We start from the raw sequence: 144,179 nt of genomic DNA, 5'->3' as shown, positions 1-144,179 counted from the left end.
GGCAAGTTCGCTGATGACACCAAACTGCGAGTGGCTGATATGCCAGAAGGTCATGCTGCCATCCAGAGGGACCTCTATAGGTTGGAGAAATGGGCTGACAGGAACTTCATGAAGTTCAACAAGAGGAAGTGCAAAATCCTGCACCTGGGGACCAGCACATGCTAGGGGCTAACTGGCTAGAAAGCAGCTTGGCAGAAAAGGACCTGGACATTCTGGTGGATGGCAAGTAGAACATAAACCAGCAGTGTGACCTTCAGGCAAAGAGGGCTAATGGTATCCTGGGCTACATTAGGAGGACTGTTGCCAGCAGGTCGAGGGGGTTGATCCTTCCCCTCCCTCTACATGGCACTTGTGAGGCCATGCCTGGAGTTCTGGGTCCAGTTCTGGGCTCCCCAGTACAAAAGAGACATGGATATACTGAAGCCACTCTAGCGAAGGCCACAAAGATGATTAAGAGGCTGAAGCATATCTTCTACAAGGAAAGGCTGAGATAGCTGGGACTCTGTAGCCTGGAGAAGAGCAGGCTCAGGCTCTTATCAATGTGTACAAACATCTGCAGGGAGGGTGCAAAGAGGATGGAGCCAGGCTCTTTTCAGTGGTGCCCAGTGACAGGACAAGAAGTAATGGGCACAATTGAAACACAGGAGATTTCACATGAACATCAGGAAGCACTTTTTTACTGTAAGAGTAATTGAACACTGGCACAGGTTACCCAGAGATGTTGTGGAATCTCCATCACTGGAGACATTCAAAAGCTGTCTGAACATAGCCCTGGGCAACCAGCTGTAGATGATCCTGCTTGAGCAGGGAGCTGGACCAGAGGACCTTCAAAGGTCCCTTCCAACCTCAACCCTTCTGTGATTCTGTGATTCTGTAGCTCGTGCTAGGTAGGAACAATCTCTGCTGCAGTAACATAGTGGGAAGCACACTTGAACCCTGAAGAGATCAAGAAAAAAACAACATGTGATTCTACTCCTGCTCGCTGTGTAAGTCCCTATGAATGTTTTGAGGTGTTTGTTACAGACCAAAAGCCTTTTGTACTACACAGGGGTGTGACAAAGTCGTAACTTCAGTTAGATCTCACTAATATGCCTTCTAAAAAGTACTTTCATGTAAAATTGAAACATCTTATTGAATTATGTAATTCAAAATGAGATTTTGTGCAGCTGAAGTTGGTAGTACAGTTACCCTGGAACCTGACCTGAATCTATTTTTCTAATGCAGTGAATACAGTGCATTGCACATCTATCTTTGATTATTCATGAAGCACATTATTATGGGTGAGCTTGGTGTTATTATTCAATGTAGAATACTTACGTTAAGTATTGATTTCTTCTGGTTGTGTTTGAAGAGTGCAAAACTGAAGCTGTTTCTTAAGGAATAAAGACTTTTTTTAAAAAAAAAAATAAAATTGAAGGATTTGCTGCTTTAAATTTCCACTGCAACCAGTGAAAGTCTCTTGCACCTTCCAGTGTTTGGCTCTTAGCAGACTAACAAAGGCACTGAATCCTAAAATATGGATGCAAAAATCCACTGCAGAACAAACAGGCTTTGAACACTAGATCTTTCACAAAAACTGTTAACAGACATGAGCGATTGAGTAAAGGTTTTCACCCAGCAGCAGAAGTATCAGAACTGCAACTGAACTTGTGACCTCTGAACAAGTCTCCACAGTTAAGCCATCACCAAATGCTTAGCCAAACATTCCCCCTTTCCTTGCGTATCAGGAGCATTAGCTCCTGATGGAATAATGATCATAATTGTGGTAGCAGCTGTGACAATTACAGAAAATGGAGGGCACATCGCATCACTGCTAATTCCACTGCAGCGCCTGTACTCTCAGCTGAAGGTTTCCCTTCGTTTTGGAAGCTGAGGATCACCCAATAGCTGACGAATAATTACAGTCTTCAATACTATCCCCTACACGGTGAAATGATTTAAATTGAAATCCCCTTGATTATTGTTTCATTTAAGGCTTTTGACCAAATGTCATCTGAAAGGGCTAGGCAAAAAGCCAGGTCACTAAAGGTAGCATTTGGATGAAGCAATATGTCATTCTGTATACAGAGTTCATTCATATTGTCAGCTAACTACGTCTTTAATAATGTCCTCCGAGTACTTAAAGTCAAGTTGCTTTTTGAAAACTCCCTTTGCCATTCTACGAAATTATTTTTTATATCTTGGAAATGAGTCAGATTTCTACTTATCTGTAAATAATGTGGCAGAGGCCAACATACTTGAATTAACATATGAGATTTCCACTTATTGACTCTGACCTCTAGAGCCCTTTTCAGTTCCTTTTGGTGCACCTGCCCAATCAGATTATTTTCAGTCACTGAGTTTCTGTCCAAACATCAGCCTGCCTGGATTTGGGCTGCCCCTGCAGGTATCTCCATGGGCTTCCAGGAGGGCTCAGGCCCCTTGTTTTTCCACAGCAGCACAGGTTAATACAAAACATGTGCCTTTGGTTCATATGATCTGTTGTAAGAGTTTTTCAACAACACTCTCTTTATCTCCGAAATTTCTGTTGAAAAATACATGCTCTGTCTCTTTCTTCCGTCTTTAATGACCATCACATTTTTTGGAAATGCAACTCTTGAAAAGAAGCACAGATCTCCATGTGACGTGCTGCAGTAAGACAACGTGGTACACATAAAATGATATCATTGTTGGGGGAAAGAAATGTCTGCAGCCAGAATGCACTAGTTTGAACTGCTATCTGATCAGGTGTATTCTGAGCCAAGGAGCACTGGACCTGGAAACTCTGGAAAACTTTGAGGACTGTAGTTCTTTTAAAATTATTTAGACATTTAGATATTTACCTCTAGTACTTCAAGTAAATCCCTCTGGTCTTGGCTCCACTCTCTCTTACCACTGTACAGATGCCCATCAATACATAGGATTGGATGATGGCAATAGGAGTCTGAGGGGAGACCTTATCATTCTCTACAACTACCTGAAAGGAGGTTGTAGCGAGGTGGGGGTGAGTCTCTTCTCCCAGGTAACAAGTGACAGGACAAGAGGCCTCAGGCTCTGCCAGGGTGGGGTTAGATTAGATATTTGGAAAAATTTCTTCTACCAAAAAGATTATCAAACATTGGAACAGGTTGCCCAGGGAAGTGGTTGGGTGACCATCCCTGGAGGTATTTAAAAGACGCGTAGATGTGGTGCTGAGGGATACGGTTTAGTGGTGGACTTGGCAGTGCTAGGTTAATGGTTGAACTCAATGATCTTAAAGTTCTTTTCCGACCTAAATGATTCTAGGATTGAAAGTCCCCACTCTTCACACAAACAATCACATAGAATTGCTTATGTCATACCTGTTCACTCATCTCTTGAGTAGGGAAAAAAATCCCCAATGAAATCGCAGCACAGTTGAGCTCAAAAGCCCAGTTCATGCTGACATGAATCCACATGTTCCTCCAGTACTTATAAGATGTCTGTGAGTGGTACCCACACTGCACCGAGGGAAGCCCAAAACCCCAACTATACTTGAGGCAGATGCTGACAGGAATTTTTTTTTTCACTTAGAAAATAACATCCAAGAGGGAGAAAAGGTGCTGCAGAATCTGAGGAGGCTCATGGCAGCTGCGGTCAACATTAGGGGTAGGAGATGTTTCATCTGATGCCAAGGTATGAGAACATGGTGTGTCTGGGCAGGGAACATAGGCTATAAGGTGGGGAAGACAGTCAATCTCACCTGAAGTACCGCTCTCATGTACCTGCTTCTGGTCTTGGGTCTGTCCCCAGGTTTTGGCCTTTTGTCAGGGTGGATTCCATTGGGAAAACAAAGTAGCCAACAATGGGGAGGTGGGGGAGAGTGAGGATGGGTGGTCTTTATGGCAACTGGTCCCAAACTTTTCCACTATTGACCCACTGCTGCTTTTGAGCAGTGCAAATGAATTCAGCTCTAGGCTCGTGGTCCCGCACAGAAGTCTCTGACTTCATCTGTAGCAGAAATGTCTGTGTTGCTGTTTGAAGTGGTCTCTGGCTGAGCAGCAAGCATTTTACAGACCTAAAGAGGGGAACAGGCTGAAATATTTAAAGCTAATGCTCTGATATTTCTGTGAAGTGCAGACTTACACTTACCCACCAGTCAACATAAAGAGGCTTAAAAATGTCACTAAATCTAAACAGAAGAAAAAAAAGCAGGAAGTTCGTTGGTCAGTTACATTGCATAGGAGAAGCCTGGATTCTCTTATCATACCATTGTTTTATATCTCCAATTTAAATCAGAAAAACACAATATCATAAAATAACTTAGGTTGGAAGGGACTCCAGCAGGTCATTTGGCCCTAGTTCCTGCTCAGATCAAGGCTATCTTCAAAGTTAGAGCAGACTTCTGAGAGCTGCATCCACCTGAGTTTCAATACCTCCGAGGATGCACAGCCTCTCTGGCACCTGTCCCAGGGCCTAACCAATCTTGCTGTGAAACTTTTTTCTCCCCACAGAATCACAGAATGGTAATGTTGGAAGGGACCTCTGGAGATCATCTAGTCCAACCCCCCTGCCAGAGCAGGGTCACCTAGAGCAGGTTGCACAGGAACGCGTCCAGGCGGGTTTGGAATGTCTCCAGAGTTGGAGACTCCACCACCTCTCTGGGCAGCCTGTTCCAGTGCTCTGCCACCCTCAAAGTAAAGAATTTCCTCCTCGTGTTTAGGTGGAACTTCCTATGCTCAAGTTTGTGCCCATTACCTCTTGTCCTGTCATAGGGCACCACTGAAAAGAGCCCGGCCCCATCCTCCTGACACCCACCCTGTAAGTATTTGTAAATGTTGATAAGGTCCCCCCTCAGCCATCGTTTTTTTCCAGATTGAGTAGACCCAAATCCCTCAGCCTTTCTTCATGTCCAATAACAATTTTTTTTTGTTGCACTTTGTGCTTGTTGTCTCCTTTCCTTTCAGTGTGCACCTCTGAGAAGAGTATGCCTCTGTCTTTTCTAACGCTACCCATAAGGTGGTTGAAGGTGACAGTTTCCCCCAAAGTCATCTCTTCTCCTGGCTGAACAAATGTATCTCCCTCAGCCTCTCCTCCCATGTCACAAGTTCAGGTTTTCTTGTCCCTACCTTTCCTGGTGGCCCGTCTCTGGATGCTGGTATGTCTACATCTCTCCTGTAACAGCGGGGTCCAAATCTGAACACAGTGCTCTGGATGCAGTCTCACAAATGCCAGTTAGACATAAATTAATAATTTCCGTCAGCTTGCTCCTTAGGCTTCAGGAGGAAATCTCATATGGGGCAGAGCAGGCTCTTGGTTGGCTTCAGCTTCCTGCTTTCTGTGTTTCCCATGTCATGTGTGTCCAGGTACAGGCAGCTAGCCAGGCTCTTGGCACCCTGCCTTCTCAAGGGGAGCAACCATCGCCCTGCCCCAAGCACATTGCTCCCTTACTGAATTCTCCCCTGTATCTGCTGGCTTTGGTCTCCATTCCCCAGTGAAACTTCTTTAAGGCCCTCCTTGCTACATTTGCAAGGCTGTTGGCAAAGATACTTTGTCAGAGAATCACAGAATGGTAGGGGTTGGAAAAGGCTGTCAGAGATCATCTAGTCCAACCCCCCTGCTGAAGTTGGTTCACCTAGAGCAGGCTGGACAGGAATGCATCCAGGCAGGTTTTGAATATCTCCTGAGAAGGAGACTCTGGGCAGCCTGCTCTAGTGCTCTGTCACCCTCAAAATACGGAAGTTTTTCTTCATGTTGAGATGGGATTTCCTGTGTTCCAGTTTGTGTTCCTTGTCCTGTCGCCAGGCACAACCTAAAAGAGTCTGGCCCCATCCTCTTGACATCCGCCCTTTAGGTATTTATAAGCATTGATGAGATCACCTCTCAGTCTTCTCTTCTCCAGGCTAAATGGATCAAGGTTTCTTGGTCTTTCCTCATAAGAGAGGTGCTCCCGTCCCTTGAGCATCTTCATAGCCCTCTGCTGGACTCTCTCCACTAGTTCCTCATCTTTCTTGAACTGGGGAGCCCAGAACTGGACACAGTACTCCAGATGTGGCCTCAACCAGAGCAGAGAGGGAGGATGACCTCCCTCGACTTGCTGGCCATGTTCTTTTTAATGCACTCCAGGATACCATTTGCCTTCTTGGCCACAAAGGCACATTGCTGGCTCAATTTGTCAGGTGGATTTGTTTCTACTCAGGAGCTCTCATCCATCAGAGAGTGGGAACACACACCAAAGCCCTCCTGCGACACCAAGCACTCCACTAGGTATTGACCCACAGTATGTGTCTGCTCCCACACAAGCTTTTCCTCTTGACTATCGGGACCAAGGTGAGCAGTAGCCGGGCACCTCTCCCCCTCACCTTAGACCTCATAGCCAGTAGTGACCATGTCTACTTGTCTCCACAAGAACTGAGTCTGGTAAGGACCCAGTTTGGTCAAAAAAAAAAGATGGTGGAAAGATGAAGTCCTGCATAAAATTGACATAGGGTTGTTGGGTGTGATGGTAAAATTTTTTTGTGTTTGCACACAGGAGAAGAATAAGGCACTTGTAGAAGTTCAGCTAGTCAAATGCTTGATGAAAAAACATGAAGGGTACCTTCTCAGTAATCTGCTTGTTACATTTTCATAAGAAAAACACAGTAGGTAAAGGCATAATCCAGTTTTGCATTTATTCCTCCATTATTCCAAGCATAAGAGGCAAACTGATGGAAACTTGGATAAAACAGGTGTGATTTAGTGTTTGCCTATTGCAGCTTCTGCTCTGAAGCTGATCATATTCTAAAAGGTAAAAAGTCATTAACTTAATGACAAATGACAAATAACATTAACTTAAACATAACTGAAAGCTGTCGTGCCCTATCTGAATTTTGGCTGCAGGCATGATTGGTACTCCTCCACATTAGTCATCAGCTAATGTGTCTCTTGAGAAGATGAGTCAAGATAACCTGGCAGTGAGATGCTATGTCAACACACATGACACTGATATAGACCAAGCTCCTCCTCAGGTCCATCAGAGCTGGGAGGGATTGCACCAGTGGTGAGTGCTTTGGGTGCTCAGCTCAGAGGATCATGGAGGGACAGCTCTGTGAACTCATAATGCCACCAAGAGACCTGTAGGCCTTGGCCCCCAAGGGTACAAGCAAAGGGTGATGGTGGAAGCCTTGAGAGACCTGAGAGGCATCATAGCAGAGGGCCCTAGGATGTAAATACAAATCAATCAGACAAGTACATGTCATGGAAGGGATACAACCTTGAGAGCTGAATAGAATAAATTTTAAGTCCCATCAAAAGAAACAAAGAACGTACATCAAACACATGTGTGAAAGTATCCCTCTCTGGTGCGAGCACAAAGGAAATAACACGAAGGTACTAAAAAATGGTAAGAAAGACAGAACAGAAAGAGAGGAATGGCTTTGGTATCGTCATCCTTGTTGAGGACTCCACCCCTGATCCATGTCACTTCTTACCTGCAGCCAGTCTCCCTCACCTTCAATAGAGACAGTGCTGCTTTTTAAATTGCTACTCATCATATTTTGTACAACATGTTGGCATTTTGTATGTGAAAGTATATTTTTACTCTATACTTGTGTTAAGTAAACTAGAATTTTAATTCTAATTTAATTCTAAAATACCCTTCACATAACAGCAAGCTTTACCAAGAGTAACACTCCATTTACCATCCATCAAATAACAACCATCTAAAAATAGTCCTTATTAAGTTTACACATCCTTCAAGCAGCTTTAGGGCCTCAGTCCGTAGGAGGGATTTGTCTCTGTGCAAAGAGAAAACTAATGCATTTTTTTCACATCAATATCTTCCTAATGGCCAATGTCCACAGTCCACTGAAAGCAAGAGCCTGAGGGTTACTGGGTGTGGTGGTCTCTGGGTTGGGCCTCTAGCTACTGCAGTCTGAGTAATCTGTTGTAAGAAAGAACATCTGAGCCCCCTGAAAGCTGCTCTAATAAAATCTTTTTCAAAATCAGACCATCATACATACCACTTTCTCATTTGCCTTTGACATCTGCACTTCTCATCACCATGACAACTTAGCGATGTGACCCATTGTAGATTCTTATAAAAATTTATATCAAAGTATTTTATCAGCTTGTTAATCCTGAACTAAACCTTTCAGAACAAAGAGGACAGCAAGGCTTCTGTTTGCTAAACTAAAGTGCAAATGCACAGGGTTTCCAGGGTTCACAGTAACCAGAATTCTGCAACACTTTAAGAAAAAATGATAATCAGTTTGAACTACTTTCCTGTTCAGGGAGAGAAGTGATGAGACGTTTTTACTTTCTCTTTCTTTCTCCTTCACTCTCTAAAATCATTGTTTTTAGTACTTAAGGGGTTTTTTTTCTTATATCAAAAATATACAAAAGTACTACCTGACAATATGTTGGAAAATATCCATCAATTTAAAAGACAAACATGCAATTAAATTATTACTGGATTTTAAATATGATTTAACTAAAATTATACAAATTTTAAAGACTGAGGTAGATAATCCTTTTTTCCCCTGAAGTACTATGTGTTATACAGCGTAATTTAAGAACAATATTCTGTTTACTTATCTATTGATTTATAGAAGAAAGAGGGCCCATTCCAAACAACGAAACTGACTTCAGAGATTAATTTAGCTACCTACTTGTACCCAAAATGTATATGCTCTTAAAAACCTTCATCATTGCAAACTTTAAAGTACCTTACATTCCTGGGCTTGGTACTTCCTCTAACAAGCCCCTTGGGTTCCTGCTTGTGGCATCCAAGTCCCACAAAGCCCCCTTTTCAGGGATGTCACTTCCATCCCCGTTCCTGCTATAGTCCCTGCTGGGGTTGGTATAGAATGCCCGTAACCCTGTCACATCTGGCAATCAAAAGGGATGGCACAGCTGGGAACCTGTGCTATTTACTGCCTCATCCACTTAGAGTGCTCACCTGAGAGAGTAAGACCTGGGTCGTTCTCTTTGTTGTTTGCATGGTGTTAGAACCACATCTCCAATGTCCTCATGGATAACACAGCTGTGGGATACTCTTGGGTAAGGTTCCTCAGGCCTTGTGGTTTGAACTGTGTCATTTCACATGGGATAAGGAATGATAAGCACGACTTATTAGCTGTTCCACATAGCTCCCTTCGTACTTGCTGTATTTTATTGAACTACATCTTAGATATTTAATTTTCTCAGTGAATTTAATAAGGAATTTAATGGCCTAGAGAGAAACATGGCTAAAAATTAGATACTGCAATATCCTGTTGTCCAGGGATACTCGTAGGTGCTCACCTCCACGGACCTGGGCTCTCACACAGACCTGTTAAAAGTATGATACTGCTGCTTTCCAAAAGGCTCATGAGAGCCACATGGATCTGGATGTTGCATCAGATGTGAAAGCCTATGAGAATGTCAGGAGGAGTTTGACCTAAAACATTCCTTCAACATCCTTGAATCATCAGCCCTTGTGATGTCAAGTTATGGAAAACCTCAGCTGGAGAGCAGGGGAAAGTCTCAAAATTTAGTTTGGCAGTTGACAGTCACAGAAAAATTTAGATTGGAGGTCATAGAATCATAGAATCATAGAATTGTTGAGGTTGGAAGGGACCTTTAAGATCATCGAGTCCAACCTTTAGCCTACCCTGACAAGAGCCACTTCTAAACCATGTCCCTCAGTGCCCCATCTACCCTTTTTTTAAACACCTCCAGAGATGGTGAATCCACCACCTCCCTGGGCAGCCTATTCCAATGTTTAATAACCCTTTCAGTGAAAAAATGTCTCCTAATATCTAATCTAAACCTCCCCTGACGTAACTTGAACCCGTTTCCCCTCGTCCTATCACTTGTCACCAGGGAGAAGAGGTCAGCCCCCATCTCTCTACAACCTCCTTTCAGGTAGTTGTAGAGGGTGATAAGGTCTCCCCTCAGCCTCCTCTTCTCCAGGCTAAACAACCCCAGCTCCCTCAGTCGTTCTTCATAAGGTTTGTCCTCCAGGCCCCTCACCAGCTTTGTAGCCCTTCTCTGGACAAGCTCCAACACCTCAATGTCCCTCTTGTAGCGAGGGGCCCAAAACTGAACGCAGTACTCGAGGTGGGGCCTCACCAGTGCCGAGTACAGGGGGATGATCACTTCCCTAGTCCGGCTCACCACACTATTCCTGATACAGGCTAGGATGCTGTTGGCCTTCTTGGCCACCTGGGCACACTGCTGGCTCATATTCAGCCGGCTGTCAACCAACACTCCCAAGTCCTTTTCTGTCGAGCTGCTTTCAAGCCATTCTGCCCCAATCCTGTAGCGCTGCATGGGGTTGTTGTGACCCAAGTGCAGGACCCGGCACTTGGCCTTGTTGAACCTCATACAATTGGTCTCAGCCCATCGGTCCAGCCTGTCCAGATCCCTCTGCAGAGCCAACCTACCCTCAAGCAGATCAACACGCCCGCCCAGTTTAGTGTCATCTGCGAACTTACTGAGGGTGCATTCGATCCCTTCATCCAGATCATTGATAAAGATATTAAAGAGAACCGGCCCCAGCACCGAGCCCTGGGGGACACCACTTGTGACTGGACACCAACTGGATTTAGCTCCATTTACCACCACTCTCTGGGCACGGCCATCCAGCCAGTTTTTTACCCAGCGAAGAGTACACCTGTCCAGGCCATGAGCAGCCAGTTTCTCCAGGAGAATGCTGTGGGAAACAGTGTCAAAAGCTTTGCAAAAATCCAAGTAGATAACATCCACAGCTTTTCCCTCATCCACTAAGTGGGTCACCTTATCATAGAAGGATATTAGGTTTGATAGGCATGACCTGCCCTTCACAAACCCATGCGGACTGGGCCTGATCACCCTGTTCTCCTGCATGTGCCGTGTAATGGCACTGAGGAGGATCTGTTCCATGACCTTCCCAGGCACCGAGGTCAGACTGACTGGCCTGTAGTTCCCCGGATCCTCCTTCCGGCCCTTCTTGTGGATGGGTGTCACATTTGCTGGTCCAATCTCCTGCACAAAGCTTAGCTACTTGTCATGTAATTGCAACACTAGCACCAGGAAGAAGATCCTAAGGCACACCTATCCTACACAGTGAAGCCTGGAGGTCCCCCAGTTGCTCCTGTACTCACATGGAACAGACATCCGGTTCAGCTGTGTTGGCCCAGACCTGAAGCATTGAAGTAATGCTTGGATTCTGTGTCATTCTGGCATCAGCAATGGTGCTTTAAGGCCCTACCTGGGTAGTCTGCATGAGTCCTCCTTGCCACGTTACTCTACTCTTTCGACAACCAATCCCACAGAGGGCCTAAAGAGATCTTTAGCTGGGCTCACCTGCAAATCAGCTTGAAATTGGTATTAAAGTATTCAACTGGAATGTAATCATGAGTAAAGATGGATTTATGTTAAAGATCAGTAAGGAAATAGTTGGGCTATCCAACTGTTTGACTCCAGCTGTTATTTAGGAAAGAGAATGCAAAATACTGAGTGCGTTCCACAGATGCAAGCCTCCAGCTATTCTGTTGTTCTTCCTATTTTTCTCTCATTTTTATTTTGTGTTGGATCCTCAAAAAATATTTTAATACATCCTCACTGCTGAGATTTCAACACATGTGGACTCACATAGCATGGCAGTTAAAATGCAGGCATTTTGAGATTTTACCCAAAGAATTCCCATTTCTGGCTGCTAAAATACAACAAGGCTAACAATGAGCAGAACAAGCCCTAGCAACAAGAAGGTCAAAATTCTAAATTACACCTTCTTTTCAGACAAATCTCCATGCCTAATATTTGCCCTGACAGTGCAGAGTCAGCCAATAGGGAACTCTTGACCCAGGGATTTACATGGATTTTAGGCTTCTTAAATCCGGACCTGAAGTGTTGGACTCAAATCCCACTTCAGTTCACAGGAGTCTTTCGGCAGAGGTGAAGCCCACGTGCACAGGGTTGGACCACCATCACACAGAGGAATATAGGATGAGAATAGCGGGCACAGCTTTTCTGTGCTTGTCTGAGTTGCTGCTATGCTTTCCCGTGGGTAGAGGGAGGTATGCCGGCAACCAGATTAAAAGTCATGATTCCCTTAAAATAGTATTTCTGAAAGAGACAGGGTACCTGATACAAACAGAGGAGAAAAGTGGGTAGAAATGAGTAATGTCACAGTCTGGCTACCCACAACAAGGATCGCTGCCTGGTACTAGGCAGCAGCGCGGAGCCTGAATCTGTAGAAGTTGAATGCACCGTACTTTTCTTTAAAAGCCCATGAAAAAGAGAAGGCTCAAGGGAGATATGGCTGTCTGCAGCTGCCTGCTCAGAGGATCTGAGAAGACAGAAGACATGAGAAATTCAGGTTAGATATTAGGAAAACCCTTTTTTGCCATGAGGGTAGTCCAATACTAGAACATGGCACAGGGAGGTTGAGGAACCTCTGTCCTTGGAGACCTGATTGGTCACAGCCCTGAGAATGGTGATCTGATTAGACCTACTCTGAGCAGGAGGCCGGAGTAGATGGGACCTCAGGACATCCCTTCCCACCTAAATTATTCTATGATTTTCTGAATCTGTGATTCAAGACACACTGAACCTGGCAGTCATGGGCCTTCAATCTTTGCTCACTCGTTATTATGATCCCTCTCTGGGTATGTTGAACACGCAAGTCATTTTCGTTGTCCACACATACAAATAGACAATCTAGATGAGGTCATGATTTTCTTTTAAATATGCTCAGTGGAATTAACCAGGAAAATTTGTATTTCTGAGCTTCTGTACAGTGCTCCTGCAGAGAACCTCAGGATGTCAATCCAGACTTTTTTGGGAAAAAAAAATTAATTCCCTTTTCCAGACCCAAACTTTGATCGTGATATGGACCTCATTCATTGCAGTACATTGAGTTCATCCTTAATTTCAGTGCCTTTTTGCCTGAGGACTTTCTGAAGGTAATTTCAACACAGGTACACTCAACGTGATATTGGGAGATCATTACACTATGGTTGAACTCCTGATTATACTCCAATACCCATTTTCATTGACATGCAGAGGCATAGAATTTTGCCTTTTTTTTTTACCGGTTAATTGTAAGTTGTTGTTAGAAGCCTACAGAAAAATAAACTATACTGAACATGATTAAGCAGTCAGATTTCTGAGGTCTGCTCATCATCCATAGGGGCATGCTGTAAAAAGCTGATATAGAAGTAGGAGTCAGTACAAGAGAAGTCTGGGACTCATTTTTCCTGCAGCCTGTACCATGAAGGAACCATTCCCACTGAAAGTGGCCATGGTGCTGGTGCTTCACTGGTGTCTCTCTTTAGGGTTATGAGCTGCGCCCAAGCTGATGCAGACACACAAAGCTTCATGCTCTCATCTGTTCCTATCCTAAATTAATAAAACCTTAATTATAGGAGCAGGGGAGCGGTAGCTATTTTCTGAACAAATTAAAATACTCCATCATGTGCTTTGTGGCTTTTTTCTAAGCAATTGGGTTTTTTCCCTCCTCGTTAATGCTTATCTCTGAGGATGCCAATGACTCATTCAGTAATGATGCCATTGCTTTTAGTTAATCAGTGCGTTAGCAGTCACTGCCGGTGTCATAATGAAACAAACCTCCTTGTCTTCCATCGAGTATAATTCACACAGCGAATGTTAAGCAGTGAAAGCATTCACAGCAAAAGGTGTGTCAGAAGGTAGCTCTTTTGCCCAGATACCATCACAAATTCACCATGAACTATTAATATTTGTTCTCCATAAATAATAAATTCCTCTGCATTTTCTTCTCATCTGCAGAGGGGAACAGTTACACAATTGTGCAGGAGTATAACCCTCTATAAAATGGAAAGAAAAAGTTCCCATTTGAATAACTTATCTAAAGATTATATAGGGCATGCAAGGAAATAGTCTACAGTAGAAACTTTTGAGGAATTATCCATTTACATGTCAGCATTGTCAAACTTTGATGGCTGGAACTTAAGTTTCCTGATCTTGATACTCTCAGGTTTTTTTACTACAGTTTAAGCATCTATGTTTACAATAATAAGTTATCTTTTGTAAAGATGGGAAGAATATTGATTTCAGATTGTAACATTTTTCAAGTCTTATTACTCTAGAAGAACATGGTAGGCACAACTGGCAGGTACTGACATCTCGCCTTACCATCAAAGTAGACAGAGGAAAAACATGAATCAGTGAAGAGCTGGCTGAAGTTTTACTGTTTGGTTTGCTTGCTGTTATTTCTATAGATAGATTGGCAAGAAATCATTGATAGCAGAAGGCAAAAGGGGATTCACATGCAACACTGAAAGTACAGAGACACCCAGTGTCAAGGAGAAAATGCAAATAAATGGTAGCCATAGCACTGCCCCGATGCCCCCCAAGCTCTGTGCTATGCCCTTCGAGGCACAGTGTATTTGGGTGTTTTAGGGAAGGAATCTTTTCATTTGTAACTCCAGATCTGAGATGTCTGGGGGGAAGAACTGCAAGTTGCTGTTCCTCTTGAAGGAGGGCATACACAAAACAATTTGAGAAATACACTCATCATCTTTTTCTCTTTGCAAGGTGTGCACAAGAATTTCAGAGAAGTGCATTTCCAGCGTGCTCACAAAGCACACCAGGTATAAGTGCTGACTGTTGTGGTGCTTTCCTCTTCTTGTGTTTTCTGAGCCATATAAAATCGAATCCTAAAGTCAGAAAAGTAAATCCAGCAGAAAAGCAAATCCTGCGTCTTACAACAGGCTGGATTCATTTCAGACTCTGTTTACTTTGCCTGCTTAAAAATTTGCCATTCTGAATACTGCTCATTACCATTTTTTATTTCAGATTTTATTTTTTGTTTTACCCTCTACTGCTGTATTTTGGACACTTTGTGCTAGGCTTCTCATACACGTCTTCTCCCACTGAAATCTCTTTCTTTTAACTGCAAGCTGAGGCAGCCAGACAGCTTGCCTATGAGTAAGGACACTGGGCTGGAGGATACAGAAACTTTGAGCCTGTTTTTCATTTCAACCACTATCTCCTATCAGAGTCAGTGGAACTTCATTAGTTATCAGACTGTGTCTTTACTGAGCACCTACCTTGATAATGATGAAGACAGAAGCTCTATATTTAGCTAATACAAGGGCAAAAGAAGTGTAGTGAAAATAGTTCAAGTTCAGCGCTGTTGAATGTTTCTCCTGCAAGGAATGAAAAAGGTAGTTTAACCTCTCAGCTTAGGAAGAATATCAGCACATCAACTAGAATTCCTCTGTTTTCACTATTTTTGGTTGGCCTGGCCTAAGAGGTGCAAGAAAAGATTATAGGAAGACCCCCTTGAATTTGTTGAGACAATTAGCTGAAGTTACAATTTTTACTAAGTTTAATTTATAGTCCTTATACAGTATCTGATCAAACATGCAAAGAATCCCTCCTAACAACACCTTTGTAGAGCAGAGGTGTATGAGACAAGATCGCAGCTTCAGAGAAAGAGTAAACAATGTAAGCTATCTCTTCTGAGTTTTGATCTAGTGCCTTAGTGCAAGATGATCCACTTCCTCCAATCTGCAGCAGAAAAGCTTTCACAGGGAAGCTGTTGCCTTCCTGTGACTCTTGCCATTTAGATGCTGTGCACCACTGACAAAGCAGGACACAGTCTCACCACCCAGATATTGAAAGAGATCCTTAGCATTTTATGCAAGAAAGGTTAATACAAAAAAAGTTCCCAACTTCTATGATATTTTCAACAGAAGGCACTAGAGAATTAAAGTTCTTCAGGAAAGAAGGCAATTTACACATGACTTCGCCAGTCTCAAGGGTACTGTAAATCACTCAATTCTACCTGAACTTCCCCAGAAAATCTTTTTCATAACTGGCCTTCAGACTTATTGAATCTTGCAAAATAAAAAAAAAAAACAAAACAAGCCAGAGGGACATGTTGACAGAGTGACATCTTGAACAAGCAGATGCTTTTGAACGGTCTTTAAAAATACATATATATGCTCCCTGCAAAAAAGCAAGTCTTGTACATTATTGTTGTACAATAGTTCAGAATAGTTTAGAATTTTAGAATAGTTTAGAATAGTTTAAAAAAGTCTATTTAGAAAGAAGAGCCATTATGAGCATTGTGTGGGACACATTCCTCATCAATTCCTTTTTTCTTTATTCAGATGCACTATTTATAGAAGTATTTGGGTCACTAAAGCTATATTTTCCTAGCATGTTACATATTTTCACACTCACAGTTCCAGTGTCGTCCCTGATCTGCCTTTGCTGGACTTTACAAACAAATAGGTGAAATTCTCCCCCTCTGTACCTGTTTGCATGAAGTGGTTGGGTTTTCCAGCTAAAACGAGAGTCACACCATCACCATTTGCTGTCAACTCCCAGGAAGCGATAAAAGCCTCATAGCTTGTCTTCACTACCAAACTGTGGTGCAGTGAGTCAACCAACCTCTCTCTCATTTAAGGTAAAAGCTGTGAATATTAGGACAAAAACATTCATTCCCATCTTTGGCTTACGGTAATATGACTGCTGATGAATTCAAACCACAAAATTCACAGCTAATTAACTCACTAGGTAGCTGCTTGTTGACATAATTTGCTCTGTTTGTGATCTAAATTATTCAAGGATAAAAATAAGGCAGTTTCCTACTCACATTTTTTAAAAGCTGAACTGGTACCAGTGCTCGTGCTGTCCTAAACCACCTTGCCAAAAACCAAACAAAGGCCCCTACTGAAAAAATGTTGCATCATAGAGAACATTGCATGGTAAAATGACCTCCCCAGGCAGGTTTAAGATGGGTTGACCTTGGTCAGATGTGGGAAATGCACAGAAACCAGGACAGGTGCCATGTTTGCGATTGCCCATTAGTCAAAGGCAAGGGCTGTGGGAACACGCAGGCGAGACACAAGGCTCATGGGAAGTGTGGTAGAATCAAGGTGAAGGGAGGGACCACAGGGACCTATTGGGATCCAGAGGAACAGGAGGCCAAACCCAGGCTTTTTTGAAGGGCTTCAGAGTGACAGTGGACCAAGTGTATAAACGCAGGGAATTAGGTCCACAGGTAAATGGCAGGAACTACCCTGTCCTCCCCCACTCTTGGAAACAAACAGCTTTAATTAAGCCAACACAAATATTACCCTCTCAGATGGAAACAGCCTAAACAATTCAATGATTCGTTCAACTAAAACAAAATATGTTGTGCGTAACTACATTCCTTTCCATTTTTTCCCCCGATTTTGTTTCCTTTTCATACCAAAAACTTTTGTTTTGAATGCAACATCAAACCATTCTAGTCCAACAGCATTAGAATGAAGCACTTTGACATTTTCAAACCAAGACTTTGTTTTCATGGTCCCTTTTTCTTTTTTTTTTTTCCCGTTGAGGCATTTTACAGATCTATGTTGCAGATGGAGAGAGTACGAGCAGAACTGACCCGTTTATATATGAGTTTTCTGAGGTTCATCTGGGACTGTTCCTCAGGTGTTAGTATGCTAGTTAGTATAGCACTGAGGGCTATATAAACGTGTATATATTATGTACAACAGAGATTTAGAGAGGAACCGGACAAGATTCATTAATCATTACTATACGGGACCCTATGAAGACAACTTTCAACAGAAAATTCTTAAACTGCAGAATGCTGTGAGGATACGCTAAGGAAAGAAGCATGTTTAGTTTTACTGTTTCTTGGAGTCTGGCTCTAGGTTTGTGTTTCTGCGATGAGCCAGCAGCAGTCCTGGACAAGAGAGCACAGAGAAATACTTTACCCTCACAAGTCCAATATTAATATATTCAAAAATATAAATAAAACCTAAACATGTGTTCATCTATTCATATTGTTATTCTTTGCAGCAACACTGTAGAACATATATATTTTAAAGGAATTTATATTTATATATTAAAATATTGACATACATTAAATTATTAACATTGCGAGTTAAATATGTAATTATTTAATTATTTAAATGCAAGTATAAACTATTTAAACGGGATTTCAGTTCTACTAAGATTATGATATTTTTTCCCCCCTACATAAAAACTCTGACTTTGGTCCATCAAAACTGCCCTTCCAGAGATGGCTTTTGCTATGCTGGCACTGTCTTGCGGCCTGCTATCTTACCACAACATCCTCAAAATCCAGAAATTTCTCTTGCCCTCCAAAAGCTTTTCCTTAATCTGCCTTCCACTGCTTTTCTGTCGACAGGGAATTGAAACGTTTGCAGAAATGGGAAAGGTAGCAGAGTGGCACTGTAGCAGAAAAGGCTCTGGTAAAGCTATATTGCATTCGTCAGAGCAAAAGTTAAAAAGTTCCCGTTTCATACAGGGGATACTGCAGGGAAGGTGTGCTGGGTTAAACTCAGGCTGCTGGGGGCAGCCAGCACCAAACTCAGCTCCTTTTAAGCCTCCCCGGGGTGGCCCCGCACACCAGGTCCCCTGGTGCCATCTCACCATGCTTCTCTTACGCTGGGGACAGTGGTAGGCACTGCCTGTCCCTCTGCCTGTGCCGCCTGAAGAAATGTGTCTGCCTACTAACAGCCCGTTGGGCCTGAGAAACGATGTGGGCTGCGCAGACCAGACGTTGTTCAGGTGGGCTGCAGAATAACCCACGGCACCTCCAGCTCTACAGCAAGTCTGCGCTACTCACCTCGCCCTCCTGACCCCCAGCCGCCATAGGGAAGGTCTCTGCACAGCAAGAAAACACTCGAGTGCATCTTACCTTCCTTTCTGTTTTATTTTAAACCACACTTACAAAGAGTCACCTTCTGCTTTTCTTTCTTTTTTTTTTTTTTTAATTTCCTTGCGATTTTATGTCCTAATCAAAGCACTTGTGAATCCCCCACAGTGCTATTGCAGCACTTTAGGAGTTGGAAAAATTATAATAGTCTTTCCCTAGCTAACAAATAATGAAGGAACATCATTGATCTTTGTAGTTAAAATAAAACCAAGAAAAACAAGTGATGAGTACAAAATCTTGCATGTGATGCACTTTCTTACCTTCAATGTAGGATTTGCATTTGTGTCACAATTTGCTGTTGAATACACACATCTGACTGTCCTCCTTTGTAGTTGGTTTGTTTGAGCAAACTAGATTTTTATTTGTTACTTCTGTGGTGTTTCTTTATTCTCTCATTTATTCTAATGCGTAAAATTACAATTCTGCCTACTACTGAATACCTTGCAACACTTTTGCCTTGCTAAAATCAGTTCCACGTGGTTTTGGAGAACCCTCACATCCAGGTTTATTGTGGCTACAGCACTACTCAGTGTAAAGGTGAACACCCAAACCTGGATGAGTGATTTTTGGAATATATAAAATGAAAACGTGACTAAATTGACATGTATAATCCGATGGGATTTTATATGACAAAGGCACAACACAACAACATGAAATGGAGCATGTACCCAGTTTCATCCTTTTAAAATATCCATAGTGAGGTAAAATCTAACTCCCCTGGGAGTCAAGAATTTTTATTGAAGTAGCACCATTATAATTATGGTGAAGTGTAAATACCTGCATTTAGTCCCCCCTCCTCAGGAAGTTATAAAAGATTCTCCTAAATTGCGATTTATTGATTTAGTTTCAAGGATATTAGCCCAAAATATGAACAGCAGAGGACTATTTCACAGCATTTCCAGCAGGACAAGCAAAGCTCTTGAGAGGCACCGTGTAGACATCTCAGGGAAATGTAAATGTCAGAATCTGCAGATTTCTGTCTTTGAAGGTCTGGGGCTTCAGAGCACCTAATGCTGCAGCATAGCTGTGCCTAAAAGCCCTGCTGAGGGCAATTAAAGCTCTTTTTTATAAGTTACCGAGAACAGATGCAATAAGCAAGTTTCTGTCCCAGGGAACTTCAGACTTCGTATGTGATGAGACACAATAGAAAACACACTAAATATGTAGGGAATTTGGCCAACGTAAAATGATCACGTTCAGTATGAGCAGCAGTTGAAGTTGAAAGATAGTTTAATATCTCACTTGAAAACCGAAGGGAATAGCAAAGCCGAGTGTCATTTTCCTGTGTGACTACTGGGACTTCTAGAGCATCAATATTCTATCTGTCTTCCTTCACACACTCCTGAACCTCCACGCAAAGTTTGCATGACACCACCCAAACGTTTTTTCCCTTCGCTGCTGCCGATCCACACAGCTGCTGGTTTAGAAGCAGTAACTTTGGCAAGGTTCTGCTGCACACAACGAAAGGAGCTCTTCTTCCGAATGTTCAGGAAAATAATGGAAACGTCTTTGTTATGAAAGGGAGAGGAGGAAAGGAGGATGAGGAGAGTTAACATGACAGAAGAGACAATTTCTCTGCCACAACAAATTCCCATCGATACCTGTTTCTGAGCAACTGGTGACACTGAGATGAGAAGCCAATTTGCAAAGACTGGGGCAATCGAGTCCCACCTCTTCATGCGATCAGAAGGGAAGTTTTTCAGGTCACTGTGGCCTTGCATATTTGCATGTGGGAAAACCAGAAGCGCTAGCTGCCTGAAGGGCTTGAAGTTTGCTGTCACTGATATGACTGTCATTTCTGGTTCTCGGTTGTGGCTGCATAAACTCAACATATTAATCTGAAGCGCTGAAGGCAATGAGATTAGCTGCGGTGCATTGTCAGGCACACGATTGCAAGCTTAGGCTCTGTATGCATAAACCTATGGTAATTGGATTTACATATGCTCCTGAGTGAAAGCCCAGGTTCCCCACATCTCAGTGGGGTGCTGCTTTCAGCACTCTTGGGACCGAGCAGGGATGGAGAAACGGCTCAGCTCTCATTTTATTCCACAAAAACCTCCTTATGACCACAAATGTCAAGGCTGTATTTCTGCCGTCACCTATTTGTCTGGCCCCTGCCCTGCCCTCCTTGCAACCTCGCTGGCCCCGCAGGAGGCCAGTCAGACTGGCAGGAGACATGACGGCTACGTGGAGGGGCATCCCAAAATTCAGTGTATCGAGTGCAAGTGGCACTGCAGTTGCCATGCTCAGGTGCCTGGGGACCAGGACGGAGCCATCAGTGTTCAGCCCGGGGCCTGACACACCGTATGGGGCAGTGGGGAAGGGGAAGGGGAGGGAAAGGGAAAGGGAAAGGGAAAGGGAAAGGGAAAGGGAAAGGGAAAGGGAAAGGGAAAGGGAAAGGGAGGTGGAAAGGGAAGGGGAAAGGGAAAGGGAAAGAGAAGGGAAAAGAAAGGGGAAGGGCCCCCATCCCACCTTTCACTTGAAAGAGTAACTAAGTGCCTAAGCTTTCCTTCTCTTTTTCCAGGGCTCAGCTGGGAAACACTTGCCCAGAAAAAACACTGGTTTGAGAAACGGGGACAGTGCAACCTAAAGAGTGATCCCTGCTACCCCTTAGGTTCAGGTGGAGAAATCCTTCCCTGTGATAGCTTCTTCCACATCATGTGTTTAAAATGAGAAAACAAGAAGGACTATTATTATCCATAAAAGCGTATTTTCCTGTTGAAAGAAAACTATCTGTCCGGGCTGCCCAGTTGTGCCTGGTTCAGTGGCAGCAGGAGCCATTACACCATCCCCACGCCTGATGCCAGGCTACGATTAGGGCGGTGTTAAATCACTGCCTGCCCGTGCTCACAGTTCGTATCTGCTCACTTGTCCATGCTATTCACCAGGCTCCTGGTGGTACCACAGGGATGCTGTTTACAGGAAAAACAGCTTGATATAGAGCTGAGCAAACGATGAGAGTCCAATTTTTCCTCATTTATAGCTGTGATGTTGCTTCACCACTTTGTAAACAAGGAGGTGAAAGAAGCTTAAAATCGCCTTGGCACAACACGTGGAAGGACAAGCAGAGAAACCTCACTGCGAGGTGGAAGAGCTTCCTGAGGGGCACCACGTATCAGCCACTATATGTACGCTGTGGAGTTGCACCACTCTAACACACGAGTCTGGCTGAACGATACAAGCTCTGCTATAAACAAGCTCTTAGTGCTCTTTGGAACTAACACCTTCTAACTGTTTCAAACTGTTTCAAAAGTTACTACTGGGATGAATTTTATTGCTTGGCCATAGGGTGGTTGTCAACAGTCTTGCCACACCTTCATTAGGTAGTTTTTTTGCCCTCTCTCTGTCACCTGGCTGCAGGATGAAGAACTCCAGAGTAAGAGAAGCATCGTGCGGCTGCTCTTGCTGAGGGAGGCTCCTCATCATGGCCTGAGTCCAGGGAGGGTGGCACATGTCCTGGGGTGATAACTAGGATTGCGGACCATGATTTCAGCAGAAAATGTTACACACTCAGATAAACAAAGGTAAGTAGAACAGCTTGTAAAAAAAAATAAATATATGTCTGTAGGATAAATATGATCCTGTCCCTTGAATGCGTATGTGTCTAGCTGAAACTCCTTTTCTACCCTCCTTTCTCTGGAGAAAACAAAATCCACCTGCACCTTAACAACCATTCTATATTTTGACCTGGGATTCCTAAACCATGGTGGATTTGGTATGGGGCACATAAGCTATTGTTTGAGATCCTACAGACGCTGACCAAACAACTGAAAATTTTCTGTAACACACAGAAGCCAGGGCAGCAGCTGATGACAGTAACAATAGTGACAGCACAGGAGCACAACAAGAGGAGCACAAGTCTGGGAACCTCTGCAGAAGGCAAAGTGGACAGTACGCGGCTCGAGGGAAAGGATGCTCTTAGCAGTTTAGTTCATGATTTTTCCTGTTATTTCCCTATGGCCGTCACATGGCCCTAATTGTTGCTATGTATATATGAGTACTTTACAGTATCCATTGCCCAACTGGGAGGTAGGGAAGCCTTATTTGCCACATTTTACTCATGGACAATAGGGGCGCAGTGAATCTCAGAGCTTTGTCTAAGATCACTTGGGAAGACCGTGTCAGAGAAGAAAAATGAATCTAGGTTCTTGCAGTTCCTTCTTGTACCTCAGCCACAAGCCCATCATTCCTTGGTGGTTAGTCAGCATTTTATATTTTAATTTCTCAAATACTCCCACTCTGTAATGTTTCATCCTAATGCTTTTTTAATGCCGTCCTACTTTTCTGTCTTTCGGCTTGTCTAATTTCAGGGAGAAAGACAGACAACTAATGCCAAGGAAACCTATAAATCACTTCATATAATTCGTAACACTACTGAAAAATCTGTTTGGGATTTATGTCACTGCAAATGAAATATGTCATTTGCAGGCTGCCTTTTATAATTTATTAAACAAGTTGAAAATGTTCTTTAAAACAAGCTTTGTCAGCTTGTCATCTACTGGAGCAGAAGAAATAGTTTGCTGATGGATCACAGATTTTTTTTATTTTTATGGTGTCCCGTCCGTTTCAAAGGACTTCTTTTGCTCTGACAGGGTTGGCACAGGATACCACTCCAGAAGCATTGCATGTGCTCCAGAGGACCATCTCTATTTTTGATTCATACAGCTATCCATCCTGCATGTTCCTCAAGTTAGCTGAATGCCTTATGTTTCAGTGTTTTAATCTGAAAAAATAGGCGTGTACACACACTCACAAGTTAAATGTTTGGGGCTGATGTGATGCACATTTTGAAAGTTTAAAATGGAGTATTCATGTCATGCAACCTGCTTTGGGCCATGGCTTGCTTGCGGCTGGCTGCTGAACAACCTCACCGGGGAAACGTGGTGGCCGGGGTGTGTGTGGCAGTTCCAGAAGGTGGCCAGATCCCAGACTCAAATCCCAGCAAAGTGATGACAAGCTTCCCCTGGGCTTCGCTGAGATTTAACAGAGGACTTAAAGGAATATGTCTGAGCAACCTCTCTCTTTTAAGGCTTTCTTGCATGAGCCAAAACATTGGGAAAGTGCCTAGAGTGGGGACTATCCTCAGGGCTGTACCAGTATTTTGGGATACACCACCAGAAAAGCCTCCTGTGCATGACATCTTGAATACGCTACACACAGTTTCTAATGTAAATAAGGCCCAGGCGAGGCATGTGTGTATATAAATGTGTTTCAAAGCTTGCAGTACTGCAGGCTCTGCTTGCACACTGGCTGGAAATGTTATCAAGCCAACATCTCCTTGAGCGTTGATTTCATGCACCAAGAGAAAAAGAGGATATAATTATAGCACCCTGTTATTTTCATTTTCACTAGAGCGCTCATTTTGAAGAGGAGAAAGCGGTGGCCCCAACTGCCTCTAAGAGAGGCAAGAGCACCATCAACAAACTCAATAAAACTCCTTGCGGGCTGGGAGGTGGGACTGTTGCCACAGCTGATGTGATAGCCCATCTCTCAGGAACCTATGGAAAATTAAATTACATAGTAACATTCCTTTGCAGGTGGCAAATATCCTTACCACGCTCACACGTTAGGGTGACTGAAAGGAAAAAAAATCCTAAATAAATCATTTTCTATCATAGCTGTGTGGAAATTATGGTTCACTGCGTTTTCCAGAATTCTCGAAGGTTGCCTTAGATTTCGTCTGAAAATAATAATGAGAAATTATAGTGAATGTGTTTATTGTTTTTTTGATTGTTATAATTTCTCTTGTTCTCTTTTAAAGGCAGAAAGCCCCGTGCCTTCACCAAATGGTGGCTTCTAATTCGGGATACCCAGGCTCAGCTCTCGGCTGCTTCACGCGCTCACAGGGCTGAGGAGCTCAGGACCAGGGGAGGCTGGATCCAGTGCCAGTCGTGGCTGGTGGCCACTGGGGTCCTGCAGAGGAAAGCTGTGATGACAGCAGTGACAGCGGGAGCATGGAAAAGGGACAGAAATGGGATAATGCCAGCATGGCGCTGGGGAAGGCAGGCGTGGAAAGGTCCCACGACTCCTCAACTCTGCACAGCCCTCCTCCCCGTATGTGCTGCCCAGTTGTGCCCTGCGTCCGGGGTAGAGCTTCTTGCAAACACTGAAGCATAGGAATTTTTCTCTGAAATGTGGCAATTCACTGTGGGGAATCATGAAAAGCCCAAGGCCTTGATTTGTCTGTCTGTTCCTTCAGAAAATGCTGAGTAAAAAAAAAAAAAAAAGAAGAAAAAAAATAGAAAAAAAGCCCAAGGAAATAGGAAATCTCAAAGGGAATTGCCAGAGTTGCCGGAGTGCAGAGGTGACAGAGTTATTATCGGTCCTTCCAAAGCAAATGCCTTTGTCTACAGTAAAATGAAGCTGTTGGGGGGGGGGGGGGGGGGGGGGGGGAAGAGAGAAAAAAAAAGGATTGACCTAAATTATAAATAGCAACAGAAGGTAGGATGTATTCTGTGAAAGCTTTGTCCTTCAACGATACCCAAGAGGCGCTGGCTGCATTGTACGTCATGGAAACACGTATTTCTTAAAAATTGCTAAAGTAGCATTTTAGTCATACGAAAGACTGCAAATTTACATTCTGTGAAAACAGTAAAACAATTACTGTCTTGCAAGAGGCTCAATGACAAGAAAGCAGTAACTGCTGCTGCTGCTGGGCTTGTGCATCTGGGTTTTGCCTGTGGATGGAAAGAAAAACAAATCTCCCCCTTGCAGCAACTCCACCTCTGCTGGGGGTGTCAGAGCAAGGGTCAAGTTGAAGCCGTGAGCTGGAATAATTGGAGCTCCTCTTTCAAAGGGACAGGTAACAAGCACCCCTGGCTTTTGTCAGAGCCATGCAGCAGCACACATTTGCTCAGCGCGCGCGAGGCTGAGAATGATGAAGTTGCCACTGTCTGTGACCTTTCTTCAAGGCTGTTCATCCCTTTTGTGAGGGGAAAAAAAGGAGCTCTGTGGAAAACACAGAAAACTCTTAGCTGCTCTTTTTCTACGGGGGCGGGGGGGAAGGAGTTTTCGTAAATGTTGCATTCAGGACTGGCATTTGTGGTCGTTTGTTTTGAACTTAACACAGAATTTGTTTGAGGAAAATCAGAAGTTAATTTTGTCCAGTGTTCGGAGCAATTAGGCCCCTCTGCAATGTCTCATCTCACGCCCCGCTTTTGGCCTATTTCTCCAAACCCCAAACTCTGCAGAGCTCAAAACCAGCTGTTAAAACATGTAAAACTGAGTCTAAATGTTAAAAGGGGGGGTTAAAATGAAATTACTGTGGTGGTTGCTCTCTTGCATCCATAGTGTGGGAGCTTTACTTATCCTAGGTCTATCTTGAAGAGTGGAGGCTCTGGCACAGAGCTGCCTTCACGTAATAAAATAAACTTATTTGAGGCTATTTCTTCAACTAGATACGGTACATACAGTGCTTCTGACATGTTAAACTTGAGGCCCACAGGACTCCAGACCATAATGCCAATGTCTGGGTGCCGTTCAGACTTCTCTCAGTTGTTCCTCGAATTATAGAGGTGGAAGGATCAGAAAACCTTTATTGCACGTGTTGATTTGCAGCGTGTCAAAATTCAGCTCAACCTGTGAGCCCCCAGTGCCCTCCTCCCTGCCCCCACAGCGAGGGCCTTCCGAGGGACAAGCAGGGGACGGGCCAACAGCCAGGAGGCAGCAGGAGGTGAAATCCTCTCCATCCCATCCTCAGGAGGGCCAGGATAATCCCACTGCATCACAGGCAGGAAAGAGACTGTCAGGGCCCTGTTTTCAGCTGCTCTAAGCATTTGCATTCAACGTCTCTCTCTTTTTCTCTGGAGAAATCTGATTCTCCAGCCAGGCTCTCGTGAGGAAAGAGGGCACAAAGCCATCAAAGAAAAGGAGGTGACACAGCTGCTGTGTGACCTCCACTTCCAAAGTGTGGGCACATCCCGACCTAGAGACCTGTTACCAGCACGGGCTTGGTCCTTTACAATTCAACCAGCAGCCACCTGTGCCACGGCTTAGTTAAATGAGAACTACACCCCAAATCTTTCTATCCGACCTCACAGAGCTTCCCCCATCACTGATCTACTTCTAAAGCTGCTAAGCAGCCCAAACGTGCCCCTTCAACACTTACAACTTCATTTCATGCTGATAGACTTCCACCAACATGTTCACCAGCAATTGCATCAGCAAGCAAAAAAAACAAAAAAACCAAACCACCAGGATTTACTCCTGTAAGGGCCCTTAAAGGCTTGTTCTGATGGGGCTGGATAGTATAGGAAAAACAGCAGAAAAGATACCAATGCGATAAGCTACAGCCAGGTTTCCTTTCTGCTAAATTATGTCTTAGCAGAAACAGCATCAAGGAAGGAAGGAGCCTACAGCGATTTTCTTAAGAGAATCCAATCTCAAAACCCTCCTGAGAACATCAACAGCTTCCGTTCCCATCTGTTTATCTTGTCCTCACCTCTTAAGGCCCTTCTCCATTTGCCGAACACCTCCATAAAGTCATTCAAAGATATCACACACTTCCTCCTTTTTTCTCACAGGAAAATTGATATGCTAATAAGAAAACCCAGCAAGTTATTATTATTTTTCTCAACTATGCAATTTTTCTCTTTCTGCACACCTTCTTTTATAGGTTCCAAGTTCTTCTGTGCAAAGATTGGCTCATTCAGGACCTTGTTCTCTGCTCTTCACTTTGACAGTATTTAATAAATAATGGCATGCCTGTGTTACAGCTGCAATGGGAATCAACACCAAATTTCTCAAAGCCAGTGCAATGCTGTCATTTCACACTGAACAGGCTCATTGTATTTTATACAACTTTCAGTAGAACTTTACTAATTTTAAATGTACCTGCTGTTGCTTTCAAAAGCAGCATTGGGAAAATGTGCTTCACCAAAAAAAAAAAAAAAAGGAAAAAAAAAGGAAATGTCGTGACAGATAGATACATTCTTCACGTTAGCGTGGAATGGGCCCCTGCAAGTCTTGTATCGCAGTACAAGTGTTACACTGAAGGGCTGTCGACTCTTCTCTGTCTGCTCATTTTTCACTGTTTGTAGCCATCAGTTATGTGTTTGTAATGATGTGAATCATGGAACTCAAAGACACTTGTACGCCCTCTCCTTGCTTGTTTTGCTGTGTTTAACATGTCCTAGAGATCACTACGTATTATATCCTATCAGCACTACACTGGATGGTATTCATACAATCCAGCATCCAGCACCTACCTTGGCCAACCCGTCTCCCTTGACTGGAGCAGTCAATGGAGAGCAGCAGGCTCCTTCCAAGAGGCCAGTCCAGAGCACGAACCAAACCGCAGAGGCTTACAACCATCTCCCCTCCGGCTCCAGAGGGACCCCAATATTACTTGCCTTCCTCATTGCCTCTTTAATACAACACCAAGCAACCAATTCACCCTCACTCATCTGCCTTGCACCTTATGTCCAGTACTAGAGAGGACGAATGGATGCTCTAATGGTTAATCCAAGAGTGAGGTCATCTGCAGCCTTGTTTTATCATGTATTTCCCAGGGAATGAAATGCAAGTCTTAGCATATCCCCTCCCAGCACCACAGATAGAACAATGTTCCCTCCCAGCATCCCCATTATGGAGACATGCATTAAAGAGGCAGAGGTGTCCAAAATCCATACTTGTGGGGACCATAAAAGTATAAAGCATATGAATCTTGGTTCATATGTGCGATGAAGAAATTGCATCTGAGAGGCAGTAACTGTGAGAACCTGTTGATGCACAGGCTGATTTGACTCCGCTCAGCCCGCAATGAAAGAGGATCACTTTGCCTTTGTGGGCTTTGTGTTTAAGTCCCCAGGCAGGGCTTGCAGATCCAAGTCTAATAAAAAGCAGCAGCTTTACTACAGTGATTTTTTTTTCTTTTCAAATTTTTCTTGAATCCTAATGCACCCAACTGCAATTTGTTATCACATCAATATTTTCTGCTTTCACTTTCCAAACATGAATCTTGTCCTCTCAAGTCTTCACCACAATAAACAATTCTGACCAAAAAAAAAAAAGGCTTTACGTTAGTCTACGTAGCTCTTCTTAGAGCAAAATCATTAGTGGAGTCCCACCTTAAATCTGGAATGTCAAACTTCCGATTTATTTATAGAACAAAGATATGAAAGGATCGGAGTCCTGCATAATGTGAATGAAATTATATTCCTCGGAACTGTTTAATAATGTTGGTTTTTTTCCCTGTGCCTGCACGGCCTCCCCCAGTCTCTCCTTTTTCGTGCAGCTCAGCCTTTTGCTTCAAAGGCATCTGCGTTGCTTTAAAAATTTCCCATGCGGCACTGACATGGGGGGAATTAGGTGTGGGGGCATTTCAGCTTTTTAATTAAAAGTTAAACTATAAAGCAGCCTGAGCCCGCTCAGTGCCAAAACAGGGTTAAGGAAGAACTATAGATCCTCTGCCTTTGATGGCTGACAGGAACCCACCGCGTTCCTCCCACCAGGACACAAGACAGGATTCCCTCACATTTCAGGAGAAAAATAGTAGAAGGTGCCCACTTACCTTGAAAACAACTCACCCCTATTAAATGTGACATGAGGCGCACACCACCAAATCACAGAGCAGTCAGTCTCTCTGTGAAACACCAAAGAGCCGAAAGACCAGACCTGAACAGCACTACAGTTCACAAGATCTTATACAGAACAGACATACGGGGAAGGGAAGGAAGAAGGGGAGGGAAAAAAAAAAAAAAAACAAAACAAAAAACACCCCCAACCCTTTATTTCGATTCAAATGATTAGAAGAAAGGATGCAGAAACACAGTGGTGTCTGTCTGACCACTGCTAATAGCAGATGCATAAGTGCAGAAATAAGGGGGTTTGACAGGAACCTCTCCGTGTTGGGTTTCTGGATCCTAAACCAGAAAAAGAAGTTTGTGCCTCACTGTGCCTGTATTTGCTGGAGGAACAAAGGCACAGTGGAAAAAAAAAAAAAAAAAACAACAAAAAAACCATTCTCCACCTTTTGGAGTGGCAGAGGGTCCCGCAAGTTAAATATTGCGTGGTCATTTTATTCCAATATTCATTCCCTATTGTAAGATTATTTTCAGCAGTGGGCAGGGTGGGAGTAAGCCCGTCTTGCGGAGTCACTGGAATAAGTGAATTCAACAGTCAACGCAGGCATTTACAGTATTGTCCTCATTTGGTGCACCTTCAGAAAAGCCTGCATGATTTCAGGTACTCTGCCAAGCCACAAGTATTCATTTACGTCCTAAAAAGTCTTAGCGCTAAAAATCAAAGTCAAATACACTGTTCTTATCTATTGCTTATTTTTTGAGGTGATTAAGTACAAGGATCTCTCATCAACTCTGGTAACTGTTTCGTGCATCACAAGTGATTGGCTTTAAAAAAAAAAAAAATAAATCTGTGACAATTCTGAAAGATTAAAAATATATTTGTATTTGTTTGGAAGATTTTGCAAATCCCGTAGCTCTAGGGACTCCTCCAGCAAACCCATTTATGAGGAAGAGAAATAACAAAACATGTTTTAAACATCAAGGACAACAGCGTAACATGGCTTCTAAGCTGTTAAATCTTGGATCAAACCGTTGGTAGATCCAAGGAAGATCTGAGTGTTCAGGATGTTGCATTATACACACGATCAGCTGAAGATCAGATTAAATTTTTTGAAGAAATCTCCCTCTGGTGGTTAAAGAGAGAATTCACTTTTTTTTCTAATCACCTGTTGACTCAGCCAGCCATATTATAATAGACTGTTCCAGCCTTACTAAATAAATACTCTCTATAAATTCAGATGAGGTGGGGGAAGCCTGGCACTACTGTGTTCATTCCATACTGGTTACCTGTAATTTGGAATATAAAAAAAAACCAAAAGCCAAAACCTCAGACTTACGTTTCCCCTCACCACTCAACTGCTGCGAGTTCCAGCAGAAGGCCAAATGCAGTATTTTGAATTTTAAAAAACAAGCCATACGACAGCCATAATCAATTACTAACATGCGTCCAAAATTACACTGGAATTTTTTTTTGCTGTGCTAGTACTTTAGAAAATGAATTTGGTTAGCTAGGTTTTAAAGAGTAAGTTATTTAACTCAAAGGAAGCATCGTTAAGAACTAATTTTTAGACCAGTACTGCTGAAGATACAAGTGTAGATTCTAGCAGAAGAGAGACCTTATTCCAACTAGTGAGGGTTTAGCGCCTTCAGAAACCTGATGAGTTTTGCAGAGAACGAGCGTGCACACTCAGAGGAAGAGACAGTCTTCCCTTTGCATTTTAGAATACGTTAACCATGTAAATCACTAATTCCACTAGGTGAACAAGGGCTTACCTAGTGTAGTGGGATCCACAGCTTTTAAGCCCTAAGTCAAAAGTTCAAATGTAGTCCAGTTTTTCACTGGACTACATACGGTGTAGTAGTAGTAGTTTTTTTACATACTGTGAAAAATACGATTTTTCACTGATTTTCCAGTGCCAGCCCAGCTGTGGCAAATCACCTCCAGACAGCGTGCAGCCAGTGTATTGCAGTCAGCTTCCTAACATGACTGCACGTGTTGTAAAGACACAAAGCTGAATGAGGGAACTGTTTCTGTACACCACTGTTGCCTGCAATAGCACTAAGGAATTTAATTTTCCAGACCTACAAGAGAAAGGAAAAAAGCAAACCAAAACTAAAAACATCCAAAGCTTTAAAGAATTCCAACAGCTCTCATGACTTGACACAACTGAAGACAGTCATCCAACTTCCTTGACACTATCTCTGAAATCCCAGTGACTGAAAACAGGTGCTAGTTTAAATATTAAAAGGAACGCTGGGTCCCACATCAAGCAACAAAACTATTTCAACATGAAACAAGACAATTCAGAAAGATGCCTGTGGTGTTAGTATTAGCTCAGTTAGAACACGCACGCGGAACAGCCGTGAAACTTTTCTATTTGTGTGCTCCAAGAGACAAGAAGTCTTAACACAGTTTCACTGACGGCAGAAGTTCGCAAATCCACAACCACAATTTTGCTTCTCAGGTCTGATCCAGAAAGCCAGAAAGGCTGTACAGAATGGTCCACAGGATTTTTGGAAACCAACTATGTTCATCATCTTACCAAAATCAAGCCACTTGACTCTGGAATGGAACACAAGACCTTTTAAACCAAACATGCAGCATGCGATTGGCAAACACGTTTTTCTATGAGACTACAAATTCATCAAACAGCACTCACAATTCTCTGTTACTCAAATTATACTTGGCAGAATTTAGGATCCAAGTACAATACAAATGACAGCCGCTTCCAGCAATCCAGGTTTGCTGTCCTTCAAAAACAAACAGACAAAAAAACCTTCCACCCACTGAATCAACAACTCATTTTCATAACTGTTAAATTTTTAGAGAGAGACATAAATCAGACCTGACCTTACTAATCTGGACTTTATTTGTAACAAGTTAAAATTAGCATTATTGTAAAGCTGACAGAGAACTTGGGACTTGGAAGTACACTTGCTGTGGTCAATCCTTATTTTTAAGGTAATGGGTATGGAAAATAAATAAGCTTAACAATACCAATACAGTCTTTTAAAGTGGGTTTTTTTAATTAAAAAGTTTGTCAAACAAGACAAGTATTTACAAAACATTGAGCCTTTCAGTTCTGTTATGAAAACCTGCTGAACACAGTACACATAAAACTTAAAGTAGAATATTATACAAATCTAAAATATAATAAGATATCCATAAAATTCATGTGATTGACTTAATAAAAACTACACCACTTCCCAAATAGGAAAGATAAAATATGAACCAGCACAGCTTGAACTGAATATGCAGACTTCCAGTAGATTCATTAGAGACAGCCTCTGGGTAGTAATCTAACAGTCTAGTAATTGATGCTAGATCAAGTTCATTGCTCAGCTGTTGAATGTAAACTGTACACACAAAATTTACAGATATTTTCAAAGGCTCGTTCTTAGTCTTTGGAAAGATGTTATAATTAACTCAATACAATTGATGCAATCTCTCTGCCTAAGTGCATTTCTGTATAAGGGCTTAAATTGTCTGCCCAAAAAACAAAAAGAATTTAAATTTTTCTGTTGGAAAAAAAGAATAGAAACTTTTAATAAGGCAGAATCTAAATTTAAAAAGGTCATTTTCTACCAGGCTACACAGATTGAGTACCCTTTCATATCACAAGACAGACAGAAAGGAACAATCCAGTTGACTTGAATCAGGACAGGGAGCTGGACATTGCAAAGTCTTCAGAAATCTGTGCATTTTCTTGCAGAGAATCTTTAATTCAGTGCTTTCAGAGAAAGGCAACGTACACCTCATCTAGCGGCTGATATAAATAGGTAAGACCACTGGCATGCATACAGTTAGCTTCATTACGCAAAAGCAAACGAAGCAGAAATCTGTATGTGGTTCTTCTTCCATTTATACGGCATACCAGATTTCAGATCAGATGATGTTTCACCTTGACCAGTAACAGAAGGAAGCCTGCACATCACGGCCAGCCAAACACTTCATTTCACTGTGTTACTGGCAAAGCAACATTAACGGGCACTTGGGCAGGCTGCTGTGCTGGTGACCCATTATTGAGAGGCTGTTGTGGAACAGCAGCCGATTCCATTTTGCTGATGTGTGTTATGAAGCGTAACCGAAGTTTCAAAGCTGGTCTTAAATTACAAATTATTTTCTCAACCTGTTAAAAAAAAAAAGTAATAATTTTTTTTTTTAAAAAAAGACAGAAATATATTTGGCAAAACGGGTATTTTGACCTATGTCACTACTATACACAAACATCACATTAGCACAACAAAAAAAGTAAAAAGACAGCATGAATAGTGGTATTTATGTTAATATTTTATTTACTGTGCTAACTTTTGGAACTCTTCTGATAACTAACCGTAATAAAACCTATCCCCGGTGTAACAGTTATACACCAAAGCTTTGCAAAACAATTCACACAACTGACACTTTTAAAAGTGCGTACTGTTATAAACTAAACAAATTGGGTGAACAATTTTTCACTGAACATGGATGCGTTCTTGCTTTTGCCACGTGTTAAGTTATATTCATGAATCAGGAATTAGGTAAAAACTTAAAAGATACAGATTCAAACGAGGAAAAGTTATGAAACATCCGATAGCTTTATTTCTAGTGATTGCTTTCATAATAGTACTTAGAGCACCCTCAAACTATATTTTACATTTCAGACTATAGTAATTAATTTTGAAATCTGAGATACCTAGTCTATGGCATCTAAAGATTTTAAGTGTGCAGAAGTGCACCAGCTTCTTAATTTGCATATAGAGACTAGTCAACTGTTAAGCATTTTGTTGTACTGCTACCTATGAAAATAATTCACAAAAAGATTAAATTGCTATATAGGAAGAAATACAATTAAAGTATCAATATTTACTGTTTACTTACTTGGTCTTTCACACTGTCACCTGTAAACATATATTTCATATGATACAAGAAGTCACATATAGGATCCATGTAGTTAAGGTGCGTGCTGCACCGATCTGCATTCAGAAGCATTTCATAAAACGCCACTCCAATCTGTTTCCACAGACACAAAAAGCACGCCAAATGAAGACAGGTTTTAAAATGCTTTAGAGTAGAAACACAATTAAACAATGTAATAAATATATGCATTGCTTTTTAAGCATCTGTGATTCCTAACTCTTTACTTTCTTACAAGGACAAATGGGCAGGTCTAACTCATCCCATTATGCTTAACTAAATGATCCCATTTTCCAAGTTAACTTCCAGTGAGTGCAATGATGGTATTTTGGTACATGCTATGTAATTAGTGCTTAAACTTCACTGACAACAAAATTTGCAAAAGCAGACCTTAGTAAATAACTAGGAAAAGTTTAGCACAAGATTTCAGTCTTCTATAGAGAAGACATTATAGTTTACTGCATTCAGCTTGTACGCCCAGAGGGGTGGTGGAGGCCCCATCCCTGGAGCCATTCAAGGCCAGGCTTGATGAGGCTCTGAGCAACCTGATCTAGTTGAAGATGTCTCTGCTTACTGCAGGGGGGTTGGACTAGATGTATTTAAAGGTCCCTTCCAACCCAACACATTCGATGATTCTATGATCTAGACTCCAGCAAGGTCTTCAGCAAACGCATAAAGTACATTTTAATGGTGCAAGCATTCTCTACAAAGAGTTTACAACTGCAGGCATTAGAATATACTTATTAAGAAAGTGTTGTATGCGAATATATGTGTGCCTATGACCATTTAAAGCTGGCAATGAGAAACTTGAATGCTGTGCTTGGTCATTTAAGTTACATGGTAACTTAGGGTAACATGGTAACTTGAGAGCAGCAGCTCCTCACAATTCCCTCACACTGAAATCAACTCCTTACAAAGAAAAAGGAGTGGTATGGGAACATTAAGAAGCATGGAAAGATGACAGCTTTTTAACTTTTCTTGTATTTTGTTTCAATACAGAGAATACAGGCACAGAAAAAAATTCCCTTCCTGACAGAGGAAGCAGGAGACAAAGCAATACCTGCCATTTTTCAGCTCATCTGTCTACTGGCCAGCTTCATCTCTTTTCTTCCCCCCTACCCTTATCCACATTAATATGAATGCAAGGAACAGCTTGTGCTCCTCCATCCTCACAATTCAGCTCTTGCATACTCCCTTCCCCTGCATAGAGGCTTTTAAAACAGGCAGCAAGACTGATGCATATTTTGCATGCAGTCTGAGAGCTAAAGGAAGGATGTGTTGCTTGCTATTTTTTGGGGTTGTACTTTTGTTTTATTAAAAAAAAAAAAAAAGCACTAGGTATTTTATCCTGAACCACGCTGAAAAAGATTTCAGTTGACTGGATAGCTGAATACCAATTCAGCAATTCATATCCTTGAAAATACTGCTTAATTTGTAAAGAATTTCATTCTGAATGTTTATCAAAGATCTCTATCAGCTTCTGCTTTGTAATACAATTGCAAAGCTACAATAATATATACTGTATAAAGTAGATCAAGAGCCACACTTTACCTCTATCATGCATCGTGTCCTCTCCTGCTGGAACCGTTGTAGAAAAGGCCCAACAAGGTGGTAAACGTAGAGTAACTGGAACTCTGTTTTCACTATGGGTATCAATACTTCTGTGAGGAACCTGTAGCATTCGAAGACACATTCTACTTCAACTGTTTTGTTTTTTTTTGACGCTTCTTTCCCCTACTCCAAATTCTAGCCAAAATGTCACATTCTCTCTCACAGATTTGGGCCTTCATTTTGGAAAATACAGTGCAAATATTAGTTATTTTAGTGAAGCTCTAGAACATTTCCAGGCCCTATCACTGGACTAGAACAGGCAACAATTCTGAGCTCAGCAGAATGCTACAAACAGTCAAAAAGCTGTCCTCTGACATTTTAACACTATCCTTAAATCAAGGTTCAGGACTGAGAGGAATACATCACACCATCTTCATTTTTGTTCAATATTTTAAGACTTGGCAACTGAAGTCTGTTAGTTCTCTCATTAACACAGCACTGGGGAAAGTATAATCAACTTTTTAATGCAGCGGTATTTTTTTACTTGCTTTAATGACTAAGCGGACCGCTACCATATCCTTCAGTCAGCAAAACATCTCAACTTGCAGTAAAGAGTACTTGTTAGAATTATGGATACATTTACTGATTACAGTTGATGCTTTAGGAATATGCTACAGTCAATGGTTTAAGAAAAATTGAAATTAATAAAAGCATAAAAGCTAATAAAGTTAGAAAAAAGCTCATGAAAGGCAGTCACACTCTACTCAAAAGCCTCAAAGCTTACAGATAACAAGAGTTATGTCAGTGGAAGACGGAACTGGAAAAAAACTTGTGATCTACTCACATCTCTGGTGAGTTTTGGAGCGTCCTTGTACACCTTTGGTGTACATATAAGTGCTCCAGGTACAGCTTTGTTATTTACAATATGCGTGGAATTTAAAAGACAAATTAAATCATCAAATATCATTACACCTACTTAGGAATGAGAGAAAGCTGTCCAATGCTAGAATGATGCCAGACAGCATGTGCCAACGCCAAAGTGTAGCTACAACTCATCTCGGAGTAAGACTGGTGACATGCTGTGAAGTCAAACAGCTGGAATGGGTAACCAACCCACTCTGTCTCTGACGTCAGGCTGGGACTGTTGATAACGCTCACAATGCAATCATGGAGAACAATCCAGTATGGCTCCTAGAAAAAACAAAAAGTTGGAATTGCTTCTGAAAAGACCACAATCTAAGACAAGGCTTCCTCAACTCCTTCTACTATTACTGCATTTCCAAAATGTTTTCAACTGCATGGTAGTTTATAACCCTGTCTGACAAACAGGAAAATTAGGAAGCAATACAGAAAGCATCCATGTTAGTGGATGTGGCACACTTGTGGTATTATCAAGACATACTTCATGAATGTAGTTATTTAGTTAGCTAATATAAAGTTCTCCAAGAGAAGCAGAGCAGAGGCAAAAAGCCTTAATGGAAGGAAAACTGAGAATTTTCTGAGTGCAGGCACAAATAGATCAAAAATCCAAGGTGGAAACAGGAAACAAAAAAGGTACAAAAGTCAAAGAATACAGAGGAAGATGCAAGAAGAAGGAACAAGAAGAATAATAAGAAGCATTATAAAAACAATAAGGATTAAATCCATGTTGGTTTTCTTCCAAGAAAAGGAACCATTTTGTTGGGGAAGATAAGTCCCAAGGAAAGGATAACTGCTGCACATATAAGCAACAGGTAAGGAAGATCAAAATTATTCAGGTAGTCCTGGTCAGGTACCAAGAGTCATTATATTCAGAAGATTAAAGTTTCTATGGATACTCGAATTCTAATACTGCACACAATTGCTTTTGCAGTCTTAGGCACACCTCATTTACATGAGTTTAAGAGATACAGGATGTGCAAGTTCAAGCCTTAATAGAAAATTAGCTTTGCATCAGAACCCGTATAGACCTTATTTCATAGCTCCAGTTCTCAATACTACACAGATGATATTTAACTACGTTTTTAAACAGGACTGATTTATTCCTTTTCATCCTAGCCTCTAAAAGTAATAGAAAACCTGGTGAATTTTTCCATGCTGGAGGAGTAGATGTTTCTCAAACATGCAAGCAGCCTTCTGAATAGCTCTCTGCGGAATCTACAGATGTTGGCTGTGAGTTTTTACAACATACTCCAGCAAGATGATAAACCTTACATGGAAGAAGAGATTTTTTTAATTTTAAAATATAACACATTGACTCACTGGTAAGGCTGTGATAATTAGTCCGATTGCATTCATCCAAGCTGTGATGTTCTCTCTTGGCACTAGGGGCTGACTAGAGAGGAAAAAAAAAAAAAAAAAAGAAAACTAAAGCTCTGAAATTCACGATTGCAATCCGTGCTGCTGGTACACCTAAAGACGAGGTGTACTTATGCAAAGAATATTTCTCAAGTTGGAAGAACTATAAAAAACACATACAGGTATTTAGGAGAGCCAACAGACGGTATAAATGCCATTGTGATGTTCCTTGCAAAACTTTGCTCAGGCATGATTTTGCATTAGTACCACGTTTTCTTCAAATGCTGCTTATACTTTGTTCTTCCTACTGAATAAACTTCAGTGCTTAAGGGTTGTTTGCCCCTTTGACTCTTTGCCTCCATGTGCCCCAAACAGAGCTAACAATAATATATTACTAAGCTGAATGAGGCTGAAACTGAATCATTTCAGTTTGTCATGGCTCAAAGATAGCATCCAAATCACTGCAAGAATACTAGGTCCTTTCATTCACTTCAGCTCTTTTCACAGTGCCTGAGGAAGAAACAGAGCTATGGGCCAAACAATGCATCATGACGAGAGGCTAGCCTTGGCATGTCACTCTGTTTCAAAGTACCTCTGATTTCTCATTTGCATTAAGAGGATTCAGAATTCTGCCAATGCTTCCTACCCCCTTCTTTGCATTCAAAGATCCTGTGATATTAACTGATGAGATCTCCTCCTCTCAGCACAGCTGAAAGAACAACAGACTTTTGCCAGCCTCTGTGCCATTGAATCCACTGGATAAATTCTTAGCCTGTGCTAGGTCTTCTATCTGTTAAAGGGATTATGCTGAATCAACTGTTCCTGAAGCACACATAATCCACTACTGCTTGATCTCTGTAGCCTTGTTTGTCCTCCAAAAACACTTTATATATAAAAATTAAAGCACTTATACTTAATTAAAAATTTATAAAAACCTAAGAAAATGAGTATCACAGACTACCTTAGCAATCTCTAATTACATATTATATATTGCAGAAAACAGTTTCAGAGAGCCAACATACCTCTTCAGCACAACATTAAGTAGTGCATTGCCCACCTCCTTCCCCGGAACAGCCAGAGCCATGAGCTCAACGCAGGTAACATGGAGAGCATGGGCAGCTGGGTTAGGAAACTCATTGAATCTCCAGTCACAATTTGGAAATGGACCGGGTGATTTGCCTGCCATAGGTGACAATGATTAAGGAAAAACAAAAAGTTCCCCCAACACAGACTAGTGCAAGCAGCGCACTGCTTAAAAAAATAAAAAATAAAAAAAAATATATATACACACCACACATACCAAGTTGAATTGAACTGAAAGGTAAGTTACTGAGAACAAATAAAACAACTGCACTTCATAAAAATAAGACGTATGGACAAAAGTATGAATACAAGGCAATGATAATCACCGGAGGACTGCATGAATACATAGCTATGAATATACCACACACACAAGGTCACACAGAGGAAAAATTTCCCCGATTAAGAGCTGGGAAAAAACACCACCAACCATCTTATTCACTATCTGCTTCCAAGACAAGAAAAAAAACAACAAGAATTTTCTGCTCTGCATAATCTAAAACCTTAAATTTGCTTCAGTATAAGATCTTCTAGCAGGCTTCAAGGGTGACGGTTTATGCAAAATAAGCACCTGCTTAGTCTCTGAAAATATTCCACTTTCCCAACCAAGACTAACTCATTTGAGCTACATATAGAAAACACCTCTGAATACACTGTTAACATTTGCATAGAAGCAGCATTTTATATAATTTTATCTCTCTTTAGAGACACCTAATAAGTTTCTTTAAAGTTACACATAAAAGAAAAGTAAGTTCAGGAGGAGGAGTGAAGTAAGACAATAACATCCAGAAAATCGACCAAGTCCCATAAAGCTGACCCAGAAAGAAGACAACATCCAGGGAAATTCCACTAGCACTATTCTCTAGACCATAGCATGGGTTCACCAGCTATTTCCACAGAAATTTAAATCAGCTGTAGTCATAACTGTAAAACCTAACAAAAGGCAGCAATTAAGAAAATGTAGGTTTGTGTTAGAAATAACTTCTAGTTTTTTTCCCCTCCTAAAAACCAGATTCTCAGCAGTTGCTAACAGAACGCATACCGATCTTCAACTACACACAGCTAGTTATATACCATCTTAAATGTGGCACTGCTTACAATATTTTATTCTTTGTAATATTGATAACGGCATTAGAAAAAAGTAACCTCAATTTCTACATTTTTTTAAATACTCGTGCTTTGTATCCAGCTGATTTCATGTGGCAATTAGAATTCAATGCAGAATGCATAAACATGAGTATATTTATAAGTAATGCATTAAACAGTGAAATATTTATGCAGCTGTACTTTGTTTTCACCATATCTTTCAAGATGTCTTTACTAGGGCAGCACAGTCCCTCTGTAGAATTTAAAAAAAGGATATTGAAGTAATCTAATATGAATTTAGACTGATACATGTAGCTAAATAAAGAGTCCAAGCTTCATTTCGTATCTGAATAGTCATAAACTGAACTTCATCTTTTGATTAAATGAAGCCATAAGATATTGGGACAGCTTACTTAATGCACACATTAAGAAGGATATTGTCTACTAGTCTTCCAATGAGCTTGCAATAGTAAGTGTCATCAGGAATCCATGGATTCTCTTCTCGGGGATTCATAGCACATTTGAGATAAGTATCACTCAGACACCAGCCTAGTGGGCGATTATCTTTGAGAGAGCCAATTATGGCATGAACAAGTTTTCTCTTGAGGTTTGTGCGCTCTCTGAGTTGTGTCTCATAATAGTGAAGAGTATTGTACAGGTAAGTCACAGGACGGTCTGTCAAGAAGAAAAGGAAAACAACAAAAACCAGAAATAACTTCTAGCATCGCTATTATGTTCATGGCGGCAAACACAAAATTAAATCAAGAGCTCTACAAGACTAAGTTGTATGTATTTAAAAACAGTGCATATGGAATTGATTCATGTTCTTTATTTCACTATACAACATTGATTTTCTTTTGTCTTGTACATACGCTTTAATTTGTGTGCAGAAGGGCAGAACTCAAGCAAAGAAAGTCAGTATTACTAACAGTTCATATCTTAATGATAATACTATTATATTTGTACGTAAACTGCCTAAATCATCTCTTCGTATAAAAGGCATTAAATAGGAAGAACCCAGGTACAAACTCACAGTAAAGAAAAAAATACTGTAAATTTTCTGGGCATAACATAGCAGTGACATCTATACAAAAACTTACTATAAAAGTGCAGTTACAAAAGCATCAAAAAAAATCAGGTTAAGTTATTTGAATCTTAAACAAGGATAGATGGAACTGCTCTTTAGCTGTTTCAGTCCTGGTAACAGAAAGTTTGTTAGGACACAGGTCCAGTTACTACTAGAAGGGAATAAAAGGGAAAGGTGTGAAGGAAGCATGAATTAGGAAGAGCTACCTGAATAAAAGCAAGTTCACTGTTAGCAAGCTGAAATTCATTGAGTAGGGATTGTACTTCTCTGCAGAAATGCACACAGGGCAAACGAAAATTATGAATGAAGCAGATGAAGGAGAACAGAATGATTGCAACAGGAATAAAAGTCTGTATTCACAGATAACTTACCATGGAATTTGTATAAACCTCCCAGATGATCCAATAAAGTTTCTAGTGATTTGGACACTGGAAGCAATTCCAGAAATCTATGGATTACAATGTCAAACACTGGCAGAAAGCGCAGGCATACATTTCCAAAATAAATTGGTAAGTACTGGGGCTGGATCTGAACTGGGGGATTGACCTGCTCTGCCAAGCCTTCAAAATACAGTTTCTCAGGATATTTCTGAAAGGAAAGAAAACCAACAAAATCAAAAGCTCTTTCCTTAAAAGCAGCGCATTAAATATTTAGCATCTACATTGCTTTAAAAAGACGCTTCATAACTCTCTTCATCGCATATGAATGCGGTGAGATGATTTCACTCTAAAGCTTAGCGAAGAAAATTCAACTCTGAGTGAAATTTAGTTATTAGACTAGTAATAATTCAGAAAAATAATTCAGAAGAAAAACAAAACAAAACAAAGTTTCACCACCACATACAGTGGGCATAAAAGAACATTAAGCATCCCAAGGCAAAGCCGAAAGCAGCCAGCGCTTATGTGTCCCTTGTTGAGTATTTTAAGAGAAAACCATGGGGAAATCAGCACTACTGAAAGTTTCTGCCTCATATACTGAATCAGAATACTAGAAATAATATGCATTTAATAACTCCCTAGGAAAGAACCAGAGGGCACTCAAATAGCAGGTGAGTACAGCTGAAGGCTGATCATACAGTGTTTTACCTGTGACTGAAATTTCTATATGCCAGATTGGGTCTAGTAACCATGCAGCCATGTCAGAGCACGTCCCAGGCTAATATAACTTGCTTCCCTGCTACCTGTAAATTTTTAGGCTCTGTTAAGACACTGTACAGCTGATGTAGAGGGCTAATACAGACCAAAGAGCTTCTGGATCAGAACTAGATTGTCTGTGTTTAGATATGTCAGAATTTCCTTGTATTAATTTCATCGCAGTGTTGATTTATCTCTTGACAGAAGACTCCATTGGTACATCCTTGACTAGCCAGCAGAAAACACTGTGTTTACAGCAGCATTAAAATCTCTGAAATTTTCTTCCCTAACATAACAGGATATCATGTTCTTGCCACACAGGAGATGGAAGAATAATAATCAGGAGAAAACACAGGTTTAACTCCTGTTATAAAACAACAGAAGGAAATACCTTCTCCCTGGTGCACAAAACCTATGTTCTAAATGAATTTCAGTAAAACCAGGGTTTTAAAGTTATTTGATTTAGATAAGCAAGAATGAATCTCCACCCAACACTTCAGCTGCTTCTATCTTTGAATATCACAGCATTATAATTTTAATGTTATTACATAAACATGGTGATTTTTTTTATACTAGCCCAAATAAATCATGACTCACTAAGTAACGCTAAAATTGACAGAGCTGTTCTGTCATTTACAGGACAAAAGACACCCTGGCTGATCTCAACTCCACAGAAAGTATTACAGTAAAAGAATTTTATTAGCTTTGATACCTTGTGATAACTCATATGCTTAGTATGCCAGTCATTCTGCAGCCAGTGCTCTGGAGAATTCTCCTTCACAAAATCACTCACTCTGTTCCTGAAATCGTTAGGCTTCAGTAAGAGTAACTGAATTATGAAGTAACAGACTTGAGCTTCATTTCCTTCATGACTACGCATAGCCTTAAACAAAATGGATCAGAAAACATGAAATTAGAGCTGATGCTGCTGTGTTATAACCCCTAAACATTGCATAGCAAATTTGGTTGCACCGTAGGTACACATGCGAACAAATTCACACTGAACATATAGTCTTTCAACTCTATTTTTCAAGTGAAGACACAGAAGAGAGGCAGGTTCAATCACCTCCTGTGAGAAGTAACCATCATGGTTTTTTATTCCATAGGCAGAAAGGCTTACAAATTCCCCAGTTCTCCATGAATTCTAGCTCTCTTTTAGCTGTCAGTTCTCTTAACGAGAATAACCAATTCATGATTATGAAGTTAAAATTGCTTCAAACTTCCAGGCACTCTGACATGTTTGGACTTCAGTTTGAAAACCAAACTAGAATTCAAACAACTAGCTTTACATTAAGATGAGACTGTAAAACATAAGCAAAGGTTAATTACTGAAGGAAAATTTAATTCTCTCTAGGGGAGTCCTGCTTTATTTTGTAGGATAGCCTGGAAAAACAGAGAATGCTATTTCTCTCCTACTTTTCTGATGAAACAGGCTGAAATCTAAGCAAAGAAAGCGTACACTAATGGGTACAAGATTGTCTATTTGCCCCTGAATCATGGCATGCCATACCCCTTCTACCTTTTCAGGCTGCAGAAATAACTGCCTAGCTCTGAGGTCAGAGATCCAAAGCTCTAATAACAACATTTAATAATACCAATTCAACAGTTGCCATTAAAAAAACGAAGAAAAGCTTCCCCTGAAGATCCAGAGAACTGCAGGACTTTAAGTTTTATGTTGCTTACAGAAGTAATCTATTATTTTACTTGATTATTGGGTTAGCAAATAGTCACTATTTAAAACCACTGCATTTTTAAAAAGATTGCTCCTACAAAAGTGACTCAGAAAGCGGTCTCTGCTTGAAGAACTGGCATCTTACCTCTTAAGCCAATACTTACCAAACACAGTATCAACCTATCCAGTGTTACAATGTTGTATTTCCACACCATGTCATTGAGAATCTCAATACACTTGTTGAGCTGCTGGCCTCCTGCAGAAGTAGAGAATTCATACACCAAGAAATCTGCAAATGTCCTGACATGTGCCACCAGAGCTCTGGCCCCAATTCTTTCTAACACTCTAGCAGGCAAGAAGAAAAGAAAAAACACAACAAAACAACACGCAATTGTTACTGTTATTAATACATTTTTAACTGCTTTATTTTATAAAAATTAGTGGGTTTTAATACAATTGCCTTTAAAAACCTCCTTTTATTAACTGAAGAAAACCCTGAAGCAAAGTAAAAACAATGGACAAACAACGGAATTCCAAAGTCTGGATACTAATCGGAAGATATGCTTTACGTTTACCAACTCTTATATTTAGTATTCTGCCCAAAAACCATGCTTTAGTTACTCATTTTTAGTTATACACCTCTTCAGACAATCTTCTGCAACTCAACTTTACCTTCCTGCAGCATGCATTTTAACACAACCACAGCATTAAAATACTGGTATTTCCTCATTGCACAGAAGAGTAACACATGCTATCATTAATATTAATTGTTTCAACAGACCTAACAAGGACTGAAAAGAATGAATGTATTTCTCATGGCTAGAGCTGATGCTGTTACTGCTGAGAACAAGTAAAAAAATTGTAGGACCACTACTTCTATAATAAATTTTCATCTTAATCCAACATTTGTTTTTTTTAAAAAATATATATATTTGGCTAAGTAAATAAATGCTTTATATTTCCTGTTTACCATTTCAGGTTGCCTGAAACAAGTAAACTGCTTAATTCAAACACCCTACATACTTGTCTCTTCGCAGGAAGAATATGCATTGCAGACCACAGTGTGGTGTAACCAATTTTAAAAACTGCACAATTATTATGATACGCTTGCTAATACTTAGCTCCACTGCTTTTTCCATGCTGTGAATCAATTTTAAAAGTAAAACTCAAGCTGTTAATACACAAGGCCTTTGTCCGTGAGCTTAAAAGATATGCTATTTCAAAGTTATTACCTGTAGCCAATTTGATTAATGTGATCGGTCTCTAACAACATCTTCCATAAGAGACAAAGGAAAAGTGGGGATGAGCCTTGCACAGAAAAGTGTGTGATTATATCATTCTCATTGGTCATAGACTTCCACTTTCGGTATTCTTCTTCCACATTCTTCTTCAAGTTAAAACGGCTTTCCTGAGGTACATTATTCTGCTTGAAGAATACCTGAAATAAAGTAGGCGTTCCTGTGACTGAAAACTAAGAATAAAACATTGGAACAGGCAAACTTCAGCCTGACTTAGCACCTTATACGTTCCTACTTCCTTGTATAAAACAAATCTACTAGGTAGGGTTGCTGTTTCACTGTGATGCCACAGTGATTGTTTTGTCACTAACAAAGCTACACGACAAATTACCACAAGAATAAAAAGCTTCTCCGACTTTTTTATTTTATTTTTTAATTTTTAAGAGATCTGATTTACCTTCTTCTGAAACTATCAGTTGGCCAAACGTGGCCTTATAATACTCCAGGAGAAGCTAATGCATTTCTGAAGAAACAGCAATGTTACAATCATGCTGCATTCTTTAGGGACTTGAGATTAATGTAGTCCAGACAGGAGAAGAAACTCACCAACTAGCAAAAGGGAAAGGATCTTGTTAAGAGAGTATTTCCAATTAGAAAATCATCAGTTTGAAACTATTACCTGCAGAGGAGCTGGAAAACAGCTTAGTGTATGTGATGCCCAGTTATGTGGAGTAAAACTCATGATAGTCTGTAATATGTCCTTGCACCAAGTTCCCTGAATTGAATCAGAGCCTGTGAAAAAGTCTAGAAAATGGATTGATGATATTAGAATTCAGTATTCTAATATTAGTATTCCTTTTATATTACTATTGCTTTTGTAGTCACATGCATCAAGGCTTTGCTAGTTCAACAGGGTGTCCTTCTGACCAACATCTCCCATCCCTTTTCTTTGAACCTTATTTATTCTACAGAACAAGCTGGATATTCTCTTTTTTTTATGCTATTAACAGCAACAAAATTATTTTTAGGTTTTCAGCTAGAAATAAAGCAATCATAATTTTAAGATTTTATATTTAATTTTCTGTAATGACAGCAAGACAAGCTTTTGCTGATTAACTGATTAGAGTTTAAAAAAAAAATCCTGAGGAAGATAATGATGATGAAATTGCCAGATGCCATTTTGTGTAGCTTTAAAAAGGCTGCTCAGCAGTACCTTTCCCAATTAAGCCTTAGAAATAAAATACAAGCCTCATCCCTCAACTGCAGTGTTGATTTAACATTAAAGGCTGAATAAATGTTAAAAAATAAAAAAGCCTAACACAAAGAAGCCCTTTCCCTTACAAATAACCTCCTCCAGTTTTTCTGCAATCAGTTGTTCCAACTTTCCAGTGAGTCTCCAGACTAGAACCATAAAAAGAGAGATGGAGAAAACATCCCCCTCAAAGCTAACAAAAACCTGACCCTCATCATCGCATTGCTAAAACATTAAAACACACAATAAAAGCTACCCCCTCTCCCTTCCCCAAGAAAGCAAACCCAAGACACATTACTTTTTTTTAAAGGTAAGCTGCAGAAGGGAGTGGCTTCCACGTGAACAACATACTTGCTGTGAACATTCCTCTTTTTTTTTTTAAGTGGCATGTATCAGTAATCAAGCCAAACATTTAAATTTGAAATAATGAAACTGAAAATAAGATTAAAAAAACCCTAGTCACATTGTATTTCTGTATAAAAATAAGCTTTGCGCCAATGCCTGATTTCACTAATGCTTTAATAATAGCTTTTTGCCTCAAAATGAGTAGTTGGAAATTAAAATTATACTTTTTTCAACACCAGAAGTGTACGGGATTATGTTTTATGAGCTGGTCATTTCCATGATACTCTATTTAACAGTATTTTAGAGAAATGTCTGACTAAAGCTTTCATTTAGATGTTATCTCACAGTACTGCTATTACCTGTCACATGCGTTGCCCTTGCTAGAGTTAAGATCAAAGCCCTGTTGAGTTCTTCTGATTCTGCTGAAAGAACTGTTTTGGGATCACTGAGGAATCGTGTAAACTGTGGTTGGACTTCTGAGCTGCCCAAAGCCGTGATTAGCCTTAGAGCAGTACTCTCAACACTGAAAGAAGGAAACAGTCCATTTAGCAAATAATGCTTATGCTGCTGCTTCTAAGATTCCAAAAATACCTATTTCTCCTCCATTTTCTGCTTCAAATAATACAAAAACATTTGTTTTGAAAGTCATGTTCTTAAACTTTTGGAAAAGTTTGCTTTTTCCACTGTTAAATAGTTGATAACAAATTTATTAAAGTACTTTACTTTCAAATAAAGCCCTCAAAAGTTGATTTAGCAAAAATTCCAGGTGCAGAGCCCCTGAAAAAGAGCCTCAAAGTCTTTCTAATTTAGAGTGCCCCCCCTTTTGTTACCTTTTTAACATCTTTCTCTAAACAAGAATGCATAGATGAATAAACATATGCAAAACCAGAATGAAGAGTCATGAATAATGCATGGCAAGTTTCAAAACTAACTAGCACCTTGAAGCAGACGGCACTAAATTGTCCTTATTAAAGAAATGTCCTTATTAAAGAAAGGAGGAAGTACTGCTTTTTATTAAAAGCACTTTATTTTCCAGGGCTCTAGTTGGAAGTGCTTTTCACACGAGGTACTTTGAAGTAACTGAAAAGATTTTTATAACATTGTGTTTTGGAAATGTCAAAGCCATAGGTTAGCATATTCCACGCTAGTTGTATGCGGTTCTTATCAGAAGTGACTGATTAACATCCATATTTCAGAGACTAAGATGACAAAACAAGATTTAAGTGAATAAAAAGAGCAAGACCTTGAATTTAAGGGGAAACTTGTCTTCACTTATTCTCTTTACTCCTAATAAAGGATAAGCAACCAAGCAATTTGAATTTGGACTAAGAAACTACTATGTAATTAGACTTCTTTCATATGAGGTTGCTCTGTCTGTCTCACATACCTGCACAAGAAGTATTCTACTCTAAGAGTGAATGGACAGTTTTCCCCAATTTTTCTACAATAAACCCCAGATTCTACATACAAACTGAATTTCATACCCTTCAACTTTGTTAACAGTGAGTTAAATTCAAAGCTTTTCCCTAGAATTATCTGCATATCAACTTCAGAGCTTCTCTAACCAGCTTTTCCATTGTTCTTGTATCCAAATTAGCCACAGTCTTATGCCTGGTTTACGCTGATATAGGACACACACCATACAAGGAAGTGACTTTTTCTTCCACTCAGGTTCATGTACAGCCACCATAGCTTTGTGCCAACTCCTTTACAGCTGCAGGATGAACCAGATTATTTCTCTGATCTGACTGAAAATTAACTTCACTAAAAAATTAGGTGGAATCAATTTAATTCTTGTAATGGAATTAAAGATCCCCTAAAGGAGTAAGCAAGTGCAATCCCACTGACAGACAAGCTGTCTGTGACTACAAGTAGAAGGCATTGCCCTTTATCGCCAACTGCAAGAACCTCAACAGTTGCCGGACTCTCAGGTTCTGGTGCGCATTCCTGTGCTTTGACCCATGACACCACTGCCATGTCTGCACAAGAGGCTGCTTAACACATCTCTGCTGAGTACTACTACCAACATCTAACTGTATTTCTGAGACACGACCCGCTGAGTAACCACAAAACAATTCAGCTGCAGAACTAAGACTGGGAAGTACTTATGTCCATCCCATTTCAAACAAGACTCTCAAGCAGCTTTCCACATATGATGGAGGAGGAATCTGACATTACAGTTAAAATACGGTAACCCTCACTTACCACAGATGAAGCTGGTTCTGATTAGTCTGCGGCACAGCAGCCAGGGTATGGAGATGGCTGAGCAACTGAACTCTGTAATGAGGCTGGATGTGATGCATCCGATAACTAAACATTTCTAGCAGAGTGTGCAAAATTCCCCATGCGTGAGATTTGAACACTGTTGGCAGGAGCTGACCTTACGAAGAGAAGTTTGTAAAATAAGTTTTCCAAGCGATTACACTTTAAAATACAACTACAGAGTACACTGTGTATAGAAAGTTATATTTAGCTGCCAATCAGATTTGAAAATCGTATTACCTCCAAAGAGCGCGTGTGCAAGCGCTGTCTGAAGATGCTGTAAATGTGTAGAGCTCAATCTTTTGAATGAACATATACAGCAGACATGCAAATTATTTTAGTGAGTGCAATTAGGTATCATTCGCGCTTAATTAAGTAACTTTGCTCACGATTTTCCATTGAGCATATTTTTGCAAAATGCAGTGTTAACTAGAAGGTACTGACCATAAAAGTGATGGCATGAAGTGACAGCAGCACACTCATCTGAAATTTCCTGCAGCACTAGGATAACTATTACAATTTCTTTTATACAAGTATTTATACATAAAATAATTTATACTTGTATTCAACAGGCTGCATCATTAGATTTTCATTTTTACTCTGGTCTCTAGCTGCCATTAAAAGGAAATGCTAGTGAACAAAAGGAAAGGGTTAAAAAGAAAGGGTTTACTACTTACTGATAAAGCCTTTGATGCCCAAGGACTCTATTTCCATATAAACCAACAGGCGACTATAGGTTTCCACAAGAGCAGGAGCCAAGGCCACACTAGATTTTGCATGAGCCAACTTAATTACCCTTGTAGCTATGCTATGAATCAGACTGAGGAAAGAGAGAAAGCATTTTTCAATCAAAAAAAAGGACTTGAAAGATAAAAAAATTATTAATAGACAGATACAAGCATGATATGTCCAGACACAGGAAAGCTCTCCTGATGATAATTACTTAGAGAAAGATTTACCTGTTAAAAAAAAAAGCTAGCTGCATACTGTACCTCATTTTGGCATGAACTGTGAGGGAGTCCAAGAGGTTCATTGGCAATGGGGTAATTGACCCTGAGGCCATGCAATTAGTCCCTGGAAGAGGTACCCTCATGTTGCCATTTCCGTAAATAGTCTCTACTAGTACACCCATTGGCAAAGTGAAACACTCTGAATTGGTTGAATAAGCATTGCACAACAAGGCAATCTTGTAGTCATTCATCTGTAAGCTTTTATTTCTTAAACTCTGTTGCAAAAACCTGTGTGCCAAAGAGATTAAACATTAATTAGAGAGAAACAAGCAGAAGAATATATATGCATTCCAGGATTACAGGCACAATAACCCATGAAAAATCCGTTGTAAAACTGTAGAAAACCCAAAATATTTTTTACTTGCACCACATCAAAACGACTACATCTTATGCCTCAGTTTCACTGTGTTACGATTTTCCTGTACTGGAGAAACACCTCAGGACAAAAATATACGTTAAGAATCAGCTTTCCAAACAAAATTTAACCCAATGTACTGCTTACCCACACTTTCCAAACCACACCACAATAAAACAAAAAAGTCAGTTTACTTTCAGATTCTCCATCAGTAGAAAAGATTTACAGATCTTCAATATTATTTCTGTTACCTCTATGATAACAGCATATTTTGACTTTGAGCTCGCTTTTAGTTCTGCTTCATTCCTTTGATAACCCTTAAACATCATCCCATCACACAATACATTCTGAACACAGACTTGGAGCTTCCTATTCCATTACATCTAGAGAAAAATCAAAACATAACAACCCCCCCAAAACTCACTCATGGTGAAGTTTAAGAGAATGAGGAATGGGAATCTGTAACTTGGAGTTGTCGCTATGGGCCTTCCGATTCAGATGAATCCAAATACACGTCATCGCAAAAGCATGAGTCGACTGGGGTTTGTTAATATCAGGTACAGGAATACACTAAAGAAAGAACACAGGAACGTGACACATTGCATGTATTAATATACAGAAAACCATGTTAGATAGCCAGCATTCACAAGGTCCTTTTTTTTCTTTTTCTGACATGCAACACCATAAGCAACATTTTTCAAGAACAGATTCTACCCTCATCTGTATATGCAATTTAAAATCAAGAGCTCTGGAAGAGACCTGTATCTCAGTAACTATGCTGAAAAAAAAACCCAAACCAAACAAATAATCTAAGACCTCAGCAAATGGAAGTTCATGCTTACAGTACACAAATTCAAGATACGCTACTTTTACTCTCAGGCTCACATTTATACGTTATTCAGAAATCAGTTATGGTATGTGCTTCCACAATAGGTACTCAGTGGTTCACCAATATTTTCTGAAAAAATCCAACTTGTCTAGCATCACCATTATACTTAAAGACTAATACACTTCCTATGAAAAGGAACAGATACACCCCAAAATTAAACAGGTTTCAGATACATTACTGCCATTGAAAAAGGCACTCCAGCGTTTTCCTTTTGCCAACATCTGCATTTCTTTCCCTTTGGTAGTTACTACTGCACAAGCACCACTGATAGCACAAGTGAGACAACAGCGACGCATAATCAAGGGGACAGTAAGACAGATCCTCTTAAGAGCAACAGCCATAGATAACATTTAAACTGCAAAAAAATGAATCCTCAGAAATGCCCTAATCCCACAAACATTTTAAACAAGTGTAACTCAGCCCATCACTACAGTTAAATAGTCCGTCACTCTTCCCATATTTTGTGCTGACAAAAGCAATTGCGATCTCATAAAACAAATTATACTGAAGAATCTCTGCGGGTCAAAACTAACTTGAGGGAGAAAAATTGCTACACATCAGTTTGGTACACCACACATTTGTGTTAACATATCTACTGACACAAAATAGAAGGCACTATGGGAAGAGTAAGCCATCAGGACTTCATGCTGACAACACTGTCATGATGGAAGTTTAAGAACTTCCCCTAATTATCCCTTCCTCAGGAACCTTAATTCTAGAGGAAAGTACAAAGCACGACTAAGATTTGCTTTGCTACTGCAGAATGAATTTAAGTAACCATTAATACAAAACAAATTTGAAGTGTCTTGTTCAGCCCTGCACCTGAAAGTATTTCTCCGTGTATTATTCTGTTACAGCCCAGACGTAACAATATAATTCTGTATTATTCCTTAGTAGTATCCTCAATACTTTAACAAGCTCCTCAAAACCTTAGTAAAACCAAAGTCAAGGAAGAGATTACTTAATAGAAGTCTTCTTCGCCCCTAAAACACTCCATAAATGTGGTTACTGGAAAAACATAGCTAGGAAATCCTGAAAATCTTCATTTAATTATGAAACAGCTCTCTCCAACTATGCAGCACACTGCTGCAACAGTGACTCAAGAATGACAGTAATATTGACATACGAAAGTGTCAAGTTGAATTAAGAATAAAACTTTTAATTTCAGAGAGAAGACTTACTTCTTTCTCAGGATACAGGAGGTCAAAAAGCTTCATAACTGGGAGGAAGTCAGCCAGGGCATTCTTCTGGATACTGCCAGAGATGAACTGGAGTAGCACCCACATCAGATGGTCTCTTCCTTTAATGAGACCACGGCCTGCCAACTGTCAAAAACACTCAGTAACAGACAACTACTGCATGCAGAAGAAAAATCACTGCAAAGTTTCCTATAGAAATAGGAGGGCAGACTACAACAGTTCCAGCAGAGAATTTTATAGCAGGATTTAGGTAGAAATGTACGTCATCTTTTCAGAAAGACAGCAAACAGGTACATTAGTTGTAACAGAAAAACAAACTCTGTGAGGGCCAGAGCAATTAATGTTAAAAGGTATTTAGCTCTTGAGGATCATTGTTTTGAAAAATTAGCAGCTCTAACATATTGGACTTAAAATGTCACCTTGTAGCCCTGCAGCCAAGCACAGTATTGCCATTGACAGCAGCAGGCCACAGGCTTTATAAAGAAAGTCTCTGAACCAGAATAAATCAGTTTGCTTTATCTGGACCCATCTGGATTTATTTTTTTGTTATTTAAAACTTCTTCACCTGTAATAGCAATTCTCTAATAACCAGTACTCTACTCTTAACCTCTACTATCATCTAGCTTGCTTTAGTTTGAGATCAGATTTGTGCCATTGTGTTGTATAGTGTCTATTGTTTCAATGATTCATTAAGAGTAATTAAAGGAATGCAAACCTAGTAAAACTAATTTCAGCGATACCAGAAAGAGCAGAGAACTAGAATCCATCATAAGTAAAACATACACAGTAAATTCTGATGTAACATGGACAGTGGACAAATGAAGATGGAGCAATGTGTAGTGCATGTTAGGAACTACATCTAAATAGCCACAAGCTAATACTATAGTGAGGAGAAAGAATATCCCTTTCCTACCATCAACGCCATACCTTCCTCTCAGCAAAGTGCCCAGGCTGTTGCTGACTTACTGTAACCCCTCCTCTCCTTTCTTATGGAGGACTGGCATCACTACTCTTAGAATTAAGAGAAGTGTTGAGCATAAGAAAAAAAAAAAAAATACTAGGAAGTGTATCAGTTTTAACGGAATTATTTGGAAATAATAACAACTTTGGACTGTAATTGCCAATATCACTGTAATTGGACAAATGACCTTTGATTAGATTGCTTTGATTAGATTGATTAGACAAACTGTAAGTTCTTGCATCGATTTACATAGAGTATTTCTTTAGCTCACAAACGGAACAAGGCGTTCACTCTGTTTGAAGCTTCATTGTAAATTGGATGTAACAGCACAGTACTTGTGTCTTCTGAATTATGCCAGTTTATCTTCTTACTCTAATTACTCGCACAATTTGAATACAAATGTAATGCAACATTCTGTACCTGAATACACTAGAAACAGACCTAGCTCGCAGACACTTAACTTGAGAATTTGACTTACTTCTACAGAGCACAAACTTTTTTTTTTTTTTTTTTTTTTTTTTTTTTTTTTTTTTTTAAAATCTCTCTTAGTGTGGGAGCGATACGAACAATTTACCTTTTGATGGAGTGACAGGACCATATGAGGAAAACTTGCAAACTGAAAGAGCACAAAGAAAATGAGCTGGCTGGAGAGATGCTGCCACAGAAGCTGACTGGTTCCACCATCATCAAACTTCTCTTCAGTCTCAGACCGTTCCATGGCATACACCACAAGGTCCACCAGCTGGTCCTCCAGCACAGGGCAGCGCTGCTTGTGCTGTAAGGCAGAGATCAGATACAGTATTCCAAAAGCCTTGCCATTAACTTCAGAACTTGTACAGTTGCAGTTACAGTACAGGATTTTGACAGAAGGCTGGGAAGCATGAAATGAAGTCTGAACTTAAGTTAAGGATAAGCCAGTGTATTAAAGCTGCACTATGTTACAGGTCATGATGATTTTTACATTTTATCATATGTTACATAATTCCCTACTAAGTTGCAAAACAGAGATCATCAATGCACAAATAACATCTGAGGGTTTTGCTTGTGTTTTGTAATAAATTCATGCAGAATGTTATCTCTCTGATCTTGCATTCATGGAAAACAAAGTCCATCCTTTTGACACGCTGGTGGGGGTTCTTTTGTTTGTTTTGAGGTTTTTTGTTGTTGGCTTTTAATTTTCCTTCCCTCTTTTCTCCTTCTCAAAAGTTGGGATCACCATAAAGAAAAAGATAAATCAATTATACCACCAAACTCAGAGGAAAGATCCCAATACATGATACAGGTGTTTACTGGCTATTCTCTTTTTCACTCTCATTTTGGGCTTACCTACAACTAGTAGCAGAATTAATATCTGATTAATACCCCTATAATTAGGTGCTGTCCTACTGACACAGCACCACCTGGTACAAGATAAGATCAAGAAGACTTGAAAATTAATCTAATAAAAATGGTTTGTTCTACTTATTGTGAATAGAACAGAAATTACGTATCATAGTGATGAGCTCTTTAGATGTTAGACTGCCACAATCGACACAGTGAGCTACGCAAACACACAAATCACTTAAAATACACACCTTCCCTGATGACTTTTAATAATGATCAAGTAAGGAATGGAGTATATATTCAGATACATAAGTTATTACAGATGTATGTAAAGCAGGCCCACTACCAGTGGTTTGGAATTCAGATTATAAATCTTCAATTTAAGACCACCAAGTACAGTGTCACAAGTTCTTTAGTGCAACAACCTGTTATTACCCTGCATTCGTGTAGTTACACTCATACAAAGGACAATTACTAAGGACAAAAAGCTGTGTGCTAGCACTTCGGAAATAATCTAACCTCTGTTTGTTTCATTACAATCTCTATTCAGGAACAGTCACTTCTTCCTTTTTCTTTTTTTTTTTTTTATAACACACCTGATGCCTGTAACATAATGCAGCCTTAAATAAAACATTATTACTTTAATGACACAAAAGAAAAGGAACTGAGCTGCTCAAAGACTAATCATGAAAACGCAGTATCCCTTTCTAGAGGCAAAAAGGTGTATGTAAAAAAAAGTTTAAAAAGATCACCCAAATACTCATAAAATGCTTTAGGGATGCCTCAGATGAGTTCTTTTACTTACTAGCCAGGCAGCCTAAAAAACCCCTTTTAGTTAATAAAGAAAGAAATAATAAAAGGAAAGAGAGATGCTGAAAGGAGACGCTTGTTCTACCTTCATTGATGGTAGTCTTTTGCCATGAAAAAAAAAAAAAAAGATTCTCTTCAATTAAAAATAAAATGCAAGAATGGGAAAAGTTGACAAAATACAGTGAACAGCATCCCCTGTTGCATGCTCTTCACCAGCTCAAAACCGCAGAAAGCTACAATTCTAGCTTTTCCTGAAGCATGCTTAACACAAACCTCTAACTAAAACAGGAAGCATTGATTACAGTTTCACCTTCTCTTCCAGTACACAATGCCATTACCACGGATCAACCACTTTACAGGTTTACAGCACCAGCTGAGAGAGTACTTTAGGGTTTTTGTAGTTTGGTTTTTTTCCCCCTCCCAAAGCAACTAATTACGAAGCAGAGCAGGGTGCAACAGACAACACTACAGACTAGTTTATAATCCAGCATGCAAAACTACTACGTACAGGGCTTGAAATTTAATAGTTTGCTAAGCACTGGGTTAACGTCCAAAAAGCCTAACCATGTTAGGCTATATTAATTTAGAATAAAGTTATTCAAAGAATACATCAGGAAATTATTACTGTTAAAAAGAACGCCAGAATTTCCAGTAGGAATTTTCACTATTCTGAATAATTCTAAGATTGTGAAAAATTTAGGAACCGGGAAATTAAGAAAATAAATTCACTCTTTTAATATGAAAAATCATGCTTTTATTGCTTTAAAAATATTTTTTCAATAAGAAATATAGCAGTGCTTCATATTCTATCTGCATTAATTTAATTTTCTGGCACATTTTTTTCTGTATTTTCAGTGAATATATAGTTTTGCACAAATTTTGTGTCTATAGTTTTGGAGGACTCTGAAATAAAATACTGTGCTGCATAAGAATTTGCAGGATTGGGGCCTTATTTTATTAATTGCTCATAACTTAAAGAACATCTCAGTATATATTGAGATGAATAAAAATATAGGCAAGAGCTGATTCCCCTCACAAATAAGTAGGAATTAATGTTTTATATGGCTTAAACAAAACCAAACAAACAAACCCCCAAAATCCCAAACACTGTTTTGGATTATATATGGAAAAATACAGCATTCAAAACCACTATGCTTTTTCCCCTAAAGAGTATGTTATTCCAGTCTTTGTGATTTGGTGATATAAATACATATTCTCCATTTTGTCCTAAAAATAATACTTAAAGACCTGATAAATACATAATCTCATTGAAAACATTATTAAACCATCAGGTAATACAGGGGGGAAAAAAGCACTACTATGACAGCTTGATACTAAAATTTCTCGAGATCAACCCTCTGATGGACTAGTGGTACTTTTTCAGCAGATCAAAGCTTCAATTGGTTTGGGCTATTTATTTTTTTTTTGGTTGGTTCATGTGTGGACTTTTTTTTGGGGGTGGGTGGAGGTGGGGAAGGCAGATAACATTAACAGTGTTCCCTAAAAGAAAAGTATTTTAAGTATAATTAAGGCTAGCTGCAAGATATTACAGTTTTCAAGTATTTTAAGCAAGTGACATTTAGCTCAAAAATATTTAATAAAAATCTACACTTAAGAAATGGATTCAGAAGACCAAACTGCAGAGCCCAAGATCCCCGCGAGAGTAAATGGTGTCTCCAAAAGTCCAATTCAAAATATGTAAGTTAAATGCCTGAAGTAGTTAATACAAGACAAAACTATAGCCCCCTCTCATTTCCATTTTCCAGAACTGTATGATACCAAGACAGAAAACCTTAAAGCTTTTTTGTTTATATTATGCCTGATTCTAATTCTACAAAGTTCAGTAGGCATTCTCATGCTTTCTTTATTAAAAAAAGGAGTAAGTTTCACCAAAGGAGTTGCACTCAAGTGTTCTCAACACACATGCTGACTATCTGAAAGGTCCCTTCCAACCTAGGCAATTCTATCAGTAATATATAAAAAATAATCACACCCCTTAAATTAAGTACTCTGCCATGTTAACACTAACAATATGGGATAGTAAGTTCCCAGCATCAACCAGCATCATATTTTAAAAACAAAAGGGAAAGTCAATTTTTGAATATTGCATTATATCATTCCTTTCACTTAATGATTCTGCTTACACATAAACAGCATCTTCTCCAAGCAAACTATTCTGGTTTGTAGGTAGGAAAGAATACAACTACACAGTCACCCGAACAGAGTATGGCATAGATATTTCCCACTCAGAGCTGCAGATAACCACTGCTGGTTTAAAAGGTGACCAGCCAAATATACTATTTAAAGAGCAAAAGCATTAATACAACAGCTGCTAATTAAAAGTTTCTATAACATTACACAAACAAGACAGCTGAAAATAACCTCCTCTTTCAAATATTTCCCAACCCAGAGAAATAAAATTTTAACAAAGTTTTTCATTGTTTAGATGACTGCAATACAATCCCGACTGCAATTATTCAAGCAAAAATGGGATTTTATTCTTCATACAAGTCTGCATACAGAGAAGGCAATGATATAAACCAAAACATTCAGAGTGACTTCATGTCCTTAAGACATTACTAAAGCTCCATTTTAAGAACCAACTGTATGGTCCCTAAACTGAATCTTAATTTGGCATCAGTGGATTAAGACGCTTTGAACTGTTACTCATTTTCCGAAAGCAGATTGTTACACACCTCAGCAAATTATTTAAAAGATAATTAAGTATTAGGAGTATCACCCCATCTAACAGGAGAATATAAGTTGACATAGAATCACGGAATTATTTAGGTTGGAAAAGACCCTTAAGATCATTGAGTCCAACCATAAAGCATGAAAACATACATGATAAAATACAATTTAAACCTCTACTTCCTATAGAACAGTTCAAACAGGTATACAAGAGAAGGTACTGTCCCACACAGAAGTACACAGTAGCAAAAAATAAAAATGCCCAGGCTCCAACAGAAGGAACATTTTGAAGTCTGTATCATTACGTCTGGACTTAAATCCGTATACTTGAAAAAGTTATTAGAAAACCTCATCCCACAACAAAATCCCACAGCAAAACTTAGAATCCTGAAAAGAACATATGAATCATTAAACATAACAAATTTTACCTTCATTTTTCTCTCTGCAAGGTTAACAGGACATCTGGATTTTTACCTTTTTTTATTAAAATTATTTTTAAACACAACTCAGACACGGCTTTAGTGAACAGTTTTCTAACATAGATCTGCATAGATCTGCTTAGGTAAGATTGAACCAGAAAATTCCATTGTTCACCTTCAAGAATATTTGAGAACTAGGACAAATTTGGCTGAACCATACCTAGTTTGTGATGCCAAATGATTCAAATGAAGGCTCCAATCCTGCAACTGGATCTGTGCAAATAGTTGACAGGGCATACAAGCAGCTTCACATAAATAATTAATGATCATAAATAAATAATGATCATTGCTTTGAAGTGTTTCCGTGTTTATTTTGAAACAAACTTGGCACTATTTGCATTTCTAAGTGTCTTCTATTACACTGAAAATTCATTTCTGCAGGTTAGTTCAGTTCTATTAATAAAATACAAAATTATAAGCCATTTTACTGAAAGCATCAATGCACTTAGACAACTTCTAAAAAGCATGCTACTATTTTTTTTTATAGGTGGCTACATTAACAAATTCAACTATAACATGAAGTTAATTTCTACCTAAAAAATGTATAAAGTTTTAACGTTTTCCACAGAGTACATTAATTTTTAAATGGAACATTATTTCCTGTTCTATACCAGTACACCACCCTACTCTATATTGCTAATTTTAACTCACAAATTTTCAACAGCCTAAACATCTTTATGCTGGTGTAATTGTAGCAGCACAGCTATAGTTCATGTTCTGTCAGCATTTCCTTTATAAGCTACGTTCTTCAAGTTTGTTCCTTGGCCATAAAAATTCATGCTAGGTTGAAACTTTGTGTAGGAATTCCTATACTACCAAACAATTTTTAGGAAGTATAGTTCAACATATTTTATTATGTCCTTTAAATTTTCCTTGATTACTTTCAGAGGACAGTAAAGTAGGAGTTAAAAATGGCATTTTTTACATCAATGTTTTTTGACCTGAAGGCACAGACCACTCATAGTTACAAGAATAAAATGGGTTCAATATTTTTTTGTCTAGATCTTCTATTATTTATCAGTTACAAGATGTACAGAGGAAGAGTTTCGTTTATTAACTGAATGTACACAGAAATAGACACAGAATACAAATACTACTCATTTCAATACTAAACCTAGCAGCTTGTTTCCAGGGTTTAATATTTCAGCTGCTTAATATCTCAAATACAAAAGACTGTCATATACAACACAGAGTACTGTTTGCCAAGATGTAGGAATCTGCGCGTTCAAAAACATTGTCCCAATCCAGAAAGAGTACTGGTGTATTTCACTTACAATGGGAAATATACACAAGGTTTCAGGATCATGTAAATTTTATAGTCAAGTTACAAATCCGAAAAAAGTTTCTTAAATGGAAACACTGACACAACCTTCACTATAGTATTGCAAACTGCAACGCTATTTTATAAATCTTAAACACTGTTTTTTAAAGTAGGTGTGGAATTGATTATTGTAACAAGGGATCAACTGTAAATATAATACTCGTAATTTCAAATTTCAAGCAGAAGTTCACTTGGTTGATTTGCTAAGGCATTTATTTATTTAAACAAGGAGTCAAATTATAAGGAACTACTTTTCACATGGTATTCTGTACTACCTTTCTTTCACCTAGTTTGGAGAATATTATAATTCCTTGTTGGGAAGTTTGTTACTGAGGCTTCCTAGTGATAAGAAAATTCTGCTAGTAAAGCTTTGGTTTTTGTTTTTAAGCAATCACGTATTTGCAGCTTTATAATTTTACAATCAAGGGCAGTGGATGTTTTTCCACTGGTATAAGGAAAGAAATTTTGAACTAAGAATCTCTCCTCATCTGAAAATTCCAGCAGACAAAGTAAAAGTTCTTATGACTGGTAAGGGAAATGGTAGGAGTCCATTCCAACGAAAATTATAGGACCAAAGGACCACTGACTGTCAGCTTTATGCTACATCTCTCATATCTCTAGAGATTTGTAGTGAGAATTTGCCCTTGACTAATGGTCCTGCCAATTTCAAGCCCTGACTGTACATGTATTCTCTAACTGGAATCAGTGGCTACAAAGCGGCCAGCGTATCGTTAGTCACAATACAACAGTAAGGTTGTGAACATACCTGAGCAATGTTCAAGGTCTAGAGCATTGGAGGATGGGCAGGACAAGACAGGACAGAACAAAAATAAAGGAAGAAAAAAAGAAAAGACAAAACAGTGACTATGAGGCCAGCCTCAAGGATCCCCAAGTCAGACTAAGCCCTCCCATTCTAAGGTATAAAAAGAAAAAATGTAACAAAACAAAACGCAGCTTTTCACTATTCTAGTACTATAACATGCCAATATAACATAGAGTACAACAATGCTTTAAAAACTAATGACATGAACAATAATCATTTTTATTGTTTGAGCTAGCAGTCTCCTACTGTCTGTCAAAGGTGTACTTGAGGCTGGCCTTATAGGAAAAAAAAGCAATGCAAAAAAAAAAATCATATTTTAAATCTCTACTTTTCAATTTAACATTCGTAAAGCAATATACAAATGATAGGAACAACAGTGTCCAATTAACCTAATATGATCTTATAAAAAAAATAAAAAATAAAAAAATAAAAAAAATTCACTCTCTGGATCTAAACTGTTTTGCTTAGTTAGCTATAGCAAAGAAAAGAGAAAAAGAATAGTGCAGATTCTATGCAGAATTAAATCACATGTTACAGCATAGTACAGTACCTGCTTATTCAGACCTAGCATATTGCAGACCATATCCCTTGAATACGGTTGTTCCAGCACGTATCTCAACAAAGCAGTCTGTGGCTCAAACAGATCCTTAAAAAAAAAAAAAAAAAGAAGCAAACACATACAAACATATATTGCCTCAAGATTGTTTAATACTGAGTTTATGTTTAACCGAGTTAAACAATTTAAGAATGAATGTTTAATTTACGCAGGTATTTGTTATCTGGCAAATCTTTTTGCTCTCTGATACCCAAACGAAAGGAGGAAATAATCGCAGTTCTTAAGAAGTGACAGGTTTTATGGGGACCGAGTAGAAGAACATTCTTCATCCAATAAAAGAACGGCACACTTTTTGAAACAGCCTTGAAATACTGGAGGACCGTCAAGAACTCAAAGGAAGACAGGTAAGACTAGGGAGGGAGAACATGACCAAGATCCATAAAAATCATAAGCACAAAGAAAGCAGATATGGAACAACTGCTCACTGCATCTTCCAATTGCTGAATCACTTTAAAGCAAAATGTTATCTGAAGCTAGGTTCAAAACAAATGGAGGGAGCCAATTCCTTATGCAACATGAAGTTGAAATGTGGAACTCCTTGTCAAACGGATGTTGGGGATGCTAAAAGTTTACAAGGGCTCAAGAAGATACTGGATAAATATTTGGAGGAGGAAGGTTTACCAAATAGATAGGAACTAAATCTGTCTCAGGAAACACACAAAATTATAACAGCTGTAAAGTGTGAACACTATGTATGTCATTAGATATACTATCTTCATATCCTTCCTTAGACACCTAGGATATGGGGAATGGGACACTGGATAATGTGGATTTTTGTCTTGATCCTTTACAGTTCTTAAATTCTTTCAGTACACCACTATTTCTCGCTCACAGTTTTAAGTTTAAATAAGCTAACTTATACTTGAATTGTAAAATTATCTTTCCTATGGAATAGCAAAGAGCACAGAAAAGAAGAAATTACCTTTGCATTCTCTTTCATCTCCCCACAGCTAAATTACTTTTCCAATCAATTTTCTACTCTCACTTGTTCTCTCACATGCAGATGCCCATAAGACATCTCTTCTTCAGCATCCCGGGCAGCAGTTACACCACATGCTACTTAAAAGATCCTCTAAATATAGCTTGAAATTATTGAAATATGTAACACAGTGAAAATATCGACATCTTCAATGTTAGCCTAGCTGGAACAATCAGCTATTCACAGATGAAATTATTCCCCCCCCCGCAAGCAATGATATAAAAGCTTTGTATTTTTTGAACGTAACGTGTTTAAGAAACTTAATAAGGCATACCTTATCATATGGTAAGAGACCTTTCAAAGGAAAACGAAGGGTTGTAGGATCCAGCTTCCAAGAGTTACACATGGCACCTGAGTTATTTACCACAGGAAGGAGACTACAGCGACCTACATGCAATGAAACAAATTCTAAAACAGTGAAACTGGCCTATTGTTTAATCATTCTGATGCAAAAACTGGCCTCAGCCACTTTTATGCTCTCCTTAAATTTCCACTGTTTAAAGCATTTTACCATAGGATTGCTTCAGGCTGGTTTTATTTTTCTAACCAATTTTCAGTTAATAAAATCTCTAAGGAGTAAAATCCCCCTTTGTTCAGATTGGGTACCCTAAAAATAAAAGTATTTACAAATATTAATCTAAAAGTGCCCTTTTAGGTTACCAGAAGACTGCTCTGTTTCAACCACTTGACCTAGGGATTTAATTTTGGTACACTGACCCTTTCCACAAAGACAATGGTATTACTAATCTACGTATACAATCTAGTCTTTCAAATTTCCTTCATTCACCCTGTAAGACAAACTGTGGGCAGGATTCTGTTCAGTAAACAAATCAAATACAAGCATCTGTACTCCAATTACAGTCAATGGAGATCTAGTCAATTCAGTCAGTGTAGGCCAATATAATTCAGCTGATCACATAGGAACAGTTTTTTGTAGGGTAAAAGTAGACTTATTAGTCACCGTGGATTAGACACCTAGGATTTATTTCAGCTGCTTAAACACAGGCATCTGAACCGAGACCCTAGTGCACCTGTATATCAGCATCTAAATGTAGGTGCCTCAACTTTGACCTAAATCTCACTGTCAGTTCAAATTCCATGACTTCTATTGTCCAGACTGGCCATATTATTATCAGATAAAACAAGCAGTAAATAAATATCTTTCTCCCCTTCAACCTTATCTATTACAAGTCATTCACACATACAAGACTTGTAAAAATTTGTCCATGATCCCTGCGAGTCATATGCATAAAAGCTACGCCACACTTCCAACAGAAGAATAACTACATGCTTCTGAAACACAAAATGCTCTGGAGCATTACAGATGAATTTGCATTCTTAATGTCTGCACTAAAGAAACTCAATTGCAATAAACCTTGCTTACATCCAAGATATAATGCAGGCGTTATTAAGCTACTTAATTCTCAAAGCAAACAGAAGACATTTTTATCTTTTTGAAGAAAAATGCAACAGGCATCACAGTTAAAACAGCCAAAATTTTAATATTCAGATTTCCAGCAGTAAAAAAGGTGATTTTTCCTGTCACAGAAGAGGACAGACTGTACTCATCCAAGCTAGGAAACGTTCACACAGAAGCCTGCAACAATAGGGATATGGCTGAGCAGCTACAAAAGCCCCAATGGAAACTGAAGTCAGAAAACATTATGCTATGACTAGCATACCAGTGGATCTGTATTAACTCAAAATCCTTCATCACACAAAACCTATGGTTTTCTTAATGTCTATTGTAGTTAGAATCTATATGGACATGTAATGAGTAGTACACTTCCACTACCAGCTTGTAGCAAAAAAGTCATTTGATCACATCAGTATGAATTTTCCTTTTCATAGCAAAAACTGAAGAGAAGCAAGTCCGAGAACAAACTGACAAGAGTACAGATACTATGTGAAATATGAGCTTTGAGCCATTTTGCTTAGATGAATATATGCCCCAAAAGGTTACAAGAAACAAAATAGTTCAAAATAAATTAATTTATTTTGAAGTAATTAATGAAGTCATTCTCTTACCGCAAATGGAATTTATTCTTGCTGTAGGTCTGAAGGTATCCACAAAATCCGATACTAAATTACCTAGTAACTGGGTGAGAAGAGGAGAAAAAAGTAAGTTAAGGGTTTAAGTTGCAGATACTTATAAGGAATATGTAAGACTTAAATATGTTTACACATGTTAATGAAATATGCAAGAATCTACTAAAATAACTAGCTTCCTACACATTTCGACAAGTTGGAAAAGTCATCCAGAACTTAAAACCACAAAAGAAAAAACATGACCTTACGAAGAAGGGCAGGAAGTACTCTTCTCAGTTTGCACTCAAGTAAGAGTTTATATAATAACTGTTTCTCCTATGCAGACTATATTATTTCAGTGCACACTATTTAGTAACAGATGATTTAAGACAACCGTTAGCATTTCTGCTCATTAACACGTCTGTTTGCCTACGGATAACAATTCTGCAAAAACAAAGGACCTAGATTCGTACACTCTGGATTAAAATTTGGCTCAAAAGAAGTCAGTAACTCCCTATTAATTCAAGGGAGTCGGTGTTTTATCCTTTTCCTGACACCTAGTTATTTTAACAGAATACAAAATTAAAAACTGGATCAACATTACATTCTTTTTGGAAACAGTGACCATTTTCATTGCATCAGAGCCCCAAATATTTTTGCATAACTGAATTAAAACAGAAAAAACCCCAACCCACTGGTCAGCTATTTAAAATTATTTTTTTTTATCTTGAAACCAAAGAGAAATCATTAACTGGTAGGTAAGCGTGACCTGCATTTTCAAATGCATTCAACAAAACCAACTCAGTGCTTCAAGAGTTTTGAACATCAGCCATGGGTCAAAACTACATCATCAATTTCATGCAAGAACACAAGGAGCTGCTGCAGCAATCACATCAAGCCTGTATCTTAATTTAGATGCCTAAACACAGAGATTACTGTTGAGTAGATTTTAAGTCTTCATTTAAACTTTGCTTTAAAAAAATAAGTCATTTTGTTTTGTGTGGAACAGAACTCCAGATTACATGCTTTGATACCATATCATTACCCAATGGGGAAGTTTTCCTTCAGGATATAGTTTTCTGATTTCAGTAACTGCAAAGTAGGCAGGTAACAAGCATGCATTTCTTTCCAAAATGTACGCTACCACCTATAAATAAAACACATCAGTGTAAAAGCCTTGGATAAGGTAAACAAAGTTATAGTCTGTCTGCTAGTCTGAGGCAGCCCACGAAAACAGATATTAAAATACTTTTTCTTAAGTTGTATCCTGATAGTACTGCATTTGTTTAAAACCTGTTTTTAATTGTACAGGTGTAAATTAGACTGTTTAAGCCTAAGTAAAACTATGCCTCTACATGTGCCCACAAAGTATTGAACACAACTACTATTTTTATTCACCAAGAAAAAAATAAAGCAATTAATCTCAATATTATATTTCATACATCCTATCTTAGCCAAGTCAAACATTGGGCCGGACTCTCCTGCTAGCGATTTTAGTCCTTATCTACCATATCCCCCAAAAGCTCTTTGTTTACTGTATAAAATACAATTACAGAAAAGAATTAGAGCACAAAGAGTAAGTCTTTGCTGTTGAACTGTACCAACTCTCAGAGACCCAGAGCTACTAGAAACTCATTAATGACAAAAGAATGGAGCCTACCTTCCTCTATAGTACTAATGTATAAAATTCAGACAGTTACCTCTCTTGCTGCTAAAAGCTGCTGTACAACGGCTGAGCTCACAGTGTTTGGAATTGTTAAGATTTTCTCTAGGATCACTTTCAAAAGATCACGCACACCCTAAAAGAAAGCACAGGAAATTTGCATTCCCAGATATTCTTTATTTCTGGCAGAAAGATTACACAATCAATGCGGTCAGACAATATTTTGACAGACAAATTAGCTGTTTGTTGCTAAGTGTCAGAAGACAAACTGCTACTGAGAGTACAAATGCTAATTACATTAAATTCCTTATGGAACTTCCCAATCTCAGATGAGAAAATAACTGCTGAAATTCTGATGTGCATCCAGAGACATCCAGCCAACAATTGCTTGTGCAGACTGACCAAAGGACAATGTTGTATTTCATGGGTTTTTTGTACTAGCATGCTCACTGATGCTGGTGATTCTCTGCAAGACATGCATGGTTTCCTACTCCTTCTGTTAGAGTGTACCCTGCCAAAGACTCAGCTTTCGGGACCTTTTTCCTACATCATAACAGGGGTTAGAGCAGATGCAAAAACTTCAACCTTAATGCTTCATAGTATTACTTTTCCATGTGTACCGCTTCTGCAACTGCATTAGGGGTATTTAGTCTGTAGCTGAAAGAGGGATGAAAGATAACTGTGTAATAGAGAAAAGAGTAGGATGAGTTACGTTGTCTCTACAGAATAATCTATTAAGGTAAAGCTCAACTACGAAAAAGCATTAAAAGTGGTCTCACTGAATTATTTTTTTCTTTCATAATCAAAGCAGACTTTGAAACGCAGGATGTCTCTCACATAAAGTCATAAACACAAAGCAAGAAAATAACATGTCTTATCACGAAGAAAAGAATGGGAGAAGATACCTTGTAGTCTACACCACCAATAATCTTCCGGACCAATTTAAATGTTAATGCCCACAGCTGTGTCCTTTCCCATTCAAGCGTATCAGAGTTTATCAGAGATTCACAAACCATCCTAGCAGAAGGAGACAATACAAGAATGAATGACAGATAATAAGCACGTGCTCTCCAGCAATGTTTTTACAATGTCATTGTAAAATACCCTCTAATATTACAACTTCCATGTATCCTATTTACCAATTCATTCCTACATAGCTTACCTGGGTGGTAGAAGTCCAGTTTCTACTGCCATCGCTAAACAGTCATAAAGAAAAGAAATTCTTTTAGGACTATGCTGGCTATGAATGAATCTTACAATCCACTGGACGCACTGTTCATGGGATTCCTGAAAAAGCAGTAGAGGGGAAAAAGAATTTATTTACACGTAGTGAAACAAACTATAAGATTCATTTAGTGTCCTACCATGAAAAAATGAAACTAACAGAAGAATAAGATTATAAATGGTAGAAGTTGTCCAGTTGTTCAAGATACAGTTTTCCCAAGTCTTTTGATCTCATTTTGAAGTCCAGTTGTCCAGTATTGGTGTCCTGTTTAATAATTCACAGAACACCTCCTATCTGAAACACTGATTTCTACAGTCATCTTTGTTTTTCACATATAAGTTCACAAAAAATAGAATAAAATAGAAATGTTACATACTATTCTTTCCTTTTCACAGTTATGATCAAATTCAGCAAAAGCAAAGATGACCAGGTCTCCCATTACAGAAGAGCGCCTAGAGGTATCTAACTTGTAGAAGTTAATTTTTGAACATAATTTCCTTTTTTTCTTGCAAAGTCTTCCTATATTCTTTACCGCACCATATCCGAAACCAGATGGAATGGACACAGAATGACTGGACACAGACTTTATAGCTTAAATGTTTGTCTACTAGACCAGATTTCACTATATTAAAAATGTATATAAAGTACATGTAAGCAACAAATTAAATACTAACCTGTGAAAGGCTGCTCCAGAACTGTCTAAAAGCACCCAGGCAGCTGATCAGTTTGGTTCTCTCATCTTCAGGAGTGTCCATAAACATACTAATGCAAAAAAGACCCAAAACATTAGTTATTAGCAGCACCCAATGAAAGAACACAAGTGAAAAAGTACACGCATACAGAAAGTCTTGCACATATAAACTAACGTTACACTCACCCAGGAAACGCTTCTTCAATTACTTCTGTTTTCTGTAAGAGAAAAACTCTGAGTGAGCTATTGTGAAAAGATTTTCTATGAGTATCACACCACCAAGACAAAGAACAAAAGAATAAGTTGTACTGTTATGGGACTGTGTCAGAGGCAGATATATTTCTTCTGCTATGTTAGACTCTTTCAGAGTTGAGATTGCTTTGTTTTCATATAAACACATAAACAACATACCTTGTGGATCCAGATTAAGGCTCTTTGGTTTGTTTTGGGGTTTTTTTTCTTCTAAACACCTAGAGATGAATTTACTTCCCGAAGTTGGAGAAACTGTTTGATTCTGTTATTGCAGCTCTTTTTTCATACTTTGAATCCCATTAAACTTTTGTCCCACTTATGTTCCATGACACTCAGTTACACAAATTAATTATATACAGTTACTTTCCCATCTGAGTTTAGGTACATTGTTTTTTAAATTCCATTGATTGATTATATGGTCTTGTACAGGTGAAAGACTATATATGAATATAATTCCTTCCCCCCCTGCCTGCCCTCCACCCTTTTTTTTTTTTTTAAAAAAAAAACAACTCCATTTTGCTCAAAGCATTCTACATCATTACTCTAATACACCAGCAAAGGGGTTCTGGAAAACACTATCGTACAACTTTTTTTACCTTCTAGATGAATTTCATATTATACTCAGAAGTGATCTATAACTGACCACTATCCATTTTCATTTTTCTATTGTAGGAATATGAGCATGTAATAAAATAATCTTTCTGGTGATCCTTCTCAATTGTACAGACTATACAACTGCCTGTCACTGCTACTCATAGCTTTCTCAAGAAGTAGAAGAGAAACCGATACTCATCTGTTTTGCACAGAAAATTAGGTAAGTTTCTCTGCTGTCCACCCAGTTGGTAAAAGCAGCAGTGAAAGTAACAACTTGCCATTTTCTCAGTTATGGCTTCAAAAATGCAATTAAATTTTGTAAGGGCCTTTTTTTTTTTGTTTCATAAAAATTTTAGGCAAATAACATTGCTGAAAAACAGGCATCATGACAACACAGTGAAATCACAATGTTAAATATGTGAAAACACAATCTGAATGACAGTGCTAAAAGGAGAAATCAATTGGGTATGGGCAAATATGCTACGAGCAAATTTTGATACTGTCCCTTACAGCACCCTTCTGGACAAGTTGCCCAACAGTGGGATGAGCGGGTTCACAGTGCACTGGGTGAAGAACTGACTGAAAGGCAGAGCTCAAAGGGCTGTAATGAATGGGTCTACATTTGGCTGGCGACCAGTCACCAGCAGTACTCCTCGGGGTTCAATTCTAGGGCCGATTCTGTTCAGTATATTTATCAATGATCCGGATGTTAAATGCACCATTATGAAGTTTGCTGACGATACCAAACTGGGAGGTGCTGTTGACTCTCTTGAGGGACAGAAGACCTTGCAGAGGGATCTAGATAGACAAGAACATTGGGCTATGATTAATAGGATGAAATGTAACAAGTCCAAATGCCAGATTCTGCACCTAGGATGGATTAATGCCAAGCACAAGTATAGAGTGTGAGAGGAGTGGCTGGAGAGCAGCCCTGCAGAAAGGGATCTGGGGGTGCTGGTCAACAGGAGGCTCAATGTGAGTCAGCAGTGTGCCCTGGCCGCTAAGAGGGCAAACAGCATCATGGGGTGCACCAAACACAGCATAAATAGCTGGTCAAAAAAGGTGATTATCCCACTGTATTCAGCATTGGTGCGGCCTCACCTTGAGTACTGTGTGCAATTCTGGGCCCCAAAATTTAAGAAGGGCGTGAAGGTCCTTGAATGTGTCCAGAGAAGGGCAACAAAGGTGATGAAAGGGATGGAAGGAATGTCCTATAAGGAGCATCTGAGGACTCGGGGCTTGTCTAGTTTGTCTGAGAGGCAAAGTCATTGGTCTCTACAGCTTTCTGAAGAGAAGTGGAGAGGGAGGTGCTGATCTCTTCTCCCTAGGATACAGTGACAGGATGTGTAGGAATGGTTCAAAGCTGCACCAGGGGGGGTTTAGACTGGACATTAGGAAGCATTTCTTCACCTGGATTAGGCTTTCTAGAGAGGCGGTTGATGCCCCAAGCCTGGCAGTGTTCAAGAGGCATTTGCACAATGCCCTTAACATGCTATAACTTTTGGTCAGCCCTGAATTGGTCAAGCAGTTGAACTATATGAACAGTGTAGGTTCCTTCCAACTAAAATAGTCTATTGTATCCTATTCTAATGACCTACCGAATAATGCTTCATTTTGCAGTACCTTTGTGGGGGTGTATTTCCACAATTTGCTCACACCATTCTGTTGGCTGAAGAAAAATGTCTCTTTAAGACATTCATCTTCTCACAATCTCCTTCGAAACGCCACCTTAAACTGCTTATTCCACAACAAACGCAGCACCTCCCCCTTAGGACTGGACTTATGCCCAGTCCTACTCTGTGCCAGATGCCGGATAAACGCTCAGCAGAGCAGGGGATTTCATCTCTGAGAAACCACCTCGCTCTCCTCACGGTGCTTCAATCCCGCACCCCCGGGGTTTCAACCCACGAAGTGCGCTAGGAAAATAAAAAATTCTTTCTCCCCTGATTTATCCTCTTCAGGATGCCCCGTCCATCCCCTCCGCAGAGGGAGCGCGGAGGGCCGCAGGGCCCCGGACAGGCCCTGGGCCCGGCCTGGCCTGGCCTGGCCTGGCCTGGCCTGCTCGCACCGCCCCCCGCCCCCGCGGCGGCGCTCCGGGGACGGACTCACCACCACCTCCTCGAAGATGCTCTGTAACTGCGTCTCCATGGGCACCATGGGGATCGCCATGGTACCGGGCCGAACCCCACAGCCCAGCGGCCGCCACCGCCCGGCCCTTTGTCAGGCGGAGACGGCGGCGCGGCCCGCCGGAAGCTCCGTCCCCGATCCCGCCTCCCGGGAAGCAGCTGCTCGGCCCGGCCGTTCCGGCGGCCGCAGCGTTCCGTTCAACGCTGCCCGCCTCGGCCTGCCAGGGACGGGTCTCGGCGGCTGCGGGGCTTGCCCCGGCCCCGGCCCCTGCTTCGGCCCCGGCCCCGGCCCCGGTTCCGCAACCCGCCACTGCGCGGCTGGGTGTGATGCCTACGGGGGAAGAAATCGGGAACCGAGGGCGAAAGTGGGGGCCAAGCCATTAAAAATACCATTTAAAAATTTGGGAGTTGTTTTCTTTACGAAAATATTTGCTTAGGCTTCTTTGTTTATTCTGTTGTTTTTGGTTTTGTTGTGGTTTTTTTTTTTAAATAATCTGTTCTTAGAATAATTTGACAACGTACATGCTCTGGTTCTTAGAAGTAAGGGTCTTACAGTAAGGGACTTAATAATTTAACAATAATAATTAAGAAAAATAATTCTTACGGGTCTATGCTTTGCTGTGATTACTATAAAGTTAGAATTATTAATTCCCATTAAATTGCATAAAGTTAGAATAAACTGAAAATGCATTTATCTGAACACATCTGAGGGTACATTATACATCTGCAGTGGTTTGTAGATTAAGTGTAAAATGCCAAATCAAGTCAACTTTAAAGTTTTGTGGCTCTCTGACATTGACACTGGATTTTCTGAGCTGTCTGTGGCTGTTTGGCTACGTAGTGTCCTGGAATAGCACTGAACCTAAAATCAGGTAGTGCTGGTGACTAGATATAAGCTTAAGGCTAGAGCAGAAAAATAAAGCTTATCATCCCAAATTCTAGCTGATAGATGAAGGCCTCAGAGCAGCAGGAAATTAACATTTCCAGTCTTGGAACTGAGTGGAAAATAACAGTGTACCCATAGGGGAGAAGCTCACGTGGAATTGGGTAGAGGATTATTTGTTGTAAACGGCTGTTGTGTAAGCAGGCCTAGAAGAATAGATAACATAAGCAATGAGAAATGTTATAAATAAATTTTAAAAGTACCCCAGGAAACTGTGATGTGCAGGGCACCAGCACTTGCACAGCTAGCGGAGATAGGTACTGGAGCCAAATGGCAGTAGTACATGTGATTGAAGTCAGTGCATTCTTGTCAGCAATGAGAAATACCTGGTTGGGAAACAAGTAATGCTTGCCTGTATATTATTTACCTACCTATACACGTAATGAATGATCATTGGAAACAGTATATATTATAGACGAAGGTCCATTTGTACTTGCTTGTGTTGCTCTTATAATTGCGTTGCCCTCAGCCTTAACACAAAGCTATTTCTTCTGTAAGAAATATTCGTTATACACTTTGCTGTGTGCTTATTTAAAATGTGTTGCAGTATAATCTGACACGCTCTTGGATATGCTGTCAACATCTAGTGTTGGTACTTGCTGACCATGGGCAGACCAGCTCAGGGTAGGCATCTACTTCAATTCTATGCCAAGCTCCTAATCCTTTCCCATAGTAACCCATAACGGGACTGGAAACGTAGCCCCAAAGAGGTTGTTTTACTCATCGTTATGTCTTATCCTTATGTTGAGGACCAGTCTACTATTCTTATTTTTATCTGCTTTATTGCTCAGTCACACTCACAGGCTAACAGCCATTCCTAACCATGCCTTGGTCTACAGATCTTGATCCAACCTTAATATGTACCGAGCCCATGATCTGTCCACAACTTCGTGCCAAATATGAGTTTATCTTGATTTTAGGTCATTAACCAACATTCATTCTAAACTGTACTTACCATGCCAGCCCAAATCTAACTGGTTACCTTTATTAGACTTGGTTTAACCTTAACTAGAGTCCTGGTCCACAACTTGGCCCAAATACTATACCCAATTTTGAGTTTTAAAACTGGACCGCATGATAGCCTTGAACCCCCTAAGAGGTCCCAACTGTGATTTATCTCCTAAATTAACTCCTTGTCTAACCAGATCTTATTTTAATAAAACTGAACTACCTATGATCCTGCCTTTGGCAGAGAATCTGGTCATTGGGATGGAGCTGAGGGACAGGGGTGCCACAGCAGGTCAGGCTGTGGTCATCCTGCTGTGCCTAAGGGAACTGAATGTCTAAGAGGAGGAACAGGATGGATCTTCTGCGCTCAGATTGCCAAGGCATGAAGCCCTGTCAGACCCAGTGTATTAGGCAACACAGACCCGCAAGCCTCACCAAACAAGGAAGAAAAGCAGCATTTGCCTGAGGAAGAAACAACCCTCTTCATGCAGAGACAGGAAAGGAAATGCACCTTTCAAAATGACTGTAAATGTTATGTTACTCTGGAAAAAAACCTTCATCAAAATGACCATTTGTCATTGATGTCAGATGATAAATGACAGAAATGGTTAAACTTTGGGGTTTTTTTTCCTAAGGGAGTGCCATTCATTTTAGAAGATGGATGACAATGAGTGTAAAGGTGTCTTTTTATTGATGATATGTAAGGCCTGTCTAGTTCTTGATGGCTTTAGAGGACATTCAGCTGCTGTATCCTAGTAGCTTAAAATGACAGGAATTATAGTGAAAATTGGAAGTGGCTACAACATAGTGCTATTCAGAAATGTCTCTCCCTATTTCCTCAAGTTGCATGTTAACGTGTATATGGCAGAGATGTCCTGCCTGTGTTCTTTGAAACCATCTTCCTGTTTCTGGAAGTGCCAGATGAACTGAGGACTGCAATTTGACTATAGGGAAATGGGGTTTGTCTCTAGCCTTGCCCTGCATTTGTGTAGTGTCGGACTATATGCAGCGCAGTCACTTAAATTTACGATTCAGTAACTGAGAAGAGAAAGAATAATTGATAATTATTTCCTTCTTCCCTGTTGTTTTCTTTACCTGGAGGTATTGATCATACAGAGTGCTTTTTTTTATGGGAATTGTCTTTTGGTAGGGATGAAGAAAAGTATTTTTAAACGTATGAGGTGTTTGATCTTTAAACAGAAAAGTCTGTGTTCTTGGCCAATGTTCATTAAGTTTTATATTCTTATTTTATCAGTGAGAAGTTGTATAGAAATTCTTGACGTGGGCAGTAAAGTTTGTGAGATTAGAGCAATGATTAGGTAAAAGTAGCAAAATCAAATATATAAGATCACTTCCTGTTACGTTTGCTAAATTATTTTCTTTGATATCAATAGGAGCATAAATCCACCCTGGGTGCCTGCACTGATGATTCACACTCTCAAAGGTCAAATTTATGTATTGCTTTTGCCTGGAATGGAGTTAATTTTCTTCATAGCAGCTTATATGGTGCTGTGTTTGGGATTTGTGCTGAAAACAGTGTTGATGACACCTCGCTGGCTTAGCTCTTGCAGAGCAGCGCTTACACAGCCTCAAGGCCTTCTCTGCGAGTTGACTGGGGGTGCACAGGAGGTTGGGAGTGGGCAGAGCCGGGACAGCTGACCCCAACTGGGCAAAGGGATACTCCACACCATATGACGTTGCGTTCAGCAATAAAACCTCGGTTGAAAAAAGGAAGAAGGGGGGACAGTCGGAGTTAGGGGATTTTGTCTTCCCAAGTAACCATTAGGTGTGTTGGAGCCCTGCTTTCCTGGGGGTGGCTGAACACCTGCCTGCCGATGGGAAGTAGTGAATGAATTCCTGATTTTGCTTTGTTCGCGTGTGCAACTTTGCTTTCCCTATAAAACTGTCTTTATCTCAACTCACAAGTTTTCTCTCCCTTGGTGGAGGAGTGAGTGAGGGGCTGCGTGGGGCTGAGCTGCCTACCAGGGTTAACCCACAACAGTGCTTTTTGGCACCCAGTGCTGGGCCAGAGGGGTTCAAGATAACGACACATTTGATTGGAATGTGCTGGACCAGATTTACAGCTGTGACAGCTGTTTAGCTATTAATTGGCAGGCTCCTGTGCTTGCCACGGGACTTGCTTGCTTTGCTGTATATTAGTCTAGTGATTGCTAGTGGCTGCTGTTTGCTGTACTTATCATCTTTGCTGTGCCTGGAAACTTTTCAGTAGCAGCGCTGGCCACGTGCCTGGGCTGGTGTTTGGCCAGCACAGTGCAGCTGTTGCTGTTCTGCTGTAGTAGGCATGCTGTAACTACAGTTTGAACTCCAGTTGAAAGGACTGTGACCTGTGAGAAACTCCGTGCTGGAGCAGATACATCCCAAAGCATGTGGGGCTGCGGACAGGGCCACACTGGAGGAGGCACTTCCCTGAAGGGATTGCAGCCTGTAAATAAGTCTGTGCCGGAGCACAGGCAAGGGGAGGAGTGCATTGCAATGTTAAACCTTATAGCCTGGTTCAAAGGGACCAGGCGTGGAGATCATAATGGATATAACTTTAGATTGGTGTAACACATTGTTTGAGTTGCTTGTATAGCAGGAACCACCTGAAGAGAGGACAACACTCACGAGAAGCCCTGTAAATGTGACCCAACCTGAATAGGTTTTGGCAGCAAGTAACTCCACACAATGCACTGCCTCTCCTGCCCTGAGCAATTGCCATAATAGATGGAACCCAGGTTGTGAAAGAAGTAAACTCAATGGGCATTTTATGGACATTTTACAGGAGTGGCCCATAGACTAAGGGAATGATATCTGTCTATAAATCAAAGGACGGCTGGGGAGGGGAAGGGCGTAAATAATGGGGATGTAATGGATAATGTGGGACCTGAGCATGATACAAATGGTATAGTATAAGGGGTAGAGATTGTATTTGTTTGGGCTGTAATGGAGTTAATTTTCTTCATACCAGCTTGGATACTACTATGTTTTGTATTTTTTCATAATTATAAATATTATAAATTTATTTATTATAAATTACAGCTCATGTGGTGCTCAAGTTTAGAATCAGATCAACATTTGAATAGTTACACTTGCATGGCCTTAATAGGCTTTGAAAGTCCGTTCATAACAAACCACCCTTCCATTAACTACCAAATTGAAAAACAAATAGATTTCAAATTGTAGTTAAACAAAACCTTTTTATTTTTTATTTAATTTGATTTGGCTGTATACTGTTTGTTTTTAATGAGTACATCCATCACTACTGAAAAAACACGTAAAAAGCTGAAAAAAAAGTATGTGACAAAGATGGATTGAAATTAAACAGGAGGAATCCTCTGGTGCTAAATAAGGGAAGGGACTTGAAAACACAGGCATGACAGAGAGCAGGAGTTACTCAGCTGTTTACTTTCATATTGGTTTCGGTAAATGTACTTAACACTTTCTTTGAAGATAACAAATACTCTGGGTGACAAGCTTTTAACCAAATAGTTGAGTACTTGAATTTGTGTCATTTTTGCATTTTATTGCTTAGCAACGTTTAGTTCCTAATCACCATTTCAGAGTCTACTTAATGCTGTCCTTATCTTGACAGCTTCTCTGTGCACAGAAAATGCTTTTCAGCCTTTGACCTTTCTGACTCGTTTTCCTGCTTACTTTGGCTTCCTGCAAACCTATCTCTTAAGCAAAAGCTAGGCTTCCATAAAAACCCTATGAACAAAGTACACACACGCTTGAAGCAGGAGGAGTGTCTTAGTCGCAGCTGACCCAGCTGGGGAGGCAGCATATGCACAGCTGAGAGGCCAGTCTCGGCAAAATGGAGCTTCAGGATGATAGCATCGATCATAGCAGATATTTGAGTGAGGTGTCTTTAAATCCAACAGAGTACGTGAAGGAAAAAACCCTCCTGAAATACAAAGTCGCCTGTGCTGTAAGTAGGTGCTGCTCTTCAGGGCTGCTGGTTTAAAAATTCTCAGATTTGCAGAATTTTTAGAAGTTTCATTGTATTAATATTAACCATTCAGAGTAGCTTGGTAATTGATGCTTCAAGTTTCATGAATGCACTAACTTTACTGGCAGATTTCTAAAGTTCTTCTGGTACTTATCAAGCAAACTTGTTTTTTTTTCTGGCGGTTAGCTGCACTTTTCGTTTTATTACGATAACCTGACAGTTCTTTTGCAGAGCAAAGACATTGCTTCAACGCTTTATTTTATACATTTGATAAAAACAGATGTGTTTGTAGCCATGGCAGCCACAATTCCTTTTTGCTTTTTTTATCTTTGGATTTGTCGTTAACAAAACAGAACGTGTAGGCAAGGCATTGGTGAAAACCACTCAGGAAGCAAGGCATGGGAAAAAGACTAATGAACCGTTTCATACGGTATTGACAGTCCCACATCTCAAATATCATTTCAGCTCTTTCCGTCTTCCCCAGGACTTTAAGAGTCATGCGGCTGCCTTGTAAATAATAATGTGTAGGGGTTTTGTTATGTTTTTAAAATCTTTTGTTGTAGCCGATACACAGTTTTAAGCTTGTTTGTGACCACAAACGAAACTTTAAATGTGTATATATACATATATAAGTACGTGCATATGTTTGCACAAGCAAGCTCTTGCATCTGTAATTGGAATTTAGAGAAAATGACAGGTATTGATTTTGGAAATACTCAAAACTTAATTTTGAAATCAGACCTTTGAAAAAGAGAGTCAATTTATGATACTTTTCAATTCTATGTCATAAGAACAATTCATGTAGTACAACTTCCTATTTAATGCTGCATTGGGCAAGGTTTGCATAAAATATGAGGGAAATATTGGAAATTGAGAAAAAAAGCGAAAATAACAGAGTCCTTTCCTTAAGTTTTCAATAAAAATAATGAATCATAAGAAAAATGTGGGAAAAATACCTAATTATGAAGGAAAGTAAATTATACTTTCAAGAGGTACTTGGAAGAGTAAAGTGACAAATTTAAGTATCCTAAAACATTTATCCTTCCAAATGCGCTAGTTTTCAAATGCCTGCATCTATGAAAAAACCCAAAATCTAAATAATGGAGGTGTAAACTGTTGATATACTACACCATTTATCTAGGTATTTGATAAACTATATGCATGAAGTACTTCCTTGGCAACTTTTTCCTGAAAGCTTAGGCAGAGAATTGTGTACTGACAAATAGTAGTTATATTGTCTAACAAATCCTCCAGAGATTAGTAAATAGCCTGAATTTAGGCATAGAAGTTAGCTGTGGAAAGTCTGAGGATTTGAGTAGGTGCTACCTATTATTTCACCTTAAGGATGAATGTCCCAAAATCAAGGGTCTTTCTGTAAATTCTGTAATAAATGCAGCATCTCATCTGTACACCTGCTATGAGTTTTGGGTTTTTACTTCAGCTCTCTCATTGCTTGCAGCAGTGGGAATGTTTGTTGCTGTAATAGCTATACTTTCAATTTAGTATTATCTGTTTATTTCAATTACAAATGTGAGTTTTAATGAAAATGGAGAGTAAAACCATAGTGAACTTTAAGGGGAAGAGTGCATACCCCGGTGATTGGGCTGGTCTGTACTCAGTGAAACAAGACCTGCTAGGTTACTCTGGCAGCGTTATCCTTCCTGCCCAGAAAGAGTGGTCACTGTTCACCCCCTGATTCTCAGTCCTTGCTGACTGGATGTAGGATTAAACTGCTGCCTTCACGCCTGGGGTCTCTCTTCAAGAGACTTCAGCATTTCTGTCATTTTGGGCAATCTTTCCAAACAGGCTCATCCCATCTGTCTCTCTTACCCAGCTCTGTCACCAATTCCATTTCCATTCCTAACTTTTGGGGTATTTCTCCTGTACAAAGACCAGGGAGTGAGCAGGAAGAAAGTAAAGGTGGGAGAAAGAAAGTGTGAAGGAAGTAACTTTGGCGTTGCTGGCGTTCAGTGTTGCTTGGGAAAAAATCAGTGACATGAGGCTGGAGAGGGTGGGCAGCAGGGGAGAAACAGGAAATTCAGCATGGTCGCAGGGAGCATAGCAGCAGGAGAAGAAAGTGTGGCGTCTGGAAGGTGCACCTCCGACTGTATCTGTCCAGAGGAAGGGAGGTATGTGCCGCACCAGACCCATGGTTAGGTCTTCTTGTTGTCCCTGTTAGAGGTCTAGTTGGAGCGTGTCACACCCCTGACTTTCTGGCTTGCGTGCCTGGATCTTCCTGGTCTATGGGAAGGAATAATTTGTGCATAGACTGTCCCAGTGTGGAGCTGCGCCATGGCCAAACTGTACACCCACGCCTGAGAACTGAGCAGCCCTTCCTGCTGCCACGCTTCTGCCCAGCGCCTGCAGGGTAGGACGGGCAGTAACAAGGAGCGTAGGGAGCTTTTGTGAGCAGGGATAGGTAAAAAGTAACGGGACAGCGTACGTGCTCTTGGTTGTATCCTACCCACACATACAGTTTTTGTCAGCTCCTTAAAATTCTTGTAGTCTCAGTTAAGAGGCTCCATTACAGTAATAGTGAGCATGAGAGTAAGCATCTCTTATTTCTACTTTATTTTGAATCTTAGTATTTGCTAGTGCCTGGTGGTTCCTGGAAATGTCAGGAGACAAAAGAAGGCTCTGAGGCAAAATTGGGAAGTAAACTGGGCTGGGTTGTGGTGATCTTCTGTGACATACGTTTCCCATCATTGCCTTATTGGGAGTGCATACACTATGAAATACTCTGTGGGTTGTCACTTTTTGCTCTGCCTTTCAGCCAGCATCCATCACCATTCATCTTGAGCATCTGTTAAACTGATAGGGGCCTCCTCAGCTCTTCCTCAGCATCCCAAACATTATGCTGCTTTCTGCTATGAGGTTTCCTTGGGCTGTTTGTTTCTTTCCAGTTTCCTCTTACCTCAGTAGCAGGGTGACTTATTACGAGAAACTGGCATGTGGATGAAAATGTGACACTTGCAGCCTCAATCCAGCTGCGTCTCTTAAGAAATCCCTGTGAGCATTTCAGGGAAATGCAGAAGCTGAATAAAAGCAATTTTCTTCTCTTTACACAGATAAGAATTTGCAAAACAGGTAAATATGTCAATTACTTCCTACTATCTTTTCTCCAGCAAAGACTTCCCCAATTACAACATGGGGCTGGCCATAGGTTAAAAGTGTGTTACTAAGGCATTGGCTTGTAAGCAGTTCACAAGATTATCGTTCTTGTGCCTCTCCTATCTCCAGGCTCAGAATGTCTCCAATCTTTTGATGAACAAGTTCACAGAAATCATTTGTTCATAAGAAATCATACGCTTATAGAAATACTAATCACACGGTTAATTTCTAATAAACCTAACAGTTTATCACAATTGTGAACTTTAATTTTCATGTGTCTGTGTGACAGGTTCTGCTGTGTGCTTTGGTGGCTGTATCCCTGGGATTAGGTTTAGGACTAGGACTGAACCGTGGAGTCCAGGAGCAAGGTATGTTTACGATACTTTCAGCATAAGTGATGCTGAAGCTAGATCTAGTAAAAGCCTTCAGCAGGGGCTCTTTTATAGCGTAATGTAAGTGCTCTGTGAAAATTTACCGCCTGTGGAAATAAAGTTCTTCCGTTTTTCAAGTTGGATTGTATAAAAACTGTACACTCACAATCGATACTTGAAAAACCTATCCTAAACCACTGAGTGCCTTTCTTCTCTTTCCAGAAGTGTCAAGTCTAGTTCACAACAGATTTGGAAATTTTATTATAATACTTTTAGGAAATTTGAGGTAGGAGTTACCTTATTATGTATAATACCTTGCAGTTATTTAAGCAATATGTATTGTACAAGAGATATCATTGGACCATCTTCGGGACTCATGCTTTGAGTACATTTGGCATAGTTCAGGCAGCTAATGTTAAAACCAATTATGAATTTTCTCTGTAAACTTCAGTTCCTGTAAAGCTATTGTAAAAATGGGATAAGGCTTTGATTTGGTGGAAGGTTATTTTTTAGTTAGGAAAACAAAGTAGCATTTTGATGTCAGGGGGTCAAGCTGGATGAGAACACAGCACATGGTGAATTAAATAAAACATTTCCTTTAGAATAAAAACAATAGTAATCTCATACTGGAGGAGTTCAAGGAAGCACAGTCTCAGTTTCATTCCTAATCAACACATATTGAACTTGTTTACTTACTTACTCATCAAGTCTTAGCTCCTGCTGACATCTTTCAATACTATGGGCCTAGCAAATAGGATGAGATGGAACTGTAATTGCTTTTTGATGACGCCTATGTTGTATTACAACTTTCTGTGTAAAATATGTAGATATCCACAGCTTTATTCCTCACTGGCATTTACCTGAGGAACTTGATCGTAATTGTAGTAAGTGAAAGTTGGCACCAAATCAGCAAGTTAGCATTTTGGTGCCTCTAACTGCAGGTGTTACAGAGCAACCCTAAATGGGGACTGACTAATTTAATTTGCTGCTTTCATAGCCAGGCCTACCTGGGAAAGATGAATGAGGAACACGTGGTATTACACTGAGGAGTTGGAGGGGAAGCCTCAGCCCTGAATGACGCGCATCTTTGTGCAGTTGCATTTGCTATGAGGGCAGTGGGAAAGAGCATTGGTGTTCAGGAGCGAAGGGAGTTGTGGTCAAGATGGGTGCTGGAGGCTTGGGTTCTTAGGAGGAGGGGCCTGGAAAGGAGTCAGGAGTACCTGTCATTCTGTACGTTTAAACATCAGCACACAGCTTGCATTTGGTGATAGTACAATTGATTCTGTTTATATACTCAAGGTAAATTTCTTTATAGCTCCTGTAATTGTAGTGACTATTCCAAATAAAAGTTAACGAAATACTAAATTCCTGACCTTGCACAATTATGCAAATACTGTAAAAAAATTAGAAGCACGTGTTGCAAATTATGAGGGGTGTGAACAGTTCCATTACAGACACAGGAAAAGGTTTCTATTTTTTCTGACTTAGACTCACCATGCTATATCCTATATCATTTTAAATCAGATAGACCATCTGAACAACTTCGAATTGTTCAAAAGCCAATGGATAGAGAAAAAATTAAATGAAGTACTCTAAACCTCAGCCAAAAAAGCATGAAAGACTGTTTGCATATGTCTATGTACATTTGTGAAATGTACATTTGTCTTGACAGAATAAATGCCAGTCATAAAACACTTAACCCTCAATTACTAAGAAAACGCTAACCCTCAATTACTGAGTAACACTCAATTACTTCTTTCCATCTCTACTTTTGACAGTTCTGTTTATGCTCATTACATATATTGTTTGTTATTCTAATTGTTTCCAAACCTTTCTTGCAGTGAACAATAGTTGTTGATGTAAGCACTTAAAGCACAAGGTACAACATTGAACTTTCTACGTGTGAAACAAGCTGGCTAGCTTGCAAAAAATCATTTTAGCTCTACGTGGTTTCTACACAGTGGATATTAAAGCCTGAATTTTGTAGGAAGTGCACCCTGCAAGAGCATGAACCCTTTGGCAACTATAATAGAATTGCACCAGCACATCTGAGTAGTTATACCTATCCCTGTCTAACAGTGTGAGTGGAGAAGAAAGCTGGAAATGTGGGTGCTCAAGAGTGGTTCAAGCAGTATTTCTGTAGTACAGAGAATGTGGACATAAGGCTTATCCTGGCTAAGGTGGAGCTGTGGGTGATGTTTGGAGACGTGGGGTTGTCCTTGGGTGTCCTCAGGTGTCCCCAGGAGAGCCAGAGCTCTCCCTTCTCCCTGCACGAAGGTGTCAGTGGTGAGGAACTGCATGTCTCCATTTCCAACATGAGGCCCCTTATTTGGACCCTTTTCTTTCTTTCAAACAAATCAACCAACCTGCAGATTTTTAAGGGATGTTGTAACGATTGAGTGGGAGAGATATGGTCAGAATCCCAAGTGCACTAATGAGCCCTATGGGCCCTGCCCAGCCCCCTGGGGCTGCCCCAACCCTCCCCCATGGCCCAGGACCCCTTTTCAGCCCCTCGAGGCCATCAGCCCCTGCCCCAGTAACACTACAGTGGGGCTGGTCTCCAGTTCCCCACAGCCCTGCCCTGCCTGACCACGTGTCCCACAGAGCCAGGCCCACCCACAGGCCAACAGTCTGGCCTCGGCCTGTCCCTGTCCCCAGGGAGGTGCCCAGTGCCTGGAGTAGGGCTGCCCCAGTGCCCCCCTGGCTGCTCCTGGCTGGGCAATGGGACAGGCCCTGGCTGCCAGGCCCTGCCCAGCCACCCTGGACAGCCCCCATGGCTCTGGGTGCCTGGCCCTGAGGGAGCCCCCATCCCATGCAGCTCCCTGGCCAGGTCCATTAGGGAACATCCAACGTGGGAGTCGCTTTTCCTCTCACATCCTGGACCCAAAAATAAGGAGGGGAGAGGACAGTTTCCCCCTCCTCGTGCTGGCACCGGTGCCATTGCCTCCTGTGCCACTGGTCCTGGGGAGACTTGCGGCAGAAACAGCCCTGCCGCAGGCTCTGGGTGAGCACAGCCCAAACAACCACCAGCACCTTCAGCGTCCAGAGGACTTCCTACAGCTTGTGTTTCGCCTTGCTGACCCAAGTGCTGATGACCACATTGGAAAATGACTTGGGGAAAACGGATTTGGGAAATTGCTCAGCACAATTCTCCCCGCAGTTCATATCTCCATGATCCATGTCTGGGGCAGGGTTACCCAAGTACTCCGACTCACTGCCTTCTCACAGAATCACAGAATGGTAGGGGTTGGAAGGGACCTCTGGAGATCATCTAGTCCAACCCCCCTGCTAGAGCAGGGTCACCTAGAGCAGGTTGCACAGGAATGCGTCCAGGTGGGTTTTGAATGTCTCCAGAGACGGAGACTCCACCACCTCTCTGGGCAGCCTGTTCCAGTGCTCTGCCACTCTCAAAGTAAAGAATTTTCTCCTCATATTTAGACGGAACTTCCTATGTTCAAGTTCGTGCCTGTTACCCCTTCTCCTTACAGTCAGCTGCAGGCACAAGTGCAATGAGCCGCACGGGGAAGCATTGCCCGGCTGCCGGTGCGACAGCGGCTGCAAAGAGCGTGGGGACTGCTGCTGGGACTACGAGGACACCTGCGTGGAGCCAAGTATGTTCCCTCACGGGCAATGCTCGCTAGTTTCCATTTTATTTTGGGTTTGTTTTTTCATGTGACGGTAATAGGAAAAGGATAAATTCTCATATTTATGTAGACATGCTGAAGTTATGTCACATTCCCTCAGGGAGGGAAGGACATGCGGTGTCAAGCTGCTTCTGCACTCAGATGGCTAGAGGGCTGTAACCTGGTGACCTGGCAGGACACAAAATCTTCCCAAGTCTTTCTCAAGTCGGATGCCTGTATTTTTGTCCCTTGTGGATAACCAAAATATTTGCAGTTCACAAAATCTTCCCGAGTCTTTCTCAAGTCAGATGGCTGTATTTTTGTCCCTTGTGGATAACCAAAACATTTGCAGTTCACATTTCCTGGCCCAGATAAAGCTGTGGGTGAGCGTGAGCAGAAGTCGTAGGTTATCTTTGACCGGGGCCCTGGAATGATGTGGCTGTGCCAGCTCCTCTTGCGCTTTGGGAAATGAATGGGTGTTTCATGGCCAGGTGCAGTGTCAGCCTCATGCAGCACTCGGTGGGGCCTGGGGTCGGAGGAACGCACTCACTCGTCTTCCAGGGGACCAGCCTGGCTCTGCGTCGAGGCCAGACTGCTCTCTGCTCTCCCGGTAGCTGCTCAGATCTTTCTTCATCCTTATCGCTTTTTCTGCCTGCGTCAGCTCTTGTATCTCTTTTTTTGCTGTCTGCCGGGAATCACGTGCAAGAGCAGGAAAAAGATTCATTTCCTTCTTTTTCCATTCTGTAGGAGAAATATGGGTTTGACTGCTTTTTTTTTTTAGATCTTCCTGGAAGGGTGGAAGGCACTGAACAGGGTGACTTTGGGGACATGTTTGTAAAATTATTGTATGACTCTGTGTTACCATTCAATGCCTGCAGAAATAGGCTTTATGTGTTAAACGAAATCTTCAGTTTTCCTTTCAGATAAAACTTCTAAAGCAACTCAAGCAGGACGTGTAAATTACTGTTTAACAAAACCTCTTTTTTTTCCTTGTTTACCTGTTTGGGGGATTTCCACACAAAGGAGTTTACATAAGGTTTTGTGAACCAAATCATAATCTTTTTCTTCCAATTTTCAGCCCGATCTTGGAGGTGCACTAATTTCCGTTGTGGTGAGACACGGATACCTGGAAGTTACTGTTCATGTTCTGATGACTGCTTGCAGAAAAAAGACTGCTGTGTAAACTACAACAGCATTTGCAAAGGTAAATCAAAAGTCAAAAAGATTTATATATAAATTGTCCTGTGAAATAAATAGAAGGGCAAACATGGCAAACATGAAGGTAGATGCATTTGTTTCTCAACATTAGAGTCTTACAGTGATGTTTTGGAAAACAAAGATGTTTTAGGTGAAGCTTTTGGTATTTTTGACTGGGAAAAAGATGGTTTCTGGAGAACAACGTGAATGTGTTAAATATCTTTGTTGGCAACATGAACAGTGGGATTGAGTGCATCGTCAGCAAGTTTGCTGACGATACCAAGCTCTGTGGTGTGGTCAACACACTGGACGGAAGGGATGCCATGCAAAGGGACCTGGATGGGCTTGGGGAGGTGGGCCCATGCCAACCTCATGAAGTTCAACCAGGCCAAGTGCAAGGTCCTGCACCTAGGTCATAGCAATCCCAAGGACAAATACAGGGGGCAGAGATTTAAGGCAACTCCTGCAAAATTGTATTTGTCACCTAAATGCAAATTAAAGCTAAAAGCAGTTAGGAGTTTGACTAGGTGCTCAATTGATTGAGCTGACCTAGTTAAGACCTCTGTACATCCTTGCTTTTGGCTGCTTACTGCGAGAGAAGCTTTCTGTGGTGAGCCAAGAACTTCAACATCCACTGCTTCTTCTCTTTTCTTTATATTTTTTTCCTTTCTTGCATGCTTTCTTTCTTTCTTCTCTTATTGACCTCCCTTATTTCTTCCAAAGAGATTGGCAGACATTATAATAAATGAGTATAGCTGTGAAGCAGGTGTGAGGATATTCAAAGAAGAACAGAAAGAATTGCTTGAAATCTGGAAGCCATAGTCAACAAGGAAAGACTGAAGGAGGTTTTTCAGAAAAAAAAAAGAAAAGGCTAAAGGGAGCCCTGACAATCATCTCTAAATGTATAAGTGGTATCTGCAAAAAAAGAAGTCAGCAATCCAGTGTGGACAGAATACAGTTAAAATGTTTTCAATTTAAAACCAGATAAAACTTAGGCTAAGCTTTCATAGTGATTTATTTTCCATTTTGTTTGTTTGCTTGTCTGTGTATTATATGTTTTTTGTTCTCAACTTAGAATTATAAGCATTTGCCCTTTCAGGGTTTGAGGGCCTAATAGCTTGTACTAAATTATTTCTAAAGGTATCTTTAGGCTTACATTTCTATAATTCTCTATTGAAGCAGAAAAAGTACCTGGAAGAGCTCTAAAAAGATCAACCAGGAAACTTCTTTGTTGTTTGTGTGGGGTTTTTTAATGCTGACTCAGTATTAGTCAGCAGGTGGTGACTCAGTTCAGCAGGTGGAACGCACCTGTCCCAGAAGGGGAAAAGAATTTTGGGGCAGGAGTTAGCAAGGCTCATTGACAGGCCTTTAAACTAGATGTGAGGGGGGAAGGGGAGATAACTGGGCCTGTCAGGAATAAATCCAAGGGAGGCATGCCAGGGCTTGAAGGATGGTGGGCTAGCAAGGACTCTCGCTCTGACATTTCATTTGAGAGAAGGGACAGATGCTTAGAAATCATGGAAGCACCTGGGAGGGGTCTGGTGGGAAATGGGGCCCACACTCACAAAAAGGTGCTGGAGTCATTAGCACATCTGAAGTGCATCTATACCAATGCATGCAGTATGCGCAACAAACAGGGGGAGCTTGAAGCCATGATGCACCAGGAAAACTATGACATAGTGGCTATCACAGAAACATGGTGGGATGCCTCACATGACTGGAGTACCACAGTCGATGGCTACAAGCTCTTCAGGAGGGACAGACAGGAAAGGAGAGGTGGAGGAGTGGCCCTGTATATTAGAGAATGCTATGAGAGCTCGGAAATCAAGTATACTGATGATGGGGTGGAGAGTCTTTGGATTAGGTTAAGGGCCGATAAAGCTGATATCGCTGTGGGAGTCTGCTATAGACCTCCCAACGAAAGCAGTGAGGCGGACGAAGCTTTCTATAAGCCGCTGGGGGAAATCTCGCGGTCACTTGCCGTTGTTCTTGTGGGGGACTTTAACCTCCCAGATATCTGGTGGGAATACAACACAGCAGAGAGGGAACAATCCAGGAGGTTCCTGGAATGTGTGGAAGATAACTTCCTCACACAGCTGGTAAGTGAGCTGACAAGGGAAGGTGCCCTCCTGGAGCTGCTTCTTGTGAACAGGGAGGAGCTAGTAGGGGAAGTAAAGGTTGATGGCCCTCTAGGGCACAGTGATCATGAGATGATCGAATTTCTGATTCTTGGAGAAACAAGGAGAGGGGTTAGTAAAACTGCCACCTTAGACTTCCGGAGGGCAAATTTTGACCTGTTCAGAAGACTGCTGGACAAAGTCCCTTGGGAGGCTGCCCTGAAGGATATAGGACCCCAGGAAGGCTGGACATACTTCAAGAGAGAAGTCTTAAAGGCACAGGAGGAGGCTGTCCCCATGTGCCGAAAAACAAGTAGGTGGGGAAGGAGACCGGCCTGGCTAAATAGGGACCTTTGGCTGGACCTCAAGAACAAAAGGAGTGTCTGTGACCTCTGGAAGAGGGGGCAGGTCTCTCATGAAGACTATAAGGATATAGCGAAGCTATGCAGGGAGAAAATTAGGAGAGCCAAAGCGCAGCTAGAGCTCAACCTAGCTACAGCTGTTAAGGATAACAAAAAATGTTTCTATAAATTCATTAACAACAAAAAGGAGGATTCGGGAAAATCTCCCTCCCTTATTGGATGCAGGAGGGAAACACAGTCATAAAGGATGAGGAAAAGGCTGAGGTGCTCAATGCCTACTTTGCCTCAGTCTTTAGCAGTGGAATGAGCTGTTCCCTGGGCACCCAGCCTCGTGAGCTAGGGGACAGGGAGGGGAAGCTGGACGAGGTCAGCACAATTAAAGAGGAAGTGATCAGTGACCTGCTACACCACTTGGATGCGCACAAGTCTATGGGACCGGATGGGCTACATCCAAGAGTGCTGAAAGAGTTGGCAGACGTGCTCGCCAAGCCACTTTACATTATCTACCTGAAGCCATGGCTAACTGGGGAGGTCCCAATGGACTGGAAGGTAGCAAATGTAGCGCCCATCTACAAAAAAGGCAGAAAGGAGGATCCAGGAAACTATAGGCCTGTCAGTCTGACCTCAGTAGCAGGGAAGGTCATGGAGCAGATCATCTTGAGTGCCATTACAACTCATATAATGGACAAGCAGGGGATCAGGCCTAGTCAGCGTGGGTTTATGAAAGGCAGGTCCTGCCTGACGAACCTGATCTCCTTCTATGACAAGATGACCCGCTTATTGGATGAGGGAAAGGCTGTGGACATTGTCTACCTAGACTTTCAAAAAGCATTTGACACTGTCCCCCATAGAATTCTCATGGAAAAACTGGCTGCTCGTGGCCTGGATGAGCATACGATCTGCTGGATCAAGCACTGGCTGGACGGGCAGTCCCAAAGAGTGGTGGTCAATGGAGTTAAATCCAGCTGTCAGCTGGTCACAAGTGGTGTCCCTCAGGGCTCAGTGTTGGGACCATTTCTGTTTAACATCTTTATTGATGACCTTGATAAGGTCATAGAGTGTATCATCAGCAAGTTTGCAGATGACACGAAGCTAAGCGGGAGTGTTGATCTACACGAGGATAGGGAGGCTCTACAGAGAGACTTGGATAGATTGGATCGATGGGCCAATGCTAACAGTATGAGCTTCAACAAGGCCAAGTGCCGGGTCCTGCACTTGGGCCACAACAACCCCATGCATCGCTACAGGCTTGGGGAAGTGTGGCTGGAGAGCTGTCTGGCAGAAAAGGACCTGGGTGTTCTAATTGACAAGCGGCTGAACATGAGCCAGCAGTGTGCCCAGGTGGCCAAGAGGGCCAATGGCATCCTGGCTTGTATTAGAAATAGTGTGACCAGCAGAAGGAGGGAGGTGATTGTCCCCCTGTACTCAGCACTGGTGAGGCCACACCTTGAGTATTGTGTCCAGTTCTGGGCACCTCAATACGAGAGAGATATCGAGGTGCTGGAGCGAGTGCAGAGGAGGGCAACGAAGGTGGTGAAGGGCCTGGAGAATAAGTCCTATGAGGAGCGACTGAAGGAGCTGGGACTGTTTAGTTTGAGGAAGAGGAGGCTGAGGGGAGACCTCATCGCTCTCTACAACTACTTGAAAGGACACTGTAGAGAGGTTGGTGCTGGTCTCTTCTCACAGGCAATTAGCGATAGAACAAGAGGCAATGGGTTCCAGCTGCAGCAGGGTAGGTTTAGGCTGGACATTAGGAAAAAATTCTTCACAGAAAGAGTGGTCAGACACTGGAATAGGCTGCCCAGGGAGGTGATGGAGTCACCATCCCTGAATGTGTTTCAGACTCGTTTAGATGTGGTGTTAAGGGATATGGTGTAAGGGAGAACTCTGTAGAGTGGAGTTGATGGTTGGACTCGATGATCCCAAGGGTCTTTTCCAACCTAAATGATTCTATGATTCTATTTTCTTTTGTCCTTTTAGGTGAAATACCTTGGGTGGAAGAACCTTGTGTATCACTTGAAACTCCTCAGTGTCCAGCCGGGTAGGATAAAATAATTTTGTCTTCTTAGCAAACAAAATCATTGTGATGGTCAGAAATAATCCTGCATGAAGCAGGTCTTCATGTGGTGTTCATATTTACTGAGAATAAGGTTCCTGCCCTGAGGAATATTCTGTAGAAGTAGTTTGTGGCTATCAATGTTTTTTCTTTCTAAAACCTTTGTCATTTTGTTGCACGTTCATTTATCGTTTACAGTTTAGAGCAGAGTACAGGAGTTCAAGTCCAGTTTGAAAGTCAGTTTGCAAAGACCTGGAAAAATTTTTAGTTATCTCAAGGTTCATATATCACAAATTGTTCATAGTCCATTTTATGTTACCATGTTGTATCTGTGATAATTCAGATAAATCACCTTATGCAAGCTGTAATAACTGTTAGAATCCATGATTGCAATTCTTTATCTAAGTAGCAGAGTTTTTTTTACTTGAAAGGTGTGTTAAAAAGGAAGCTATGAATATAGCTGAATATCTACAAATGCTGAAACATAGTAATTCTGATTTCCACCTCTAGATATTTTGCTATTTGTGCAGTATTGCATAATCATAGGTAGAGGCTAGGCAGAAACACAGTTTAAAAGTTGTTCTCGAAGAAAAAATGGATTTTTTTTTGGCTCAGTTATGGTATTTGTGATGTTGTCCATTATTCTATCTATTTTACTGCCAATTTAGTTTAATTATAACAGTAATACATTTAGTATTGTGGCCTCTTCATGGATTCCTGCCTCTCAACATTGATATAAAAATATACTTTTAGGTTAACAAATAACTTGCGGAGTTAACAGTTTCATAGGCTAAAGCTTAGAAACTAGTGGAGGAGGCCTTCTTTAAGTGCTGTAAACAGCATTTCTATATAAAGCTCCATTTAATTTCAGATTCAAATCAGGAAGCTGTTTTATACAAACTGTTAATGCCAGTGTACTTCTGTGTTTTAGAAAGACCGCCGTAAATGAGAAACAAACTGGGATAGTGATTACTGCCTGATGTGAATATATAACTTTTTTTTAATAGTTATCACTCAAGGCGTTACTCCAAAAATGGTTTGGAGTCAGTTATCAGTAACTGCATTTTATCCATCATTTTTTCCCCAAATATTTTCCAGGCTTATCTAGTGAACCATTCCTATAAACCACAAATAGTTGGGGTTTTTTTAGATACTAAGTGGAGTGAAGTCTACTTCGAACTACATTTTAGATTTAATTGTACATTTACAATTTTTATGTTTCTTTATATTCTCCTTTCTTCTAAGGAGACTGTGGAATATATAATGATGGTTAACAAAAAAAAGTCTGAATTTGCAGAACTAGATTGCTTGATCCTATGATTTTGTCACTTGATGTTATGAAAAAACGTGTTATAGCACCAGCAGTTTATAACTACTAATACATTTTTATTTAGGAGTCCCTTTAAGTCCTTTCTCTCCTTTTAAGAGAAAGCACGTTTAATAACTTCGAAGTTTATTTTCATTGCTAGCACCTCCTAGTTAGACTTTTTATAGCAAGAATTTAAACACTGTCCTAGAGATCAGCTGCAGTTTGTACCTATTTTATCATACCTACTGTATGAACTCAGATCTGAGGCTTTTATCCTTGGTTTGTTGGTTTTTGTTTTTTTTTTTTTTTTACATGAAGTCTTACCCTAAGCACATCAGCAGCTGCTGCATTCCTTTTGTAGCTTTGAGTTCAGTGTGTCAGGGACCTTGAGGCAAAGAAGTGTTCTCCATGTGAGCTGGGAAACTTGAAAGATATAATCCACAAAGAACAGGGACTGCTTAGTAATGTCTTCACAAAGGAAATGTATTAAGGTAAGGGGTTAGCACAAACCTGGCATTGCAAAGAGATTATGTTTCCCAGCACTGAGGCTGATTGACCTTAACTGCTTGCTGGGTGACTGCTGTACTTTACAGTCCTTGTGCAGCTTCCCTGAAAGATTTTTAAGATGGTTTAGGAAACAAGAGACAGAATTCAACACATCATTACTATGTACAGAGGTACTTTGGCTGTTCTATATTCTGGGCTTGTATTTGGATGCTAGTATGCAGCATTTGTATTTGGAGTTAAATATTTGTAATTAAAAGATAAACAAAACCCAGTTTCTTTTTCTGGGTTCTGTATATACTGACTAGCTTGCATTTTATTCCTCCAGTGTTTTGGGTTTTTTTTCAGGAGGATTGTGTATATTTGCTCTCAAAATTGAACTATTTGTTTATCTCACACTGTGATATTAATTCTGGGAAGTACATGGAAATTCTGGATCCTGCTTTTAAAAGTAGAATTTATATTTTAAAAATCTTAACAAGTCACTAACTCTTCAAACTCCTTTACAATGACAAACTCATATTTTCTTGTAGGTTTGATCTGCCACCACTTATCCTTTTTTCAATGGATGGGTTTAGAGCAGAATACTTGCAAACTTGGAGTTCTTTGCTGCCAAATATTGAAAAACTCAGTAAGTTACCAAGAGTACTTTGACTATTTTCTTTAAAAGTCTGCATGCAGCCTCTCTAGTTCCTTTTGCTACTGTCATGCATGTGTTGCTCAGCAATAAGAAAATAACAAATCAGGTCTCCCTCATTAGTTGTATATTGTCATTATTCTAATGGTCTACATTAATTCTTGTATTTGAGTGCACAGCAAACATGATTTTTTTTAACACAGCCTCTAATACTGGTCAGAAGTTTTTTATTAAATAAATAGTTAAATATACCTCTAAATATAGTTTAAGAGTGAAAAAGAGTTCCAGAGAAATATTATCTATATTCTCTGTACTCCATTGAAAAATTCTAGCTGATAAGGAGATCATCATTAAAGGGTAATATGAAGAGAAAATCCATAGGGTTATTGTGAAATTTTCCTCAAAGATGCACTTTTCCAAGTCAGATATTTTAAGATATTAAAGAGAAGCCACATATTTAAAAGTATGTCAGTGAATATTATTATATTTACATATTGGTATAATTTAATATATTTATATGATTGCAGTAATGTTCAAGTAACTGTTTCCCAGTATTTCTGAATATTGTGAGAAAGAGTAAGTTGAAGATATTTAGCTTGTGCTGTAAAGGGCTCTAAAAAATGAGACCCATTAGTGCACACTTCATTAAAATTTCCGGAATATTTTAGAGCTCAGGTCTCAAGATACTTTGTACCTAGACAAAATGTCTGCATATTTATTCATTTCTTCTTGGCAGCATTAGTCTAAATAGACAGAACTGGTATCTGTTCTGAATATATCATATTCTCTTTCTACTGTGCTTATTTGAAAACTTCACATGGATATTACAAAGTACTAGATTTTACTGAATAGTTAACAATTTTGTTTGTGAATACTGAGGGTATCCAGAAAACCTGACCTTGAAGCAGTGTGCAAACTTGACTTCTTGTGCAAATATTTTATTCTTTGACGTCATTCTGACATTGCAAGGAACTTGAATCAGTGAAGAAATCATGCATGCAGAAGTCAGTGTTCAGTTCTAGTCTTTTGAAACAGGTGAAAAGGAAATGCCAAATAGACAAAAGGCATGAAAACTGTGCTACGTCTATGTTTCCAATAAATCCTTTCAAACAAGAACGGATCTAATTCAGCGTTACTCGTACTTGGGGTCAGTTATAACAATTGTTTATGCACATTCATGCTTATACTTCTCAGAAATCTACAGTAGAAAGGAAATGGAAATTCCTTTCTTTGCAAAGGAAAAAACATAATGCTGATTTATAGCATAAAATACTTCCTCTCTTAACTCCATTAACCTAGGATTTTCAGTAGAGCTAATCAAGCTAGTTCTTATAGCATATATACACAATGAATGTAGCTCCTTTACTGTTCAAGAGAAATCCAAACAAAATTATGCTGAGTTTCTGATGTATTTGTCAGTTATTCAGCCCTTCTTTAAACAGTCTTTAAGTCCTTTTTTCTGTACTGCACCAGAACAGTTTTTTAGAATAATTTCAGGCTTTCGTTGTTTAGTTGAGGTTGTTTAGTTAAAATCAGTTTCTGTTCTTTGACTGAAACGCTGTACATCAAAGAATAAAGTGTGTTTGAGTGTGAGTCAAGTAATCATCTGACGACACCTTTATACAGAACTGTTTCTCCAGATAAGTTAGGTTAAAAAATGTCATTAAGGCATCTGCCAGTCTTCACATCTTTGCTTTGTAGGTAAATAAGTTGGGTACTACAGTGGATTTAGGTATTACAGATGTTAGGCGTGGTAAGTGCCTTAGATTGCTGAAAAGTGACGCAATGCTTGGAGATAAAGGTAGGACACCTGGGAGAGGATTCACTCCAGAGCAGGGCACCTACATTTAGATATGTTCTTAGAGATGTCTGCATGTGAGATGTATGATTAGTACAGTCTGTACAGCGCAGTGCAAGAACCTAGAGAGCAAGTCAGCTCCACTGACAGACAGAGGGTGCCACAGGACAAATCGTTGCCTTAACCTATGTTTCTAGTATGCTTCAGAGTGCTGTGTTGTATCCTAGGTGGCCTTCAGCAGCTGTGTCAGGAAGGCATAGATCTCCCAGTGATCTTGCATCAAAACTGCCAACTTTCATGCAGATGTCTTGGATAGCTGAGGGTATCTCAAATGGCACTGGACTCCAGTACTTAAGCAACTGAGTCCTTCCCATACACCTCATCACCAGATAGCTCTGCAGAATATCTTGCCTGGGCTGACTTGAGGCTTCAGTCTCATTGCATAAACATATGTGTCCAGTGTCATTTTGGGTCTCAGAAGTATGTGAGGCCCATTTGGGTTGGTAGACATGATGTAGGAGCAACATCTGAAGACCAGGCAGATCTTTAAAGATGTCTCAAATGGCCCTAAGGTGTCTAGGCTTTAGGGAACAGAACTGAGTGTCCAGGGTCCATTGACTGCAATGGGACAGTAGGACTAGCTCACAAGGAGACACCAGAATATATATGTCTTGATTTGGAGTCACATTTCTCCTCTAATACCACAGCAACTGACTGTGGTGATTTTCTTTTTTTGTTTTTAGGACTGTTAATTTTCAATTAATTTTCAATTAAGCAAATTTATATTAATTCCATGATCTGTTGCAGAAAGATGTGGTACACATTCAAAATACATGAGAGCTGTTTACCCCACAAAAACCTTTCCAAACCACTATACTATTGTCACAGTAAGTGAGAATTTGCTATTTTTCCTTTTCATTAGCTGAATGATTTGTGGTGCCAAGGAATTAACTAATTGTTTTGTGGGATATGGGAACTCAAGCTAAGGAGTGAAAGAGGGAGAGATGCTGAGATAGTACATGCAGGCATGATCTATGTGGCTATTTATGTATGCTGTCTGATTCTGGCCTGTGAACCAGTTATTCCAGTGATGTTGGATATTGCGTGAATATGGTGCATATTGGATATGGGTGAGTAGTTGGATATGGGTGAGTATGGGTGAGGACACAGCCATTTGATGAGCATGTGTGTTAAGATAGGTTTGGCAGCTGATATATAGACGAATGACCTATATGTCATCTATAATCTATAGCACATCAAGTTTTAAGCGAGCTGGGGAGAAAATATGAAAACTCAAGGAAACTTGACAGGCACGCTGAATTCATTGGCAGGAATCTGATGATCTGTGTGAGTTAGGAAAGTGTGTTCTGTTTCTGTGATAAAACATCCCTAAAAATAATTGCAACACTGCAATAATATGCATTGCAACATAGTTTAGGCTGCATTCGATTTCAAGATTAATCTTTTTTTCGTTGTTTATTTTCATTTTGCAGGGATTGTATCCAGAATCTCATGGTATTATTGATAACAACATATACGATGTAGTCTTGAACAAGCATTTCTCACTTTCAGGGACGGAAAAATTTGAATCTTCATGGTGGAAGGGGCAACCGGTAGGTTTGTTTCTCATCATGGTATTCCTTTATGTCTAGAGTGGCTCATGTGCCATATTATGAAATAAAGCAAAAAGAGAATAAAATGTAAAGCAGTGTGATACATTTGCAGTACATGCTAAATATCCTATAGGCTTCATATCATAGGCTGCCTACAGAACAGTTTGCTTTTTATGAAAGTAAAAGAACCCCTAAAATGTTAATTCTGAGACTTAAAAATTTCACTTAATGTGTCAGTTAGTGAAAAAGTCTTAAATATTTTGGGTAGTATTGGAATGGAACTCTTGCCACAGGAAACCAAAGTAAATTTTTGATATGGTTTTATGGTGGGGTATTATTTTTTTTGGTCTTTTAACAACTAGCTAAAAAATGAAATCTGAAAATCTACTTCCAAATTATATCCATTAACAAATACTCTTACAAAGTCCAGGCATATAAAAGCAAGGAGCTTAATTTCCAGCAAAATGAACACTTACATGTAACGTATGGCACATTTAATAAAAAATGCTAAAAAAACTCCATCCTGATTGTACCTATAGTTATTAATACTATTCATTTACTAGAAATATCAAGCTGTAGTAATGGTACAAAAATATAAAAAATGCATGTGTAGTATATAGTATATCTACTTAATATACATTAATATATTTATTTATATGTTTGTGTGTGTGTGTATATATATGTCTATGCAGTCATGTTTGTAGTATACTCAAGTACCCGGGTTTTGGTGTTATTGTTTCATGAAGGATTTCATCAGGTTTGTAACAGAACCACAGCTGCAGTCGTTAAGATTAATAGAAATTTGCCCTTATAATAAAGTCATATAACTAGAATCCATATCTAGAATAGAATAGAATAGAATATTCCAGTTGGAAGGGACCTACAGCAATCATTTAGTCCAACTGCCTGACCAATTAATGGCTGACTGAAAGTTATAGCATGTTGTTAAGGGCATTGTGCAAATGCCTCTTAAATACTGACAGGCTTGAGGCATCGACTGCCTCTTTAGGAAGCCTGATCCAGTGTTTGACCACCCTCTCAGTAAAGAAATGTTTCCTAATGTTAAGTCTGAACACCTCTGATGCAGCTTTGAATCGTTCTTCCATCTTCACGATCCATTCCAATGGCAATTGCCACAGGAAAAAATATCACTACCAGTTGCCAGTTATGGAAATACCTATATGATTTTTTTTCTATGCTGAGAATACCCAGGAAATGGCACCACCCTGACTTCCATGCTACTAAGTTTTCTTCGGAATGTATATGTAGAAAACAAACTTCAAATCAGATATGGGCTTTCGGCAACCGCGTGATGTGTGAAAGAAGAAAGAGTAATGCATTCTTGCAGCCCATGTTTCTGATCCAATTATGTATTTTTACTTCGGTGATCTGAGGTCCCCCAGTGGTGTAAATGCCACAAAATCATTTTTTTGTATATTCACCCATAGGTCTGGCTGACAGCAATGTACCAAAATTTGAAAGCAGGCACGTTCTTTTGGCCAGGCTCTGATGTTGCAATTAATGGAACATACCCCACCTTGTACGCTGTATTCAACAGGTAAGTTTTTATAGAACTTGTAGTAAATTTCTGTAAATTACTTCAAAAATCTCAGTTGCTATAAGACAGCTGAAGAAAATGAAATATAAGATTTTTAAACGACAAGATTTTTAAGAAACAGTCTGAGAGAGAAGTGCCATGTCACATCGTCCTGGCTTTGCCATGCAACTACCAATAATAATTGACATTTTCAAAACCATTTAGGGGATTCCCAAAGAGAAAGTCAAAGGGTACTATATATTCTGCTCTCCTAGACAGTTTTGAAAGTTTCAGCAAACCGCAAACCACCGATCTCACACTAGGAAAGCATCCTCTAACTGATTAGTAGACACAGCTAAGCTATACCAATAATTACCATATTTCCACACATAAAATCTACGCATACTATATAGCCCTTTAAAAATACTTGTACTTGAGAATAAGCTTTCAGATAACCTAGACCCTAAGATCACGAACTTGAAAGCCATGGCAAGAGGTTATAGAAAGAAAAAAACTACTCGAAGAGAGGATGCTGGATAGGGAGGCTACTGAGAAAGATGGGGTCTATGTCAATTCCCTCTTGCTTGCATGTGTGATAATGTGCACAGTGCTGCTGATTCATAGTTCTGTAAGTTTTGTCTAGTTAATTCTCAGGTGACATGTGAAAATATAGCAATTATTTTCATAGTTTTTTTTTTTCTTATGGAAGGCATTGATATTAATAAATTATTTCAAAATTTTCATTATCTCAGTAAGTCTGCCATGCTTCTTCACACTTACAAAGATAATCTACAGCAAGTATATAACTGTAAGTCTCTATAGATAACAAGGATTTGCAGTGATGTATAGCATTAGTACTCAGAAAACACCTGGGTACTGTTGGTAACTAACATAAAACTTGTGCTTGACTTTGGGGGAAAGCAAAGCTATTAATGGGTGAATTCCATCATAGGAGACAAAGCATGACCTCACAAAGATTTTGATGGGGACATTACTTGCTTTTAAAATATGAAAGTCCAAGGTTTATACATGCTGTAAAGAAAAAAAATTATTCTGACTTATACTTCAGGTTTATGTCCTGAACTTGAAATCTCTTTTTTACATATATTTAATTATAAATGTAGAGGTACTCCCACCAATATAACATATTTTTGTTTGCAAAATCAGGATATGTCTAATTTACCATTAAAAGTGAGTTACAGTCCATCAAAAATGAGAATAACAAAACTGGTTGCTGGTACTTAGTTAAGATGCATCATTCTTAAAACCCAAATCTATGACTTTACTATATGACTAGAGGGTGGACACTTGTTCTGTATCTTGGAATTAGAAGATCGTGTCAGAAGAGGCTTGTTAACATCTGTTTGTTTTTTTTTTTCAGTTCAGTTACATATGAAGAGAGAATTTCAGGAATATTGAAATGGCTTGATTATAGCAAATCTGAGAGGTAACAGTAATTTCTAGCTGGTTTGTGACACTATAGCTTAGAAAGGTTTTAATGCATAGCAATTGAAATTTCTGGTGGTGTTTGTGAAACATGAAATCTTCCTCACCATCTCAAATGATAATTTGCTGAACTTAAGCCTGTTCTATAAATATAGCTAATCATTTTCAGGATAAGGCTGTAGATACAAAAGATGAAAAACTGCACGTATATCTGAATGGTATATACTGTTATATGAGCTTTCTTTTTACTGTTGTGTCTTTTTTCTTGGTGCATAGCCTAGAAACATGGAACATTCAATTTCTGTTCTAAGTGTATGGATGAAAGGTTTTATATGAAAGATATTTCACAAGAAAGGTTAAATATCCAAAAGTAATTGCAGGCAGTAATTCAGGATGAAAAGTATATGTCAGTACTGATTGTGGTGCTCAACTTTGTGACATGTAAACAAGTGAAATATTTTATATGATAATTAGTTAAGAAATTCCTAACATATTTGTAGTTAGGAGATGCTCTGTAGAGCTTCACTGCTTACTCAGGGGAAGAGATCCTTTAGGTGGTAGTTCCACTTACATCTCAAAATGGAACAGCTTTCTCTGCTGTCTGAGATCTTGAAGTTTCTCAGAGTGATTTCTGGATATCAATTAAAGACACTGGATACTGGTTCTGAAATTGTTACTTCAAATAGTCCATGTTGATTAATTACAAAACTCTGAGGAGTTGAATGATTATATTTGCTGTGTGGACTTTTATTAAGGTTTAAAGACGTTATTTATCATTCCACTTTAAGTTTCATTTAATATTTATTTTTTTAATGAAAGTGTTCTTTTGAAACGCTGCCTCCGAATTCTCATAATATTCCATTCTTATTTATTTCTAACTCAAGGCCTGATTTCTACACTTTATATATTGAAGAACCAGATTCTTCTGGACATTCATTTGGACCAGTTAGTGGTGGTGTAAGTAGTTTTTGTGTTTTTCTTAGACTAAATTGCACTAAAAATGGTGCTGTAATATGAACTTAACCAACTTATGAACTTGGAAAGGGGAGTAGATCAAAAATGAATTTGACTATTTTATGAGTTTTTATTAAGAACTCTTGCTTGTGGTTGAGCCCATTGTTATGATTCCAACACTGTGTGTGAATCAAAAGAGCTGCAAACCAAACAGACTGACAGAAAATCATTTCACATCATGCTATCAGAAATAGAATCATAGAATTATACAATGGTTTAGGTTAGAAGGGACCTTAAAGATCATCCAGTTCCAACCCCCCTGCCATGGGCAGGGACACCTCCCACTAGACCAGGCTGCTCAAAGCCCCATCCAGCCTGGCCTTGAACACTTCCAGGGGTGGGGCCTCCACAGCTTGCCTGGGCAACCTGTTCCAGTGCCTCACCACCCTCACAGTAAAGAATTTCTTCCTGATACCTAATCTAAATCTACTAGTCCAATAATATTAATGGTTCTATTTAGACTGAACTCTAATTTTATTGGCAACTGATATTTGGAAGCGTGTGACCTGGCAAATTCTCAGAACTGTCTTTTATTTATTCCTAACACTGTACTTCAAATGTTTGTTAATTTGTAATCCAAAAATATTACATGTTTACTTACACGCAGGGATAAAGTTCAGTCTTTAAGGAGGTTAGGACTTACCATATCAGCTCCTTCCTGGGATGGTCTTGTTTAATATATTTTGAAGACGGTCTTCAGGAAAAGGCCTTGTTGTAGTGGATAAGGACAGAAAAGCTGATCTTTGTAGGATAGTTTTAGGGTCTCTAGTTGGAAAGGGAATTCCATTTCTCTTTGCACATACATTACTGTATGTGTAATTGTATATGTGAACATTGTCCATGCAAGACATTGAAGAGACTACAGCAGAGTTAGGGGAACAAGAAAGGTGCAAGTGCTCTGACGTGGAGTCCTCAGACTCCGTTGGGTATTTTCCTTGCTGTAGGACTTACAGGAAAACTCTAAGTCAGTTAGGGAAGAGCCATCCTCTGTGAATGTCTGCAGAGTGGGTTGTGCTGGATTCCTCCCGTATTACTTAAGTGGTGGTCTGTGGTTTTCTGTAGGAAGTTTAAGGGGACTGTATATATGAAAGAAGGGCACCGTGACTTCTTGGATGTTACATGTTTGTAAATATTTTTGAAATGCTGCTTTTTGTTAATACAATGCCCATGTTCATACTACAACAAAAATTGTATTTAATGTTATAAATCTGATATTTTATATACATTTAGGAGTGGGGAACAAATTTCATCTGAATGTGTTAATTTTTGTCTTTCAATAAACAAATTTTAAAGAAAGAAAAATTCTTATGAAACTGCTTTATCTCACAGGTAATCAAAGCCTTGCAGGTAGCAGATCAAGCACTAGGGATGCTAATGGATGGACTTAAACAAAGAAACCTGCACAAATGTGTAAACCTCATTGTTTTAGCTGATCACGGTAATGTATATAGTTCTTTTTTCAATCCAAATTTAACTGAGTCATTGTTTTCTTCCTCCATGTAATATGTGTGCTTTCTAGTTTTAATCTGTTTTATAATTCACTTTATCTTCCTTGCCATATATTGTATATAAAAAATAATTGTTTCTATGTTGTCCTTTAGGGATGGAGATGACCTATTGCAAACAATTAGAATATATGACGAATTACTTCAACCAGATTGATTTCTACATATATGCTGGGCCTGCAGCTCGCATTCGAGCAAAAAATGTTCCGCAGGACTATTTTACCTGTAAGTGTGGACCAGTCCTGGGATTGCACAATCAGTGTAACACGAAATAAATAAATAAATAGGGAAGATGGATAATCAGTAGTAATCAGCAACTGAACAGCTTTCTGTCTCACTTAACCTAGCTTAAAAACCTTTAGATGAAATTAAAGGTTAGACACGCTTGTTGCAGACTCTGATTTGCATTTTCTTGTCATGTGGAAAGATGAAGTAAAGATACTTTTGTTGTTTTGAACTGGAACTTCAGGTCTTTCGTAAGTACATCGCTTTTCACAGATTTCTTGTGCAACATTGGCAGAGTCAGGCTTTTTGAAGCAATGACTATTTCCAATTGCGTGTACAGAGTTACAGAATCTGAATCTTAGAACAGCAGGATCCAAGCCTTGGTTGAGCCCTTTAGCTAGTATCACAAAAGAACACAAAATTGAAACCATATGAGCTGACTCTGACTCAAAAGAGATACTGTGCTACCAGACTGAAAAAAACCAAAACCATCACAAAACTTTATGTATCAGGGAAAAGAACGGAGAGGGGTAAATCCATGGAAATGCTCTATTTAGTGAGTTTATAGAATTCATAAAGTATTCTAAAAGGCATAATTCTTGCAGATCTGAAATAAAAGCTGGGATCCCATCTACTTTTTATTTATCTTTTCTAATTATATTTATATTTGTAGGGACAATACTTATACAACATAAAGCAGACTTTCCTCGGTTTAAGTAGAAGACAGTCTTAAGTCAGACAGGAGCAGAGTAATAAGCAGAGGAGAGAATAACGACGTTTTGTATATGTCTTAATCTCAATATAATTGTTGACTGATTTCCTCTAATGGCCTTACTTTTTCTGAAGGAATTTTCCTTCTTTAAAGTGCTAAGATTTGTTTCGTAGAAAGCCAATGTCAAAAGGCTAAAGTCACTAAGGCAGTCTGGATTTTTCTCTGTGACTGCTGCTGTAAGTGGAATACAAGACAAGTGCTTCAGGTCCAGTTCAATGTAAAAAGGTTATACTTCAAACAGAGGTTAAGTGGGAGAAGAAAATTTGGTTCTGATGATGTGTCAGCTTCAGGTGTAGGCAGTCATCACCATGGCAGTTTCTACAGTCTGTCTTGATGTACCCTAAATGCTAGGTACTTCCAGAGATTACCACACTTATAGACAGTTACCCTTGGAAACATAACATTCCTGCCTGTGGAAGGTTATGGTTATCATAATCTTCACAGGCTAATAAAGAAATCCAATTTTACAGACAAAAAGCATGCTAAAATTTTTCTGATGAGGCTTTGGACCGTTAGCGGTTTGAATGTATGTTAATTCATCTTTTCTTTTTAACAGTTGACTCAGAAGGGATCGTTAAAAACCTCACAGTGAGTAAATATTTTCATATTTTTTCCTCATAGTTCCTCTTAATAGGAATCTGATCAAAAAGCACAGTTTTTGAAAAACTGAGACTACAGTGCCAGTTTAAATAGTGTACTGACTCCAGTGTACCATAGGAGGGAGTTCTGGAAGTTGTTCAAAGATGGTCCACAAAGGTTTGCTGTGAGGGATCTCTGTTCAGAGCAAAAGAGTTTTCTGTACTTCACTTTGAAAGAAAAGTGACTGATTTTACATGGAGAAAGTAGGGTATATCTTCATTATAGAACAGAATACAACACAGAGATGCTTTACAAAGTAGGCATCTGTTAGCTCTGGACCACAAGTGCTGTACCCAGGTGAGGTTAAAGCAACTTTTCTGCACAACAGATAATGACATTGTGGAGCACATTGCCACAGGGTGTTGTAGAGGCTGGAAATATAAATTAATGGAGGACAGGCCTGTAAGAGCTATTAGACATGATCCACGAACAACCTCTGACTTAAGAAATCCCTGAGGGAGTCTATTTCTTTTACTGAAAGGTGATGTGACAGTGCTTGTTTTTCCTGATACTTTTATAGATAGATAAATCACTGTCTTTTTTTTTTTTTTAGTGTTCAGGATATACATTAATACATGTGGGATGAACGTGGCGGACAAACTAGAATGCTTGTAGGAAAGTTGTCTTTTTCTATTTCTTTGCATTTATAATTTACAGTGAGTTAAATATTTATAGAATCATACAATCATTGAATCACTTAGTTTAGAGAAGACCTTTAAGATCATCAAGTCCAACCATTGACCTGGTACTGCCAAGTCCACTGCTAAACCATGTCCCTAAGCACCAGACCTACCAATATTTTTTAAATACCTCCAGGAATGGTGACCCAACCACCATGCTGAGCACCTGTTCCAATAATTGACAGCCCTTGCAGTGAAGAAATTTTTCCTAATATCCAGTCTAAACCTCCCCTGGCACAACTTGAGGCCATTTCCTCCTGTCCTATCACTTGTTACTTGGGAGAAGTGACTGACACCCACCTCAGTGACTGCAGCCTCCTTTCAGGTAGTTGTAGAGAGTGACAAGGTCTCCCCTCAGCCTCCTTTTCTCCAGGCTAAACAACCCCAGCTCCCTCAGCCGCTCCTCATAAGACTTGTGCTCTAGACCCTTCACCAGCTTCATTGACCTTCTTTGGACATGCTCCAGCAGCTCAATGTCTTTCTTGTATTCTTGTATTTCTGGTACAAGCCAGGATGCTGTTGGCCGTCTTGGCCAGCTGGGCACACTGCTGGCTCATATTCAGCCGGCTGTCGATCAACAACCCCAGTTTTTTTTCTGCCGGGCAGCTTTCCAGCCACTCTTCCCAAGCCTGTAGTGCTGCATGGGATTGTTGTGACCCAAGTGCAGGACCTGGCACTTGGCCTTGTTGTACATCATACAATTGGCCTCAGCCCATCGACCCAGCCTGTCCAGGTTCTTCTGTAGAGCCTTCCTACCCTCAGACAGATCAACAATCCTGCCCAACTTGGTGTTGTCTTCAAACTTACTAAGGGTGCTCTCAATCTCCTCATCCAGGTTGTTGATAAAGATGTTAAACAGAACTCTCCCCAATACTGAGCCCTGGGGAGCACCACTTGTTACTGACTGGATTTAACACCATTCACCACCACTCTTTGGGTCTGGCCATCCAGACATTTTTTTACTCAGCAAAGAGTATGCCCCTTCAAGCCATGAGCAGCCAGTTGCTCCAGGAGAATGCTGTGGGGAACTTAAACTGCATGCTGTCTATGTATTGTCATAATTTTCCCTTCTTTTCTTCATTGCCAGTTTGTTTTCTGTTCCGTGACTAGTCCTAGTCCAAACAGTAGACAGATGTTCTGGTACTTTTACAATAAATGCTCTCAGCTTGGAAAAATGCTGGGCTGTCTCAGCTGGGTACATTTCTGATAAATGACCACTAGAGGTCTTACTTAAACCTGTTGAACAGTTCAGTTATGCGATATTCCATGCAGCTTTTGCCTTTTTGCTTGTAGTAGTAGCACTGAAGACCAACGGTCAGTGACAGTTCCTGTTAAATTTTTTCTTGATTCTAAATACATAAGAACACGTCCTTTATTCCCCAGCATCCAAAGCAGATGTAGGAGTATAATATCAATGTTTGGGAATAGCAGAAGGAGCTTTTTCAGTGCTACATCCCCTACCGCTTTGTACAATGTGGAGCCTGTCATATGAAGGAGCATTAGTGTGAGGGGAATAGCAAAATTTGCATGTTCTCAACTGCAGTTGAAACTGTAGCTGCTAATATTTACACAGATGTGACGTCTTTGCCTGATAGGAATAGCCTGTTATCAGGATATTTCCTCTTTCCTTTTCTATTCATAGTTAGAGTTTGTATATTTTGTCCCTTTCAAGTTCTTAGAATGAGGGTTTGAGGCAGAGAAGGGAGTTGTGTGTTGTGTATTAGTTGCTCATCAATAGACATAAAGTCATATTATATGTTGATTTCCTCTTTTTTTCCCTTTAATTAGACTATCATTTGTAGAATGACCTCCTCTCCTGGGCTAGCAATCCCACTGAATCCTTATTTTTCATGTTCCTGTATTCCACTGTGTTTCTTTGATGACTGTCTAGGCACACTTACTTTCATTTCACATGTTAATGTCATTCTGTGCAGAGTATACAGTCCTAGTACTTAGAGGTGAAGATGTCAGAGCAGACGCCAGGCATGGTATAGTTTGTACTGCCTGTGTGGTAAAACAGGTTCTCTGGCTTTCCCAGCTTCCTAGCAGCTCTTCCCTCAGCATTTTAGATGTTCTGGATTCTGATCAGGATTCCTGCTGGATTCCGGATCAGGAGCAACACTTCTGAAACATTGCCATGATGCTTACAGACAGCTGGAACGGCTTTTGATGGCTACATGTAATTAAATCTTTGCAGTATGTCATATGGTTGCCATTAGCCTCTCAACGCTGGACTCATTCATGGCATGCCTACTAACAGTTAAATTAACACATTAAATGTGTATGTAAAAGCTAAGGCCTTTAGCTAACAACTGAACACTGGATGTTTACATGACATGAGTCTTGCAACTAAAACCCTAGGCTGTGCTATGTTACGTATACTTGCTTTCCATTGTTATTTATTGAATGCTAAAGTAGTAGAAGATGGCAGAAATAAACTGCCAGGGAACTTTCTCTTACAGAGTGTAATCTTACATACTAGATGCCAGTGATGTTAGTATGAACGTATAGACTAAACATTGCTACTAAATGTCTTTCAGCCTTAGGAGTACTTTTACCACAGTAGTTGTGAACTTGCTATACGTGTTATACCAGTATATTTTCAAACAGTTCCAAAAAAAGCCATTGCTTCTTTGGGCCAAAAATGAGATCTGCAGGTTATCCAAGAAGCTATCTGTGAATAACGTGCTTTGTGCTTACATTCGCGTCACTAAGGTGTTTGTGGTAATTTTGAATGATGGGTTTATTTTTGATGCTGAGCAAAACTCGTGACTGGGCTCTCTCCTCTTCACAGTGCAAAAGATCCCCTCAGCACTTCAAGCCTTATCTTACACCTGACTTGCCAAAACGATTCCACTATGCTAACAACATTCGTATTGATAAAGTTCATCTTTTGGTGGATCGACAGTGGCTAGCTGTGAGGTAATATAATTTGTGTGACTGTTATCTTTCTTCATCCCATTCTCATCCTTTTCATTTCCTTCACTGATGCCTCGTTTCCTGTTTTGCTTCAGACTTGTTACCTTTCCATGTTTGTTACGTTTAAAATCTTATATGTATAAAAAGCAAATTTTCCTTATATGTAAAACCAAGAATGTATTATTAGTACAATTCAAATCTTAACAGTCTAATAAAAGAATCATCATTACTCTAGATCAAATGTTTACAGAAAAAAAAAGGAAGAAAAAAGAAAATAAAGAAATGAATACTACTACACAGAAAAAGTCTAAACACCTTCCCCCCAAAAAAAGACAACAAAAAACAAACCAAACCCAAAAAAGGCACTTAAAATCATTATACAAAGCCTTTCTAGTCCTTTTCTTGCTGTTACAGTCTACTGCCCTTCTGGGTCCTAAGGTTGACATCTTCAGCCTGGTGCATGTGTGGATACAGCCAGTAATCAGCATCGAGTCCTTCATTAGGAGGAACGTGATGTTGATGTTTCTCTTCCTCATTATGGGGTCCCTCCTATATGTATGCTGACACTACAGCTTGCTCGTTCTTCACTGGCCTGCTAGTTAACATTACATCTCAGTTCACTAGATATGGTGCATTCTACATGTGTTAGATATTTGTTCTTTGTTCTCTTCCTTGCCTCTAAGTCTGGTTTTGCTCAGTTCCAGATCTGCATTTCCTTAATTTACCATCGGTGGGTTGTTTCTAGCCTTGGGGGTTTCAATTCTACAGAATAACTAATTGTTAGTGCTATATGTATAAAAAACCTATGTATTTGCCATGAAAAGATAAACTGATAAGATAAAAAATTAGTCTTAACTGCCTCGTCATTACAAAAAATTGCAATAAGAGCTAATCAATAAAAAAATATCTCTAAGCAAGTCAAAAGCAATTCAGACAAGCCTTAGTCCTGAGGCTTTGAAAACTCAATACAAAGCCTGTGGTGTTACTAGCAATGCTGTATTTACTGAGCTACAGGGTTGTAGAAGGGGAAGCACAAGCCAACTTAGAATTTCAAGACTATTCAAATAGTAGAAAATGCCCTATCAGCATATGACTTGATTGTTTATTTTGATGCAACCAAATAATTGTCCTGGACATATAAAAAGAAATGCCCACTGAAAAATCTCATATTCAGCCTTTCTTAAACTGTGCTCAACTGTTCTTGTGCCTCTGAAAACAGGATACATTTGCTTGACAGCAGTGCATTGAATCAGTATGGGATGACTATCTCTATCTTTCCATTATCTCAGCAACGGGTAAATTAAAACAAGTGTTAGTCATTATAACCCAGACTATTCTGACGTGTTATTAATTCTATAATCACAGACATTCACATCTCTCCTTCACCCTTTAGAATCCATGGTGAAAACGCCCTTGTCTCGTAAGGCAAAATTCCTTGCAGTCTTATTTATATTGTTCTACAGACGCTAACAGCAGAGTTCTCCCATTATAAGCTTTCTATTAAAATGCAGATACCAAAGAATATAACTGAGGCATTCTTCCTAAGCAGATTACACCTATTCTGAAACACTTGTCCTGAAACTTGTAGATAGGTGAAGGCCTTAGTTCAAAAATAGCTATTTTTTCCATTTATTTTTAAAACAGATTGACTGTACACTCAGTAGCTACCTAGGATAATGTATTTCTATCCATAGCAATCTCTGTTACAGGAGAGAGAGATCTTCACCAAAGTGAACACTGGAAGAGCAAAAAGTACTACAATGTTATGCCAGAGTCAGTTCTTAAGACATGATCCAGAGCCCAGTGAGTCAGGGTAACTGTTATTAAGTGGTTCTATTTGCACCATTTTTATTTACACTATATGATGGTTTCTCCTTAGGGACAGACGTTACACAGCTTGTGATAGGGGTAACCATGGCTATAATAACGAATTTAAAAGTATGGAGGTAAGATGATTTCTATTAAAGTGTTATATATGTTATATGTTCTTATATAGAAAAACACAATGTACTAGGTGAACCACCAGAATATAGAATATTTGATAGTTTTTGCAGTATGCTTTTTCTTCCATGTCACCCAGACATGTAAACTGTGAACACATAGTGGGTCCACATATTCGCATTGTTTTTCATTGATGTGTACAAGGCCCACTTCCTTGGGACTCTGTGGGAAAACTTGTCAGGGTTTATCTTAACTGCATGGAGCCAGATAGACTACAGTAGACCAAGCATACCATGATTAGCTATGGGACACTGAATTCTTTCATTCTTTCATTCTTCTACTGAAGCAATGACTGAAAAAACTCCATAGGCTCTGGGAGTTCAGTTGACCATCTAAAAGCCTGTGTGCTCAAATAAACTAAATATCATTGTCTCTGCTTATCTTACAAGACTTAATCATATCATCAGAGAAAAAAAGTCATTAGTGTAACCTGTATGTTAGTAGAGCCTGTATTGCAGTTTCATCTCATTTTCACTTCTGGTTACAGTGAAAATATTTTGAGGTCTTGAGCTTTTGCTTTTTCATGTACTTTCTGTGATGTGAACCTTTAAGTAAGGTCTAGTACACCACTACTAGTCCCATGTCCTGTGCCTAAGAATCAGATTCTTCCAGATCTTCACAACTATATTAAAACCCTATGTCAATATTTTGATCAGAATGGTGCTGAATGTTTGTATGGAAAGAAGAGGTAAATTCTGGTTACTGTGCTAACCTTAATCATAGATAACTTTATGCTGGCGACACAATAACCGAGGAAATATTTTTTCTTTGTAAAGGAGCAAAATGTCCTAATGTCTTTTTAAAATAAATTAAAAATTCCTTTTCTACTTATAGGAACAGAAGGATATTATTTTAGAACAGATCATTGTCCTGTTTAGTCGTGTTTCCTGTATCTTATGGCAGGCAGCTCAGGAGCCTTATAAGTACTGATGCAGGTCTCTGTTGAGCTTGGGATGGGTCTCCACAGTTCCCTGCTTTTGCTTTAGCCACGGCTATAGGCTTAAGTGACCCAAAGATTTCTGAGAATGCAACATGAATTAAAATAAACAAACCAACCCCAACTCCCCAGTGTTTATATTTCTAGCTCAATATTGGCCTTTAGGTAGTGTCATGACTCTGCATTTGTTGAAATTGCATTGTTACTGCCTATTGCAATGAAAACATAAAAAGGTGTGCATTTGAAACATAGCAAACAATAATTTTCGTAAGTATGCATCAAAATATTAAAGAACACCCCCGGCCCCAACCTTATTCATTATATAGTTTAAGGTATCCTGAGAAATGAACTTACGTTTTGCATTTTTCTTCAAATTATATACAATGGGCAAACTTTGTGTTCTTTACCAGAACAATCCTGTATATTAACTGTGAAAAGACTGTATTTTGTTCAGTGTCCCTGTTTCTGTAAAAGGCAACTGAATTTTTTTTGAATTTGGATTCCTTTAGATAACAACTCTTGTTTTATTACAATCTAGGCTATATTCTTAGCATATGGCCCAAGCTTTAAAGAGAAAACAGAAGTGGATGCTTTTGAAAACATTGAGGTTTACAACCTTATGTGTGGTGAGTAGAAACAATCCAGTACTTTAGATGATAAACCAACAGTTTTTTCAAATACCATTGTTGTAAGAGCTAAGAGTAACTAAATATTCAGTGAATTCATGCAGAAGCTAGGTTTTTCATACAAAACACTGAAGCTGTGCTCTTTTGCCTCCTGTACAGTGCTAAAAATTAACTGCCAGAAATTGTTCTGCTTTGAAGGTTGTTTCTGATTGCAGAAGGAGTCCAGCGAAGAATCAGAGAGAAGCTCTCCTGCCATGTGGGCTTGCTGTTGAAATGATGCCTGTGGAATAATTTTGGGATAAGAATCTTGTAGAGAGTTACCGCTCTTGCGCATAACTTAAGATGGACCATTGCAGTCCCAGCAGTGAGCAATTAGGAAGTATATGCCTTGGAAAATATGGATTAAAGCATCACACAAAAATGTAATAGGCTAGTACACTTCACAATATGTTGCATTTGCAATCATATTTGTACTTGGCATTAAATCATCTAATCTTATGAATGTTATGGCCATGTATAAAACTGAATCAAAAGTACTCAAATACATAATTACCAAATCTTAATGCAGAGAACCTTCTTAATAGCAATGAACCTTCATACCTAGAAAATTGAAAGGTGATGGCAGGCATTACCATAATCATTTAGATAACTGAATAAGCTATTTCTTCTATATTTAGAATGAATGCATAGGAAAGGCATAGAATTTGAAAGATAATGACTTTTTAAAGTGACACTTAAGTCTTTACATAGCTTTAAAATATGTTTACAAATTTCAAATGTTTCAACAGATTTGCTGCATATTACACCAGCACCAAACAATGGAACACATGGCAGTTTGAATCACCTCTTAAAAAAACCTTTTTATAGTCCTTCACATGCAACAGAAGACTCATCTCCTTCTTCATGTCCAGTTTCCCATCTGATTCCCGCAGATGATCTGGGATGCTCGTGCAATAATGTAAGCAGTGGCTTCTGGGATCTTTTAATCGTCTTTGTCAAGTGTGTTCTCTTTTAATTGGTTTTTCTAAACTATGGATTCATTGTGAATGATTCTCTTATATTTTACAGACAACAGATGTTTTAGTACTAAATCAGAGGTTAAATCTCACCACAGAAGACAGTAAGTAGCAATTAATGAAAAGGACAGCAATATTTTTAAACCTGTGCCTGGTTTAGATTTTATATTATTGGTTTCAGTGGGAATTTTTGCAATATGAGTTACAATTTAAAGTCAAGTAGGACAGCCAAGTCAGAAGCATAATTTTTTTCATTTTTATTTGCATTTCTTTAAAAAAATGCTAATTGATACTGTTATAGCAACATTTATGCATAGGAACTGGATCTGAATCCCATTAAAATCTTGGAAAAAAACATACAGGTTTCAGTAGTCTTTGGATAATGCCTGAGCACTTCTAGGCTATATGCCATAACTCAGATTGCCCACCTTGTAACCATAATTTCTCCTTTCTCTGATCAAAAATTCCCATAGATATTTCTGTATGCTTTTATACGGGATTTCTGAAAATTTTAGGAAGAATTGTGATGCTTCCTAGCCAAATAAGATGTACATTTCACTCCACTGGCAAGACAAGTTCAAAAGATTTTTATTGCTATGAAACTGCAAAGAAACAAGAATTTGCAAGTCTGATACATTACATTGACTTATGTGTGTTAAACATAACGTGAAAACTATTTTCTACATTGTTATTCCACTCAGAAGCTAAGAGCTTAAGGAAACGCATGTCCATGTTTATTGTTGATTTTAATTGTATTTATTAATGTTTTAATTTACATTTTTCTCTGCTCTCTTAAACCTCCGTGCCATCCAAAATGTTATAGAAGAATGAATCAATAATTATTGCTTAAATTCTAGTAAAGAAGGCAAACTCGTATCATTTGCCATATGGGAGACCCAAAGTTCTTCAGAAGAAAAATGTCTATTGCCTCCTTTCGCATCATCAGTACGTGAGTGGATACAGCTATGATATCTGGATGCCACTGTGGACTGCATACACTGTTAATAAGCCTGTAAGTTATCAAATATCTGTACTATTCCTAAATATATAATATAACATATTGAAAATGTGGTTCATTCATCAGGAATCCTGGTTAAGGACTGGTGGATATCATGTGACCTAAGGCCCTTATGACTGAAAAAGTGTCTTTAATATCTTTTAAGTTTCAACTATCTTAAAATATTGTTCAAAAAAATGTGAATGACCATCTGTTAGAGACACAAAAGATATAGAACAGAGCTGCTGGTAAGCTGGTTCCATTAAGCCTGTTCTGGAAAAGGGATAAGTTGTCAGGACAGTGCTCTGTCTTGCCTGACAATTCCTGAGGAAAAGGTGGACGTGATTTCCAAAATCAGAAGCTTTAAGCTTTTCTATGAATATCACGATCTTTTTACTACTAACAAACCTTTGTACAACTCTGCAAGACAGTTTGTGCTAATGCATATTTCTGTATGTTCTGATTATTTGCTCTCTGTTACATTATATAATTTCTAAAAAATGTAATAATAGCTGAATGAACCTCTGAGAGTTCAAAGGTATGTGGGTCTGGAATAAATTGTTTGAGTTTTCAAGGTCAATAAAATAGTGGACGTTCATGGGCTTAATTCCCCCTATAATTTGACACTTTTTCTAACTTGCCCTGAGGAAATATCTTTTATACTGATTTTTCTGTCTGAAGAGAACTGTTATTGATGAGTACATGATTTCTTATTTTATCAGTACAAATATGGGGAAATTATTTTAATCAAATATATGCTGCCAGAATGTTAGTATTTCAGAAAGTTTTACTCCATATTTTCTACTGATTTTCACGATCTGAGTGAAGGATCACAAATCTAACCCTAAGAAGGCTTAAAGTCAGTGAAACAAATGTCCATTTCGACAAAGATTATTTTTACTTCATCATATTTGAAGATCTGCTTTTCTAGCTTACTATGAAAGTGCATGTCCCAAACGAAAACCAGTTAATTGTGGGCAGGCTTTTTTCTGATTTTGCTTTGAAAAGATTAAAAAGTTCCACCAGAGCTGGGATCTTTTTAATATTTCATCACCAGCAGCAAAAAATCAAAAAAAGCACATAACTTTTCAGACATTTTCCTTTGTTAAAAACCAAATTCTCAGTTGGAAAAGAAGTGCATAAAGTTCTTGCCTATTATAGCATGTAAATCAACAGAAATACATATTTGTGGGAGTTTCTTATAGTGGTTTCTGCAACATTGCGGGAAGCAGTGGGTGACTGAGACTGAAGTATTGGAGGGCACAGTTCACAGCAGACTGATACAATGATGTATGTTTTCTATAGAAAGAATAAGAAAGAATAAATTTCCTCTGTAATACTTTCAGAGACACAACGGTGAAAAGTTATAAGTGTAAGAGCTCACTCACTGACTTACCTTAGAGAATAAGCTGACATCATGATTTTTTATTACAACATGTGCTAATCAAGAGAAAAAAGCTGTATAAATTATAGCAGCTGTAGAAGGACAGAGGGATAGAGCTAATGCCTTTGACTGTAAGCTTTGGCTACAATACTTGGGAATGACAGGAAATTGCAATTTCTACAGAATTTTTATTGCATCCTAGGTTATTTATGTTGTAGATAAAGCCTGCACAGTGATTTATACAATTTGTGATTTATACAATTTGTAAGGTGGGGCATTTCTTGACATTAGGTAGCTATAAAGAAGGGCTTAAACAGTAAGATAGATGATGCGAGCTGGAGTTTTGCTGGTTTTATGTGGTTTGGAAGTTTTGAAACTGGGCTGGCTGGCTGATCAAGCCCACACAGTATCAATGCACCTGCATGTGATATCAGAATCAGGGATATTATGAATAATATGTAGTTACAGATCTTAAATAAATGATGTCAGATAGAGTTTTGGTTACTTAATATTCTCAGTCAAAGGAGAATTTAAGATTGAAGGACATGTATTTTCTTGAGGTTTTATACTTATCTGCTCTGGAGGAAGGCAGATTTTCTCACAAAAAGGTAGTCCGTCCACCTGCCTGCAGACAGCTGTGGACTTTAAATAGCTTTTCTGTACAGAATCACTGAAGTTTACTGTAAAAATATATTAAAATATATAAAAACCTAATCTGTCCCGCAAAGAGGTGAAAACAGCAATGAGAACTTGCATCACTGAGATTTTTGTAACTAAAGCCCAGTGCACTGGGGATTATGGTAGTTTTGTTTTTTATAGTGTAGTATTTTTTCTTCTTGACTACGAAAAAAGATTCCTGGAGATGGCTGAAGTTGACATGACAGACCAGAGCAGGTGCCTAAAGTCTGTCACGTAATGCAAATAACTAATGTTATTAATGTATATAAAATAACTCATGTTGCTTCTTAACATTAATCACTAGCTAGTCAAAAGAAAATAACCAGCATCAGAAAAGGTGATGTGACAGGCAAAGCCGTTTTTCAGTTGTAACCATTTCCTTCAGAAGACATTATGGTTCTCTGACCTGAAAGATAAGGAGCCAAAGGGTTAAAGCTGTTGAACTGGCAATGAAAGTTTTCTTCTGATTCTGAAGTTTTGAGGTGGTGGCTATCACTGTCAAGTTCTCAATTCTTAATAAATAACCACAGCTTGTTTGAGAATCATTCTATTCTTATTCATAGACAATCTGTTTAAAAATAGCTTATTCCTCTATTTTGAGGAAAAGAAATGAAGAGACATAGCAGAGTGAGTGTGTTAGTTCACAGAGGAATCTGGAGTTGCATTAACTGTTGATCTTGTACTAAAAGGTGACACAGACACAGCTATTCTCGTCTCTCAACAGCTTTTGATATTGTTTACTTGCTGACTTGTAGATCCTTGAAAAAACAAGATGAAGTATTCTTAGAGTGGTTGCTTTTTAAGTATTTTGAGAGTTTGTAGGTTCATTATGAATTCTTATTTCTTCAGTTGGAGAATTTTTATCTGTGACGTCCAATGGAAATAGCCATGAGCAGCCTTCATCTCTTAAACATATAGGAGTGTTTGTGAAAATACAGGTTATATGATGTATTACATATGTGACGGACAGGCAGCTCTAAAAGACTGCCCTCTGTATATACTGTGGTATATATAGTTTCCATTAATATATAACCTAACTATAATATGGGCATCATAAAAGTAAGTAAAGAAGTTAAATCAAGGAGTACAAAGAGGCACAAGAAGAACATTCCAGTTCTTTATTTCTGCTCAGTTTTAATTGATCAAAAAAAAAATTGTACTGAAAATCAGTGTAAATGTTTAACCACTGTTTATAAAGGTATAAAGCAAATAAATATGTTCCATTCTTACCAAAATGAAAATAAATTACATGTAAATGAGTATGAAAAAGAAAATGCAGTTAAACACAGAGAAGCATATTCTGACGTTCTAGTTAATGTTATCGTAAAACTACAATAAAGGTTATAGAAAAAAAGGTTAAGGTAGAAACAATTATACTCATCAGAATCACCTTTGGCCAGATCTTAGCTAGTGTGCATGTTAATTTATCTTAGTTGAGTTAGTAAAGCTAGCCAGTAAAATGTACTGAATTTGCTATGCATTTATTTAGCTTAAACTCTTCATCAACACAGACTCTTATTATGGAGATAGCAATCTCAGATGCTAAGATGAGGTTATAGTGTCATCTTTATATACTAGCTGCTTTCCAGGAGGATGTGACATCAAGTTTGTGTTTCCAGAAATATGTAAAAGTGACGAATGAGCCAAAGTTGTCACCTGTTTTTGCCTAAGGTATAACCTTATTTTGCTACTACAATTTTACGTGCTGCATAAGGATTTCCCTGAATTACCTAAAAACAGAAGTAGAGGAAAAACACTAGTCAGAAAACATCAGTGTCCCTTACTTTCATTGACCTGATTCACTATGAAAATAGGAGAATATTCAGTGAAGTCCGTTCTAGAAAGTTAAAACCATACAAAGCATTGGGTTAGCCACAGCTGTGGGTGTAATACTTTTTTTTTTTCCCTTTTCACAGGAAAACACATCTCCTCTTCCTCCCACTGTTTCAGACTGTCTGCGGGCTGATGTTAGAATCCCTGTTGCTCGGAGCCAAAATTGTTCCAACTACCCAGAAGAGCTGACCTTTACCCACAGTTTCCTCTATCCTCCCAGTGAGCATGGTTCTTTTTATAGCTAGAGCTTAGAAAGTCTTAATCAGCTGGATGTGGGTTTATGTTTAAACATAAACCCAAACACCAACACAAACTTCTTTGGATCAGCATGTTGGGCAGAAAAAGGCTTCCAGTGTTTGTAGACTGACCAAAAGCAGGACTTGCGCTTAAATATTTTCAGTTTAGAAAATTTATGTTTTTCTTTAAAAAATGGAACAACTTGAATGTGATGAAAACTGGTTGGAAAGATGTAAAGGGTTGGAGTGAAGGGCTGTCCCTCATCCTCTGTATGAATATTCATTTCCTATTGTCAAATTTGATAATTAATTTCTTGAATAGATTGTACAAATAAATTTGGACATATGTTTGTAGAAGGATCATACATTCATGCTCAAATGTAAAATGCAATTGAATTACATGTACCTGCAATTTATAGTGACCTAGGAAGCAAATTCGTCTTTGTATAGTATTTCATTAGTTTATACTTTGTTCTTTTATATAGACTTCAATTCATCTGCTCTTGAACAGTATGATGCCTTACTCACCAGCAATATTGTTCCCATGTATAGAGCTTTCAGAGGTAGGTTGCAAAGTTTTGATTAATTTTGATTAATTTTCTGTAATTATCGTTCTGGATTTGATAAAGTTATGACAAGGACTTAAAAACATTAATGCATGACCTGCAGTATATCCAATATATCTTGTGCAAATATATTCAAAACTTTTTAGAAGTAGATGTGTGAAATTTTAAATCACACTTACGTAAGTTAATTTTTTTTTTCTGTGTATAGTCCTGTCTGACCTCTGCTTAGGTATACCTGTTCACTTTTGAATTTTCTCTTCATCTCCTGTGTGCTGTCCTAATATGAAATGCTAACTATGAAACTCATGGGTTTATGCTCAAGGTGAATGAAAATGGCACTTTTTCTTTCCTTTTGCGAGATCTCAAGAGAGGACAAGACAAAGTTTGTAAACAATGTCCCGATACAGTGCCTGTTTCATCAAGCAGAAACTCAAACCAGACAATATTGATCTTGGGATATTTACTTCGGGCAGATGTTTCTATTACAAAAGTGCAGTAAGCTACTGTCCTGGTTTCAGCTGAGATAGAGTTAATTTTCTTTCTAGTGGTTGCTGTGTTTTGAGATTTGGTATGAAAGGAATGTCAATAGTGCATATTGTTTTAGTTGTTGCTAAGTGAAGTTTATACCAGTCAAGGTCTTTTTCAGCTTCTCATAGAAGCTGAGAAGGAGCCTAGACAGAACAATAGAACGGCTGATGGAATATTCTGTTCCATAGACATCATGCTCAGTACATAAATGGGGATTGGCCGAGGTGGGGAGGAATCCATGATCTCTGCTTGAGTCAAGCTGGGCAACCAATTCACTGCGTGCTGGGAGTGACCTGTGTCTTGTATATTCTTTTATCATTATTATTATTATTGTTATTTTCCTTTAATGTTATTGTTCTATTAAACTGTCTATCTCAGCCCACAAGGATTTTGTTTTCCTTCCCTTTCCTCTCCTTTTCTCCCTCTTCTCCCTACCCTTCCAGAGGGGAAAGGGGGAGTGAGCCGTCAGCTGTGGCTGCATGGTCCTAGTTGCTGGATGAGGTTAAACCACAACAGCTACATTAACTCTTTCCATCCAGCCTGACTCACATTGTTCATAACCACTGATAAGAAATTTTCTAAAACTGCATGTTATCCTCTTAGGCCCAGGTCATTTTAGATAGGAAGAGGAATTGTGTAAGGAAAAAGATGGAGGAAAAGCGATGATTTAACTACCTGTCTAATGCATTCAGATCTGATGTATTCATTCACTCATGCCATATGAAAAACAGAGACCTAAGTGGCTTTAATCTTCCAAGTAAATCAAAGACATTATGAAAAATCCAGTTTTCCAAGAAAAAATCGACAAGAGATTTAAACATACAAGAAGTTACTCTAGACCATAAGCAAGAGGTAAATCATAGGGGATGCCCTCAACCCCCCAAATCCATCTGTTTTTTACTGTCTTGATAGCTGTAAATATTTGAATAGTCTTATTAGCTTATATCGTACAAATTGTATTTTCTCAAAATAACAAGTGTGAAATAAGCCAAATTGCCTGGTGATATTTGGCGTGAATTCAGTAGACTTAACTCTCAGGTGGTAAATATTCCTCTCAGAAAGCCATTACCTCAGTCCTTACTAATTGACACAGTTGCAGGTGCTAGCAGATAGGCCAGAAAGGAAGACCCCCTCAGCTCTAGAATTGTAGCTTCAGCATTAGATCGAATGTGTTACCTCCAGTAGTGTAACGGACCTTACAGAGCTGTAATAGCATTTACCGTGGCTCTTTCAATGGCGACTGAGAATATGCCCCTTCTGATGAAATCCAAATTTTGTGTAACAAAGAGTTGACTTTGCAGGCAGTTTAGTTTGGAACTTTTTATTATTAATCTATAGTGAAAAAGGAAATATGTTCTTTTTCTTTAGTGGTGAAATAACTTCAAATTTATGTTAAATATGCTTATATTTTCTTTTAATGACAGATATATGGGACTATTTCCATAATGTGCTTCTACGGGAGTACGCTAGAGAAAGGAATGGAGTAAATGTTATCAGTGGACCAGTGTTCGATTACAATTATGATGGCCATTTTGATACGCTTGACGAAATTAAGCAGTAAGTACATGGAAAAGCCAGAAGTGAAACTCCAGGTTATTTCCTACTGTATTTCCACACAAACAAATTTCTATTCAAAAAGAACTGGAAACAAGTATCACAGAGAATGGAGCATTCCCTTTATAATACTACATCCACTGTTTCTCATACAACATCAAATACTATATGGTACTATAGAAGTTGAAGTTCCAGTAAAGAGAAAAAAGCCTTGCAGTTACATTGTATCTATGTACATGCACAGATACAGACCAGTAATTTGTTTCCCGAACTTATGCTGAGTTTTTTGGGCCTCTGCAACAGAAATACTGGGAGAATATGCGATACCTAAACCTGCAGATGTCCTTAAGCATAATTTTATCGCTTTTGTGTTGTGCTCACTCACCTGTTTGGTTTTTCCCTCTGTTGTCTCAAACTGATGTGTTTTATCAAAGGTCAGATTTCTGTGTTTGCCTTCAATCGATCATGTAACCGGCAATGTAAAGTGTAACGTTCGTGAGTGGCATCTTTGCATGGCTGTGGCTTACACAGGTCACTTGAAGGTCTGACAAGTTCTAGGTACATTTTAGTCAGCTCTGGTAGCATAAAATACATTTTAAAATTTATCTGTTTGTAGAAACAGGAGTAAGAGAAGACTTACATAAAAAAAAAAAATCTATAAAAGAGAAATATAAAAGGTAAAGACCAATTATTTATGTTAGTGAATGAGGACAGCAAGAGGAAAAAACAGGATAAGAACAAACAACTTAGACTGTTCCAAATACGGGGGAAATGCCTTGTGACAGTAAAAACACTTTAGTAGAAAAGTGCTGGGAAATCTGCACAGCTGAATTTGTCACTGGAGATGTTTTATTCAAGGCTAGACTTAATACCACATCTGTCAAAACTGGTTTGAGAATGGGAAAATCAGCTCTGCCACGAAGTAGGAGGGTGGAAGGGAGGAGAGACTAGAACTTCCTTCCAAGCAGAATGCTGTAATAGCCAGTCGACCACATAATGTTGTCTACAGTTTGGAATAAGCATGTTTTATTCAGCACGGTTAGTCATTCATAGGAACCCGTATAACGATTTCAGTGATGGTGTTTGGTTGAATACTGAAGATGTACAGCGAATTTGGGAAGCATTCAGCTCCTCGAAAGTTTATACACAAAAGTGACGAGGTTCGCAGAATAGCCAAAAAAGGGAGGCGAAGACATTTTGAATCAGGTATCCTAAACTGGTTTCTATAGCACATAGCCACAAGTCATCATTCTGGCATTTCTTGCTGTCAAGGAACCTGAGGCTAATTTTCTCGTCACTCTTCTCCAGTTCAGTTTCATGTGGTTGAAATTCTTAATGTAATGAAGGGCAAACACGATGCTCTATCCTGCCTCCTTAAGATGTAAAGATCTCTGGCTTTGGAAAAATAGAATGTTGACCATGTAAGCAATCCTACTGGTTTCAGTGGTACCGCTTGTGCAAAAGGACTAATCCATGCGTGTTTGGCTGTTCATGAAACAGATAGTGAGGCTGCCTATCCCATCAGGTATTTATTTCAATTATAAAATAAATAAAAGTCATATAGTAGTGGAAGATCTATGCTGAGATCAATTCTATAAATTACTAATGGCATCAGTGTTTTTAATACTTGATATCCAGATAAATTCCTTATCCCTTATGTTTGTTTTGTAGGCATGTAAACAATACAGAAATCCCTGTCCCAACCCATTACTTTGTGGTTCTGACTAGCTGCAAGAACAAGTCCTATACTCCACTGAACTGTTCAGGCTCCTTGGATGCTTTGTCTTTTATCATTCCTCATCGACCTGACAACACTGAAAGCTGTGCTGTAAGTATAGTTCTATGCTCCTGTGTGCCAGTGAGCTTTGTGAACTGATTCCCAGTGGGATCCAGTCATCTGGAGAATCTTTAGAAGTCTACGTGTTTAATGAATTCGTTCTCCATGAGCTGAGAGTGAGTTGAGAGCTAAAGTGATGACTAGAAGTGGAAGAAGCTCCAGGAGAGGTAGTTGGAAACTAATGAACTGTTATGAAGCAAGGAAGAAGAAGAAAGGAGGGTTTGATAGGAGGACTTGGAAATGCTGTCACCTGAGAAGAGCTGAGAACAGCAGCACAGCCAACAGGGTGATGAGATAGCTTTATGGAAGACTGCAGCATAAACTTACTCCAGAGGTATCAGAGGACTTTGAGTGTACTCCCTTCAGTGTAGCTAGAATTCCTTCAATCCTTTGTTCCACCTTTATCAAAATTAGGCAGTAGGCATTTAGGTAGATAGTCCCACAGTTGAAATTCATACTTGAGTGAAATAAAATCTATGCTTACCACTAAGAGTGTAAATCTCATGTTTTGTAGCAAGCAAAATAAGTTAGCTGAGTGTAATATGTATCATTAAGCCAGCTGAGTGTTCCATAAATTCCGGGATGCAGAAGGTTCCTTTGCTCAATGCGTGTATCAGAGTCTCCCCACAGAGAAGTATAGCGGCACAGACTTGAACTGGCCCTCAAAGCAATACAATTTTGTTTATTTAGTTTATTTATAACTTTGAACTCATAACTCCAGGCAGGTGCAAGCTTGCACCGCTTAGAAACAACTTGGGTGTCTCCACTTTTGTGGTGTGGATAATCCACAACTGCCCAGTCATCTTTTTGGTTCTTGAGAGTTGACTAACTCTCTAATAAACAAAATAAACAATTGGATTGAATTATTCTCTATACTTTAGAAACTAACATCTATTATTTCTAAAGTTTAGCAACAGCCCCCAAATATCATTGTATTTTATATTTATTGTGCCTTGCAGTGACATAAATTTAGTGAACAATTTGTGTCAGAATCAGATATTGGAAACCGAAAAGGAAATTACCATCTGTTTGCAAAACAACTTTGTAGTAAAAGAAGTGAACAATAACATTTTTGATTGATTACTGCTTAGTTGTTTTTGCTATCTAGCAATAATTATTGCTGTCCGACAATCAAGACTGAGCTGCTGCAAGGACTTTGTTCAGGTTGCCAGGTGGCTGTTGTTTGGCTAGCCTGAGCCCTGCAGCTAATTTATACTGTAACTAAAACTATCCTTACTTGTGTGTTTAAAATATGACTCAACTGTTCTTTGTAGTTAAAAGTCATACTTGCCATTTCAGCATAATTTTGAAAGTGGGAAGAGGGGACATCCATTTGACTCTGTTTAAATGAGATCCCTAAATGCAAGGCTGCACAGATGTCTAGGAAAACCTGAAAGAAGTTTTACCAACTGGAGGCCTTTAGTGTGTCAAACCAGTTCAAACACTGGTTATTGTCTAACACCACCACCAAACAACAGAGTGCCTTTTATGCATTTGAACATTGTTCTTGTTTATTTTGGCAGGAAAATAAGTCACCTTCTGAATGGGTTGAAGAAAGAGTTCAGGCTCATTCTGCACGTGTTCGGGATGTGGAGCTGCTAACTGGGCTTGACTTTTACCAAGAAAGAGCGGAACCCATCTCTGAGATCCTACAGCTAAAGACATTTTTGCCAATATTTGAGACTGAAATTAACTGAGTATCTGTTAAAAAAGTGTCAGTGCTTGGAAGAAAGCAAATTTAAGTGATTTAACTTTTTTCCTTGCTAAAGTATGTAAGAAACATGACTACAGCTCTTCTGTGGGAAAACACAGTTAGAGGAGCTAATTTCTTTTTTCAAATTCATGTTCTTCAGTCAAGTGTTTTGTGCCAACAGAATAAAAATTACCTAAAGCAATTTAAATCATCATTGCTGAGCAAATCTTTCAAAACAGAGAATATTTTATCAGTAGTGGTTCGAAAAAAATATCTGCAAAAGGAGTGTGTTTCATAGTAGAGAAACCCCAGAATTGCAAACTGCATGGAAAATATTTCTATAATAGAGCTGGAAAATACAACAGTTTGAGAGGAGTGTAGGTGGTTTTCCCCTTGTGTTTATCAGAGAGGTTATGGTTATCTAATACTAGTATGTCCTGAAATGTTCTGAATTTCTCTTTCTCACCTATTAATTCAAATGGAAACTGCTATTTATTTAGAAAACATATTCAGACTTCCAAAAAGTTTGTCTATAATGGAAGTGTCTTCTATGATTATTGCCTGTGTTTTCCACTTGGGTTAATTCATTACGCTAGTAACAAGTGAAGTGAAGTCAGAGTAAATGAGCTATATTCTGTAGCCTTCAGAAGTCTTCAAGCATTCTCAACATGAAGAGGTAAAAAAAATGCTCTAGCTGGAGGAATGTTGTCTGGATATTTACCTGTATTTGCAACGATTTCCAAGTGCCTGACAATACCTAAATGTTTGTGTCTATTTTAAAACAGCTAAACCTGGGATTAGAGCACAAAATTGGTGGTGACATCTGAAAAATAGTCAGTGTGCCTTTCCATAGTGACTTTATTCACAGAGACTCTTTACCTCATACTGTGCTGGGACAAGCAGTGGAAATTCCCGGATTCTGCTATTACAGAAATGTCACGCGTTAACTGAGTGTTGAGCTGACGTTCTCCACTGAAAATGCTGCTAAACGCAGGTATGAATAACAGCAGGCAATTGACCATTTGTCAGATTTATAGGGACAGTGGGGGAGTTTTAAAGAAACATGTCAAAAATTATTTCAATCTGTAACGAGTTGTGGACTGAAGGAGATATGTCTATGTGAAAAAGGAAGCTTTAAAAGCCTGTAAAAAACCCAAACCCAAACCACCACGGGCCATTTTTTCTCCACATCTCAGATGATCAGTGTATGTGCATACACTCCAAACATAGCTTAGCACTATATATCTTACATCAAGATATGGGACCAAGCTGAATGTCAAGATTTGTATCTTTGGTTAAACCATTACTCCTTGAACATGGAATTGTATTTGACCCTGCAACACTGTGGCATCTGAGTTTGTCCATCGAAATTGGAGATTTCTTCTAAACTGCCTCAATTAAGAATACAGTTGATTTTTCACTGCGTAGTAAATCATACCCTAACTCTAGTGAATGAATCTACATAAAACATACTAATTCAGGCATGTAAATTAACTACTCTAGAATCATAAAAATAATTTCAGAGATTAGAAGGAACAAACAGTTTCTTAAGAGTATAATATTTGGTTTGTCTACATTAGAAATTTAAAGTAGAACTAGCTTGATTGATGTGATGTTGTTGTGACTTGATATATTTAAATTTTAATTAACCCCTGTATCACCAACCACGGCAGCAATACAAGCTTCGGGCCAATACTCTAGTTCAATTACGAAAGCAGATTTCTGGTGTGGATATGCCTTTGTGAACAGTTGCACTTGTGTTTGAATTATGTGTATCTCTGGGTACCTGCATGATGAAATAATGTCTTCGAAATTTGCCCAGACTTCTGAAAATGAATTTCATCCATGCTCTCACACACGACAGGTACTGGACTTAAGTAGCTGCAAAATTAATTCGCTGTCCGCCTTCAGAAGGTTCTTTAATATTCTTCTTTATCAAAATGTCTAGCGTCCCCCCCTGCAAAAGCACCAACCCTGCTGATAAAAGTTGGCCCCTTCTGCACGAAGATCCCTGCCTATCAGGCTGACAAAACCTGTATTTCTCATTCAGTAGTTGTATAGCATCTAACATGAGAGGATCTTCATCACGTATTTGAGTTTTACACAAACTTTTGTGGTAATGGAGTCTGAAGTTGCAGTTACTCTAAGAAAGCAAATATGAAAGTGGTTCTGCTATAGTCATGTTTATTTCCCCTACTATTTATTCAGCTGTGATAATATATCTAGCATTCAAAAGTGTAGTGGGTCATTTACAGATAAAATTATGGAGATTGCATAGGAATATCTAAGTGAAAATCTTCTGCGAGTAAAGGACTTGTTTCTTAGCCCTTTATTCTTCCCTTGCCACCGGTGCCTGGGTACTCTCTTCACGTTGCAGAGTCTCCAGCTTTCTCAGTGCCAATTCTCTCTGCAGTATCGCACAGATTCTGTCACACCCTGTGACATAAACTCTGCTATAAACTGCTTCTGGCAGCGCTGTGTTCCCTCTCCTTCTCCCCAGAGGCTGTAATGTCCATCTGTTAGTTGATCTCGTGGTTTCACAGCCCTCCTTAAACCTGTTGCATTTTTGTTACATACAGGAACAAGCGTGGGAAGTTTTCTTTCTCCCATCACTACTAAGTTCAACCAGGGAGCCTAGTCATCGACCGCTTTAGAACGCGTCTGGATTTCTGACTTATTTATTTGCTGGAAAACTGTGGGCTAAGTTTTCTTGCTTTCCCTTCCCCAGTTACACGAGCCGGTGCCTGCATTGGACATTGGGAGAACTAGTACCAAAGTTGATGAAAGGATGATTAGGGGGCAGATTTGGCTCTGTGTACCACCCTTGTATCACATAATTAAAGCCACACGTGGGAGGAAGTGCAGCGCACAAACCCTGGCAATTTATGTAAGGGAAATGCATTAGGGCTTCAGTTTTAACAGAACTTTTAACAGGTTCATAGGCTTGCACAGGCATTTTTGCTTAAATTTGAAAATAGATTTATCCATTTATAGAAATAATAATAAAAAATCTTGGCTGGTTCATAGAAAACACTCAATACTATGTACATATGGTTGCACTACCAGCAGAGATATAGCCTGAAACTTATGCGGTTCCCTAAGACATTTGTACAGATCTTTTCCTTTTTGAAATAGAGTAACTTCTGCAATTTGCGTGGAGATGGAAATGAACAGCTGCCTCAAAGAGAATTAGTGTGCCACCAAAGCTACAAAATACAGCACAGTCATTCCAAGAATCTAAAAAATTTATTTTATTCAAATACCATTGGCCTGGAACATTTCAGCCACTTACATTTCAAGACTCTAAACTGATTGTCCTGGTTTGCATTTCAAAAGCAAAGAATACTTCTTTTTCATTAAAGTTATCAAATATACGAAAGTTCTGGTATGTAGAGGAGAGTAAGAGGGGAATAAATTCTATCTTGCAGTTCAAAGCCAGTGAAAATGTATGTGACATTGGAAGAAGTCTACCTGGGACACGTTCCTTACTATAGAAAAGTAGGATAAAAGAACAGTTGACTGAATGTATAAAATTTATTATTTTTTTTTTACTCAGAAATGCTGAGAATTTCAGAAGCTAAAATAAAGAAACAGTAAAAGTAACAATAAATAGACAATAACACATAGGAAAACCAGCATATGGCAAATATTTAGTTTTAAAACATACTCCTCCTTTGATAACCACTCTTCTTTGTCCTGAGAACTAAGAAATAATGCTGTTTCTGAAGGTTTCACACTTCCCCTATTTCCTAGTGGATGTGGATGTACCTTCCCCTAAATGTCAAGCCCTTGGTTTCTGTGTGTTTTAGCCAGTTTTGGGACCCCTGAGCATGAAGCTGGAACAGAATAGGTGTAAATCAATCTGCTGACTGTAAAAGCAGATGTTGCTGAACTCCAGCTCTCACGGCCACATTCTGTGTGAGAATTAAAAATGTAAATTCTGTAAAATGTGATTTTCTATAGACCACTATTGAAGCTGAGAAACTGAGCACTCCTGTAGCCGTTGAAAATCTGAACTTGGGAAGATCTGGCCGTTTCCTTCTCTTATGCTTGGGTTTTGGTGTTTGGGTTTGGTTTTTTTTTTTTTGAGTTTTAGAGTATTAGAACCAAACCTGTAAGCAAATACAGAAATTTGGCACTACCCATAGCTAGTCTTGTCTCTGTAGCAAGGCAGAGTAGTAACAAAAGAGAGCAGGCAAGGGAAACACAGCCTGCCCTGCTCCAGAAAATCCTACAGCCAGGGCAAGGAAAAGCTCAACTGACTTTTTTTTTTAGCAAGTACTGCTGTTTCCCTAACACCACGCCCTGGCTTTGCGGGACAGTCACCATATAAAACAAACTTTTTTTCTGGGCTTAATATTTATTATAGGCACCGCTGGCTTTTTGTCAGTACCTCAGTGAAGGCTACCTTCAAAGCTGAGTGCAGACATTTAAATGGCACAGAATACCCTTGACTCCTACCTTGGACATTCTTCCTTACGGAAAATAGTATTAATGGATCTAGAAAGGGCTGTTTTTTCAAATTACCTCCCACACTGGTCCTGCAATGTTTCTACATAGGATGATGGGATTTTTCATATGCAAAATGTGCAATTGTGTTTATAAGTACAGATTTTTTTCTACCCTAACTGTGCTGTTTCTGTGCAGTGCAGGGAGTTCCTGCCCCTGGGTGAAGAGCTGTCAATTCGGAAGCAGCAGATGACAAATCTGTCATGCCTCTGGGCCCAATGTCTTGGCAGAAGTGGAGGTTCAGAAGTGTCTTCTTAATCCAGCAGCACTTCCCTGTGCCATCACATTTCCTGTGGGGAGGGGTAAGGGAAGACTTCTGGAATGACTTTCCTTCCTGTCTGGAAGGAGCAGGAAATGTGAATCCTTCCCTGTTCCTGGAGCAGGAACCAAAGAACAAGAGTGTCCTCAGGAGGATGAAAAGTGGTGAGTGGAATGTGATTTCGTGTCAGCTAGGGTCAGGGCTTAGGACAGCTTTGGATCAACCAGACATGAAGCAGGAGGAGTCTTTGGCCAAGGACCCAAATTACTTATGAATGTGTATTAAGGAGACCTGGCAACCGATGAGGCACATAAACCGCTGCCCAGGGAGCTCAGCCACAGCTTGCTTTGCCTGTAATGGTTGGAAGTTAGAAGGAGAGCAAGCGCTTCCCAAGACTGGCTGCAAGGAAGAGCAGATCTCTGGGTCTTACTCCATGTGAGAGAAACATGGCGAGGGAGAAGAGGACTCTGGTTTTCCAGAGGCTCTCTGAGGAAAGGCAAACTTGCGGAGTTCTGTTTGCTGTCTAGCTTGCCTCTTATCACTGAGTCAGATTGCTGCCTAACGGATGGAACTACTCACCAAAGGCATGTGCGGTTTTGCACAAGATTAGGGACTGCAGAGTGGTGTTACAAGCTAAGAGGCAGCGTGATCTCATCTGGGCACAGTCCTCCCTTCCTACCAAAGAAGAGGCTCAACTAATCTGACATTTGGCAGTAAGGAAGCCATTTCTCTGGCTGGTTGTACCTCAACAACAGATGTTGTTCACAGTTACAATGACAGCAGGAGACGATTTAGAAACCACACTCTTAAGGAGAGCCATGGCTGGACAAGTGAATTTTGACCACATTGTGACTTCAGTGAGATCAACAGTTCACAAACAGAAATGCCAACAATACCAACTCCAGCTGTGCTTGCAAGGCATACAAAAAAGGCAACTGAGGGCTTTTTAATCATTTGCATGACTGCAGTGCCGTGTAGCTGAAAGAGAAATGAGCTGTTGGTTAGGCTCCACACTTTGACAGGGGCATGATGAGCTAAAGTTAAGTTCTTTCATTTCCTTAAAAACAAAATCCCCAGGTGTTTTGTTTTTTTTTTTTTAATCTAATTTCGCTCTTTAGCAACCTGTATTCTTCTAAGCAGGCTGCAGGCAGCATATACACAGTAATTCAGGAGGATCTCTAAGTGCCTACAAGGACCACTCACAAGGTAGGTGAAAGAAGAACCTGGAAAGACCTGTAACTTGAAGGCTAGTCTAGATGCATTTTCTAGATCACTGCAAATATAGTGGATCTTAATACAGCAAAGAGTTTTTTTCTTATGTTTAAGTTGAATTTCCTGTGTTTCATTTGTGCCCATTGCCTCTCATCCTGTCACTGGGCACCGCTGAAAAGAGCTTGGTTCCATCCTCTTTGCACCCTCCCTTCAGGTATTTATACACACTGATAAGGTCCCCCTGAGGCCTCTCTTCATCAGGCTGAACAGTCCCAGCTCTCTCAGCCTTTCCTTGTAGAACAGCTGCTCCAGTCCCTTAATCACTGTAGTAGCCCTTTGCTGGACTTTCTCTGGTAGATCTATGTCTTTCATGTACCGAGGAGACCTGAACTGGACCCAGAACTCCAGGTGTGGCATCACCAGTGCTGAGTAGAGGGGAAGGATCACCTCGCTTGACCTGCTGGCAACACTATTGCTAATGCAGCCCAGGATACCATTGGCCTTCTTTGTCACAAGGGCACATTGCTGGCTTGTGTTCAACATGGTGTCCACCAGGACCCCCGGATCCTTTTCTGCCATGCTGTTTTCCAGCTGGGTAGTCCCCAGCATATGCTGGTGAATGGAATTGATCCTCTCCAGGTGCAGGACTTTGCACTTCACCTAGTTGAATTTCATGAAGTTCCTGTCAGCCCATTTCTCCAACCTGTTGAGGTTCCTCTGGATGGCAGCGCAACCCACTTCACAGTTTTGTGTCATCATCAAACTTGGTGAGGGTACACTGTGCCCCATCATCCAGTTGATTAATAAAGAAGTTGACACCATTGGACCCAGTATAGACCGCTAGTGACTACTCAGCAACGGGAATGTCTCCAAGGTTGCAAGGCTAATCATTGTGCTTTTTCAGGAATGCTTTTTGAAGCCAGTGGTTTTATTTATTGTTATGAAATTTTCTTAGTGGCAGGGTACAAGCCTCTTATTCTGTAGGCAGGATAAAAGAGCTTTCTCAAAGTCCTGCATTTCAGGTATGCCAGACTTTTTTGTATGAGCAGCCTAACACTCATCAGCACAGACAGAAGCTCTATCAGTCAGCTGTAAATATAAAACACTCGATTTGATAAACCAAAAAAACTTTTCATAATAAATATGGGAACTAACAATCCTTGTATCCTTCTCTTATTATTGTATTCATGACATGCCAAAGAATGTATCTCTCAAATCTCAGGAGTAACCAGCTCTCCAGGGGAAGAAAGAGGACTGATGGGGAACGGCTGACAAAATGCATTTTGGAAAGGAATGCTGCTTTTGCTTTGCAGGCAAGTCAGTGAATGTAATTTCCATCTATTCAGCTGTTCTAGTTTGGATTCTTATTTTCTCTTTCCCATTGCTATTCATTTTCAGGAGAAAAGATGATAGATGTGTGGATAACTACCAAAACTACAGCTGTGAATACCATTTCTATCATCTCTAGAACATTTGAAGGATATTCCCACCAGCCAAGAATGCAAAATGTGCTTCAGAAATGATAGCTTGGTTTAATTTCTCCTTATGAATTTCTCCCCCATTTTAGGCAAAATGATGCCTTCTCTGTGTCTGGGAGCACATTTTCATGCAGCAGCAAATTCCAAAGAGATTAGTTTGCAGCCCTCCTTTCCAGTCTTCCTTAAGGGGCATTGTCCACATCTTTTCATCTCAGCAATTTATATTCTTCGAAAGTTTTTGTTCAGATTACAGATACTGTGTATCTCCCTAGCACTGTTAAGCATTTCATATCAGTCTTCAGTTACAAGGAGGAAGAAGAGCAGAAAAAAAGCACTGTCTGAATGCAGAAAAAAACCTAGAATATTCAAGTTTTTGTTCCTTGGCATTTTTAAAAGCTTAACTGCAGACCCATGGGAAAGGTGAGTTCAAACTGTTGCTTACTCTAATTCTTTCCACTGAATGAGAAAACTTGCCTCATTTCCTTTCATCCGTTATGATTTAGATCACATTTTATGTGGTATGTGACTTAATCTTATAAGTAGTACATAATTTTGGAAACAGTTTAGCTGCATAGACTTAGGAAAGGCACACGATATGATCTCGTATTTGTTTTAGTAGGTTTTTCTTTATGAAAATTGCCAACAACTTTCAGGCTCTGTTCAGCATATCAGACATGCTTCTGGGGGTTTGGCAGCAAATAATTCCCTATAATCCTGGTTCCTAAAGGCACAGTCAGATGGAGTGACAGCAAACAGGACGCTGTCTGGTGGGAAAGCAGAGGAATGAGAAGAGAGAAGGAGACGGCAGTGAGGCATGTTTCAAAAAGGACTGGTAACATTTCCCATTTCCCTAGGAGACTGTGGGCTGTGGAGGGCACAAGGACCAGCCAGTGACCCCTCTGTATAGTTGACATTGGGTATAAGAAGCAACCACATCAGTTTCTATTTTTTGTGCACTGTGTCGCTGGCTGTATCTGCTCTCCAGCATCTTCCTTTTCCCATGGTTCCTGTTTATCATTTCTCTTACTCTAAAGTGTGTCTTTTCCTCTTCCCAGCCCCAGTCATGTTTCTTCCAAGCACCTGCGGCTCAATGTGATCTTTAGCTTCTCCAGCTGTTGCCACATGCAATGAAAGGAGTCCAACTTGGCCCTTAGCATTTGGCCCAACTGATGACGTGCCAACCATACTCCCTAAACAGTTAATCTGGAATAAAACCAGTATGCAAACTAGTTCCCTGCTCAGTCTTTGGGACTGTGATCATGGCCACCTGTGTTTTCTCAGAACAGAAATTGTGCTGCTTCTGCAACTTAGGACTTTCATAAAGCTTACTGTAAAAGTGATAAATCTAGTCATTAAAATCACACGGCTTCTGCCAAAGGAATAGGATGAGATATGAGAAATGCAGAAATAAGCTTTTTCAATAACAAAAGACTTCAACGTTTTATGATATCACGTATGTCATTTTAGCTGTTCTCTGAGGTACTGATTTCATTTAATGTACTGGTGTAAAGACCCTTAGACAGAAAATTTCTGTGGGTCTGAATGACTTGTGGATGAGAACTTCTAAGCAAACATCATTGTATGAGAAATTCTGTAAAACTGTATGGGTTGCAGAAGTGTATATAGTCTTTCCTTCAATGTCTTCCTCACATGCAAAATGTTTAAGAGAAATAATCCAGCAGAAATGTTGTCTGTGGTACTACCAAATATTCTAGTTATTAAAAGCTGCCAAAGGTTTAAAGACGTGCATAAAAGCGATGTGAAAGCTTTCTAGAAATAGAAATAAAAAAGTGATAAAAGACTTTTGTATCTCGCACAAAACCAAGCAGTTTATATTTCAAAGTAGCGGGCAGAAATTGATACCTGCTGTTAATGCAGTTATGGAGAGCTCCCTCTTTTCCAGTCACGAACAACCTAAAACAACCATGGACAGATTGCAGTAATACTGCTTGACAAATTTGCTGATCGATTGCTGTAAAAAATAGGTCTTGGTAAAACACAGTTGATGAATAACATAAACTCAAAAGGGAAGTTGTCTAACTGATTTCTGGAATATCTCAGGAACTTTATGAAATCCGCTGTAAGAAAGATTATAGTTCATAGGAGCTGAGTTTCTATTTTCAATTTTATGGTTCTATACTGTGATTAACACAGAGTAACTGCAGAGAAAAATAACACTGACAAACTTTGTATGTTCTGGCTAAAGCTTCTGCTTTATGAATCACTGAATCCACAGTCATCTTCTTGTCCAACAGAGCTGCACAACATTCTGGACAGCTATAGCATGGGATAATGATATATGGGACATGACACACCAGCGTGTTGGTTTTGCTCAGGCATTTTCCTGTGTGACATCTTGGATTGTTTACTGAGGTTTGAGGTTAAACTGAAGAAAACAATGATTTCTTCCTTGTTTCTGATGATCCATCTGCTTTTTGCATACTCAGTGTCATTTGTGAACTGTTGTCAACTTCTACATATCACCTTGATTACAAGTGAGGTGTTCCATGTGTATTGGTGTTTATATAGCCACGTGAGCTTGGCTGGACTGAGTGACAACTGCAGTGATGCCCTAATGACCAAGTAGAGGAGAGGAAACAAAGAATTGTGCAATTTCTTCTTTAGATATTAATTCTGAGTGGTTTCACATATAACTACTTACAGGTTTGGCCAGCTCAGACTAGATGGCACAAGGATTGTGTTGTAGACCTGGAATGACCATCAGTGGCAGTGAAACTTCCAGGAAAGCGGTCTTAGTCATCCTGAAGCCTGTACAAATTTCACCCAGAGCTGCAGCAGTCTCTTACCTAACCAAAAACTTCCTTCAAAGCGAAAAAGGGTGTGACTGTCACTGGTGGCACCTCCTCGGCTTGGATTGCTAATTGTCAGCAGCTAAGCAGCTTGTCAAATATGATGGTCTCCAGAGGTAGTTGTTACAGGTAAAGACAGAGTAGAGCTGATGTAAGGCTGAGTAATGCCCACTGACAATACATTTTTATTGCTGTTCAGTATGTGAAGGGGGCTTCAAACTATAAGGGAACATTGTAATTCCAGTTACTGAAGAGGTAATTTCAATTTGGAGTGGGAGCAAAGGAAGGCTTCTGCTATGATATGGAAAATTTAGTCCCTATATTCTTACCAATAATCTCTTCCGAAACAATAAGAAATGTTAAAAGCTTGCCTTGTTTTGCAGAGCAAACTCAGAAGCTGAGAGGAGATAAACCACCCTTCCTAGCTGTATTGCTAGGAGTGATGGTAGTGATGAGCACCAGAGAAAGAAAATAAGAGCTATCTATCTATGGTACAGACCAATGTTGGCACCAAATAATGAGAATGATATATAAATTACCTAGCAGTAGGTTCCAGCTGGAAACGGAAGACAGATTTTCACCAGTAAGCCTCTGGAAGAGCTACTCAATGGAAATTGCAAGGGATAAACAAAAATACTTTTAAGAAAGAACTTGGTCAACCTACAAATAAGCCTGAATTACACAGTTACCCATGATAACAGGGAACTGCCTCAGTGACTCAATTGAATCTGTGTTCTTTGCCTCAATGAATAACGATTAAATGAAAGACAAAAAAAGGCATTTTTACTGTAGGTCTGTACAATCAAGGTCTGTTTGATTGAGACAGTGCTCAAGGATATTTAACGGAGTTTAACACCGAAAGTCCTCATGAACTTGAGTCCTTGAGAAACTTACTTGGGTTTACTGCAATTTAAATAGAAAGTATCTCTGTTGCCAGGATTCGTATGAGCACTGCTTGTGCTGCCATTTCAGCAGTCCTAGCTCCCGCTCTGCTTTCACAGCTTGTGAATCATCTTCCTGCGCAGTTGGATAGGAAAACTCTTCCCTACTTGCTTTACTTCCAGCTGTGTTTGTGAGGTTGGGAAGTATGTGTGTGGATAACTGAAGAAAAAGGCAGGGGGGGCCTGGAGGGATCCTTTATTCCAAGGGTGGAGTTGTAATGCAACTCATCAATACCTCCTTCCTATACTGACTTTATTGACTGTTTTGCACAGCACCTGCAAGAGTGTGCAAGAGAGAGCCGCTCTGAAATGTGACGGCAGGAGATGTCATGCTAAGCCAGAAAATGTCTGTACAAAGTGCCTTTGACTGGTTAGGGAAAAAAGGGCATGGACAGAGTTGGTCAGAAAAAGTTTAATAAGACTTAGTTTTTGGGTGGTTTTTTTTTTCTTTGGTATGAATTAGTCAGCTCACTGAAATGAAATAATTTTGCAGAGTCTGAATTTGCTTTCAGTGGTGTCCTAACACAACCTTGTCAGCCAAGCAATTTTCAGAACAAAGTTAGATGCCAACATATCACCTCCATGACTTTTTTGGGGGGCTTCTCCTGAGCTGACAAACAACCCAAACTCATTGAGTCCTGGCTGACAGCCATATGGCTCCACGGGCAGCTGAGCTGACAAAATCTATGGTTGGAGCAGCTTGCAGGGCACAAGCTTGATGCTGGATTTTGCACAGCTGGAGTGAGCGTCTTAACAACCAACCTGCTACTTGTTTTGTTGCCTTTCTGTCTGACTGCTCTCCCCATCTGAAAGATGGCTCTGACCTGGTGCAGAGTGTGAGAGTTTCTGAAGTCCTAAAAATTCCCTGAGGACACGAATTTTTTTCCAGCACAGCATTTCTGCCATGACTCTCCTCTTCAGCACATCCAAAACTCATGCTGTTGTCCTTGCTTTCTTTGCCAAGATCCTATTCCAACTCCTCATATGAAAAAGATGTGAATTTTAGTTGGAACATGTACAGAGACTGGGGCAAGGCAGCCTGGCTAAAGGAGCCCAGACACGTGACTGAGAATGTGGTAGTTACTGGATCTGCTCAGAATCTTTCATCGCGGAGAAGCTGCCTTGCAGGTCATTCCCATTTATATCCACTGAGAACGATCATTCAGAAGATGGAGAAGAAATGCAGGAGGCCAAAGGCAATTAAATGTATTAAATTATCTAGATGTGAGAGCTGATAGATTGAGTGATGACTACGTGTGTATCATAATAGCTGCCTCTCTATTTACAGGATGCATCTGTTGATCACCGTTCATCAGTATCATTATTTTGTTAGTGACAGAAGACTACTCAGCTGTTATCCTAGGATGCTGGGCAGTGTAAAGAACTGCCTGTTTTATCATTTGCAGACTTCTAGAGTAGCTAAAAAAAAATAAAAATCTACCTTTCTGTCCATCTTTCAATTATCTAGGGGACACACAATGTATAAAATGAACACCAATGGCTGAGAAATAACCTCAGAAAGAAGATCAGAGGGAAAGTGGTTTACATGCTTGAGCCGAAGCATGGACTAAAACTGATATGCTGGAGCTTTGGATTTTTATGCCATAAAGGGGAAGAATAAGCAGATTTACTGCCTTGTAGCTTTTATAAAAAGGTTATTCCAAATACTTTTCATGTAAGCCTTGCAAGGATTCAGTATTTATGTAGTTCATAGGGTACAATTAATGCTCACTTATCTTTGCTGTTCACATAAAACTTCTAAAAAGATAAATGTCTGGCATGCACTTTGGGACTTTAAGCTCGCACACAGAAAGGAGTATAGTACTATTTTCCTTGCATCCTCAAAACCCATTCCATTAATATCTATCTTCCAATAATTAGTTGAGAAGATAAACAATAATAATATTCACCAACATGTGGGTTTTTGTTTGTAAACAAAGTACAGACTGAAAGGAGTACAAAGGCAGTGACACTGCTGGGACTGGCCATTGGTGTTTGGGATTCATCCCACCTTACTATCTGGTGCCAAGTGACTAGTTCTTTTTTGGGACTGGTGGTTGTGGTAAAAGACCAGGTCATGGTGGGAGCCCCAGGTGTTGATCCTGTTTAAGTAGGCCTCCTTATCAGGTCAGTCTTCCTGATCGAGTTGTTGAGTTGGATTTCCTCATGTTAGACAGATGCAAGTCATGGAAAGAGACAGGGTTGGAGCTCCTCTACTATAAATTGTGGCAGTGAAGCGGGCTGTGACAAAAGCCAGAAATATGTCTCTGTGAGGCATCAGTGAAGAAACTATGGCTTGTCTTCATGGAGAAATAGCCTGTGTTGCTTCTGCGGAAAAGCTAATCTGCATTTACTGAATCCTCTTAGGCACTCCCATTGCTAAGAATGCCAAGAAGCGCATGGAGCTATGCCCAAAGTTTTCCTTGTTTCATGATTGTTTGTACATGCTCTGAAAGCCCATGGGGCATGGTGGTTTACTAAGCCAGAAGGATATGGGCAATGACTTCTGACTGTCAATTAAAGCACGCCATTACTTTATCTTAAGGAATTGCTCTTCCTAGCCCTCTCCTCCACGGAGAACAATTTAAAATAAACTCTGGACCTTTTTCTAAATAGGCTAGATTGAAAACATTATTTGAGACTCAAAATAAAAGAAGGTCTTGTCTAGCTGTTTGATTTGCAGTTCTAACCATGTGTCACAGGGCATCACTATGAGTCAATTTGCTGTCAATGAATGCTATCACGATTATTGACACTAAAAAAGTCTAAAGGGGTAACTAACAAAGAAGTGCCTGAGCACAAATGCTTTGCCACCTTCAAAATGTCAGCTATCACTGCAGTTCAGATGCTTTGTCTGTGAATTATGCTGTAATTCAGAAGGTGAAAGTAAGTACCAGCGTGACTAAGTACAACAACCCTGTGGTGAGTTAACACCCTGAAAGTATTATAGGAAGATACCTTCAAAAGACAAACAATTCTTCAGAAGCTTAAATGGCTAGTTTGAGGCAAACTGATTTACCAATAATTTGTAAACTGTGTAGCCAAAATATCTGGTATGTAGAGCTCTTGGAACTTTCCATGAAAAAGGAACCCCAGACAAAAATAAACATTCACTAAAAATATATCATGTTTCTTTCTGGGGTGAGGGTAAAACGACTTTTAGACACCACCAACATCCTGGTTGAGTCAATTCAGCCTCCCTTAAAATACATAGTTGGGTTTGGTTGAACATACTAGCTTTTGAATGGTGACTGAAGTCTGAAGAAACATCCCTACAAGAACAGACAATAAAAGTGGGGATTTTTTTCTTTGTCTTTTCTTAGAAAAAGACAAATGAATAGAAAAATTAATAAAGAAGATGAGCTTTTAAGCTTTTCTATGGGGGAGTTCTTTGTCAGGTAAATTTCATACACTTGCCTTTTGAGATATTTTCCTTTTTTCCAGCTTCTTCATCCTAGCAGGAAGAGCTCATATGAGAGGCCAAAACTTGCAGAGTCTGCATTACATATCCTAAAGTGATGTTTAGCCAAGATTTGCTGAGTAATACAGACTTTCTCATAAGCGATGGACCTACTGAGAAACTGGGGGCAAAAAAGTTTAGGCAAGGGAAGCAAATATGGAATGAACAAATCTGTCTCTGACATCTGAAGACAATCGAGTTGTGGCATGTCCATATAAGGGAATTGCTGATTTAGTTTAATGTAGATCTCTGCAAAAAATGTTTGTTAACAAACTTGACATAAATGATTTGGGAGTTTTATAAAGGATACTTAAGTCTACTCCTCATAAGATTCATTTGCAAATCGAGCTGGAACAAAGAGTGGATTGCGTAGTGAATGGGCTGAGAGTCTGCTGCCTGAAATATCCAGTGCAGGCTTGGAGTCAGTAGAGGAGCGGCTGCTCTGTTTGTAGAAGAGCTGCTTTTTGTTATTCTGCTTCCTGAATAGATTCAGGAGTATTGCCTTCCGCTTCTCTTACAGGCTACAGGAAAGTATGAAAGGAGAATAATAGAGACTGGAAGATGTATGCTTTCACCGTTCTTCTATACTGATTGTGGAGCCAGTATTGACTAATTTGCCATGTGTCCCTTTGGGACTGGTTTAGCACATGTTCTCTAGATGGGGTCTGTCAGCCTTCCCTGCAGACTTCAGCTCTCTTTGTCCACCATCTCTTTGTCCACAAATAATGTTATGACTCATAACAACATACTCAAATTCTGCTCTGAAAGTAGGGCAATGGGTTCAGTTTGAATGGCAAAATATCCCTTGTGATCGTCTGGGCTCCTGAAGATCATGCCTAGGGCACCTTGTACAGACCTTGAATCAAACTTGGAAGAATGTTCTTCCTGGCATTCCACACAGTCTGAATTAGCTATTCTTCCCAACACCTAGCTCTGGTAAATCTCTGGACAGTCTTTTGATGATGGCTGGGTCAAACATAACATGCCCAGGCCACAGAGTAGTAGGGATTCAGCAGTAGGCCCCTGCTAGACACCTCATGCTGGTTCTCAAAAAAAGGGGTAGGTGAAGTGCCCTGCCCCAAAACACCTACTGCATCCTTGAGATGTCATCCTGAAGGATTTTATTTTTTTTTAAACGATTATTTAAACATGCATTGTTTCCCTTTCCTGGTGGGCTTCACGCCTGGGTCACATCCCAGGAAATGGTTTCATCTTATCACTCTGAAGCAGCTTTACCAGAAGCAATGTTTTGGCATCCTCTTGTACTTTTATAAATATTTCTAAAGATCTGTTTTCATAAATGCAGGGGAGGCAAACTATGGAGCCCGAAAGTATAATACTAAAATGTTCTCCCGGAATTTCCCTGGATAGTCTTTTATTGTGGGAGTCTTCAGAGGAAGCGTCACACCCTAGAGTTGAAGGAGGATTGGGGTGAGCTCAGGTGCTGCTCACATCTACTCACACTGTTTGGAGATGAGCGTGTGAACATTTCCTACCAGGAGACGGGGTTTCCCTGCTTGGTGATTTTTTCTGCGTCAAGCCAGAAGCAGCACAGAAGCAGGACGGGTGAGCAGATGTGCACTGGGGAGGAACTCAGGCATAGGCTGATGTGGCAGTGCAAGGACAGGCGTTTATTCTTGACAGAAACAACATGCAAGACTCCAATGCGAGATAGTTGTTTCCATTGGAAAAGACTTATAGTCTTCCTGAGAAAATATGATTCTAGTCATCTTACTTAGAGATTATTAGAGAGCTCTAAAATTCATGGTTGATTAAAGTATGTTGTTCCCAAACAGTGTTTAAGCTTTCAAAGTTGTTTGTGCGCAGACCCGTCAGGATTGCAGAACCATATGTCCAATGAAGGATGTGATGGTCAGGACTCCAGAAACATGGAGTATTTGTTCTTGTTGTTACTCTGAAGCACGGAAATCCCACAGCTATTAAAATTACTTGGAGGCTTCATGGATGTCCTTTTATGGCGGGGAAATTTGATCCAAACAACAATACGTTTCCATTAGGTGTTTTGTTTTATTGAATCTCATCCTCTCCTAAATTTACAATGCTTGCATATACAGCACGGGAATTCAGATGAATGAGGAACAGCGTCTGCAGCATTAAAACCCAAAGATACAACTTCCTTTCTCTTTCTTCCTGGGCGCTCCTCTCCTCTCCCCCCATTCTGGAGATCTTTGAGTTTTGTCTCGTGAGTTTTCCAGTTGGTCTTAACATTATACTTGTCAAGTATAACACAAATGTTAATAATGTTTATACTAATATTAACATAAATGTTAATATTAAAGCTAATAATGTTTAAACTCCTGTCTTATGCCTTCATTAGTTGTTTTCTGAACGGAATAACAAATAGTACTTCTCTCATTATCCCTGCACACAGTATTTTAATTTTGTGTGGATTTTATTGAGTAATATCATATTTTACAATACCAGATGTTTCCTTAAATGTGCAACAAGTTCCTGGATCATTTGTGGACTGTTAAAACACCGGAAGAAACAACTTGCATTATGAAAATCACAACCTTTTTTTTTTCTTTTTCATGATAATTCAGTGCAGCCAGTTTTAGAGCATTGTTCTGGATACTTTTCAAAGGCAAAGATATTTCCCAGAATCTTGTTTTGATGACATTTTAGTATGTTCGTATGAAATAGATGTCATTCCAGCAGTGAAGTATAAACTTGGCATTCCATGTACTTGCTTCCAGTAAAAAAGGAGTGAATGCCAATACCCGTAGCTGTTGAAAAGGAGACATGCAGCGTCTGAATGGTAATGTTACTATACAGGGCATAGGGCTTTCTCAAATTGCATTGACCTACATGTTTTACACGATGACAACAGATACTACAATTTAAAGAGGTATTTCTTCAGGCACCAAGAATTAAACTGCAAAACCTCCTACTGCAGAATGGGGCAGGTGCTAAAAGTGTGCATGTATTCAAAAAGTGGTTAGATGTGATGAAAAAATTATCTCAAACGGTTTTTATCAGGAGACCTTCCCTCTGGCTCAGAAATCTTCCCAGCTGCAGATCTTTGACTGCTGTTTAACCTGATTTAGTACAGAAGTTGTTGTACTCTTAGGCATGAAATAAAGGTGGAATTCAAAAATAGATGTCTTAGAAGAAATGGGTTTTAAGGCAGGAACTGAAAGAGGAGTTGGTTGAAGCATGTCTATATCATACAGAGAACACAAGTACTGCCTCTTTATTTATCTAGTTTAAATCGTAACGCGACATTTAACTTGTGAAAGTGTTTTATCTTCTTTAAATCACCAGCTAGCTGCAGTGGGTGTTACAGTACCTACACTATTGCTTTGTTCTGGACTCCTCTCAGGTGGGTAAGCACTGCTTTTAGTGTTCCTAGAAGCAGCACAGTCTTCAAGAAGCCACTGGGGTAGTTACTCCAGTACAGTGTTTTTCCTTTTTTTTTCTTCTTGTTGGCAAACATCCTGCATTTTTTCCACCGTAGGTACAAAAGTATTCTTCCTGGTAATAGGCTTGCTTGTACAGACCACTTAGATATGGTTGGCAGATTAGGTATTAAAACTGTGTTTGCTAGAGAGATTACACTGATAACAGCATAATGAATGTCTCCTCAGGTAGTGTTAAAGTATTCAAACATCTTACAATGTGCTTCCCACCAAATACTGCCCATACATTGTCATCGTGTCAGGATTTTTTAGTTTAAAGGTGTTTAGGCATTTTATCTGATATCAAATAAAAGCATTTTTATATAGCTGAGAGAGACAGGCAATCACTGTCAAGCAAGTATTTCCCATTGCTAAAATAAAGGCTTTTCATTGTTTGCTTGTATTGTTGCCAGCAACCTAACAACTGTCAGATTAACAGTTACTAAATTTGCAATAATTTAACTAAAACTGAAAGCAGGAAGGATTACGCTATTTTTCAATGATACAGGAAATATTAGGTGATCAGTTTATTATCCTTAGATCATATTTTTCTTGAAGACCAGTAAAACAGCCAAAAAACAGCTAATTCTTTGCAAAAACAATTTTCTGTGTGTGTACTTGCCAAAAAGGGGGCATTTTGCAGAGCAAAATTAACAGATTCTGGAACGAGATGTTATAAAGGACTAAGTCGTTCTAAGTTTTTTCCTGACAAAGAGACATCATGATGGAAAGTTCAGAACCTGAGTCTTGCAATGTTTGTCTTGAAACTTCACCTTACCCTCACGTCTTGGGTCTTTCCTCAGCCATGTACCATCCCTTGATGCTGATTTTACAGATATAAATTTGCAAAACCCTGTTCAGTCCACAATGTTTGGGACATTGGACACATGGTTGGGACATGGGACATGCAAAACACTGTCCAGTCCACAATGTTTGGGACATTGGACACATGTTTGGGACATCTGGGACAATGCCATGGGATTTCTGACTTCCTTTTAGGCATTGCTGTCAGACACAATAGGACAGTTTCAGATATACCTCCAGTTTCATTTGTTCCTTTTATTAAGGATTTCTTCCGTTCTTGTAAAGTTTTAGACACACTTTGAGTGCTGAATAAAACTCCCCGTAAGGAGTGGTGAGGCACTGGAACAGGTTGCCCAAGGAAGCTGTGGATGCCCCTTCCCTGGAAGTGTTCAAGGCCAGGCTGGATGGGGCTTTGAGCAGCCTGGTCTAGTGGGAGGTGTCCCTGCCCATGGCAGGGGGGTTGGAACTAGATGATCTTTAAGGTCCCTTCCAACCTAAACCATTCTATGATGCTATGATGCCTTAAAAACTAAGATAATTGCTAATTTTTAACTGATTTTTAGAATAGTTTAAAATGCAGCTCTCATGCAACGACCCTGGAGAAATCGTCCCAGCAGGAGCTGAGAAACGAGGCTTCATTTGCTCCCATGAGGTGGATGGAGTCCAGGGCTACAGTGAGCGGCAATATTCTTTAACAAGCAGCTTCAGACTTTTAGTCTGGCCTTTTTTCGGCTCCGGAAATTCTGCTAAGGGTTAGAGACAATGCAACACAAAATATTTGCCACAATCACCAACCGCCGGGAGTAGGTTTATGCTGCAATTTAAGGGTTGAGACCCAGCCAGCCTGGAGCGGATTATCACAGGCACTCCTCTCACGATTGCACTCCTCTGTCTGCAAGCTCTGTCTGTCCCCCTGCTGCGAGAGTTTTGAGGGTGATGCGGGTGCTTGGCGTTTGCTCAGATCTTCCTAAAACACAGACATTTGGTGGAGATTTTATCTAGGTGAAAAAATGCAAGTGACAAGTGTCACAAGCTCTGAGATGTAGCAGCACGGAAAACTCCCCATGTTTACCTTTCCCTCCTACTACACCATTTATGTTTGTCCTCCCTGCAGCCGCTAACAGCCGAACAACAAACTATAACTGATAATCTCTGATATTTACAGATAAGGCCCGGAAACCTGAAGCTGCTGTGGCTGCTGTTTTCCCTTGCCATTTGGTGAGGCGGCTTGATTCAGTCACAGCTGGAGCTGGCAGCTGTGCTGGCAGCAGCCTGGCTTCCTCAAAAGCTTCCTCCGTCTGTTGAAATGGCCACAGCCAATTTTTTTGGAATTTGGATTTGCAGCCTCAGTAATCCCTGGAATTAATTCATTGCACAACAATGTCTTTTGTCACAGTTTTTTTTTAAATGGTATTGACTGCTATTTAACAATCTCCTCCCAAAGAGATCAAGCAGCTGTATATTTCTGAAGGTTTGACATTGGAAATATTTAGTCTCTTCTCCCAGTACTCAACAGAAAAGACTTTTCATCTGATTTTTTCAGGGTCAAAACTTAGTCCTTTCTGGTTTTCCATTCTCCTCTTGTCTAGAGTACCCCAACACCCTGTCAGTCAGCTGAAATTAGTGTACTTCTCACCAGTAGGTTAATTATTTTCCATGCTGGTTAATTGTTTTCCACACTTAGCCTGAAGCACCTTAACTATTTGTACTGACACAGAAAGAAATGATAAAATTGAGGGTGGTTCATGAGTATTTGTTCATAGAAAAGTAACCACTAATGAATGGTTATTGAACAAACAACTCAGAAGTTAGCCCCAGCTGCAGAATATCCTTTCTTTCTACGGAAAAAAAAAAAAAAATACATTTTTGTCTGCGATGTAGTGATACATAATTTCCATTGAATCATCAGGATGCAGCGTGTGCTATTCAAACTTTTGGGTGGATGACTTACACTTGAGTGGAAAAACCTTCTATTTGACTTATTCTTAAAATTAATCAGAAAATACCTTTCTACATACAAAAACATGAAAATGAAAAAGGAAGTTTTAATTCTTCGTAAAAAAACATGTGGAAGCTTTTAATTTTCTCTGTTGTGTTTTGGGGGTTTTTTTGTTTGGGTTTTTTTTTTTTTTTTTTGCAGTGGGGGCAGGCATTGGGGAAAGGCATTTTCTTTCTTGCCAGTGTGACAGGAAACAAAAAGAAAATCAAGATTTTAACTTAAAAACATGTGATTGGAGTATCTTCTCATATTTATGAGAAAAAAAAAAAGTTAGGTTATTACTGCCTCTTGTTGTGCTAGTTGTTAAAGCCACATTCACTGAAAAAAAAAAACACTTTGGCCATGTCAGTTTTCATGAATGTTTTAAAATTATCAATCAGTCTTCAATTTACATTTTTTAATCATTCAAATGTCAAAATCCTTGAACGTATAATAAGTTGACTGCTCAGTTGGACAGTTGCTTGAAATGCCACATTAATGGAATAAAGGAGACTCTTACTGTAGGCTGAAGCGCTTGACTCTCACAGCTTCTGTTGCCTTTTTCTCTTCTTTGTGCTTAAGTGAAATATTGGTATAGAAATTCTCAAGACTGCACCTATGGAGCCTCATGAGATGACAACAGACATGTGCCGGCAGCTCTGCAGTAACTTTCAATGTGCTGTGAGCTGCAGTAGCACAACAGACCAGCAGTTTTGTAAATGCTGTATCTTTCTAATTATTTTTAAAGGTAAACAGTAGTGGCTCAGCTGAAATAGAAAACAGAGCAACAATATTTTGACAGGGATCAAAATCAATTCCAAAGGAAAATTTCATTTCACTGTAGCTATTTTTTAGAAAATATGGATTTTGTCAGAAACTGTGCAGGTGTCACTCTTTTGTGAGTACACTGATGGTTAGAATAAATCTACTATAGACTCCTCAAGCCCTAGGAAACCAAACCATCATCACATTAGAACTGAAAGACTAAGTCTAATGTCAATATACATAACTATACATATTATAACTTCAGAAATGTGATAGTGACAGGACGAGGGGTACTGGTTTCAAACTGGAAGAGGGTAGATTTATACTAGATATTA

General features: G+C 39.5%; 2 protein-coding genes across 5 annotated transcripts; one reads left to right on the top strand and one right to left on the bottom strand.

The window, feature by feature from the left end:
- Positions 1–32,138: 32,138 nt before the first annotated feature.
- On the bottom strand, positions 32,139–71,191 carry MED23 (mediator complex subunit 23). 4 transcript variants are annotated; one of them, XM_074580704.1, is made up of 30 exons: positions 71,032–71,191; positions 68,263–68,294; positions 68,060–68,147; positions 67,323–67,447; positions 67,066–67,177; positions 66,198–66,296; positions 65,543–65,644; positions 64,498–64,567; positions 62,744–62,856; positions 61,425–61,520; positions 60,818–60,835; positions 54,002–54,202; positions 52,449–52,592; positions 50,803–50,948; positions 50,006–50,251; positions 49,691–49,833; positions 48,957–49,131; positions 47,111–47,274; positions 45,834–45,958; positions 45,149–45,354; positions 44,081–44,261; positions 42,957–43,127; positions 41,483–41,699; positions 40,463–40,699; positions 38,881–39,046; positions 37,823–37,895; positions 36,558–36,772; positions 35,582–35,702; positions 33,995–34,177; positions 32,139–33,263 (listed from the first exon to the last, which is right to left on the bottom strand). In XM_074580704.1, exons 1-30 carry the CDS (start codon positions 71,089–71,091, stop codon positions 33,090–33,092), a joined length of 4,203 nt encoding a protein of 1,400 aa, XP_074436805.1. In that variant the 5' UTR covers positions 71,092–71,191; the 3' UTR covers positions 32,139–33,089. The 4 variants fall into 4 exon arrangements, with proteins under 4 accessions (XP_074436805.1, XP_074436807.1, XP_074436806.1 ...); XM_074580706.1 differs by having other exon boundaries at positions 33,995–34,126; XM_074580705.1 differs by lacking the exon at positions 60,818–60,835.
- A 5,510-nt stretch (positions 71,192–76,701) lies between these two features.
- On the top strand, positions 76,702–122,583 carry ENPP3 (ectonucleotide pyrophosphatase/phosphodiesterase 3). Its single transcript, XM_074580703.1, has 25 exons — positions 76,702–76,867; positions 80,289–80,367; positions 83,859–83,981; positions 85,072–85,197; positions 89,650–89,710; positions 92,072–92,169; positions 94,781–94,860; positions 95,467–95,586; positions 97,035–97,144; positions 98,505–98,570; positions 99,454–99,526; positions 100,913–101,021; positions 101,185–101,313; positions 102,642–102,673; positions 106,199–106,326; positions 108,203–108,269; positions 109,800–109,887; positions 110,676–110,845; positions 110,956–111,007; positions 111,761–111,915; positions 115,879–116,014; positions 116,517–116,594; positions 118,550–118,682; positions 120,351–120,507; positions 122,040–122,583. Exons 1-25 carry the CDS (start codon positions 76,754–76,756, stop codon positions 122,211–122,213), a joined length of 2,658 nt encoding a protein of 885 aa, XP_074436804.1. The 5' UTR covers positions 76,702–76,753; the 3' UTR covers positions 122,214–122,583.
- The last annotated feature ends 21,596 nt before the right edge of the window (positions 122,584–144,179 follow it).

Source organism: Larus michahellis, chromosome 3, assembly GCF_964199755.1.
Source record: "Larus michahellis chromosome 3, bLarMic1.1, whole genome shotgun sequence".
NCBI classification, from domain to species: domain Eukaryota; kingdom Metazoa; phylum Chordata; class Aves; order Charadriiformes; family Laridae; genus Larus; species Larus michahellis.
Note: the sequence above shows the minus strand (reverse complement) of the source record. Positions and strands in the feature narration are given on the sequence as shown.

Excerpts from the sequence above, each read along its gene's own strand:
- MED23 (XM_074580704.1), bottom strand. The coding sequence starts at position 71,091 with ATGGCGATCCCCATGGTGCCCATGGAGACGCAGTTACAGAGCATCTTC. Across the intron at positions 40,700-41,482 it reads AGGTTTATACAAATTCCATG|ACCGTCCTGTGACTTACCTG; the intron begins GTAAGTTATCTG and ends TCTTCTTGACAG. Across the intron at positions 35,703-36,557 it reads CAGCTTTCTCTCATTCCTAA|GTTCCTCACAGAAGTATTGA; the intron begins GTAGGTGTAATG and ends CGAATGCTACAG.
- ENPP3 (XM_074580703.1), top strand. The coding sequence starts at position 76,754 with ATGGAGCTTCAGGATGATAGCATCGATCATAGCAGATATTTGAGTGAG. Across the intron at positions 85,198-89,649 it reads CTACAACAGCATTTGCAAAG|GTGAAATACCTTGGGTGGAA; the intron begins GTAAATCAAAAG and ends TTGTCCTTTTAG. Across the intron at positions 120,508-122,039 it reads ACAACACTGAAAGCTGTGCT|GAAAATAAGTCACCTTCTGA; the intron begins GTAAGTATAGTT and ends TTATTTTGGCAG.